This window comes from Marmota flaviventris, chromosome 17 (assembly GCF_047511675.1).
Source record: "Marmota flaviventris isolate mMarFla1 chromosome 17, mMarFla1.hap1, whole genome shotgun sequence".
Classification (NCBI taxonomy): Eukaryota; Metazoa; Chordata; class Mammalia; order Rodentia; family Sciuridae; genus Marmota; species Marmota flaviventris.
Window position 1 is genome coordinate 58,838,116 of NC_092514.1, and position 136,933 is coordinate 58,975,048.

The 136,933-nt window shown below is 50.4% G+C and overlaps 7 protein-coding genes and 1 non-coding gene across 21 annotated transcripts; 4 read left to right on the forward strand and 4 right to left on the reverse strand.

The window, feature by feature from the left end:
• Window positions 1-6,722: 6,722 nt before the first annotated feature.
• Window positions 6,723-18,519, forward strand: Ubtf (upstream binding transcription factor). Of its 2 annotated transcripts, XM_027947101.2 has the most exons (21): window positions 6,723-6,814; window positions 7,882-8,006; window positions 9,543-9,718; window positions 10,208-10,291; window positions 10,388-10,543; window positions 12,934-12,998; window positions 13,276-13,396; window positions 13,749-13,859; window positions 14,206-14,339; window positions 14,478-14,619; window positions 14,920-14,961; window positions 15,077-15,190; window positions 15,275-15,430; window positions 15,796-15,951; window positions 16,035-16,145; window positions 16,538-16,626; window positions 16,729-16,918; window positions 17,751-17,798; window positions 17,896-17,967; window positions 18,069-18,212; window positions 18,300-18,519. In XM_027947101.2, exons 2-21 carry the CDS (start codon window positions 7,949-7,951, stop codon window positions 18,423-18,425), a joined length of 2,295 nt encoding a protein of 764 aa, XP_027802902.1. In that variant the 5' UTR covers window positions 6,723-6,814; window positions 7,882-7,948; the 3' UTR covers window positions 18,426-18,519. The 2 variants fall into 2 exon arrangements, with proteins under 2 accessions (XP_027802902.1, XP_027802906.1); XM_027947105.2 differs by lacking the exon at window positions 13,749-13,859.
• An 8,342-nt stretch (window positions 18,520-26,861) lies between these two features.
• Atxn7l3 (ataxin 7 like 3) lies at window positions 26,862-34,469 on the forward strand. Of its 6 annotated transcripts, none has more exons than XM_027947129.2 (13): window positions 26,862-27,052; window positions 28,402-28,512; window positions 28,806-28,938; window positions 29,149-29,320; window positions 29,476-29,573; window positions 29,759-29,781; window positions 30,083-30,149; window positions 30,301-30,386; window positions 30,791-30,859; window positions 31,123-31,166; window positions 31,430-31,501; window positions 31,594-31,751; window positions 31,856-34,469. In XM_027947129.2, the coding sequence occupies exons 2-13, from the start codon at window positions 28,462-28,464 to the stop codon at window positions 32,002-32,004; spliced, it is 1,122 nt and encodes a 373-aa protein (XP_027802930.1). In that variant the 5' UTR covers window positions 26,862-27,052; window positions 28,402-28,461; the 3' UTR covers window positions 32,005-34,469. The 6 variants fall into 6 exon arrangements, with proteins under 6 accessions (XP_027802930.1, XP_071459536.1, XP_071459535.1 ...); XM_071603435.1 differs by lacking the exon at window positions 26,862-27,052 and adding an exon at window positions 27,207-27,488; XM_071603434.1 differs by lacking the exon at window positions 26,862-27,052 and adding an exon at window positions 27,509-27,983.
• Window positions 34,470-34,548: 79 nt separating this feature from the next.
• Window positions 34,549-38,584, reverse strand: Tmub2 (transmembrane and ubiquitin like domain containing 2). Of its 3 annotated transcripts, XM_027947143.3 has the most exons (4): window positions 38,468-38,584; window positions 37,858-37,917; window positions 35,996-36,562; window positions 34,549-35,756 (listed from the first exon to the last, which is right to left on the reverse strand). In XM_027947143.3, exons 2-4 carry the CDS (start codon window positions 37,890-37,892, stop codon window positions 35,393-35,395), a joined length of 966 nt encoding a protein of 321 aa, XP_027802944.1. In that variant the 5' UTR covers window positions 37,893-37,917; window positions 38,468-38,584; the 3' UTR covers window positions 34,549-35,392. The 3 variants fall into 3 exon arrangements, with proteins under 3 accessions (XP_027802944.1, XP_027802945.1, XP_027802943.1); XM_027947144.2 differs by lacking the exon at window positions 37,858-37,917 and having other exon boundaries at window positions 38,468-38,583; XM_027947142.2 differs by lacking the exon at window positions 38,468-38,584 and having other exon boundaries at window positions 37,858-38,440.
• A 6,396-nt stretch (window positions 38,585-44,980) lies between these two features.
• Asb16 (ankyrin repeat and SOCS box containing 16) lies at window positions 44,981-52,643 on the reverse strand. The gene is made up of 5 exons (XM_027947122.2): window positions 52,343-52,643; window positions 49,515-49,782; window positions 46,683-47,175; window positions 46,205-46,318; window positions 44,981-45,791 (listed from the first exon to the last, which is right to left on the reverse strand). The coding sequence occupies exons 1-5, from the start codon at window positions 52,641-52,643 to the stop codon at window positions 45,606-45,608; spliced, it is 1,362 nt and encodes a 453-aa protein (XP_027802923.2). The 3' UTR covers window positions 44,981-45,605.
• A 4,233-nt stretch (window positions 52,644-56,876) lies between these two features.
• Window positions 56,877-70,565, reverse strand: Hrob (homologous recombination factor with OB-fold). The gene is made up of 10 exons (XM_027947113.2): window positions 70,493-70,565; window positions 69,412-69,462; window positions 65,906-67,093; window positions 64,326-64,409; window positions 63,249-63,389; window positions 62,557-62,665; window positions 62,283-62,368; window positions 61,774-61,896; window positions 60,173-60,293; window positions 56,877-57,443 (listed from the first exon to the last, which is right to left on the reverse strand). The coding sequence occupies exons 1-10, from the start codon at window positions 70,493-70,495 to the stop codon at window positions 57,352-57,354; spliced, it is 1,998 nt and encodes a 665-aa protein (XP_027802914.2). The 5' UTR covers window positions 70,496-70,565; the 3' UTR covers window positions 56,877-57,351.
• A 7,644-nt stretch (window positions 70,566-78,209) lies between these two features.
• LOC114102058 (U6 spliceosomal RNA) lies at window positions 78,210-78,314 on the forward strand. Its single transcript, XR_003584432.1, has one exon. It is a non-coding gene; the product is annotated as a U6 spliceosomal RNA (small nuclear RNA).
• Window positions 78,315-90,533: 12,219 nt separating this feature from the next.
• On the forward strand, window positions 90,534-126,102 carry Hdac5 (histone deacetylase 5). Of its 3 annotated transcripts, none has more exons than XM_027947096.2 (27): window positions 90,534-90,664; window positions 96,059-96,269; window positions 102,915-102,989; window positions 114,043-114,302; window positions 114,384-114,528; window positions 114,628-114,742; window positions 114,998-115,128; window positions 115,285-115,431; window positions 115,519-115,631; window positions 115,962-116,093; window positions 116,331-116,553; window positions 117,930-118,141; window positions 118,391-118,678; window positions 119,406-119,571; window positions 120,236-120,369; window positions 120,699-120,819; window positions 121,297-121,346; window positions 121,477-121,584; window positions 121,996-122,051; window positions 122,175-122,262; window positions 123,895-124,014; window positions 124,271-124,368; window positions 124,540-124,658; window positions 125,164-125,297; window positions 125,513-125,597; window positions 125,729-125,894; window positions 125,978-126,102. In XM_027947096.2, the coding sequence occupies exons 2-27, from the start codon at window positions 96,248-96,250 to the stop codon at window positions 126,015-126,017; spliced, it is 3,348 nt and encodes a 1,115-aa protein (XP_027802897.1). In that variant the 5' UTR covers window positions 90,534-90,664; window positions 96,059-96,247; the 3' UTR covers window positions 126,018-126,102. The 3 variants fall into 3 exon arrangements, with proteins under 3 accessions (XP_027802897.1, XP_027802898.1, XP_071459522.1); XM_027947097.2 differs by having other exon boundaries at window positions 102,918-102,989; XM_071603421.1 differs by lacking the exons at window positions 90,534-90,664; window positions 96,059-96,269 and having other exon boundaries at window positions 102,824-102,989.
• Window positions 126,103-126,173: 71 nt separating this feature from the next.
• G6pc3 (glucose-6-phosphatase catalytic subunit 3) lies at window positions 126,174-132,848 on the reverse strand. Of its 4 annotated transcripts, XM_071603437.1 has the most exons (8): window positions 132,537-132,705; window positions 131,311-131,367; window positions 130,152-130,230; window positions 129,962-130,068; window positions 129,503-129,593; window positions 129,209-129,327; window positions 128,857-128,998; window positions 127,956-128,627 (listed from the first exon to the last, which is right to left on the reverse strand). In XM_071603437.1, exons 1-8 carry the CDS (start codon window positions 132,610-132,612, stop codon window positions 128,264-128,266), a joined length of 1,035 nt encoding a protein of 344 aa, XP_071459538.1. In that variant the 5' UTR covers window positions 132,613-132,705; the 3' UTR covers window positions 127,956-128,263. The 4 variants fall into 4 exon arrangements, with proteins under 4 accessions (XP_027802938.1, XP_071459538.1, XP_071459539.1 ...); XM_071603438.1 differs by lacking the exon at window positions 131,311-131,367; XM_027947137.3 differs by lacking the exons at window positions 127,956-128,627; window positions 130,152-130,230; window positions 131,311-131,367 and adding an exon at window positions 126,174-127,139 and having other exon boundaries at window positions 132,537-132,848.
• Window positions 132,849-136,933: the final 4,085 nt, after the last annotated feature.

Genomic DNA, 136,933 nt, shown 5'->3' on the forward strand with positions numbered 1-136,933 from the left:
ATCTTGATTTAGGATCTGGATTCACAGAGTCTGGGATCAAATCCCAGCTCCAAATTTTTCTAGTTGCTTTACATTTCTATGCTGTTTTCACATGGTGAGGGAGATGAGATGGTAGAAGGGATGCATTTCACTGGGCTCTTGTGGAGATTCTATGAGACGGAACATGCAGAGCCCTTGACCCAGGGCTGGACCCATGGTAGGATCTCAACATTAGCTGTCACTTTTGTTTATTATCATTCTTCTCGTCAACACTGTGTTAATCAGCTTTTCATCATTGTGATAAATACCTGAGAAAAACAAAGTAGAAGAGGAAAGATTTATTTTGCCTTACAGTTTCAGAGGTTCCATGGTTGGCTTTGGGCCGGAGATGAGGCAAAACATCATGGCAGAAGGGTGTAGTTGAGGAAAGCTGTTCAGCTTCTGACTGCCAGGAAGCACAGAGAGAGAAGAAGGAATGGGTCGGGGACAATAGAGAGCCCCCAGTGACCTATTTCTTCCAACCATGCTTCACCTGCCTACAGTTTCCATCATCTCTTACTTGTCTACTCAGCTATCTTGAGAGCTTGATTAGAGATTCCAGCAAGGGAGTTCAGCTACTCATATACCTTTGACCAAAGGTATAAATCCTCTGTACTATACAGATCTGGCAAAGATTTTTTTTTTTTCTATTTAGTACCATGGCTTGAACTCAAGGGCACTTAACCACTGAGCCACATCCCTAGCCCTTTATGTATATCTTTTTAGAGACAGGGTCTTGCTAAATTAATTCAGGTCTTGCTAAATTGCTGAGACTGACTTTGAACTAACAATCTTCCTGCCTTAGCCTCAGGAGCCACTGAGATTACAGGGGTGCGCCACTACGCCCAGCACAAAGATCTTTAAAGAGATGTGTGAAACTTTGGATTCAACATGGTGTGTGTGTGTGTGTGTGTGTGTGTGTGTGTATGAAGTTGTAAATTCAGTACCTCAATTTTACTAGCCACATTTCATGTGCTCCATAGCAATGGATGTTTAATGGTTCCCTTATTAGACAATAGAGATATAAAACATTCCTATCATCACAAAAGGTTGCATCAGCCGGTGTGGTGGTGCACACCTGTAATCTCAGCAGTTCCAGAGGCTGAGGCAGGAGAACTGCAAGTTCAAAGCTAGCCTCAGCAATGGGGAGGCGCTAAACAACTCAGTGAGACCCTGACTCTAAATAAAATGACAAATAGAGCTGGGATGTGGCTCAGTGGTCAAGTGCACCTGAATTCAATACCTGGTACCCACCCCCCAAAAAATCACATCAAATAATGTTGCTGTAGGGCTGGGGATGTGGATCAGTGGTACAACATCACTGGGGTCAATCTCCAGTACTGGAAAAACAACAACAAACTCACAGTGAAACTCTACTACATTCTAGCCAGAGTGGCTAGAAAGAAAAGGAGTAACAATATCCAGTATTGATGAAGATATGGAGCACCTATAATTTCCATACACTGGTGCAGGGCGGCAGTGGGGGGGGGTGAATTGTTACACTGGTGAATTGTTAGAACCACTTTGGAAAATCATTTGGCAATACCTATTAATGTTCAATATATTTATATCTTAAAATTCAGGAATTTCGCAGCTGGAAGTATACCCTGGGGAAATGAATACACATATCCACCAAAAGCTATGCACAGCAGCTTTATTCCTGATAGTCAAAAACTGGATACAACTTAAATGTCCATTAGCAGTAGAATGGATAAATTGTGGCATATTCGTACCATGGAATGCCACAAAATCAGACAAAACTTGTCTGTGGTAATAGAGCTCAGAGTACTGTTGACATTTGGAAGAGAATATTGACTTTGAGCTTGCTAGATGCTGGAAATGTTTAATATTTTGATCTGGGTGGTGGTTACATGATATATGTATGATATATAAATAGTATATATAATAGCATATATACATATGATGAATACTATGTATACATATGTAATAGTTTATCAAGCTGTACCCTTAAAATGTGTGTACTTTATTACCTGTAAGTTTTACTGCAATAAAAATAATCAATAAATCCCTAATTAAGGGCAATAGCTCCACCCAAAAAGGTGGTTTTGTATCACTATCTTAAATAAAAATTAAAAATAGATCACTTCTAATACATGCTAAAATGTTATTCTGAAAATCATGTCTATATACCATTTAAAATTATTCCTTGTACATCAGGAAATCAAGTACCACATTTTGGTTAAGGCATTCTAGGCACTCTGGGGGTTTTATAGGAGCTGGTGCTAGGATGCTGGCAAACCAAGGAAAGTCTGTGGCCAAGGAGAGATTGGATAGCTAGGATTATGCTTTGTCACCATCCTGGGCTGGGGTTATGGCATGTCTAGGCTCCACTTCAAGGCACATGCCAGCAAGTTGGAAGAGGAAAGGAGGCAAACTGGGAAAGGGGGCAAAGAAAAAGGGCCAAGGGCAGATTCCCTGGTGCTTTGGCACATGGCCCAAATATTGGTCTCCTGACCTCACCAGAGATGCAACAAATGTGAAACAAGTCAATTGGTTTCCAAATGGGAAGGTGCCAGCCATGATTTTTGCTGCCCAAGGAATCAATAACAATAATTCTTGTGATTCATGTTCATCCTGTTTATTCCAAAGCACTTTACCAAAAAGTCCTTTGGCTCAGCCAAGAAGTTCAGGGCCAGAAGCCAGAACACCTGGACTCTAGATCCTGGTATAGAACCTTCCTTAGGGTCTAAGTTTCTTCTTCTGTTATTGTAGCAAGTGACATGTGGAGAATTTTACAGTTTTACATATATCATCTCACTTGACCCTCCAATTCCTAGTCAAGAAAATTAGAGTAGATATGATTGTTATTCTAATTACACAGATACAGCAATGGGATCAAATAAGGTGAGGTTAGAACTTGACCAAACTCATATACTATTAGGATTGTGGGGGGGTGGCCCTGGTTTCACCCCCAGATCTGGAAAAAAATGTGGGGAAGTTGCTAAGCTGGGACTTTTGATTCTAAAACCCTTTGCTCTTTTCTAGTCAAAAAATAAATAAATAAATAAAATTAATTCCACACCCTGCTTTTAGTGCAGTGTGAGATGGCTTGATTTTCACAAAATGCCCTATGTATACTCCAAGGGCAGGTCTGTTTGTGGAGATGTACAATTGGGGGAGGGGACTCCAACAAAACAAACAAAAATAAATAAATAAGTACAAAATCAAGTATAGGCCTTAAACAGGCCCTGAAAGGAAGGGGTCTTAAGAATTAAACTTCATTTAGTATCATGGTTAATCTGCTTCTCTTATATGCCATGACCTCTAAAAAACCCCGGACACACCAGATCTTGACAGTGTTTCCCATCGTTTGTGCAACGTGGCAGAAGTGAGATGTGGAAGTCCTGGGAAAGGAATCTCATTTCTCCCAAGAGACAAGAGGAATTACAGCAGTAGCCAGATAGTGTGGGGATGGAGAAGGTAGTGTGCCAGGGGACAGTCCAAAGGGGGCTGTGTGACCCGCCTGGCTGAGATGTGGGCAGCAGCAGTGCCAGGAGCAGTGGCGCTGTCCCGTGAGAGATGGCCCAAACTGTAGGCTGGCCTGTTGGAAGTAGACGTCCTTCTCACTGTCTTCTGGTTCCCTGCATCCTGTCCTGATAACCTTTTCTCTGAGAAGGGAAGGCAAAGAGACAAGCCACCGCCGAAGGCCCTGGGAGGCTAGAGAGTGGCTCCCGCCCCGGACTTTCCTTCCCCCGCGGGCAGGATGGTGAACTGCGGACCGCCACCCGAAGGCCGCCGGGCTGCAGCTTCCCCGGCACGGCCGGGGTGCCGGGCTCCCCTCGTGGATCCCCGCTGCCGCCGGGGGGCAGCGCCCGAGGCCTGCTTTCTCAGGGCTGGCCGAGCCTTTTTGACAAGCTGATTGCGTAGCAGGGATTGGCTGGTCCGGGCGTGACGCCGGTAACAACAAAGGTGGAGTTGGAAGAAATTAGATTAAAGGAGAGGGGGGAAATAATAATTAAAGGGGGAGCTGGCAGGGGACAGGAGGCAGACACCGAGGGGGAGATGCGCGAAGCACGATCTCCCGGCTCCAATACCCCCTAGAAGCTCCTTTGCACAAACCCACCAGGATTTTGCTCTTCATCCCCACGCCGGCTCTGGCCCAGTTACCGAAGCCGGGGTAGGAGGGATGGCTGCTGCTTCTTGAAAAATCCCAACTCTCACCCTGACACCCCTCACTACGACCCAGGGGGAGAACTTTTTACTCGGATTTCTCGGATACTAAGCCGGGTAAAAGTGGGGGGCAATGCGAACAACGAGGGACTCGCTCCGAAACCCGGAAGGCCCTCGCGGGGCACGGAGATCGGACCAGACGGGGTGCTCCCCCGGTTTTCCGATGTGTTGCAAATCTAAGCTTCTTTCTTGCTTTTTTCTTTTTATAACATCCCCCTTTGCTCCCCCCTCCCCGCTTTGGCTTCAGGGTTGCAAAAGCAAAGAGCAATAAAAAAAAAAAAAAACCCGCGCACACACTCAGACACACACCAGTGGCGACAGGAGAGAGTTGGAAAGACGCAGGAGAAAAGCAGGAGGCAGCGGGAATGGAGCAATGGGAGCGGGAAGCAGGCAGGTTCCCTCGCAAATTCCCCTCCGGCCCCAAGCCGCCTCGCCGGCCCCGGCAGGGGAGCAAGAAGCCGGGCGAGCAGATGGAGGAGTGGAGCTCGCTCTAGGCAGCGGGCTTGGCCGGAGAATGGAGGAGCCGCCAAGCGACCGGCTGATTGGAAGAGAAACGCAGAGCGATGGAGGCGGGGGTAGGAGGACGATTTCTCTGCGGGGACTGGCGGCGGCGTACACGCCCGGGTCGGGCGCTGCAGAGCTTGGCTGGCTTTCAACCCGCGCTCGCCGGCTCCAGCCCCGCGCGCCCCCACCCCCAGCCCTGCCGGCGGCTCCGCAGGTGAGTGCGAGCTGGGGGCTAAAAGACCCGAAAGTCTAAGCACGCCCGTCCTGCAAAAAAAAAAAAAAAAAAAGGAAAAAGAAAAAAGCATTTTCTTTCCTTTTTTAATTTTTTTTTTTTTAAATTTTCGTACAGCCCCCAGAGCAGTGGGAGGGAAGGGGCGAGGCTGAGCCGTCCGGAGGAGGCGGAGGGGCCAGGAGAGGCCGGGGAGGCCCGGGAGGCGGCGGCGCCGAGGCGGCTCTGACGGGCGAGCGCTCGGAGCGGCGCTGCGCTGCGCCGAGGCGGGCGGGCGGGCGGGCGGAGCGGGGCGGGCGGAGCGCGGCGCGTGGGGCTCGCCATTAGCCGTCGCTCCGCTTCGCCATCTCGGGCTTTGTCTGGCGACTAGCTGCCCCAGCGTCGGCTGCGGCGGAGCTGCAGCTCGGCTTTTCCGCCCGCCGCGCTCCTAGGTCCCTCCGGCCTGCGCTCCCATCCACATACTCGGTAAGTGAGCCTCCTTGCCGCGTATTTCGGGGGAGAGGGGTTACTACCAGCGGCGGCGGCGCCGACCTCCATGCGCCGGAGCAGGCCTGGGGAGCCATGCCGGGCTGGATTGAACCGGCTCCCAGAGCTATTCCACCTCTGGAGCTGGAGCCCGCTCGCGATTTCTGGGCTTTAAGGAGCAAAAGGAATCGTTTTGTTTGGGGAGTCGGGGTGATATATATATTTGTGTATATATATATATATATATTTTTTTTGTTTTTGGTTTCGTGAGTGCCTTTTGGTAGCAAGGGGACCGCGAGGTGGGCGCTGAAGCCTGGCGCCGCTATCGGCGTGCGTGCGCCCCAGCCGGTGGCCACGCTCCGGGGATGAGGGTGGGCGCCAATAGCCCGCCCGGGAAGGCGAGAGAGGGTGAGGACTGGCCTGTAAGTACGATCCTAAGCTGGGAAGACTTGGAAGGGAGCTCCGGAGCAGGGCTGTTGGCACCCCCTGAGCCTTACCGGCCACCGGGGGGCCCTCCGGGCACCCTCTCCACGGCCGCACCTCGGCCCTCCCTTCAGCGCCGGCCAAGCCTGCTAGTTCCCCCGCGGGTCTGGCGAGGTCGCTCTCGGCGTCTGTACGCCCGCCTCGGCTCCGAGCCCCGCCGCCATCCGGGCGGCTGCGTGTCTCCCAGCCCGGCCCCCCCCCTCCGGCGGCAGTGGCAGCCGCCGCCGCTGCTGCCGCCGCCGCCACCACCACCACCACTACCACAACTACCACCACCACCACCGCCACCCCCCTCCTTCCTTCCCTCCGCCTCGGCCGCCCGGGTCCCCCCAGCTCCCGCCCCTCCTCCCAGCTGCCCCCCGCGGAGCCCGCCCGGGCAGGCTGTGGGAGGGAGCGGAGCCGGCGAGGCGGGCGGGCTGGCGCTCGCTCCCCGGGGGTCGGTGTGCGCTCTACGGGGAAGGACGCGCTCGCTGCCCCGCTTCTCCCGCCCCCCCTCCCGCTCCTCCTCCTCCCTTCTCCCTCCTCCTCCCCGCTCCGGCGGCGGAGGCTGCTGCGGCGGCGGGGGGTGTGCGAGCTGAGGCCGGGGCCGGCGGGCGGGCGGGCGGGCTGCCTGCAGGCGGAGGGCGCTGTGCTTTGTGCTTTTCGCCGCGAGGAGCAGCAGGCAGCAGCCACAGCCGCCGCCGCCACAGCAGCAGCAGCCGCCGCCCCAGCGCCTCCGCCGCGCCGGGAGGAGGAGCCGCTGCCACCGCGGGAGGGAGCTGCGGCTGTGCCCGGCCGAGCGGGGGAGGGCGCCGCCGCTCAGAGCCGGGGAGGGAGCCGCCAGAGCGGGAAGCCCGGAGGCCGCGCTGCGCCGGGTAACCGAGACGGCTAAGGACGCCCGCTAGGGTCGGGGCCAGGACCTGACGGCAAGGGAGCGAGCCGCGGGTACGGTGGACGCCGGGCGAGGACCCGGAGCCACTTCCGAGCAGGGGACTGGGCTCGAGCAGACCAGGGGACTGGGGAAGACACCGAAGCCGGGGGAGGGGAAGGCAGGAAGCGAGGCCCGGGTCGGGCCGGGCCACGGGCGGAGGAGCCCGCGCTTCTCGGAGCCGGCAGGCGCAGTTCTCGCCGGCCGCCGGAGGGGGCGGCGGGGCCGGTGAGCGCTGCGCCCCCGCCTCCCGGCTGCCGTCCTCCCGCCCTCCCTTTGGCTCGGCTCCCCGGAGGCCGGGGCGGGGGCGCCGGTGGGGCTGGGCCGCAGGCTCGGGGGAGGAGGCGGCGGTTCCCGCCGTGGTCGCGCCTCTGCGCCGGGCTCCTCCTTGAGCGTCAGGGTAGCTGGGCGGTGGCAGAGCCTCTAGCCGGGGTGGGTGGCTCGGGGGCTGGGGCCAAGCTAGGCCTCTTCTCTTCGGCTGCTCGCCCGCCCGGGCGGGCTGGGACGGCGTTGGGCGATCGGGAGGGGGGAGCGGCGGAATCCGGATCCGGTCCCCGGGGGCGGTGCGGCCGCTGCGCTCCGGGGCTGGCGGCGGCTGCGCTGCGTCCGGGTCCCCGCCGGGTTGCGGAGGCGGGGGGAACCGGCCGGGGGGAGGCGGGAGGAGGAGACTGGGGCGCGTGCCCGCTTCCGTGGCCGCGCGCGCCCTTTACCCGCCCTTCCTCCTCCCCCGCCCTCCAGCCTGGGGCCTCCCCGGGGCGGGCGCACCGAAGAGGAGGAGATTTTTTTTTTTTTTTTTTTGGGCCGGGTGGGGGAAGGAGGGCGGGCTCTCACTGCACGCGGGAGCTGGGAGCAGTCTCTCGCGTGGGCAGGGGAGGGCGCACGCCGCGGAGCCGGGCTGCAGGGGCTGGGGGACGGGGTTGGGAAGAAGAGGGGCGCACTTCCACACCCTCCGACCCATAAGTCTGAGTATCCTGGCTTGGTCTTACTGAGAGTTGGGACCTGTGCCCACTCCCCTTTGGGATGGGGGTAGGATAGAAAGGCCTCCACCTCTCAGCCTGAGTGGGGACTGGTGTCTCTTCTAAAGGGTGAGGTGGCTTTGACCCCGGGTTGCGGGGCCAGCGCGACCGAGGAGGTGGCTGGACAGCTGGAGGATGAACGGAGAGGCCGACTGCCCCACAGACCTGGAAATGGCCGCCCCCAAAGGCCAAGGTAGGGGTCCTCCACCCCCAGCCCTTTTTAACTTAAATCTTCTTTCCCACATGTCTGTCTGCAGGGCTCTCCTTCTAAAGGATTCTCCATTCTGCATTCTCTGATCTTGGAGAGGATGTCTTGAGCATAATTTTATAAGTTGAGCATCCTTCACACTTGGAAGGAATAATTTAGTTTGGCCAAATCCAAATTATTTGGCTTTGAGACTGTAAATTGTGTCTTTCACACACCTCTCGCTCCGTGTTTGAGGGAGAAGGGAGACCCGTGAAAGTCGTCTTTTGAAAGTCGTCTTTCTGGGCTTCCCCGTCATCCTGAAGTGTGTCCCCGCTCTGATTCCTGGGCTCGAAGGAAGGATGAGGATTGAGAGGGGGTGGGGGATGGGGTGCAGCAGGACTGGGAAGGCTTTTTAGGTTTTTTATTATCATTATTACTATTATTATTGTTGTTGTTAAAAAATAAGGTTTTGGCCAAGGCAGATGGAGAGTTAAGGCCCCAGGCCATGGAAGTTATATACACAACTAGACCCCGGCTTCATCCAAGAGGAACCTAGTATAGTTGGGCACGGGGAGTAGAACTAAGCTCAGCATCTGGCAATGCTTGTAGGACATTGAGGGGAGAAAAGATTATGGGGTCCATGTGACCCTGCTCTGCAGAAACCCTGGACCAGGTTACCATATGCAAGTAAAAGTGAGGAGCCTCTTTGACTTGGAGCCATGGATGGCTACTATCCCAGCTCACCTTCCAGGACAGTCACTCTTTAGAGAGGCCCCATGCTCTCTGAATTGTATTTCAGTGGCTGAAAATAGCTGGTTCAGATCCCCTTTTTTGTTCCCTAATACAACTTGGAATTGGGTAGGGAGGATGTCTCCCTAGAGCAGGGTCCTGAGAGCCTTTGCCCACCTATGTGCCTTGCCTCAAAGCTGCCCTATATAGTTCTTCATATCCATCCCATTTTTATTTGAGAGAAATTTTCTGGTCTCTCTTGAGGGACTGGGAGGGAGGAGGGATGATATACTCTTGTCTCTAATGTAGGTTTCCAGCTGTGCTAGAGAGACATCTGTATGGAGTCTTCTTTTTGTCCACACCCCTTTTTCAGCACTTGGACATTAATGGTATCTACCTAGAATTTGAATTTGGCAATACCTTTAGATATGTTGCCTTCCTGCTTTCTTTCCTCTCTGATAAACTAATTGCTTTCCCAATAGAGTCACAGTTCACAGGAACTTTATTTCCCCCTGCCCTCTTTCTACAGTTAATAGGGGCCCATGGAAGCCTGGAATGTTAGAAATGAAAATATCCCTGAAGGAAGCCAGTCCTGGGTTCAAGCCAGGCTTTCTACATGTGACACTGGACCAGTCTCTGCCCTAATCCAATGTGACCAGTTTGCTTAGGGATAAGTTATACTTAAGGAAAGATACTTTTGTTTACATGGGAAACAAGGACTCTTGGAAAGAAAGGTTGGATACTCGAGGACTGGGGAGTAGATCAGTATGATGGCATGAGCCAGGTGTGATGGCTTCTTTTACCCCTCACCAGACCGCTGGTCCCAGGAAGATATGCTAACTTTGCTGGAATGCATGAAGAACAACCTTCCATCCAATGACAGCTCCAAGTTCAAAACCACTGAGTCACACATGGACTGGGAAAAAGTAGCATTTAAAGATTTTTCTGGAGATATGTGCAAGCTCAAATGGGTGGAGATTTCTAATGAGGTAACTGAATCCCCGTCTTTCTGACACACATGAATATGCATCTACACATAACCCTACCTTGTCCTTCTTGGAGGGGGAAATGAAACAAAGTCTGTAAACAGGAAGGAAGAAGGCTAGAAAGGTGTTCATGTGGTCACCTGTTAGCTCTCTATTTGACCTTGTGCCTGTGGAGGAGATGGCACCATTAACATATCAGCCTAGAGGTCTTAATTCTGCCAAGGTCTCACAGGTGGCCATGAATACTAATTGGCCTGGGGCCTGGGGCTTCTGTTGCCTGAACTATTCCAATGAGGTACTTGTCCTTTGGTGTGAGCTCTGCAGCAGGCCTGGTCAGTGCCTGGATCGTGGAGATTACCTGTATTGTAGGGCTGTTGGTCTCTGTTCTTTCAATCAATTATCTGGTAGAGTGGTGGAAACCCATTGGGAAAGGGAGCTCTGTATGGGGTAGCATTTCCCAGCTTCTTCTACTCACCTCCCTTCTTCCTCCAGGTGAGGAAGTTCCGTACGTTGACAGAATTGATCCTTGATGCTCAAGAACATGTTAAAAATCCTTATAAAGGCAAAAAACTCAAGGTGAGTTACCAGGAGGTGGAGCGTGAGGGTCCAGGGAGGAGTATTCCAAAGAAGGATGGTGTTTAACCTCTATTGTGTCTTTGTCCCACCTTCCAGAAACACCCAGACTTCCCAAAGAAGCCCCTGACCCCTTATTTTCGCTTCTTCATGGAGAAGCGAGCCAAGTATGCAAAACTCCACCCTGAGATGAGCAACCTGGACCTGACCAAGATTCTTTCCAAGAAATACAAGGAGCTTCCCGAGAAGAAGAAGGTGGGGGGAGGGGGTTTTAGGTGCGGGGAGGGAAGAGACTGGGAGCAACTGGTGTGTGTAGGTTATTGTGGGGGTAGGCCTTAGAGGGACTTGGCATCAGGGACATAGGAATCAGCACAGCAGAGTGGTGTCCCAGGCAGCTATACCTGATTGCTCTATTCCAGGCCCATACACAGTCAAAACAGGTACCCTTGCAGGTGAAACCCAGGCCCAAGCAGTTGCTCAGATCAACCTTGTCCCCTATGGACCATTCACAGTGTCCTCTTCCATACACCTCTCCACACACATGTCCTTAGTGTTAGGCCTGCACAGCAGTTTTGGATCCTTCATATTTCCCCTCATGGCCTAATTTAATGCCTGTAATATCCTCACAAAGAAACCCCAGGAAAGGGGGGTTATTCTTATGCTGTGGGCAAAAAACTGAGGTGCAGGGAGGTTAAGTGTCATGTCACACAAGTAATGATGCTAGAGCAGGACTTGGCCTTGGCACCCTAGGCTCCCTGTCTGCTACTTTTTCCCCTGCCACATCCACATGTTAAATGGGCTTTCTTCCCCATGTACAAGAATACACCTTATCTTTCCTGGCCTCATATTATCCCCTGCAGAGGTCAGACACTGTCCCAGACAGTCAGAGGTTGATGACCTCAGGCATAAGTTGCCCAGGTCTACCAGGCAGGGATGGACACAAGTCAAGGACAGCTCAGGAAGTCCCATGCAGTGATAAGAAACAAAATACTGAAGGAATCCTTCAGATGAGACATGTGTAAGGTGGGATGAGAGAGGTAGATGAGAAGAGATACTGTTTGATGAGATGGAGCCAAGGAGAGAAGTTGATGAGGGCCATGGGGAGAGGCCAAAAGGCACATTGACTGGGAAAAAAGACAGTTGTACATAGCCAGCCCTCAAAAAGTGACCCCTATTGCCACACTCAGTGGACCTTTTCACTGGTTCATATATACTGGCTGTAGACACATATGCTCTTGGTGCTGAACCCAAAATGGAACCAGGTAAAACTAGCCCTCTGGCCACTGCCCAAGCTAAGCAGGAGCTATGATTTATTGGAGTTATGATTAACCCCCCTGATGAGGTTAAGGGACAACACAGAAAACTCATGGAATGGGAGGGAGAGGCAAAGGATCTGAGAACCAGGGATGGACAGAAGAAATGGGTAAAGTGGACAAGATGCTGGCCTGGGGGACACAGACTTGTCCTCTTGGACTGCCACAACATTGCTATGTATGAGGCCTTGCGGTAAGTCAATTCGCTTCTCTGGGCCTGGTCTTGTTTATAAAGGCGAGCCATATCTGTGAGGTGCCTTTTGGCTCCAAAAACTTGTATGTGGAGGGCCAAGACTGTGCAGAGGAGACATTGTTCTGCTCTTGGTTTTCTGTGGGAACCACAGGGGAAAGTGAGCCACTTCTCTGTGCTGGTTGTGTACTCTGTGAGAGGCAGGGGTTGGCTTGATCTCCATGAGCCCCTGACTGCTTCCAGTGCTATTCTTGCAATTATAGGGAAAAAAAGGGAGGAAAAGAGATGGCTACTAGACAGAAGGTAGATAAGGAAGGGCAAGGATTGGAAACAAGGTGTAAGTAGGGGGACTCCTAGAGGGAGGGAGGCAAGGAGAGGGAAAGGAAGACCAGGCGGAGAGGAGGGAGAGGGAAGGGAGCCAAGTGGCAGAGGGGAACAAGAGGCCTGAGAGGGTGCCAGTCAGCCAGCTGCCTGGAAGAAGGGATCAGAGGTAGGAAAGATGGTGGTAGCTGAGGCACCAAGAGGGGATGGTTACAGAATTGGGAAGGAATGTGAGGGGCAGATAGAGCCCCAGGGGCAGTATGGATGGGGAAGAAAAACCCAAGAGACAGATCTGCTGGGATGTGGTCTACCTTATAAGAATTCATTCTAAATTTCCTTCATTACAATCTCGCTTCATGCTTTGGAAGCAGGATTCAGCCACCTGGCCCTATGGGCCATCTCCAAATAGACACACTGATGTCAGCTTCCTCAGACAGTGGGGAGAGGGAGTAATGGGAGCAGGGTCTCCACCAGACTCAACGTTGGAATTTTCTGGTGTCAGAGAAAGGGGTGGGGCAATCCTAGTCCTGCCACTGACAATTTAGTGGTTGTGGTAATGCCAAGTCCCCCTTCTACAACTCTCTTACATAGAATAGGAATAAGATTCCATGTCTGAAAGACCACTGTAGTTCCCACTGTCTGGTTCTCAGCCACCAGGTCTGGTGTGTGGTGAGCCCAATCCACTGGAAGGCACAGGCTACCATCCGTCCACATCACAGCGGGAGGCAAGAAAGCTAGCGAGGAGGGTTCCTGGTGGCTTTTGTAGCTCCGGGTGAGATAGGCCTTGGGTCCTGGATGACCCCGTCCCCTCCTCCCCCCAGATGAAATATATTCAGGACTTCCAGAGGGAGAAACAGGAGTTCGAGCGAAACCTGGCCCGATTCAGGTAAGGCAGTGAAGCCCAGAGGAGGGCCATGGGGCACTGGGTGTGACAGTATAGGCTAATGCTGGCTGGAGGCTGGTGCTGGCCATCTGCAAAATATGGAATATGATGGGTCACATACAGACCCTAATGTATTATGCTCAGGGGCAGGGACAGGCAAGCAGCCTCTGTCCCACTAAGCCCCAGATGGAAGGCCTAGGAGGCTCTATGGGTGGGGCAGCTAACTTGGGTCTGCCCAGCAGTGTCCCCCATTGAACCTTGCTCCCCATGCCCTGGCTAGGGAGGATCACCCCGACCTTATCCAGAATGCCAAGAAGTCGGACATCCCTGAGAAGCCCAAAACCCCCCAGCAGCTGTGGTACACCCATGAGAAGAAGGTGTATCTCAAAGTGCGGCCAGATGTGAGTGTCTGGCCAAGGGGTGGGGGTGGAGGCGCACGGTGGTGGCAAGGGGGGAGCCGCGCCAGGTCGGCTGGGCACGGTGCAGGGGAGCAGGAGAGGAGGCCCCTCCCCAGGGGTGGGCTGCATGGACAGGGCCTGGGCCAGCTGGCGTGCGAGCGTGTGTGTGCGCGTGTGTGTGAGCCTGTCCCCTTGCACCCAGGCGGGATCCCCGCCTCTCTGCCTTCCCCTCCTGGCCTGTGGGGGACACTAATGTGACCTCCTGTGGCCTGAGGGGGCGGGGGCCTCTGTGCCCCCTACCCCCCTCCCCCTGCCCCTGGCTGCCTGTGTGTGTCTGACGGCTTTTGGTTTGCAGGCCACTACGAAGGAGGTGAAGGACTCCCTGGGGAAGCAGTGGTCTCAGCTCTCGGACAAAAAGAGGCTGAAATGGATTCATAAGGCCCTGGAGCAGCGGAAGAAGTACGAGGTTAGGCTTCCGCTGCGCTCCTCCCCATCCGGCTCTTCAAGAGCCTCTGCCCTCTGACTCTGTGCCACCGCATGCTGCGGGAGGCAGTCACTCCCCAGCCATCCATTGAGGGAGGGGCCTTCTGGGCCCCTCACCTCTGTCTCTATCTTCCCTACCCCCACCCCACCATGAGATCTCAGGCTAGGGCAGGGCAGGGCACCACAGTTCGGCTTGTTTTGTGTGAAATGGCAGACATGGCCATCCCCAGCTTTGCTCCCTGCCCTCCCTCCCCAGCGGCTCTCCCCCTTCCCCTGCCCCGGCTAACCCCACTCCCCATTGCCCTCCACCCCCCCACCTCACTCTGCAGGAGATTATGCGTGACTATATCCAGAAGCACCCTGAACTGAACATCAGTGAGGAGGGCATCACCAAATCCACCCTTACCAAGGCTGAACGCCAGCTCAAGGACAAGTTTGATGGGCGACCCACCAAGCCACCTCCGTGAGCACTGTCCTGTGGTGGGTGGGTGGGTGAGTGGGCAGCTAGGGAATTGGGCCAGTGAAGGATGTGCTCTACAGCGATGAGGTCAACTGCTCACTTGCTTATGGGGTGTGTCTCTCTTCCTGCCCGTTTTGATAGGAACAGCTATTCACTGTACTGCGCAGAGCTCATGGCCAACATGAAGGATGTGCCCAGTACGGAGCGCATGGTGCTATGCAGCCAGCAGTGGAAGCTGCTGTCTCAGAAGGAGAAGGATGCCTATCACAAGAAGTGTGACCAGGTGCTTCATAGCAGGGGGCAACCCATGGAGACTTTGGGGCCCTCCTTCGGGGTTTCAAGTGTGACCCCAGCAAAGCTCAAATCAGTCCTTGGTTATAGGTGCCTTGGCACCTGCTTCCAGCATGGCAGTGTGCTAGGTTTGGCATCTGGGCCTGTTAAGGAAGACAGCTCAGGCCTCTTGCCTACCATCTGTTGGAGGAGAGCAGGCCCTGGGGGAGGCTTTCTGAGGGTTCCTGTCCCTAATACTGGAGTCTCTGGTGAGCCTATCCCCAACTGACCCTGATTCCCCTCCCTTTCCCAGAAAAAGAAAGATTACGAGGTGGAGATGCTCCGTTTCCTTGAGGTGAGTGTTGCTCCAGGTGGGGACTGGGCAGAGAAGACAGGCTAGGCGGGAGAGCCCTGAGGATCCCTGGAGAGCAGGTAGACTGCAGCCCCACCCCTCTCGTCTTCCCCGCCAGAGCCTGCCCGAGGAGGAGCAGCAGCGGGTTCTGGGAGAGGAGAAGATGTTGAACATCAACAAGAAGCAGGCCACCAGCCCAGCTTCCAAGAAGCCCACCCAGGAAGGCGGGAAGGTGGGCAGAGGCACCATCGGCCCAGCGGGAGGGGAACGAAGGGCTCTTCGGCCTGTGAATCCCGACCCTTCTGTACCTTCCCAGGGCGGCTCAGAGAAGCCTAAACGGCCAGTGTCCGCCATGTTCATCTTCTCTGAGGAGAAGCGGCGGCAGCTGCAGGAGGAGAGGCCAGAGCTCTCTGAGAGTGAGCTGACCCGCCTGCTGGCCCGCATGTGGAACGACTTGTCAGAGAAGAAGAAGGTTAGTCTTGCCCCTGAGAGGCGCCTCCCCACCAGTGTCCCCAGAGGGGCTGCTAGGACCACTTCCTCCCTTGGGGCAGCTGCGCAGCCTCGCCCCTGCCCCTGTCCCTAGGGCTTACATGTGTGGCTGGACTCAGATGCTGGGAGCCCAGCGAGCCGACCCGGAAGGCGGGAAGCTGTCAGCCACGGCTGTTGGCTCTGGGGGGAGCGGCCGGTAGGCGGGGCGGAGCCCACGGGGACATCTGTGCCGCCCACGCCTGTGCCAGCCCCTCCTCCCTACCCAGAGCTGCTGCTGCTGCTGCTGGTTGGGCTTAGTGCGCCCCCTAGGGGTGGCTCAGAGGCTGACACCTGTGTGGTCCTCCATAGGCCAAGTACAAGGCCAGGGAGGCAGCGCTGAAGGCACAGTCTGAGAGGAAGCCAGGCGCCGAGCGTGAGGAACGGGGCAAGCTGCCAGAGTCACCCAAGAGAGCTGAGGAGATCTGGCAACAGAGCGTCATCGGCGATTACCTGGCCCGCTTCAAGGTGGCAGGAAGTGGGACAGGGGTTTTTCCTGTAGCCTCCAGCCCTGGGTGACCCCTTCAGCTGATACCCTTGTCTGTCCCCAGAACGATAGGGTAAAGGCCTTGAAAGCCATGGAGATGACCTGGAACAACATGGAGAAGAAGGAGAAACTAATGTGGATTAAGAAGGCCGCTGAAGACCAAAAGCGATATGAGGTGGGAAGAGGACTGGGCCCACCCCCACCCCCCCATATAAGCTGGGGCTCTGAGCCAGAGATCCCAGCCTTGTTGTGACCCTGAACCAGTCTCAACTGGACGCCGCCCACCCCCCCCAATTGAGCCTCAGTCTCATCAGTAAAATGGAGGAGATAGTATTGGCCTTCAGGGTTATTGTTGAGGGACATGAGTTCAATTCCAAAAATACATTGAAATGATAGTGCTTGACATAGGTGTGAGTTGTTAGGTAATTGTTCCCTGGCCATGCTTTGGTTTCTGCTCTTCCTGTCACATAAAAAGAAAACCAGTTAAGGCATGACAGAGTGGGGCAGGGGGCAGCAGTATTTCAGGGGGTGTGGGGATGAGTGTGACCCTTCCAGGTCTCCCCACAGAGAGAGCTGAGTGAGATGCGGGCACCTCCAGCTGCTACGAATTCTTCCAAGAAGATGAAGTTCCAGGGAGAACCCAAGAAGCCTCCCATGTGAGCCTGGGGCTGAAGCCTGCCTTGGTGTGGGGAGGGTGAGGACTAGAGGGCCTGTTGGTTGGGGGTCTTGACCCTCCCTTAACAACCCCCATCTCCCAGGAATGGTTACCAGAAGTTCTCCCAGGAGCTACTGTCCAATGGAGAGTTGAACCACCTGCCACTGAAAGAGCGCATGGTGGAAATAGGCAGCCGCTGGCAGCGCATTTCCCAGAGCCAGAAGGAGCACTACAAAAAGCTGGCCGAGGAGCAGCAGAAGCAGTACAGGGTGCACCTGGACCTCTGGGTCAAGGTGAGAGGGCAAAGGACCCTTGGGAGGGAGAGGGAGGCACCATCCTGTCTTATTCATCATTTCTTTCAATACCCCAGCAGTCCTATGGGGCAGTGTTTACTGTCACCCTTTTAAACCAAAGCTCAGAGAGGTTAAATAATTTGCCCAAAGTCATACAGTAGGTAGAAAAATTGAAATCAGACTGCCTTTCCTCTCTCCATCTGGGACTGGGGGTCCTCTTTAGACTCTGGCTTGATTCCTAGTCTCTGAGCTTGGTTGAGTAGTAAGATCTGTAAAGTGAGGAGAATCATCTGTGTCCTCCCCAGCCACCCAAATTAGCCAAGAATTTGGCCAGAGATTAGACGCTCCAAATGTTAGATGAGCCCCAATGCCTCATCAGTGGCTCAGGGAACTCAGGACCAAGTAGAGTTGACGATATCAGGCTCTGTTGAGTCATTGTGGGGAGACTTCTAAGTTAAAGAAGGCCCCATCTATGGAGCCTCCATTTGGGTAGAGTAAGAAAATGAAAATGAGCAGTCTTGATGCATAGTGGCTTACATTAACCAGGAATGGTGGCACAAGCCTATAATCAAGGCTGAGGCAGGAGGGTGGCAAATTTGAGGTCAGTCTGGACAACTTAGACCCTGCCTCAAAATAAAAATAAAAGGATGTGGGGATGTAGCATCAAAAGCAGAAACTTGAGCTGTATTCCTAGACCCCTGGGGCACTCTTCAGAGACCAGGTATAAAGATGGGTGATGTAAAGAGGCCTATCGCCTGGCTGGAGCTCAGTATGCTCAGCTGGCAGTAATCTGGGGAGCGTCCCAACCCCCACCTTCTCTCTGTCTCCCCAGAGTCTGTCTCCCCAGGACCGTGCAGCATATAAAGAATACATCTCCAATGTGAGTTTGGGAGCCCGGCAGTGGCATGGTGGGGGCAGGGATCCCCAGGACCTGGAACTCACAGCTGTCCCTTGTGCATCCCCATCCTCTCCTACAGAAACGTAAGAGCATGACCAAGCTGCGAGGCCCAAACCCCAAGTCCAGCCGGACCACCCTGCAGTCCAAGTCGGTAAGGAGCTTCTCCCAGTTAGGGAGCAAGTATCTGTACAACAGGGTCCCAGTGCCTGGAGTGGCTAGGCCAAGACCACTGGTGTCTCTCTGCCCCTCCAGGAATCTGAGGATGATGATGAAGAGGATGAGGATGATGAGGATGAAGATGAAGAAGAGGAAGATGATGAGAATGGGGATTCCTCTGAGGATGGTGGGGACTCCTCCGGATCCAGCAGTGAAGATGAGAGCGAGGATGGGGATGAGGTGGGGCAGGCAGGGCATGGTGGGAGGGGCAGGATTGGGTTCCACAAGGAGGGCCACCTGGTAACTGTACATCCTTTCTTCCTCTAGAACGAGGAGGATGATGAGGATGAAGATGATGATGAGGATGACGACGAGGATGAAGACAATGAGTCTGAGGGCAGCAGCTCCAGCTCCTCCTCCTCAGGGGACTCCTCAGACTCTGACTCCAACTGAGGCTCACCCCCCGGGGCAGCCAGGGAGAGCTTTAGAGCTCCCCTCCCCAACTGACCACCTTTGTCTCTCCCCCATGTTCTGTCCCCTACCCCCGGCCTCCCCCACTTTCTGTCTTTCTTTTTCTTTTTTTTTCTTTTTTAAACAAAATATGGTGGGGGTAGGGGACTGGAGGAGCCCAGGCCAGGACTCTGTAGCCTTGGAGCAATCAGCCCTGGGGGTCCTCCAGGGAGAGCAACCATCAGACTGAGCCAGCACTGGACCAGACCGGCCCACCCCACCCCTCTTCTGCACTTGCGGTTCTGGCATGGACAATGGACCAGGGGTGGGGAGTCCCAAAGAGTTCAGTGAGGCCCTCCACACCTGCAACCCAAACCAAGGTGGGGTGGAAGCTTGGGGAGGACTCCTTCCTTCCCAGAGGGGCTCACCACCTGGACCCCTGCATTGGAACTGGAGGCAGGGAAACTGTTGGGAGAGGCGGGCGGGTGCCTTTGAGAAAACAGGCACTGCCCTGATGGTCCTCTCCCCTGCCCCTGCAGAAAGGAGCTGCCTGGACCCACTCATGGGGGAGGGGCAGAAGTGTTTTTTATATATGTGTATATATTTTTTTTTTAAGCTCTGAGCTGTCAACGAGACGTTTCCTACCGATCCCGGCTGCCGTCTCTGTTGTCATTTCTGGGAGAGGGAGGGTTTAGGGGGTAGATTTGGAACTTTTTTTAAATGGTCTTGATGTGTGTGGGAGAGAGAGTGAGTGAGTGTGTGTGTGTGTGTGTGTGTACGTGTGCACGTGTGCACGCGCACACGCTGTATATAGCATGAGTGCACCTGTGGGTGTGTTTGAGTGCGTGTAGAAGAGAGAAGGGGTCTGTCCTGGAGCCCACCTCAGTTTTTGTGAATCTGGAAAAGGGTTGGTGAGGGCCAGGGAGATGATGATCCCAGTGGGAACAGGCTGAGGCTGCCCTTCTCTGCATGTCTCCACTTTGCCTGGCCTCTGGTTCTATTTGGGGAGGGCACTGAAGCCACTCTTGATGCTTCCTATACAGTTTCCCTGTGCCAGGGTCATGTGCATCTGAGCTGCTGCTGGTCCCTACTGTCCAGCAGGAAGTCGGGAAGGGGCAGACAATGGTGTGAACCTTAAAGCTTTTCTTTGGTGGAAAAGGCCTTCTGGCTCATGTGAGGGGCCAGCCTGGCCACTCTGGGCTCAGAATCTGGGCATCAGGAAGTGTGTTGAGCTCTTATGTACACATCCCTAACTGCCTTCCCCCATGTCCTCTGGCCACCCCATTTCCTTTGATTTCTCAGGTCTGCTCCCCCTCTTCCTTTCCCCTCAACCTTATAGTTGGGAAAGGGGCTACAGAAGCTGCTTTCTGCAGCTGTCCCTTTAACCCTTGCCAGCCATCCCAAGTTTTTTGGTACCCTGATTCCTTGACTCTTAATAAGCCAAGCCACCTTATCTGTGGATTTAATTTTTGTTGTTGGCAGTTTTTACTAAATTGGTTTAAAAAAATTTTTTTTTTAAACAATCATGTCAGTGACCTATTTAATCGGGGCTTTGTGCTTCCCACCTTCCCCTCTGAATGAAAGCCAGGAATGGGGGAAGTGGGACCTCTGCCAAGGTGGTGGGGCAGAAAAGGTAAAGGGCCCCACCCCAGATAGGCTGTGGGTCTCTCAAATGAAAGCAGAGACAATCTGCTTTGCCTGGACCCTGGTGCTTGGATGGGGAGGCCTAGGGAGGGACACTCCCCACTCCCACTCCCCTTCCTTTATCCTGACCCAGGAATTAAGTACAGGAGTTTATAGGTTATTTCTTCCTAAGAACCCCTGCAAAGACCCCCCCACCCAACGTCCTTTATCTGAATGCCCCTGCACTATTATGTTTTAGTGGAATGTGTTTTCATTTAAAAATAACTTTGAACAGGACACTTTTCCTGTTTTAAAAATTGAAAAATTCTTACAGTACAGACAGGGCCATGGGGGTGGGGGTGTTGGTGCTGTAAGAGGTCGCTCTGAGTGCATTTTGGCACTGGGACGGGATGGCTGGGGTGGGAAGACCCCCATTCCCCCACCTTTTTTTTCTAATATTTAAGGAGTGTTTTGTAGGTTTCAACAACAACCACACTTGAATTTGTATTATGGGAGGTGGGAGGGAATGGCTTAGAGGTGTCTGCCTAAGCTTAAGGCCAACTGTGGAAGTTTTGTTTTCCCTTTTTTTTGTACAATAAAGTGAAAAACAAAGGTCTGACTGCTGTCTGGTCACTGGAATAAGTGAAAGTGGGTGGCAGGGGTGACCCAATAGGTCAGATAAACTCTTGAAGCTATCTTTTTTGCCCATCTTACATCATTTTGTGCTACTGTTTGGTTCTTTCTAAATTCAGTTGGTCCACCTGAGGTTGTCGGTCACGAAGGACTGACAACAAGTTTTGGGAACAAATGCATTTTCACCAGAGGGCACCGCCTTAGAAAATGAGGTGATAAACCACTGAGGTCAAGGGTTCATCCTGGGCATGCCAGCCCTCCTGGTTGGTGCAGGATTTATCAAGTAGTGTTTGGGGCACCCTCCCACGTTGAGCCCTCAGCTCCATCTGGGTTCAGCATGATTTCTTAACCATCCAGGCCTCTGATAGGAAGTGGCTGGGACAAGATGACTTGCCCTCTGCAGCTTATGGATGTCTGCTTTCCTGGGACAGGATTCTGTTGGGTTCCTGGAACAGCCAAGGGCTGCAACACAACCTCTGTCCAAAGACTCCACCCCTGACCCCTTTCCTGTTCTGGGCCAAACTTCCAAAACTTTCCCACTCACCATTCTCCTAAGGCTACTCTTTACAGTCAACAACATGTCCATCTTTACACCCAGTGGACACTTGCCTGTGTCCTGCTTTCTTGGTTTACCTCTGCCCTCCCTCCTCATTCTGTCCTAGGTGTTGCTGTCTCTCCCTTGAACCTCCTGCTAAAAAATATGAGTCCAGCCATATTTCCTGTCTCCTATATGCTTGCTTGCTTGCCCTCCCATCATAGTACAACAACACAGAGGCCCTCGCCAGATGCTAGCACCATAATCCTGGATGTCCCAGCCTCCAGAACCATGAGCCAAATAAAATTCTATTTTTGTAATTTACCCAGTCTGATATCCTGATACAGTAGCAGAAAATGGTCTAAAACACCACTCTTCTACAGAACTGTGTAGATATCTATGCATCCTCTGGGGTATCTCAGAAACACCTTGTACCTCGAGACCCAAAATAATCAACTATGTAGTCATTCAACCTAGAAACCAGAGTGTCAGCCTTGACTCCTCTCTCCCTCTTTCATTTTCATGTCCATCACCTGGACGTGTCCATTCCACTACCTAAATCTCTCTGAAACCTGTCTAGCCTGCTCACAACTGCCATTCCCATCCTAGTATCACCATCACCCAACTTCCGCAAAGACCTTTTTTTTTTTTTGTAATTTATTTTTTAGTTGGACACAATACCTTTAACTTATTTATTTATTTTTATGTGGTGCTGAAGATCCAACCAAGGGCCCTGCACATGCTAAGCGAACGCTCTACCACTGAGCCACAACCCCAGCCCTGCAAAGACCTTCTTAAACTGGTCTTCCTATTTGCACTCTTGCCCCCTACAGTTCATACTGCACACAGCAGCCAAAGTTGTCTTAAAAACAAATTTGGAGGGCTGGGGTTGTGGCTCAGCAATAGAGTGCTCACCTAGCATGTGTGAGGTGCTGGGTTCAACCCTCAGCACCACTTATGTCTAAATCAATCAATTAATTAATTAATTAAAGGTATTGTGTCCAACTACAACTAAAAAAATTTTTTTTTAAAAATTGGTGAGGGCTGGGGGTGTGGCTCAAGCGGTAGCGCGCTGGCTTGACATGCGGGAGGCGCTGGGTTCGATCCTCAGCACCACATACAAATAAAATAAAGATGTTGTGTCCACCGAAAACTAAAAAATAAATTAAAAAAAAAATTGGTGGGCTGGGCTGGGGTTGTGGCTCAGTGGTAGAGCGCTCGCCTTGCATGTGTGAAACCCTGGGTTCAATCCTCAGCACCACATAAAAATAAATAAAAAAAAAAATTGGCGGGCTGGGGATATAACTCATTTGGTAGAGTGCTTGCCTCACATTGACAAGGCCCTGAGTTCAATCCCCAGCACCATAAAAAAAAAAAAAAATGGCTGGGTGGGTGGGTTGCTGTACACACCTTTAATCCCCAGTGACCAGGGAGGCTAGTGCAGGAGAATGCAAATCCAGTCTGGGCAATTCAGTGATATCCTGGCTTAAAATAAAAAAGGGCTGGGATATACCTCAATGATAGAATGCTCCTGTGTTCAATCCTAATACAAAAAAAAAAAAAAAGCTAGGCAGTGTGGTGCACACTGTAGTCCCAGCTCTTGCAGTGCTGAGGTAGGAAGATCACTTGAACACAGGAGCTCAATGCCAGCCTGAGCAACATGTGAGACCCCATTCTCAAAAACAAAAAACAAAACCAAAAACCTCTGATCACTTCATGTGAGACCCCATTCTCAAAAACAAAACCAAAAACCTCTGATCACTTCAGTTTTCTTCAGATTACTCTGGTACTTAAAATTTACCATGGCCATAGAGGATGGACCCTGCATCCTCTCTTTCCTTTTGCTCCACTCTTCCTAATCATTCACAGTGATCCAGATAAGTGATCTTTCTTTTGTTTCTTGAGCATGCCTACCACAGGGTCTTTGTACTTCTCATACATACAACTGGTTTTCTCATCTTTTAGGCCTCAGCTCAAATGTTACCTGACAGATAGGCCTTTCCCAACAAGCCTCCCAAAGAGGCCTCCTCCTACATCTCCTTGTTTGTTTACTGGTCTATTCTATCTCCCAAAGGAAATACTTTACTTTCTTGTTCATTGCAGTAATCCCACCACTTAAAACTGCCCAGCATATATATGATAACCAAGAAAAATGGTCTGAATGAATGACTAAGTATGGCCCACAGGTCCAGGATGGGGGGTCTGCTGCTCCTGCTGGGCTCTCTGCCCCAATTCCAGCCAGCCACATTAGCCCTCTATGCTTCAAACATACCACCTTCTCTTCTAGGGTCCATACACATGCTGTTCTCTCTGCCTAGTTAATTCAGAGTACCACTTAAAGAACCACTTCCTCTGGGGGGAGAGGGGGGCCCTGAACCCCAACAAAAAAAGGTCTCCATGTCATGTTTCTTTGGCAGCCTGGACCTGGATGGACACCTTCATACTCAAGACTTGATCTTCCAAGCCAGGTTTTGCTAGGCAATCAGCCCCATTAAGACAAGGTCTGTGTGACTCTCTTGTTGCTGTAACCCTAGGGCCTCACCCAGAGCCAGAACCAGATCAGTCCTTAGAGTTTATAAACTGGTGCTAACTGTGGAGACTGGGCCTGTGCCCAAAGAGGTCACCACTACAGAATAGCCCAGGCCACGCACCAAATAAACAGTAAGTCCAGTGGTAAAGAAGTTTGGTACAAGGGGCTGGGGATGCAGCTCAGTGGTTAAAGCACTTGTCTAGCATGTGCAAGGCCCTGGGTTCCATCCCCAGCAGCAGCAACACCACAACAAAAAAGTTTGGTATGACAATGGCCATGGATGGGGATATGAGGAAAAATTTAGGTAAAGAGAGAAGAGCCATGAAGGTTTCTTGGGCATGTGCAAATTCCTTAGGGGAGGACATTGTGGATATGTTTAGGTAAGAAACAAAGCAGCATCACTGGACTAGAGAATTCCTGAAAGAGAGGTAGAAGACAAGAGGTAAGGAAGGCTGAGGCCATGCTGTGTAAGTTCCTAAAGATATATCCTCTAGATCCAAGTTCAACCACCTTCTGAGTCTCTACAGGTTAGTCCCACAGTAACCCAATATATTCCAAACTGAACTTGTCCTCCTGAATCCTCTGCAGAGTTCCTCACTAGTTAAACACTGGTTAAAAGTGTTTTCAGGACCTTCTTCTCCTTTACCCCATACAGCTCAACCAGTAATGAAAACCTACTGCTTTTCAGAATGATAAACTTAAAGTGCAAGTCTGCTCAAGCAATTCCCTTGGAGGACTCCTCACTGCCTATAGGGTTAAAGCCCACAAACTCCTTGGTGCACACTTAGACCTGTATGATCTGGCCTGCTCACCTCCTGCAGTTCCCCCACCCATTCCTGTCCCCAAAAGTCCCAAGAGTGATCCCTATTCTGAAGCTCACTGTTGGGATATCTAATGCTGTCTTGACCTTCTGGTTCACCTTCCCCTGCAAGAAGCCTTTCTTTAGGGCCAGCTGCAGTGGCACACTCGGGAGGCTGAGAGTTCAAAGCCAGCCCCAGCAACTGTGAGGCGCTAAGTAATTCAGTGAGACCCTGTCTCTAAATACAAATAGGGCTGGAGATGTGGCTCAGTGGTAGACTGCCCCTGAATTCAATCCCCGGTACACCCCGCACCCCTCCCCCCCCCCCAAAGCCTTTCTTGACCAATTCTCTTACATCCTTTGTTGCTTCTTTCTGGCCATCTCTGAACTCTGTGCTTATCTTTTTTGTTTTTAATCACACTATTATGCAATTATTTTCCGACAAATCTACCTACCTATCCTACTAGATTGTACGCTTCTTGAAGAAGCACACTGTCATATTTCATATTTGTATCCCAGCACCCGCAGCGCATTAAGACTGACAGCTAAACCGGAAGGGGTGGCCCACGCCTGCAATCCCGGTGGCTGGGGAGGCTGAGGCAAGGAGGATCTAGAGTTCAAAGCCAGCCTCAACAAAAGAGAGGTGCTAAACAACTCAGTGAAACCCTGTCTCTAACTAAAATACAAAATAGGGCTGGGGATATGGCTCAGTGGTCGACTTCCCCTGAAGTTCAAGCCCTGGTACCAAAAAAAGAAAGAAAAAAAGAATAACAGCCAAGATTTATCAAGCATTTACACTGACCTACATATCTCAGGCACTGGCTTATTAATCCTTATGGTTTTTATACCCACTGACAATGTTAGAAACTGAGGTACAGGGAATTCACTTGCCAAATCCATTGAGTTAAATTCAGATCCGACTCCTTGGAAAACTAAGATCCAATCATGGTCTCAAATATGTGATTTCAGACTTTAACCCTATCTCCTGAGGGAAGAGGGCTGTCACACAATCATTCTAGGGCAATAGACAAGATTGATGGAAATGCCAGTCTAGGCATCTGCTGCGGCTGAGAAAAGGTCCGTTCGTCCGGAAAGGTAAAGGGGACTAAAAGCGTGCGGAATGTGCACTCCCTCACACCCCGGTGAGTAGCAATGAGTCGGAGGAAGGGTCGGAGGAAGGGTCGGGCCAGTGTCAGGGAGGCAGGCTGACACTGGGGGGTCCAGTTTGAGTTCCGGAAGCAGGAAGGGCGAGCAGGTGTGGGATCTAAATTAGGATGAGAGCTGAAAAGGCGCTTCTCTCAGAAGAGCGCAGCTCGGCCTCCGCCCTCAGCGGCGGACCCTCATCGCGGGAGCTAGCTTGTAGGTTCACAGGCCTGGAGTGGGCTGAGACCCGCCCAGAAACCGGGAGAACGAGCGTGAACGAGCCTCTCGGGCTCCAAGGGTTTTCTGCCCTGAGGTCCTAACTACGCCCCACTTCAAATCCGTCCTCTTCTTAGAAGTGGCTGCACGCCTCGGGGTAAAAGTGGGGAGCGGAATGGAGGGGGGGGGGAGGAAAGAGCGGGGAGCCCCGAGGGAAGGGCGGGGGAGCCTGGGCCGGAAGGCGTCCCAGGCTCGGCTGGGAGCCGGCGCTCTCTTTCGACGCCACCCGCTGCCCCCGCCCCTGAGCCGGCCGGGACCGCACAACGTCTCCGCCCCCAGCGCACCGCGCACCTCACCTTGAACGCTGCCCCACCCACCCCCGTCCTATTGGGCCTCCGGTGCCGAGACGACACAGCGATTGGCTGGGGTGGTCTACGAAGGCCCCGCCTATTTCTCCGCCCCCGGCCCTGTCCGCCGGTACTTTGGACGGCGGCGTGGCGCCCCTCCTCCCCTCCCGGTCCCCGCCCCCTGGAGCAAATGCTGCCGAGCTGCGGCCGCGGGGCAGATGCACGCGCTCGGGCCCTTCTAGCAGGCGCGAGCCGTCGCTGGGCGCGCGAAAGCGAAAGAAGGAAGTGGAAGGGAGGGCGAGGGCGGGGTGTTGAGGAGGGGCGGGAGGAGGAAGAGGAGGAGGTTGGAGCGCGCTCGCGCCTGGCCTCGCGCCCGCGCGGAGGGAGGGGGAGAGGGGAGCGCGCGCGCACGCTCGCGTTCTCGCTCGCTCCATCCATCCATCCTCCGGTCGCGGCACGCGCGCGCGCTCCGGGCTCGCGCCGCACCCCCCGCCCGGGAGAGGCGGGCTGGAGTGGGGGGCGGGGGGAGGGGCGCGCGGACGGCGCGCGGACTGCGCGCGGGCGGGGTGAGGTGAGGAGGAGGAGGCGGCGACGGGACGAGAAGGGAGGGGAAGGGGCCATGGCCGCCCGGTGAGGCGGCGAGGCGGGGGGGCGGCCCGACCCCCCGGCCCCGGGCCCTGGGCCCCGGGGAGAGGCGAGGACGGACCGACGGACATGGGGCTCCGGAGCAGCCGCCGCCGCCGCCGCCGCCGGAGGACGCGGCCCTGAGAGGCCGCCGGGCCCCGGCGCGGCCCCCCGGGCGGGGTGAGTACGGGACGGAGACGGGAACGGGGGAGGGGCCTGTGGGGGGCGGGGGGCGGGGCCCGAGGCGGGGCTTGGGCCCCCTCCCCCCCAGGTCTGGGTCAGCGCCCCTTCCCCTCCCCCCGGGCCGACGCGGAAACGCCCGGCTTCCCCCGGCTTCCCGGCCCGGCTCGGGCCCCCTGCTCTCCCCCTGGCTGGGTCCCCCTTGGGCGGGGCAGGGCCGGCCGGGGAGGGGGCGCGGGGCCTTTGTTAGGGAGCCAGGCCCCAGCCCCCGGGACAATAGACACCCTCCTGGACTCCTCTCCCTGGCCGGCCGGGGCTGTCGGCAGGCGGGGACCAAGAGGGGCCGGGACGCGTCCCACTCTGCCCACTCTCTGGGGGTCGGTCTGTCCCGGCCCGGCGCCGGCCTCGGGCGGCTCGACTCTCCTCCCCCCAGTCGGTATGATGCAGCAGCAGTGCCGCAGGGACGGGGGAAGAGCCGCGGCCCGGCCTCCTACCCTTCCCAGTGCCCCTGGCTCGTTTGTCAGTCCCCACCCCACTCTAGGCCGGCAGCTCCTTAAACTCGTACCCACCGTTCAGAGGGGCCCCCGGACTGTGGGCACTGTTTCTGAATCCTTTGGTGGGGGTTTCTGGACTTTGGGGCTCTTGGAGAGACTTCCGGGCTGGTCCTGAGGGAGGGAGGGTGTTATCTAAAAGAAGAACAGGTAAGGGGAGTGCCCACTCCTCTAGTGCTAGCCCACAGGGCTGTACCCCCTTCTGCTCCAGGTGGCTGGAAATGCCCCTTTGACTCTGCTTGTCTGAGCTCTGCTCGTCTCCATGCAGTGGCAGGCTTATTTCAAGGGAAGACAGTGGGGTGAAGGTTGTAGGGTCCTAGGGCCATTCCTACTTCTGGTAGCAGTACCCCCCCAAGTGGACATCCTGGCTGAAAGCAGAGGTGACTCTGAGGAGAGCCTTTAGGGAAGGGGGTGTCTTTAGGATTCTGTGCAGTTCTTTGCCACACCCTGTGGGTTTGCTTTGAGGCCTTAGAGTTCCTTCTCCTCCCCCTGCTGCATTGCACCATGGGTATCAAAGAGGGGTTTGAGTTTTGGGGACCTGGGGTGAGCTGCTGCCTCCTAGAAACCCAGACTCTGATTGGCAGTAGAGACCAGGGCCTGATCTCAGGCCTGGGAAGGACTAGGCTACCTCTGGTTTTTAGTCTCTGAGGGACTACCCAGGCTTAGTGGTCCTGGGCCTTGGGGAGGGAGATACTCTGATGCCAGGATTAAGCCCTGGGCAGTGAGGTGAGGAGGGGAAGTGGCAGTCTTCAGAGATACCTTGTACTCACATCAACACCCCCATCCCCATGTGTACAGCCGTGTTGCCGCCCGCTGTGCTATGAGCAGTCAGAGCACCGTCTCCACAAGAGTTTACAAATGAAAATGGAGGAAATGTCTTTGTCTGGCCTGGATAACAGCAAACTAGAGGTGAGGGCTCCCCCACGTGTGCCTCTAGTTCTTTCTCTTGATGTCTCTACGTCGCTATATCTGGCATCCACGCCAAAGAGGAATTTGGATAGTCAGCCTTGTTCCTTAAAGGGAATAGCCAGCTCTAAAGACCCAACAATCGGGGAAGAAGAAAGAATTCAAAATCAAGATGGGGAAAATGGCAAAGAAAGCATGGTATTTGGCCAGGGCCAGGAGATTTGGTTGGCGAGAGTCACTGGCAGTCCAGAGGGCTGTGACTCTTGTGACTGTGGATATTTTCCCCTGGGGCTCAGGCCATCGCTCAGGAGATATATGCGGACCTGGTCGAGGATTCTTGTTTGGGATTCTGCTTTGAGGTACACCGAGCTGTCAAGTGTGGCTACTTCTTCCTGGACGACACAGACCCTGATAGCATGAAGGATTTTGGTGAGCTTCAGGGTAGAAGGAGAGTAGTCTAGCTAGCCCTGCCCAAAGAATGCATGGAGGGTTCTTGTCTGGAAACTGCCCTAGATGTGGATCCTGGAGCTCCTGCTAGTTTAGGCAGGGGGTTTTGAAGAGGCCATGGGACCACGTATGGGTGGGTACAAGGAGAGGGTTCCCTGCCCACCCTGATCGCCACGCCTCTCCTGTCCCCAGAGATCGTGGACCAGCCCGGGTTGGACATCTTTGGACAGGTATTCAACCAGTGGAAGAGCAAGGAGTGTGTTTGCCCCAATTGCAGCCGCAGCATTGCCGCCTCCCGCTTTGCTCCCCATCTGGAGAAGTGCCTGGGAATGGGGCGGAACAGCAGCCGAATCGCCAACCGCCGGTGAGGATAGAACTAGAGCTGCTCATCTTTTTCATCCTGTAGGCCCCTAGGGCATTTGTAGAATATAGAGGGTGGGTTGTTCTTGACCCCAGATGTTCCACAGTACCTTTAAAAGTTGTAGGCACCATAACCTTTTTCTCCCCTACCTTTGGCAGGATTGCCAATAGCAACAACATGAACAAGTCTGAGAGCGACCAAGAGGATAATGATGACATCAATGACAACGACTGGTCTTATGGCTCGGAGAAGAAAGGTGTTTGGGGACCTGGGGAGTCTTGGGGGACACTGGGATGAGGTGGACAAGCAGGAATTGAGTATACGTTGATCATAATTACTGTTATAAATAAGGGGGGGAGTGTGTTTTTGCATTTTTTAAAAATAGTCTTAGATTGAAGACTTTTTAAAGTAACCTTGCTTTATATCCTTTCACCCTCACAGCCAAGAAAAGAAAATCAGACAAGGTGAGAGCCGGGGCGAGCATGGGGGAAATTTGGGTGAAGGACAGATACCCTCCCCTTTGGGCAGGGAGTCCTCAGGTGTCTTGACTCAAGTCTGAGGTCACTGGTCACCTCTGGGTTTGGGGATGAGGGTGTGTCTGTGGTGGGCAGGGAGGCAACAGAGGCCTTGGCATGGGGGAGGAAATAATAGGCAGACAGGCCTCTTAATGGGGGAGAAGAGTAGGAATTTGAGGATATTCTTTGTCAAATCTTTTTTCCTTCCCTGGGTTCTCGGCTCCCCCTTATCGTTGCCCTTTCCCCAAAGCTATGGTATCTCCCATTCCAGAACCCCAATTCCCCTCGAAGATCCAAGTCTTTAAAACACAAAAATGGTAAGTGGGGCTGGAGCAACAGGGTTGCTGCTAGCTGTGTCTTCTGGGATTCATTGTGGGGCTGGGGTGGAGGGAGAGGTGGGGGATAGGGGTGTGGAGGGAGGGCCTATGATCCTTCTGTCACCCCCACTTCCTCTCTGGTTATTTTCAGGGTTCTCTGTCTGTACCTCTGCATCAAACACCCTTCCCCTTCTTTTTTCTTCTTCAGGGGAACTTAGCAATTCGGATCCTTTTAAGGTGAGTATAGGCTGCCCCCCTTATGCTCTTCCTCATTGTCTTTACGAGGTGGTTGGGATTTGGATAAGTAGGATCAGAATGTTGACAGCCAGAAGCATTAGTTGGGCTGTTTGAATCTTGTGTTTATTCTTTCTGCGTCCCACTCCCTTATATGTGTACAGGTGGAATGAAAGGACTCAATGGGAAAAACTGTTCTATCACAGAGGCAGGAATAGGAGGGACTAATCCTCTGCTCCTTCGTGTGTGTGTGTGTGTGTGTGTGTGTGTATTTTACTGGGCATTGAATCCAGTACCTCACATGTGCTAGGCAAGTGCTCTACCACTGATGTACATCCCCAGTTTCTGTGCCCCCTTTTTGTCTGTGGCTTCTTTACTTCTCTGACCTGCACTTCTGGTTCTCACAGTATAGCAACTCAACTGGGATCAGCTATGAGACCCTGGGGCCAGAGGAGCTGCGAAGCCTTCTCACCACGGTGAGGAACTGGGGCTGGGGAGGCTGTTGGGAGTGGGCTGGAGCCACAGACAGGTCAAGACCCTGGAGGAGGCTGGTGACAGCAGTTAGAGCCATAGAATTCTTACTCTAGAAGTAGGTTTCCTGGCCCACAGAGGTCTGGACTGTATTGACACCCTGGGGCCATTTCTGCTTGTGCAGTCTATCCTTGATGCAGAAGGGAGCATCTAGTATCTAGAGTAGGTTTCCTTCCATCCCTCCTTTCAGCTTATATTCCTCTTCCAGCAATGTGGGGTGATTTCTGAACACACCAAGAAGATGTGCACAAGGTGAGCACAGAACCTAGAAAGGGGTTTGGGGCCCCTCCTGCACACTCATGCTGGTCATGTGTCAGGAGTACCCCTGGACTTGAGCAGTGGGGCTCCCGCCCTTTCCCTCCCTTCCTTCAATGATCAGGCCTTAGGCTTCCATCTGGGGTCTCTCCACTTACCCCTTCCCTGTCCTTTTGGCCTCTGCTGAGGGGAGGGGCTCTCCCTGAGTTCCTCAGGTCCTTCCCTATTTTGTCAGGGTCTGATAATTATGTCCCCACCAGGTCTCTGCGCTGCCCCCAGCATACGGATGAGCAGAGGCGAACTGTGCGGATTTATTTCCTCGGGCCCTCAGCGTAAGTGATCCTTTCAGAAGGTTGTGGGTTGTAGCAGGTTAGGATGGTGATGGTTATCCCTAAAACCCTTTTTTGACGCCTTCTCTTTCCAGAGTCCTTCCGGAGGTTGAGAGCTCCCTGGATAATGACAGCTTTGACATGACTGACAGCCAGGCCCTGATCAGCCGGCTTCAGTGGGACGGCTCCTCTGATCTCTCACCCTCTGATTCAGGCTCCTCCAAGACTAGTGAAAATCAGGGATGGGGTCTAGGTATGTGATACAGTTGGGTCCCAGGAATTTTCTGTCCACACTCAACCGATTGACACCTCTCTTGCCACAGCCCTATTGTCATCCCTTGTAACTTTTCTCTGCAGGTACCAACAGCTCCGAGTCAAGGAAAACCAAGAAAAAGAAATCCCATCTGAGCCTGGTAGGGACTGCTTCTGGCCTGGGCTCCAATAAGAAGAAGAAGCCAAAGCCACCGGCACCCCCAACGCCCAGCATCTATGATGACATCAACTGACTTGGGTGCAAGGGATAGCCTTTGGCTGAGCAGAGCCCTCTCTCCCAACCCCCACCCAGGTGGCATAGCCTGGCAAATGGACGGCTGCTGGGGGTTTGGGCTTGGGAAGTTTGGTGGGCCAGGCAGGCAGAGGATCCATTTATGCACCCCTGGGGGGTGTCAGGGTCCTCTGCAATAGAGCACGACCCCTCGGCGTGCAGGACTCAGACCTGGACTTATTATGCCTTGGACATAAGTTTGGTGGGGAGGCAGTTTTCCTATTTATTCTGTGAGTTACTGGATGTCCAGCTAGGCCAGGGGCCTGATCTGGACACTGTGCCAGTGCACTGCCTGTCCCCCACCCCAGGAACTGGACTAAGCCCTGCCGAGGGGCACTGTAGCTACCCGGGAGGCTGTGGGTTAGAAGCTGAGCCTGGAGGGGGCCTCCCCTGGCTGCCCTCAGCAATGTGAATGGGTCCGGTGCTTGGAGCTGAGGGGCAGGGCTGGGTGTGTCCTGTCTGTGTGCAGCATCCTATCAAGTGCCCCCAGTCCCAGGGGTGGCAGGCACAGAGTGCTGTCTGCTGAGGTAGGCGTCCAGAACTGCCGCCGCCTTCCCTGCCTCACAGGGCAGCCCTTTCCCCTCAATCCCCGTGGGCCTCCTTGGCAGCAGGAGCTGTCCTTTTGTTGTTGGGTGCCAGGAAAGGGCCTCCAGCCTCTACAGCTTCAAGGAATGGGAAGGGGAGGATAGGAGGAGGGAGCTGCGTATCAAAATAACTCCCCCCTTCAATCCCTCCCTGACCCAGGGCTGGTGAGGAGTGGGGCCCCAAGGTGAGAGGGAACGGTGCTGCTTTATTTGAAATGTTTTCTTACCTCATTCCCTGCCCCAGGAAGGGGCCCAGCCTCACCCTCCTGGGGTGGCCCCATGTTCCTCCTGCCCACCCTGCCCCACCGCCCTGCTGGGGCAGCCTGAGTTCCCAGCTGCTGCTTGCCACCCCTTCACCTTGACCAGCTTCAGTTCCTCTCAATGCTCCTGCCTCCAAAGCCTGCCCTGTTTCCCCTTCCTTCGCCGCTTTTAAGTTATTTATTCTGTATTTGTGGTTTGGGGCTCTGAGGAAAATCCTAATCTTGTGCCTCTCCCCTTTGCTAGGAGTAGGGTGGGAAGAGGGTGGTCTCTGTGCCCTGGATTGTCAGTGGAGAGGGAAGGGGTATCATTGCCTCTCTGGGACTGTCAAGCTAGTGTGCCCACCTGCCTGGTCTACATCCTGAAAAGATGTACCGTCCCACCTCCACGCGGGCAACACCACCCCCAGGAGCCGAGCTGGAGGACTGCAATCTGGGCTGGGAGCAGAGCTGACTGACACAGGGATGGAGTTGACCCTGAGCCGAATTATCTGGCACTTGCTGGACATGTCCCCTGCCCTTCTCCCAGGAGGAGCCACTCCCACATTTGGGTAGCTAGTACCCAGGACTGGTTGGACTGATTTGGGTTAGGGACCCTAGAGGGTTAAGGGAACAACAGAGATAGGGCAGCAATACCCTGTCTGGAACCCCAGTCTCCCCCTGGGGTGGTTCTGATTGTGGCTGATGCCTGGTTACGAATTGGTTTTTAACCCAAGCATTGTGATTATTTTTTAAAAAGCCAAACCAATTTTGGCAGGAGTTAGAATAAATCCTGGGGCCTGGGCTCCTCTGGTCTTGGCCCTCCACAGCCTTTTCCCTCTAAGGGGAAGCCAGAGGGTGAGGAGGATCTCAGCAGGCCTCCAGCCACTTCCAAATGAAGTTTTGGGAGTTGGTTGAAGGTGAAGGGAGGAAGGCCTAGGGCCACTCTCCCTTCTGAGAGGCAGCTGTAGCTCAGGCCCTAACATACCCTTTCCCCTCTGGCCTCCTGCTTTCCCCCTCTGGTCAGAGGAGGGAGAAGTGGGGAGTAGTTTGGGAACTGGTTTATCCACATAACCTTCCCCATTATTCCTTGGCCCACCCTCAGGGCAGAGCCCCCTGCCCAGGCTGGGTAAGAGATGGGCTTGGTCCAGCAGGGACCCTGAGGGAGCAAACCCCTTCCCTTCTGGGGAGAGTGCCCCCCCCTACCATGTAGTTGAACAGGGGCTAGGAGCTCCCCGCCCCCTCCCTCTAACAGCAGGCTATGTGGGTTTCAATTCCCATCCTCCCTGCCCCGGCTAGGTGTTGTCCGCCCTGTATCCTATCATGTGTCTGAGTGTGTGTGGGGGGGTTCTGTACTAATTTCCATGGCCGGTGGCTTTTCCTTCCATGCATCACTCCCCCCCGCATGCCCAGGGGCCACCCGCCTGGCATTACCGCATGCTGGGGTCATTGGGGGAGGGGGGTGGGGCTCACGCTGTCCTGTGGTCTTGAGATTTTTATTTTTGCATATGTAATCCATCCTGTACAGGTAGCTAACTTTGTAAACGCTGTGTATTCTCTCTGCCCCCATGGCTGCTGGTGTAAATAAACTGCATCTCCCGTTGGTAGCTTGGCCTACCCACCCTCATTACCATGTGCTGGGGGCAGAGCAAAGCCATTCTCAATGTCACAGAAAGAGGCTCCATAGCCACAAAATGGAACTTTTATTTAGTTAGACACTAACCCTCCATCCAAGTGTCCCAGAGGCAAGGGCCCAGGGCTGAGTGAAGCATACCCAGAATTCGTCCTTGGAAGTCAGGGTAGGATGCTGGCTGAAAGCCAGTGCTGTCTTGCTTACAGCCTTAGGCCTAGGGTAGCAGCAGCTGTGGCCTAGCCTCTCCCAATGCTAGGGGCTTGGCCTTGTGCCCCAACCCCCTTCCTGACTGAGCTCTGTAGAAGACTCTTAAAAAAAAAAAAAAGGAAAAAAAAAAAGTGCTTTGAAAAAAAGGGGGAACACCCTATTCCTGCTACAGGGGTAGAGGGAGGAGGTGGAAGCAGCTAGGTGCCTGTAGGGTGAGCTGGCACAACCTTCATCCCTGTCTCAAAAGACACTTGACTAAGGAATGGAAGGATACTCCAGGATCCCTACAGAAGTATGCCAGGGGTCATGCTGAGCTGCCCTGGCAGTGGCCTTGGGTGCTGAGGGATAGACATGCAAGATACAGGGAAGGGCTAGGGCCACAGCTGGGAGGGACTCAAAGCCTAGCCTTTCCATTCAGCTTGGCCTTTGGCTCTGAGTTCCTTCAGGATTCTAAAAGTATATGAAGGTGACATCCTTGTTTCTACCTGAGTTGTGCTTGCACAGGGGGGAATGTCTGTACCCCTGTGGACATAAGGGGAGGCCCCACACCTGCCTCCTGTGTCTTATGGATGGGGTGCCCACCACATCCTTTCCACCCCTCCCTCCCAGGCCCTTGGGCCCAGCTCTGGCCAGGAAAGTGGGGAGGCCATAGAGGAGGAAGACCATGCCTTTCATTTTCTCCCTATGTCCTTATCGTCCATACATCCCAAATATGAGGAAGCTGAAGAAGACTGTGACACCCACCAGGGAGACAGTAGCAGGTGCTGTGAAAAACTGACGGTAATTGATCCGGAAGTACCAGACTACACCCAAAAGCACTACAAACACGGGCACCATGAGACTGCCCACACTGATGCCAAGGCTGGGTGGCTCAGTGGCCGAGGGTGCCAGAGAAGTTGAGGGGCCTGTACCAGGTGCCCCTGGGGGTGAACGGTGGCAGTGAATCACACAGTTGTCAGTAATGTTCAGAGAACGCAGTGTGCGTGCTGGATCTTGTAGCAGGCGGCCCTGGTAGATCAATTTCATTTGGCTCTCCTGTCCAGGGAAATATTTGCTGAAAGGATGAAAAAGAAAGAGAGGCTGAGGCATAACAGGGCAAACGGGCCTGGACCAACAAAGGTGGGCAAAGGGAAAAACTGATGAGTAGATTTCTAAGGAAGTCTCCTCTCCACCCTTGGTAGGGGCCAAATTTTATGACCCCTTGCTGCTCTCAATTCTGCACCAGTCTCCTCAGAGGACGCAAAGCCTTGGGACATGGGACATGAGCAGCTTCCCACTTTTCAACCCACTCACCTCTTCAGGGCACCCACAGTGTCCTCTGGCCTGGCCACAGCCAGCTCCTCAGTATCATTGAGGAACTTAAGCCGAACGTTGATGAAGCTGGGGCTGGGAGAAAGGCAGGTGCTATCCTCAGATCTCAGCAGGGCTTCTGGACTGCTGTTCTCTGTGCCCACTTGTCTTTTGGACAGGCCTTGGATGTCAAGGAGATGCTCAAGACTGGACTCCACACCACCCCCAGCAACAGGTTCCCCTGTGGAGTCTCCTCCACCTTCGCCAGTCTCTTCAGTCTTCTCATCATTACCCTCTGATGGATGGGGAAGTTCGGTAGGCTCTGAGGTGTTCTGGCCTGCCACCAGCTGGTCCACATGCCCTAGGTGAAGGACGGATGTGTCGCCTGCTGACACAATAGTGCCCAGGAGCTGGTTGCTACCGCTGTCTGCTACGTAGGTAGAGAGCCAAGCTAGGACCAAGGCTAGAATCAGCACCACCACACCTGCCACCACCATCACCTCATTACCCACACCCTCAATGAGGGTGACATCAGGGAGCTCCATGGTCTGGCTGCTGACTGGGTCCACGCTGCAGGAACAAAGGGGAATAGCATCAGCAGAGCCAGAGGGGTTGCAATAAGGCTCCTAGTTTAAGTTTTGAACTAAGCCAGTCCTGAAAATAAGTGGAGTTCAATATTCTGGGGTGGGGGGGACGACAAACCTACACAAGGATCACATGTATTTCACTTTGTACTCTAGACTTCCAACCTCAAGCTAAGGACTTGGCCTTGGGCGCTATTAGAAAACTAGCTCACAGATGTCATGCCCACAATGAGCACAGATCATCAGCCTTCTCATCATTACCCTATGAGGAAAGCCTCATAACCTTGCTGCTGTGTCTCCTGCAACTGCTTTTTTTCTTTTTTCTTTTGGTCGTTGATGGGTAAAACATTTGCTTCTTTGAACTTGGAGTTTCTCTAGGATTTCTAACACTTAGTCAAGCAAATATGCCCCTTAAACAGCCTCCAACTTAACTTCTGAGAGACTAAAAAGCCTGAAATACTTTATTTTGGAGCTCCTCTGGAGGTGTTATACAGTCACCCTTGTTGGACTGTCTCATAAGAGCCCCATCTCTTTCATTGTCACAGTTCATACCCAAATGTCAGGGGCCAAAGAAAACTAATCTACTGTCAACAGAAGAGTTAGATTACCCTAAAGGGACAATTCTTTAGGAGCCATAAGCAAACAGTAACTCTGCCTCCTCTCAAATTCTCTGACAGGCCCTGGGGAAATCGTATGGGACAAACATCAGAAACACTACCCTTCTGGGTCACTGAGGGCTCACAACTGCAAAAACCGCTGTCTACATGTAACTGATTTGGAAATGATTCCACAACAGCTCTCACTATCACTAACTCAGTCTCTCATATTGTGAAGGTTCTCACTCTGCAGTTTCTTACACGGGAAGGATTTCTGCTTGGTCCTTGGAATACCTACTTCTTCCCTTGGAGAATCTGTTTTCACAGCTGTCCCTGGGCAAATCCATCTGACGATTATCATTATCAGACTATTCTCACAGCACCTATAAAATTTCATTATACTTATCTACCGGTCCATTTATTAGACTTCTAGAACACAAGGCTCACATGTATTTTTCTCTTTGTACTTAAGAGCCTAGCATAATGCCACCGTAGTTACTTCAAAAAGAGTTGTGGAACATATCAACATCTGAAGAGTTTACACATCCTGACTTAATAGACTGACCCTGAAGTCAGAAAACAAAACGAAACTATAATCTTGTCTCTTACTGGCCATGTAACCTCGATCATCTTTCCCAGAGACTTAGCCTTCTCATCAGTAAAATGGGTTAAAAATAGTACCTACCTCATAAGGTTGTTTTGAAGATGACGTGAAATCATTGAAGCAAAATAATCAGCACAGTGCCTGGCACATTGCAAATGTTCAATAAACAAATGGTAGGAATTATGTATCACTCCCACAATTAACCCCCGACAGTAAGAAGGTTAATGCCATTAACCGTGGTTTACAGAAAAGGAAACTGCGGCGGAGAGAGACGAGAACGACTGGCACAGACACAGGGAACTGTCGTGGGGAAGGGCCGGGTAGGATCCCAAGTCTTCTGCCTCGGAGGCCTTTGCTTTCTCCTCAGCCTGTGAGCCACCCTGACCACGGTAAGGAGGGGTCCCGGACCCTGCCTTTTCTGAGGCAGACTCCGCGTCTGGGCGGTCTTATTTTCGCGGCAATGGAGTGAAGTCCATGAGCCCCAGAAGCCAAAGGGCTACCGGGTCCAGGCCGCAGAGCTCAAGCCCAGATCTCTCAGTCGATGATGGAGAGGGGTCACAAACCGTCCACACCCCTCAAACTTCGGGGCGGGGCTGGGGAACTAGGGGCGGGGCTTGAGGGCGCGGGGAGTCATGGGAAATTAAAAGGAACTTGGACTGGTACTATGCTTGGATAGGAAGAAGGTCCTCACCTGAAAAGTCCAGGCTAAATGTTTTGACTTCACCAGGACAACCCCTGGACTCGTCTTCCCGTTCGGGCCGGGGGAGGGGCGGGCAATCCTCAATTTTGCTCAGGGTCCGGTCTCTTCCGGCCTTTCCCGGAAGCTGTTAAACTAGGGACAGGAAGTCCCTCCTCCGCGCCTTACACTGATGACGCAAAGCTACGTAAGGTGGGCTGACGTAAACGTATTCTTTAAATAAAAGGGACAGGTTTCTCAGAGGAAAGAGGGGCGGAGTCATTGTTGGCGGGATCGTGGCCCTCCCTGCATGGCACGCCTGGTGGGCGGGGCCTTAGGCTGTCGGGGAAAAGAGGCAGTGCCAAGAGGGGAGGAGTGAGTTGAGGGAGGTGTTTGAGAAAGGGGCGTGGTTTCCCTTCTGGAAGGTTTTCTCTGGTTGGCGCTACTGGGTAAAGAGGTTTCCCGCTTCCGGGCTGATGGGATTCATTACTCCTCTGCAACGTGCTCCAAATTCTAGGATAGTGGGATCAGTTAGGTCTGGTCTTTCTGATCTCCAAGAATTCCTCTATGAGTCGGAGCACGCCAGCTGCTTGGAAGGCTGGTAGAAGGGTCGCAAATTTGAGGACAACCTGAGCAACTCAGGGAGACCCTGTCTCAGAATAAAAAAGGAAAGGGTCGGAGATGTAATTCAGTAGTAGAGCGCCCTCAGCTCTGTATTAGTCAGGAAAACATACAAGGAGACAAGTTATTTGTCATCCAGTGCATGAAGAGTGCGGTCCAGATAGTGTGGGACCTTGATAATTTCGGGAAAGCACTTCAGGGACAAAGATTCAGCGCAGTCTTAAGGCCCAAGAAAAGCAGGAACCAAAAAAAGAAAAATTTCAACTTATAAGAATTTTTCCAATTTATTTTTTTTTCTAAAGACATGCTGGGGGATTTTGTTTTATGATGGACTATTTTTCCTTTTTTTTTGTGTGTGTGTGTGGTCCCGAGGATTGATCGTTGGGGTGCTTAACCATTGGGCAACACCACCAACCCTTTGTTTGTTTTTGGTACTAGGGATTGAAACCAGGAACACTTAAACACTAAGACACATCCCCAGCCCTTTTTATATATTTTATTTACAGACAGGGTCTAGCTAAATTGCTGAGGCTGGCTTTGAACTTGCGATTTTTTTAAAATATGATAATTACTCATAATGTAAAATTTACAATTTTAGCTGAAAGTGTATCTCGGTGGTAGAGTGGATTCCTGGCATGTTTGAGGCCCCTGAAAAAATTTTTTTTTCATCCCAGCACTGGATATTTTTTTTAACATGTATACATGTCGAGTTAAAACTTTTTAACATGTATACTTCAGTGGTATTGAATACATCCACAACATTATGCACCCATCACGACTACTGTCCATTTGCTGCACCTATTAAATAGTAACTCCCCATTCCTCCTCTTTCTCTAGTCTGTTTTTTATCTGTAAATTTGCCTATTCGATTTTGCTCACTTAAGAGAAATCATGTAATATTTGTTCTCCCCCAACCCCAGTTTTCTTTTTCTTTCTTTTCTTTTTGAGATGAGATCTGCTATGTTGCCCAGGCTGGCTTTGAATCTCTTTTTCCAACTATCCAAGTAGTAGCAGGGATTATAAGCATATGCCACAAGCATATGCCACTGTGTCCATCAAGTTCGTTGCTTTCTAAGATTAAATAATATTCCACTGACTGTATATACCATATTTGGTTTATCTATTCATCTGCTCGTGGACATTTGGGTCATTTCTACCTTTTGGCTATAGTGAATCATACTATTATGAACATTATTATACAAGTATCTGAGCTTTTTTTTTTTTCTCCGCCATGCTGGGAACTGAACTCAGGAGAGTTCTACTACTGAGCTATGTCCCCATGCCTTTTAATTTTTTATTTTGAGACAGGGTTTCACTAAATTGCCATGGGTGGCCTCAAACTTGTGATCCTCTTGCCTCAACCTTCCAAATTGCAGAGATTATGAGGTATGTGCTACCACACCTGGCTTGTATCTGTTTGAGTCCCTGCTTTCACTTCTTTGGTCTGGCTTTTTTTTTTTTTTTTTTTTCTCCTCCTCCTAGTGGTGAGGATTGTAACCAGGGGCTTGGACTTGCTAGGCAAGTACTGTACCAATGAGCTGCACTCTGAGCCTTTCTTAAAATTTTGAGACAAGGGCCTCACACATCCTACACAAGTTGATAGAGATGCTATTACTAAGTTGATAGAGATGGCCTTGAACTTGCCAGCCTCCTTTCTCAGTGTGAGAGTTTGAGGAGTGTGTCCAGCAAAAGAAGAAGAGGTAGCTGACTTAAAGGTGTCTTGAAAGAGGGGCTTTTAGGGTTGGGTTTTGGGGGTGGAGAAATTGCAAGAGGAAAGCGAGAAAAGAAGTAGGCTTCTTTATATAAAAATATAACAATTCTATATATAAACATGTTTCTATTTCTTCTATATAAATATAACAATTATATTTAAAACTAAGCTTTTTGTTTTTGTTTGTTTCATTATCAGGGATTGAACCCAGGGGTGCTTAACCACTGAGACACATCCAGAACCCTTTTAATCTTTTATTTTGAGACAGGGTCTCACTGAGTTGCTTAGGGCCTCCTTAAGTTGCTGAGTCTGCCATGTGACCAGCGCTGGCTTCATAAAAGAAGGTTCGATTCATGAGTAAATGCTAGGGAGTTTTAAATTAAGGAGACGAGACTCTTATTGCCTTTAACACCAGCTCCTAGATGGCTTCTCCTAGCTCCTGCCTCCAGCCACCTAATGCTGTAGCGGGGTTTACAGAAGAGACTAGCGAGAAAGAGAGAACACGCCAGGGAGTGGATTTTTATTGGGGAACAAAAAATTCCAGGGAAAATCCCATCCAGTGAAGGTTAAGGGGGGGGCAGCATCCCAAGGTCAGGGGCGACGATTGGGTCTTCGGGGCAGTGGCCAGGCACGCCTCTGCACGGACAAGCAGAGGAGAAGGGTGGGGAATAGCTCTGACACAGCTGTGTCTAAGTGCCTCTCACCCAGCCAGGGAGGTAACTCAAATCATGTGCGAGGATGGCCTCCCACAGTTGAGGCTGGCTTTGAACTTGTGATTCTCCTGCCTCAGACTCCTAAGCCACGGGGATTACAGGCATACACCACCACACCACCGTACCCAGTTTGACAGACTATTTTAACGGATCCTTGGACATTTTAATGATGTAGTTTATGAGATGTTTATTTTTATTAACTATTGAACTTAGGCATTTTTATGCCTTTATGTACAATTATAATAGCTATCGAATGGTGAATATATCTCTAAATCCTGACTTAAATGCTTTTAGTGAATGCATTTTATTAAAAAATAGGACTGAGAATGGATATAGCTCAATGGTAGAGCATTTGTGTAGCATGTGTGAGGCCCTGAGTTCAATCCTCAGCCCCACAAAAAAAGAAAAAGAAAAAATATATACAGAGAAATGTATATGTGTGTGTGTATAATTTCAGAAGAATTCATACCCTTTATTTAAAAAAAAACTCAAATACCACAATAAAAAAATCCATCAGCTCAGTCCCTCTCCCTCTCCCCTCTCTACAGGGGAATTCTTGGTCACCAAACTTCCAGGTCTTTTTCTATTTTATTCTCATAGAGTTTCGTTTTGTTTGCTGTACATATCATATTCCAGACTGTTTTTGTCTCCTTAACAACGGTCTTGGAAATCTTTCCAAAGCAATACACATACTGGTCAGTTGGAATTCCTTCCCAGTTCTATCTTGCTATGACTACTACCTTTTGTAAAGGCTAAATTGTATTCCATAGTGTGGAACCCACATTGGGTTGCTGCAAGCAATGCTGAGATGACTATTCTGGTAATTGCCCACCTTTTATGTAAATGGGGAGCAATGTTTACAGATACTGCCAAATTGCTGGCCAGAGAAGCAACAGGATTTGCAAGAATCCATTTCTCCATCTCTTATTATCATTATTATTTTTTGGGGGGGGATATACTGGGGATTAAACCTAGGGGCACTTATCCACTGAGCCACATCTACAGCCCTTTTTATTTTTTGAGATGGGGTCTCACTAAGTTGCTGAGGCTGGCTTTGAACTTGTGATCCTCCTGCCTGTTTCCTAAGTCACTGGGATTACAGGTGTGCACCACCAAGCCCTGCTCATTTTTAATTTTTTCCAGTACTAGGGATTTAACCCAGGACCTGGGGAATACTAAGCAAACACTCTACCACTGAGCTTCATCCACCCCTTTATTTCTTCATCTCTTCACCGGCACTGCATACTACCAATCTTTAAATTTTTTTCCAAACCAGTGAGGGAATGATAATGTTTTATTTGAATCTGTATTTCCCTGGTTGCTGGTGAGGTAAAGCATCATCATTCATTTATTGACAGGTATGTGAGTGTCTACTCTCTGCAAGGCACTGAGTCAGCAATGGTGGATAAACTGGGTGCAGTAGCTCATGCCTATAATCCCAGCCAATTGGGGAAGCTGGGGCAGGAGGATTGCAAGTTTGAGGCTAACCTCAGCAACTTAGCAAGACACTTTTTTAAATATTATTGTAATTTTTATATCTTTATTATTTACTTTTTATGTGGTGCTGAAGCTCGAACCCAGTGCCTCACATATGCTAGGCAAATCCTTTGTCGCTGAGCTATAACCACAGCCCTGAAGACCCTGTCTTAAAACAAAAAGTAAAAAGAACTGGGGATGTAGCTCATTGGTAAAGTGCCTCTGGGTTCAATCCCCAGGATCTCCCTCCGCACCAAAAAAAAAGTGGTCCTTCCTGCTCTCACAGATTGAAGAAATGAAGAATTAATGAAATAATACATATTTATACATGTATCTTTAAAAACAAACAGGTTATCTTGTAGTTGTAATAGAAAAAGGGACTGAGGCTAGGGCTCAGTGGTGGAGCGCTTGCCTTGCAAGTGTGAGGCACTGGGTTCAATCCTCAGCACCACATAAAAAATAAAGATATTATGTCCAACTTAAAAAAAAAAAAAAGAAGTATTAGAAGAGTCTGGACTGGCTGGAGTCTGTCTGCTATAACAGGAAAGTTTAACATCTGAGTCTCCCAGCCAGGGCCCAGGACTAGGGAGATTTCCTTTTCTTCTGTTAGGCCTTTTTGGCTCTGTGAAACTAAAACAAAACTTCCATCCAGAAAGGAGAGGTTGCTGCTCTGCTTAACCAGGTCAAAGACTGTCTTGTGTTAGTGAAAGGGAATCCCTGCAGACACAACTCCCTGGAGAAGGGAAAGCCCAACAGGCTGCCAGAGGCAGACCCAGGGCTCCTGATCTCTGTCACAGCCACCACTGCTGCCAGACTCCAACTGGCAATGGGAGAGCCCAGGATCCCTCAGCTGAAGGACAGGAGCTCAGGCTTCTGGGCGACCCTCTGTTCCCTCCTGTGGTGGCTGCCATCTGCTGATCTGTGAGGGACCTTGTGTTCTATAATGTTTTCCTATTACCAGTACTAGTAGCTCAGGGCAGAAAACTTGGAAGCCACAAAAGAGCAGAGTGGGAAAATAAACAGTGATGGGACCTTAGTCACATTGAAACCTAACAAAGTCCATGCTTTTGTTCTATGCACAGATCATTTCTTTGCATTCACAAAAACTGGCTTGCCTTGAAAAGCTCCCTCCTAAAAGTAAGTGTACTTTTGACTCTGGGATCAGAAGTGACAGGGGGAACAGCTGGTCCTCCCATCATGGGCCCTCAGAGATTATTTTGTAGTGACTGCTATTTAAGATACCATGTGTTACTTGGGGGTGGGGAGGCCACATCATAAATGTCCTAGGCTTTAAGCATTTACTGAAATGCCTGTTTAAGGAACAGAGCTCTAGTCTCAGCCTAGTGGAGGCAGATACTGGTACTTAATAAATAAGTACTAAGCCAGGGAAGGCTACAGCTGGGATGGTCAAAGGAAGGTACTGAACTGACTCTTGAGGATCTATCTGAACTGAGTCTTGAGGATCAAATCAACCTTGACTAGGCCAAAAAAAATGTATATCAAGCAGAGGGAACCACACAGGCAGACTCCTGAAAGCAAAGAAGAGCCGGTCATATCCAGCAATGGGTAACTAGTTTACTAAGGTTGGATTCCAGGAATTTGGGACGAGAAGGGGAGTCAGGAAGCCAGAGAACATGCAGAGGCCAATGTCTAGAGACTTCATTTTGTTGAGGTCTTTTTGTTTTTTTTGTTTTTGCAGTACTAGGGATAGAACCCAGGGCCTTGCACATTCTAAGCAAGTGCTCTACCACTGAGCTACACCCCAAGGACCCCTTTTGTTGAGTTTTGATTTTGCCTGAAGGTAGAGAGAGCCACTACTGGAATGATCAGAGGTGTGACTCAAAGATTATTTCAGCATCCATTCAAGGCATGGGTTTCAAGACCCGCCTTGAGGTGACAAAGGCAGGTTGGGTGGGTGCTGCAGTCTGGCTGGGCACAAAATCACGAGCCACTCAAGCAGGAACAAACTTTATTTTTGAAACTGCCGCCAATGCCCCGTACGCTCCCGGGAAGATTGCCGACCCACGCGGCTTCTCCAGAGTCCCAACAGGAAGTCCCTCCTCCGGAATTCCCTCCTACCGCACTTCCCCAACCAATGGGAACTCTCCAGGAGTCCCGTAGTAGGCCAAGGTGAACAGCAGGAGTCCAATATTCATATGAATGCAAATCTTAACATAATCATATCATCTCAATGGCTTGCTGGCATCACCTTTCAACCAAAAATGCCATGCATCATATTACTTGGCTGTGGCTCTTAGCAGGTGGGAACAGGGCAGGCAGAGGCAAGATCTTGTCACTCTTTAAGAGGCAGAACAGGTATATGGGTGGCGGGAGAGAGAGGCACCAAGGACACCACAGTAGATGGAGGAGCCATCCAATCATGCCCAGGCAGGGGAGGTGAACATTCTTTGAGTCTGGGAACAGGCTGAGTATAGATCTTCCCCTAGGGAAAGGGTCTGAAGCTCAGGATGGCGGATGGTCATCAGGTGGCTCAAGAAGCTAGTGGAAGGATGAGCTGGTCCAGGAGGGTGTGTGAAGCACAAAGATGAGAGCCAGCAATCATTTCCCTAGGGTTGAGGACAGGGATAGATAGAAGGGGCAGGACAGCTGTGGCAGTGGCCTGTCATGGAGCTCACTGGATGCATCCCTCCACACGAAGCAGCAGGTAGTCTCGGAGAAGTGGGGGCAGTGGGAGCTGGGTGGTAGCCTGCCGACAGCGACTACCCAACTGGGCTCGCACTGCCAGTCGGGCCAGGTGCTGCAGCCGCCGCGGCTGGTTTACCATGCATAGGGCCGAGTTGTAGAAGGCTTCATGCTCCTAGGCCAGGAGGGAAAGAGGGTCAGTTGGCCCAGCTCCCTTGACTCTGCCCTTCCATCTAGGGCAACCTAGCAGTGAGGTGCTGGGCTTCTGCAACCTGCATCCACTTGGTATATCTGGAAGGACTTGGATTCATAGGTGAGAGGCCCTGGCATGGTAGGGGAGCTGGGGCTCCCTACACCTCAGGGCAGGGTCTCAGTCATGTTGGTGAGCGAGGCTGGGCAGGTGTGTAAAAGCAGAGGTCAGCCTGTACTGCAAGAGTTGGGAGGCCAGGGGTTTCACTCTGCCCATCCTCTTCTGCAGAGGGCTTTCCTGCGCCTCCCTCCAGAAGCTGGTCCCTGAGGGACAGGCGTGTGGCTCATCTTTTCTCACCATCCCCTCAGGAAGGAGCTCTGCCCTTGGGGTGGACATACCTGCCACAGCTCAGGAAGCACTGCCTCCACCCAAGTATCACAGGATGGGATGCAAGGATAGGCATTAAGCAGAACTTCCAGAGCCCGAGGGAAGTTGGCACAATGTTTCAGCATCTAGGAATCAAAAGAGGGTCTTAGGGGCTCCTTGCCTCCCCCATCCAAGGGCAGATCCAAGCTCAGCCTAATCCAAATCCCCACTCACACTCTTGTTTGGGGAACTAAGATCTGAGTTTCTCATCCTTCATCATGCTTGTTTCCCCAGCCTCAAGCATGCTCCAACCTCTTGGCTAGAGTTTCCTTCAATGCTTGGACACTGCACCCCCAACCCTCTCTCCACTCCCAAGATGGGGAGGAACCTCTGGCAACTGAGGATGGCCTTTCCAGTCTCTTGGAACACTCTCTTCCCCAGAGGCAGGGCTGCTGCAACTCAGCCCCCAAACCCTCATCCCAGCCTCCTTCCTCAGCCTCCCCCACTCACCTCAGGGCACACAGGCTGGGCCCCATAGTCCAGCAGCACTGAAAAGAGGACCTCGGGTTCCCAGTTGGGGGCATCCTGCACAGCCTGCAGAGCGCAGTCCATGGGTGTGTGGCCCGCTCCGTTGGGGAGCCAAGCGCAGGCTCCGTATCGCAGCAGCAGCTCAGCCAGGGCCCCGCAGCCGTTGGCACAGGCATTGTGCAGTGGTGTATGGCGCTTACGCCCAGCTGCCCGGGGGTCAGCCCCGGCCTCTAGGAGGTGCCGTGCCGCAGCCTCATGCTGTCGGCTGCTGCCCGGGCCCTCAGCTCCAGCGCAAGCTGCGTTCAGCGCTGTCTCCCCCTGGCTGGTGCGCAGGCCCACTTTGGCACCTTTCTGTAGGTAAAGAACCACGTGCGCCTCCAGGCCACGCGCTGCCGCCACGTGCAGGGGCGTCACCTCACTCTCCTTGGCTGCTGAGTTCACGGTTGCTCCTGCCTCCAGCAGCAGCTTGGCACACCTGAAAACAGGAATGCAAGGGCCCAAGGTCAGGACTGAGAGCAACCCCTCTTCTTCCCACCCCTCTACTTTGAGGTACATACAGCCTCATGTTCTCCAGATCACAAAAGCCCCATGACAGACACCAGAGATGGAAGGCCCCATCAGAGCTACCAGAAGCGTCTTAATTTTCACATGAAAAAATTAAGGTCTTGCACAGCAGCTAAGGACACATAACAAATTAGTGGTTGCACCAGAATTAGTACTCCCTCCTTGATTTCACCCTTACTCTTCATTAAAATGGGACCCCAAGGCCTGAGCTTAGATCATTTGCCAGTGGTCTAACATTTTGATAGCACAAGATTTTGAAAACCCATTCCTATGTGCACTATGAAACAAATTTAAAGCACATGAGGCAAAACAATAAATAAATAGAAATCTTAATATTATCTCCCTGCCTCCAAATTTGAAGACCATTCTTCTAGACCAAGCCAGGTTCATTTGGGCAAAGGAAGGTACTTGGGGACCTCCCTACTCAACTTTCCCCCTAGACAAAACAAAATTAAACAAAAAGCGTTTTAAAGAGCACATGTTTCACAGTCTCCAAGATCCTGGAAAAATTATTGGCCAGAACACCACTGCCGCAAACATGCATTATTACCCACCATGGACAAAACCAAACATGCAACAAACTAATAATGATGAAACTAAACTAAGAATCATTTATAATTAAAAATCCAGAATGGGGGCTGGGGTTGTGGCTCAGCATTAGAGGGCTGGCACAGCATGTGTGAGGCTCTGGGTTCAATCCTCAGCACCACATAAAAATAAATAAATAAAATAAAGGTATTGTTTCCAACTACAACTAAAATAAATAAATAAAGCAAGCCAGAATGGCAGTTGCTGGAAAGCTAAAAGCAGATTCATCAACCCCAGTGAAACTCTAATAATCAGGTATCCTTTCCCCAGATGGCTAGGATGCCAAGTTCAATAGGTGTTTTTCTCAGTGTCCAAAAGTCAAGTAGCAACCAGTTTTCCAAGAACTACTGAACTCATTTCCTCAGCGAATTCTAATCATGGGCTAATTTTTGTTTCTAAATACTTAATTTAGCAGCTGGACATGGTGGCACATGCCTGTAATCCCAAGCAGCTCAGGAGGCTAAGGCAGGAGGATCTTAAGTTCAAGAACAGCCTCAGCAACTTAGTAAGGCCCTAAGCAAATTAGTGAGACCTTGTCTCTAAATAAAATATATAAAAGGGCTGGGGATGTGACTCAGTGGTGAAGTGTCCCGGCTTTCAATCCCTGGTACTAAAAAAAAAAAAAAAAATTAAAGAGCCAGGCATGGTGGCACATGCCTGTAATCCGAGTGGCTCAAGAGGTTGAGGCAGGAGGATCCCAGGTTCGTAAGCAACGTAGTGAGACCCTGTCTCAAAATAAAAAATAAAAAGGGCTAGGAATGTGGCTCAATGGTTAAGCGCCCCCTGGGTTCAATACCTGATATCAAAAAATAAATACTTAAATTTAAGTAACACTTAAAATTTCATTCAATAGGCTTCCAGAAAGTGGCCATTTTCACTTTGCATAAAAGGATAAGTCTGTTGGGAAGTGCTTGTTCCCAGCCACATCAGACACACCCATAAAAACCTAAGAAAGAGTTGGCAAATTTGGATCACTTCCCGGTCCACCACTGGCCTAGATCTAGCAGGGAGAGAGATCCCCAGCATGTGGGCTGTGCAATGTCTTGAATCATTACCTGCTAGCCCAGTCTGTTGACTTGACTTGTAAAAGGGCAAATATCATGTAAAAGGGGTCAACCACTGTTGACCTTAAAAAAGGAAGGAAAAGCAAAGAAGAGGGACTGATGGTGAGGCTGGGAAACATGGCTAGATGTTTCCTGGTGCCTTTCTTAATCTGACTATAGAGGATTCACAGGGAATTTGAAACTAGAATTGGAACAGGGTTTTTCCCAAAAGAAACAAGGCTTCTGCCTCCTGAGTTTAACACATGTGATATTGGACAAGACACTAAATCTTTCTGAGCCTCAATTTTCTCATTCATAGACTGAGGCCTGTCTGCAGGTTGTTATGAAGATGTATATGGCAGTGGCTCACGCTAGCAATCCCAGTACTCAGGAGACTAAGGCAGGGGATCCTAAGTTTGAGGTCAGACTGGGCAACTTAGCAAGACCCTATCTCAAAAAAAAGGGGGTGGATTGGGGTTTGTAGCTCAGTGGCAGAATGCTTTGGGAACCACAAAGCTGGGTTTGGATGTCAAGTTCTTCTTGTCTTGGCCATGCAAGCTAAAGACACACATGCATACACACACTCCTGCCCAAATCATCCCCACCCACGGGCACCTACTGCAAGGACTCAGGGGTTGTGCAGAAGTGCAAGGGTGTAGTGCCCTCCTCTGACAGCACATTAGCCTTGGCACCGAAGGTCAACAGGAGCCGCACACAGTCAGTCTGGGCTCTGGCACAGGCCTCGTGCAAGGCAGCCCGGCCTCCAACACGGGCATCCAGCTCTGCCCCCTGCAGGATCAGGTGGCGGGTGCAATCCGTGTAGCCTCTGGCCGCAGTGATGGTGAGGGGTGCTGTCTGCTTGGTCTTGGGTGTCAGTACCCAGAACCCTAAGAACAAGTAGAATTGGTGGACTGGGTAAGGTGGGTGGGAAGGGCAAGGTTGGGGATACTGGCTTGTAGCTGACAGTTAGGGCTGGTCTCCCCCTGCAGAGTCCACTAAACACAAGCACTGTCCCAGGCTGTATCTGTGGAAAGGAACTCAAGGCCTGAATTGGGAGTATAAATTAGAACAGCTTTTTAGAATATTTTCTCAGTCTGTAAGAAAACATAGTATGTATCACAGAAAAGAATAATTGCTATAAAATCACAACAGCCTTGGGGCTGGGGTTATGGCTCAGCAGTAGAGCGCTTGCCTCGAGCGAGGTCCTGGGTTTGATCCTCAGTACCACATATAAATAGTTATTGGGTTCAACTACAAATACAAAAATAAATATTTAAAAAAAATCACAAACGCCAATTAAGGAAACCTTAGGGTCTTTGAGCTGCTAATGGATTTGGTGGCTCTTTTTGTTCACCTCTGGCTTTGTGGTGCAGTAGTTATGCACAGGTGGGCCTGGGCCTGAGCCTAGGAAAGGCCAAAGAACAAAAATGAGTTGTAGGATACTCCTGGGCAGAGAGAATTGGGTGGAAGTAGGCGGAATGATGGAGGGGGAGGATTAGAGGTGGAATGGGGAAAAAAAAGGATTGAGGAAAGGGGAATGATCATGTGACTGGTGTTAGATTCAAAAGTTGGAAATAGTCCAGGACTTATTTAAAAGACATTGATACTTAATATGTTATTTGCATGCTAGCAAAGTAAGTCCTTGGTTTCTCCAAATCTTTGGTAAAGCATGTTTTGCTTTTTATTAGGATTGAAATTAAAGCTAAGCCCCATCCAGGGAATAAGCTGCGGGACAAGACCAGGAGGCCCTGGGTGAGGTCACAGTCTCACTATCATGGTCAGACAGAATTTCCAGCATGGAGTGACTGTGACTCATCTGGATCTGTAAGCTCTCCCCAGGATTTTGAAGGCCCCAATCCAAGGATGGGGTTTGAGACAATCTTCTGCCAATCTTCATTGCAGTCTCACTTGAGGTATTCGGTTGATATGAACAAATCTGCTAGCCAGAATGCATCCTAGAAAAATCATTTGGCAAGTACATAAAGATGTTCATCACACTGCTATTTAAAACAGTTAAGGGAGCATGAGGCCCTGAGTTCAACAAAAAAATAAAATTAAATTAAAAAAAAAGTTAAGGGGTGACTGGGGATGTACCTCAGTGGTAGAGTGCTTACCTAGCATGCCTGCATTTGAACCCCAGCACCACAAGAAATAAATAACTAAAAGTTTAAAAAAGCTTCTTTTTATGGGGAGGGGGTACTAAGGATTGAACCTGGGGAGCTTTATCACTGAACTGCCTCCCTATTTATTTTGTAATTTTTCATTTTTAGACAGGGTCTCTCTAAGTTGCTGAGGGTTTTGTTAAATTGCTAGGACTGGCCCTGAACTTGCGATCTTTATGCCTCAGCCTCTCAAATCACTGGGATTACAGGTGTGCACCACTGTGCCTGACTTAAAGATACTTTTTTTAAAAAAATAAACTAATCTATCGTCTGTATCTGGGGGCTTGTTATATAAATCATGGTGTACACCTGCATAGAATTTATGCACCTATTTAAAATATTTTATAGATTTATGGTTATTGGCATGGAAAGATGTTACATGAAAAAAAAATCAGGTTATAAAATTGCATGTGAGGTGGGGGTGTAGTTCAGTGATAGAATGCATGCTTAGCATGCAAGAGGCCTTGGGTTCAAACCTCAGCACCAAAAAATAAAATAAAATTTTATGTGGGATGTAATTTATTCTTTTTTTAAAATTTTTTTTTTAGTTGTAGATGGACACAATACTTTTATTTTATTTTATGTGGTGCCAAGGATCGAACCCAGTGCCTCACACATGCTAGGCAGCGCTCTACCACTGAACCACAATCTTGGCCCCTCATTCTTTTGTTTTTTTCCCCTCTTAGTTGTAGATGGACACAATACCTTTATTTATTTTATTTTGTGTGGCACTGAGGGCTGAACCCAGTGCCTCACTCGTGTGAAGCGAGCACCCTACCACTAAGCTATAACCTGAGCCCTGTAATTTTATTCTATGAAAGAAAAAAAAAATTCAAATGTGTGATATGTCTATTCAATTATTTGTCAACTAAATATAAAATTTACACAATCTGTATATAATACGCTTAGAGATTATAACTTTTGGGCTGGGGTTGTGGTTCAGAGGTAGAGCACTTGCCTAGCATGTGTGAAGCACTGGGTTTGATCCTCAGCACCACATATAAATAAATGAATAAAATAAAGGTCCATCAACAAATATATATATATATATATATATATATATATATATATATATATATATATATATATTTTTTTTTTTTTTTTTTTTTTAATAATATAACTTTTAATTCTGAAAAGATACATAGACCACCACTTCCGATAGGTGGTGGCAAGGGATGGTCTAGTTTTGGGTGTGCAGGGAGAGGATGAGCCTAGATTCTCCCCCTCCCCTCCCCCACCCTTCTTTGTTCTCCCTCCTCCCTGACCTCTCCCTGGTGCTCCTTACCCTGTTCTGCTGACCAGGCCAGCTGGTTGCTCACAGTCTCCACAATCATGTTGGCAGCCTCTTCATCTTGGAACAGAGCTTGAACCTGCTGCAGGTCACCAGAGAAGAGGGCATTGTGGACAGCTGGGTCCCGGCAGGAGCGGCGAGGCCTTGTGAGTCGGGCCTGGAAACTTGAGGGGCACCTGTGGCTGCGGCACTGCTGGGCAGCTGCTCGTCGCCGATCCTCCCATTCCAGCCACTCCCGCTGCAGGCGGAGAGCACGCAGCGTAGAGGAGGTGAAGGGGAAGGTCTCCCCTGCCATGGGGAGGGGCCCGGGAGACTGGGCAGTGGCACCTGGACAGATCCTTGTTCCTCAGCGGGACTACCACCCTCGCTCTGGAGAATCAGCCTGTTTCCTCCCCCTCCCCCGTGAGCAGGGAGAAGAGCAGCTGAGACTATAAATAGGCTCTTCACTACTCTGGTAAACAGTTTGCCGAGAATCATGATCCTGGTGCAGAGATGGTGCTGGGCCAGCTCCTGCCCCATTTGATTGGTCAGCAGGTCCTCAACTGAGGCTACCTCAGGACTCCAGGACCGCATCCTCCTACATCTCTAGTGTGTCTCGGGTTGGCAAGGTCCAAGATGAGTGAAGCAGGCAGCCATGGGATGGGATGGGATGGGATGGGATGGGATGGGAAGGGCCAGGCCGACGGAGGGTGATACAGCCTCTGTGACGTTGACTAGAGAGAAGGAGCCCAGGTTGGCCCATAGGGAGGAGAGAGGGCAGATCTCAGCACAGGAAGTAAGGGGAGGTTGGGACTGATAACTGAGAAGATGAACAGCTCTTCCTGGCACCTATAGTAATAGCAATATGCATGTGGTGTGAACCTTTACAATTTAAGTCACGTTCATATCCATCTTCATTTGGGTGACCAGGTAAATAATACAGTAATACAAAACAGGTTTTGACAGTAAATGATATGGTTAGGTTAATTATCAATTGAACTCCCAAGTTGGGAGGTCTTAGCTCTGTTTTAAGATTTAAGGCTTAACAAGGAAAATCACTAGCTCATGGTCGCATGGCTTGAGGGCCAGAGCCAAGACCCCATCATGGGCCTGATGCCATGGACAGTGCATTTTGGGCCCAGCTGCTGTGACCACATGTGGTGAAGACAGTTCTGTAAGCCTCCCCACTCCCTGAGCGGGACAGTGTGGTCTTTGGTCTCCACAGACTACCCTCAATGATTACTGTCCCTCCAGCTCCTAAGGGGATGCACATGCATGCCTGAAGGGGTCAAGGGATTGACCTTGAAACTCTGGAGACTGAACTAGAGAGATCTTCTAGCTGCAAACCTGTTTACTCTGAAGAGAAGGCAGCTCTCCTTCCAGGAGCCTCTAGGGGGAGGAATGAGACCGTGAAACCACCCCAGCTGGTGTGACTGACAGGCTGTGGAAGGGGAGGGCAAAAGGACACCACCCACGGCCCACTGAAGTTCTTCTAACTCCAGAATTGGCAGGCTGAGGCTGGGCTGATGTCTGCCCCACAGTGCAGTGCGCTCTTGGTGCTCCTCCCTGCCCTGGCCCTGCCATAACCTTTGCATGGGTAGCTTTCACTTTGTCCTCTCCCTGGTCCCTGCACACAGACTAATTCTAACTCCTGTTCTCACATTCTCAGTCACTGTCAAGTTCAGGCTCTCAAAGCCTTAAAGCAGGATCAGCCCAACTTGATTGGTGTTCCTACCTCTGGTCACACCTACCTCTATTTTCCTGCCAGAATGATCTAAAATGGCAATTCACTTGTTTAAAAACTAAAAATTTATGCCAGGTGTGGTGGCACACGCCTATAATCCCAGCAGCTCTGGAGGCTGAGACAGGAGGATTGCGAGTTCAAAGCCAGTAAAAGCAAGGCACTAAGCAATTCAGTGAGATCCTGTCTGCAAATAAAATATAAAATAGGGCTGGGGATGTGGCTCAGTGATCGAGTATCCCTAAATTCAACCCTCAGTACCCCCCTCGGAAAAAAAAAAAAAAAACCTAATAACTTCTAGCACCTGTCCTCTCCAGCTAAGCCCCAGTTCCTTGGGATGGTCCCATGACATTAGCATTCTCCTCAAGGCTCCTCCCTCCTCCCTGCCATTCCTGCTCATGCCGTTTTATACTCACTCCTCCAAGCCCACTTCCAAGATCACCTGCTCTGGGGAGATGTCTCTACAGCAACCCCAGGTGCTCCAGCCTATAGTTCCAGCTACTCCCCAATCTGTGCTTCTAAAGAACTCCAGGCAGGCTTTGCAAGCACCTATCCCATGCTGTAGACATTACTCTACCATGCTGCATGGGGCTCCAGGGCACACAGTCAGTCTGGATGTGGTGTCTAGGAGCACTTGGCTCAAGGCGGGCCAGACTTTTAATGTGTAGTGCATTGAATGGAGGCCCCTACTCTCTGCCAGAGCAAACACTCATCCGCCCACCCAAGTGGGTGGCAGCAGCTTGGGCTTTTTCTGGCACTGCCCTGGCCCTCTGTTCACTCACTCTCTGCCTGGCCCCAGCATCTTGGTAGCATTCCAGGGTGGGGGATCCCAGAAGAGGAATGAGGTCATGCACAGTGAGGGCTTGGAGATCCTCAGAGAAAGGCTCCTCTATAGATGAAGCTGTGATTAACCCTATTGGAACCCATTCAGTGTTTTATTTGTCCCGCCAACGGCCAGGCTGAGCACCTACAGCTGGGTTCCCAGGGTTGGGAGTCTGGTAAGGCCAGCTGGGGCCAAGAGGGGCCCAGGTGGTAGGCGTCCCCTTTCCCCCTAAGGCACTCAACAGTTCCAACCCAGCCTCTTTTCCTGCCTCCATGTCACACAAGCATGAAGGTGCTGACTACAGCTCTGTCCCTTAGAGATCCTGTGTGTGGGTCTCCTTGTACTTAGCATTAGCTTGCTGAAGGCAGAGAAAGAAAGCCTTTGCTTCAGCCTGCCCATGGTCTCACAGGAGCCCAGAAGTGCTGGAGGAAACAGTGCCAGGAGATTCGATGCCCAGCCTGGCTTCTGAGAGCTCAGAGCCTGAAGCACCCAAGAAACCAGGACATGCAGTAGTTTGGGATGAGTCGAGGCTGAGCAGTGGGGTCCAGGACTCAGAAGTGTCTGGAGTGGGGGATTGTAGGTCAGGGTGCTGGGTGGTCTAGCTACCATGGGATAGATGGGCTCTGTCCCAGATCTAAGCTACAGAGGTTAAAGCTGTGAACTGTGGGCGGAAGAAATGCATGGTATGTTCAAGTAGGAAGACCAAATGGGAACGTGAAGGGGCAAGAGTGCTGGGAAATTAGCCCTCTCCTGCCAGGCCTAGGAGCACAAAAGCCTTCTGGAACAGGGCCCGCTTCAATCAACAGTCAACTGAACATGGAGTTTTCAAGGTGCTTGTTCACTTCTGCCTCTATAGGATCCACTGCTCTTTGGGAAAAGGAGATTAATACCTCCTCCCAGAGCAGTGCAGAGCCCAGGTCCATGGGAGGCCCCTGGCTGAGGCAGGGGAGGCTGGTGTCAAACTGGGATCTTTAACCTGCCCTTGCTTGTCCAGGAGTTGGGAGAGTTTTCCTCTCTGCCCTTCATCCCAGGAAGGAAAACAATGTTTGGTAACTTGAATAATTAATCCTTTTATGCCACACCCATGCCATTGTCAACTCCTGTCTGAAAGGTAGTATTGAGAAGCTCCAGCAATGAGGAGTTACTTGGCAAAGAAATAAAGAACTATTTGATTACAACCCAAAGTATGAAATAAATTCCTGAGTCCATACTGATATAAATGATTGAATAAATGAGGGAGAACAGACAAATTTCCTGTGCAGAAGAATTCAAAATAATATATGAAGCTCTTCTACCTTTAAAGAGGTGGAACAGAACTCCCTCCGCTGAAGTGTGCACTGTGCAGGGCGACTTCCAGCACAACAGGAAGGAGAAGGGAAAAGAGCCACTCAGCAGCGCAGAAGCCTGAACCTTACCCCAGCCAGGTGACCCAGGGTCACACGAACCCTGACAAGATGTTAGGGGAATGGCACCTTATCTCTTTCTTCCTCCCCAAAACCTATATAACCCCAGTCCAATCATGAGAAAAACATCAGACAAATCCTAACAGAGGGCATCCTACACTATGCCCAGCCAGTGCTTCTCAGAACCGTTGAAGTTGTCTAAACAAGGAAAGTCTGAGAAACTGCCACCAATAAGAGAAGCCTAAAGAGACAGTAAGATTAAATGTAATGTGGAATTCTGGATTGGCCTCTGAAACTGTGGAAGGACATGAGGGGAAACTGAGTAAATCTGAAACAAGTATGAAGTGAGTTAGTGATAATGTACTGATATTGGTTCATTAATTATGATAAATGTACCATATTAATGTCAGAGGTGAATAATAGGGGAAATTGGATATAGAGTATATGGAAACTTGCTGAACTATTTTTATAGTAATTCTGTAAGTCTAAAATTTTCTAAAAGAAAAGGTGTTAAAAAAAAAAAACAACAACAAAACACACACACACACACACACACAAAAAAAAAAAAAGAACCAGAGTTGCTTGGCTCTGCCTGAGGCTTCTTATTTCAGAACTAGGTACAAAAGCCCACACGACTGCCCCTGCACCTGGGAACCTTGTCTTTGTCATGGTACAGGGCTTCTTAGCACCTCAGCTTCCCTGAGACTGGGGAGTAAAGGGACAAGCAAACTAGGTCTAACATCCCCTCAAGTTCAGCTGAAATGAAAAGATGATACAACTTTCCTGTTGGTGACCAAAGGAATGGAGGGCCAGAGGGCTTGAAAACAGGAAGGATAAGAGCCAGTCTTTGGCTGAGGTCTGGGATGACAATGCCAAGGACGTCTCAAAGCCGCAGCAGTGCAGAATCTGAGAAGAGGGACTTTTCAGGTGCAGCGTCCAGGTTAGGAGCACCACAGAAGCCCAAGCTTTGGCAAGTTTCCAGTCTTGTGGGCCTTCTTTCCCTTGGATGTGACCAGACATACCCAGAGCCTTGCCTGGGAGCTTAGAGGCTGCTTGCTCATGGTGGGTGCCCTGCCTTGGGGCAGTCCCAACTGCTGGTCCCACAGAAGAAGTCCTCAGGGAGCTCACTCAGAAGTCCATCCAAGTCATCTGCAGGGGTAAGGAAGGCAGCCTCAGTGACAACATTAAGGTTCTGCTTGCCTGGAGTCTAAAGTACCTATCCTTCAGGAGGGACAGGGCCTGGCCAGACAGAGAGGTAGCTCCTCCCAGTCAGTGGTGCCCATGCCAGTGGGCCTGAGACTGACCTGACTTCCATCTCCTTCCGCTCCCCAAGTACACATGCACAGCAAAAGGCAGGGCATAATGCCTGGGCTGTTCTGGTAAGAAAGGGGGTCCCCCTGGGCTCAGTGGTTCCTCTCCTTTCATCCAGAGGCACAGCACCAAGCAGGAAGGCTTCTGAGGTTCCCTATGTGACTCTCTCATTGGATAGCAGAAGGAAGATGCAAAAGCCACTGGATATATTCAAAATCACAAAGCTCATTAATCTGGTATCTCTTCTAATGGTTGGAGAGAGCATCACCCCCTTCCCCAAAATTCCTGAGCGGGAGTAGGGAATGAAAGTAACCATTCCTGCCAGGTAAGGTGGCACATGCCTGTAATCCCAGTTACTTGGGAGGCTAAGTCAGGAGGATCATAAATTCAAGACCATAAATTCAGCAACTTAGTGAGACCCCATCTCAAAATAAAAAATAGAGATGGGGTTGTAACCCAGTAGAAAAGAGCCTTTGGGTTCAATTCCTTGTATCATACAATTAAAATATTGTTACCGACCACAGTTCTCAGATAATGTATGCTTAAGTCCAAGAATCTGGAAACAGAGCCAACCTTGTAAACCCCTCCTCGCTACCCCTTTTTTTTTTTTTTTTTTAGATATTGGGGATTAAACCCAGAGGCTCTTTACCACTGAGTTACATTCTTTTTACTTTTGGAGACAAGTTCTTACTAAGTTGCTCAGGCTGTTCTCAAACTTGCAATCCTCCTGACTCAGCCTCCTGAGTAACTGGATTCCAGGCATGCAGTAATCTTTTCTTTTTTGGTACCAGGGATTGAACTCAGGGCACTCAACCACTAAGCCACATCCCCAGCCCTATTTTATATTTTATTTAGAGACAGGGTCTCACTGAGTTGCTTAGTGCCTTGTCATTGCCAAGGCTGGCTTTGAACTTGCAATCCTCCTGCCTCAGCTTCCCAAGCTGCTGGGATTACAGGTGTGCACCTCCACGCCCAGCCTGCAGTAATCTTTATCAACCTTCTTTTTGTTAATAAGAGCAGCTAATAACTTACTGAGTACTTTCTCTGTGTATCAGTAACCTTTCATTAGGGCATCTCATGGTGGTTCTGTGATAAACCCCACTTCACCTGAGAGAACAGGATATAAAGAGGTAAAACAAGTTTCCCAAGGTGAGCATACTCTGCTTCCAAGTGATACCAGAACCACTATTGGTAATCCTTCCTGAGTAGGAACAGGAAGCCCTAGGAGTTAAGTCAGACTGTTCGTATGCTACACCTAAGAGCCTAGTTCCAAGTCTAGCAAGAGCACTCATGCAGACTGCTGCTGTGTATTAAAGGAAGTAGTTACTTTGGGAAGCATTCAAAATTTAATTAAGGTGATTAGCACTGTACTTAAGGAATCGCTCTGCATTAGCAACCACTATTTATTTTGGTACTAGGGATTGAACTCAGGGATGTTTTACCACTGAGCTTCATCCCCAGTCCTTTTTCTTTTTTGAGACAAGGTCTTCCAAAGTGCTAAGGGTCTCACTAAGTTGCTGAGGCTAGATTTGAACCTGTGATCCTCCTCTCTCTCAGCCTCGTGAGTCACTGAGATAACAGGCATATGCCATCACACCTGGCAAACAACATTATTAAGATGATTGGGCTTATCATCAAGCTTACTTATAAAGAGAGAGCACAAGATTCCAGACAATGCAAGAGCCCAGCATAGGGAGATATTCTTTCACAGAATATAAATAAATGGGTTTTAGTCTATCCATTGGCATACTGTGAATTGTTAATGTGAGACAACTACCCATAATCTCATGAACTTTGGGCTCAGACAGGACTGAATTTCTGGAATCAAAAAGCTAAGGAAGCACCAGGCTCGGTGGCACACGCCTGTAACTCAGCAGCAGGGAAGGCTGAGGCAGGAGAATTGCAAGTTTAAAGCCAGCCTCAGCAAAAAGCAAGGTGCTAAGCAACTCAGGGAGACCCTGTCTCTAAATAAAATACAAAATAGGGCTAGGGATGTGGCTCAGTGGTCGAGTGCCCCTGAGTTCAATTCCCAATACCTAAAAAAAAAGCCTAAGGAAGCAACTCGGGACTCTGTTTCACTGGGTGATGCAGCCTCCTGGGGCCTGCCCACAACAGGTCTGCATCTGGGCCTCTCTAGTTTGTATCCTGGGCCCCCACGTAAGTACATGGAGATGTGATTTCTCAGCACCCTCTAGTGGGCCTTTGAGCTTAGTCAGAATGGGGAAATCTGCCTCTATGGTCTGGTCATCAGCCCACAGAGGAATCAAAATGTGGCACAAAGATAGTGCCTGTCCATCTGGACAGAAGATGGTAGTGCATCCTGAGGTGAAAAGCACATGGCCTGGAAGCAGGGGAGACATGTGGATCACACTTTACATGGCCCCATCACACTGTCAACTAGTTTGTGGACTATAGCCTTGACAAACAAGATACCATATTTGATTTCTATAAAATTATGCGAGGTCCAGAGACTCATAGGAGAAGGAACAAAATGTAGCCAGGAGGATTCTGGCCCAGTTATGCCAGAGCAAAGAGATTTTCCTGATCCTGACAACTGACTGTCTTACCTGTTTCTGGAAGTTCTTCCTCAGGGGACACCCCTGCCACTGGGTTCTGTGCTGTTCTGAGATCTTCCCTGGGCTTTGCGGCCACATCATGCTGGAGGCCATCATGGAAGCTTCCTGGATCCTGGGGACAGAGGAGCTGGTCACCAATACCCATGACCCTGAAATCCCTTCAGATGGTACCAACTCTACCCAGATGACCTTAAAGGGCCTGGTGGGGGGCTTAGGAAAGAAACATAATGGAGGAGTATGGCAGGGGCTGGGGTCACCCATGCCCAGGCTGGGGAAGGGAATTGAAAAACCAAACACCCAAACCAGTAGACAATTAAAACAAAACAAACCATTAGGGGTGAGTTTCTTTTCTAATTTTGTTGATATCTAGTGTTCTAGGGAATCTATATAAGTGGAGCAGTGAGTAAAGAGGCCACTCAGAAATATGTTGAAGAGTTAGCCTGAGATTAAATATGAGCTGTTAATAATCTCCAAACTCGCTAGTATATGGACAGGTAATTAAAACTGGCACTTAAATTGTTAACTATGGTTAGCCCTAGGGGATGAAAAGTGGAAGAAGATGACTTTCATTCTTTGCTTTTCTATACCATTACAATGAGTATGATGATTAGAAATTTACAAGAAAAATAAGGATTATTTTTAGAAGTGGGGTGATTTTAAGAGAATGTGAGGGACTGGGGTTGTGGCTCAGCAGTAGAGTGCTCGCCTAGCATGTGCGAGGCACTGGGTTTGATCCTCAGCACCACATAAAAATAAACAAATAAAGGTATTGTGTCCATCTTCAACTAAAAATAAAAGAATGTGGAGGTGTTAAGGGGAAAAAATAAAGGAACTATAAGTAGAAAAATTAGAGCTAATGGCTTAAGTGGACTAGATGTTATCAAGTCTAACACTCTTGTACTGTAGATGAAGCAATGGCAGGGTAGGAGAAGGGACTTGCCCAAGGTCACAGCGGAAATTATCAGCAGAACTGGGACAAGACTCAAGTCTCCCGCCCTATTGGGCCAGGATCCCAAGAAGGGTGCAGACAACTAAACAAGCCTGGCTCTGCACTCTCACCTTGGAGAGGAGCTGCCTAGAAAGCCATCACCTCAGAGACAGTGAAGCCACCTTGGTTCCTAGAGGAGCGCTCCCAGTGCTTTGGGTAGTGTCTGCCTGACTCAGCAAAGGCAAAGGCCGGAAGAAAGACAGAGCAAGAGCTAGTCACCCGAAGGTCCACTGTGGCTTGCTGTTCTTTGCAGATACCCACCCCACAGCAGATCTGACCCTTAGTCATTTTCTGTCACCATCCCTGGTGAGCCCTCACCTTGGTTAGTTCTCAAATGACTGCTATCCTCTCAGATGTTCAAGCCTGCCATCAGACACTCAGGGATCACCAAGAAGCCAACTGTGCCTCTAAGTACTGTTACTAACCTGTCTAGCAGGTGGCTAGACCAGGAACAGGAGGAGATAGTTCTGTCCCCAAATGTACCTTTTGGCCTCAGGGCAACTGTCCCCTTCACACCTCTGCTTCTCAGGGGGGAGGAAAGAAGAACCGAGAAGATCCAGGCAGAAGGAACCCTCTGTGAGTTCATCCATCCTGCTCCTCTTACCTTGGAGAAAGGCTGAGATGGCTTGAGGTTCCCGTCCCCAGAATCTGGGCTATATATATGGACCAGGTTGTTGGGTGTCACGTTGAGATAGTGATTTCGGAGTGAAGGAGAAAACACTCCAATCTGGAATTGAGGAAGGGGAAGGTCAGTGACCTGATGGAGAACTGGGTGCTGCCAGATGGCCACCTGGTACTCGCCTGCTGCCTGTTAAGGGTCTTCTGCATCAGCATCACACAAATCACTCCTGTCCCAGCCTTGGTACCAAGTAGAACCCTTACCACACCTTTCCCCTCAACCCTCCATATCCATCCATCTCCAAGGAACAGGAGCAGCTCAAGGGCCTCAGGCCTGCCCTCAGCTTTAGCAAGCCAGGGCCTACCAATAGTCCAGTCCCTCCTTGCTTGGGCATAAGGAGGGAGGCAGCCAGCCAGGAAAGAACACAGGAAACCTGAGGGTTCTCTCCAGGGTGGGAGGGGTGGAGGGCTAGCCCCCAATCAGAGCTCCCATACCTGCTTCAGCAACAGCACTGAGCCAGGCTTCAGCTCATTCTGGCGTGTCTCCAGCAGTACCCTGTGCACGGTCCCTTGCATTTCTCCTGCAAATACCATATGGCCCATCAGTCTCAGGATCAAGGGCAATACAGCAACTGGTTTGAGTCCTGGCTGGGAAGTGGGGTTCTCATTGCCTCAATGTTTCTGCCTGCAAATGGAGGGAGTGATTTCTCCTCCTCTCTTGACCTCAACCGAGGCCACAACAAGACATTCCCAGAACCTAACTCCTTACCTGTAGGGTCCTTGAAAACCACACTGGCGTCCATTGTACTCCGAGTCAGGGATTTGATCATCACTGCCATGTTGGGGACCTTGTTCCTGGGGAGCTGCTTCAAGGCTGCCTACTTACAGAGAGAGGCATTCACAGAGCTGATCAGGGCTTACCTGCACCTTCCCAAGTCCCCAAGTGTGCTGGGGGTAACCAGGGACTGGTGATGATCTTCCGTCATGGAGGGCAAAGGGGGCAATTGGAAGGGCATATCTTATCTTCTCTGGCAGGCCTGAAGCTGGCAGTCCTTCATGTCTCTCCCCTGCCTCCTTTCTTTTGTGTACATGTATTTATATAGCACTTCATCATGGTGGACATGGGAAAGGATATAGCATATACATGTACTAACATGTATCTCCACGTGGCCCTTGATGGCTGGGGAGCTCTGAGGGTAGCACTGTGCTTAACTCCATCCAGTGCCTAGAAGTGCAGAGGCATACCCAGAGCCTGCTCTCCTTGTGCCCAATACTGTGGATGATAGTGAATAGGCAGGCCAGCGAAGATACAACCAAAGGAAATTCACTCATGCTGCTCCTCAGGGATAGGCCTGGGGTAACAGGAAGCAGATAACCCCTCTTACGGTGGACTAGGGCAGTAGATTGTTGAAAGGGAGAAAAATGGTCTTCTCATTGGGTCTCAGTGCTCAGAGTCCTTACCTTCCGCAGTACCATGATGATGCTATAGGTACAAAGGAAGCAGGTTGGGTCTCTCTCATCCAGGCCCAGAGAAGATTTCATGGTCAGCCAGGGCCCTCGCTCAAAATCCTCCTCCACTGATGACTGGGAACTAACAACAACCTGGTATAGAGTAGAGTGGGAGCCTGCGTTAATAGGTTTCTCTTCCTATAGACCCTTGACTGAGACAGGATGAATGGTGGGAGACAAAGGGTAAGTCTCTAGGAAAAACCATAGCATGGTAGTCACAGTCTCCCAATTATCTCCAAGGTCAGAAAAGGTTATGTGAAATCTTGCTGCATATCACATTTTTCACTAAGCATCTACAACAAAGGTGCTTTTTTAAAAAAAATCAAATCTTGACTTTAATTACATTGAAGCAATAGATTAACCATGCTTGTCTCTTGTGGTACTAATTTGGGGTAGGGATCCCCCATATATGTATATAGGATTCCAGGAGTGTCTTTGCCATTTTGAATTCTGTAATCTTATTTTGTCTCTGGCTTTAACCATTAGCCTTATTATATTAATAACTGATTTTAATTCAGATGACTATTGCCTGGTTTGGATCTGAAATGGACTGGCAAATCTGGGGAACTGCAGCAAAGAGAAGAAATACTTCAGAGAATTAAAAGCAAAAGTGGGCCCAGGGGTAGAGTAGGCCAACAAGAACTCCAGAGAGGAGAAAAGCTGTTCTCACACATCAAGAGAGACCCCCTTGGAGGCAAGATGAAGGCAGATTCTCCCCTGCACAGTTCCCAGAAACCTCAGAGAAAAGGTTCCCAAAGTACAGTCTCATAATATGTATTACACTCTCTTTCCCTGGGGGAAGATGGAGCTAGCTGGGCCTTTATTTCTTATATAGGAAAGAAGGCTAGACCCATGGCATTGGTTAATGGCTGGCTGGCATCAGGACAGGCCTTATTTTATGCCAGTAAAATCATCACCTCCTCCAGCTGCCTTCTCAGCAGCATTTAATTCCCAACTCCCCCAATATGCAGGGACACCCCATACTCTCAATGATGCCCAGGAAGTTAACATTTACATGGAATAAGTTACCTCTGTCCGGAATTTAGCCAGAGCACCATGAGCTGGAGTCTGGGGTGTGGAAACCATGATTTCCTCCAGATTCTTCCCACTATGCTAAGAGGAGAGAAAGAAGAGAAGGTGAGAGCAAGCTCAGCAGCTGTTATTTACAAGTACAGCGTCTTGTCTGGATTACATAATGAGTTCAGGAAACTATCAGGGACAATTAACACATATTACATCCCTCCTAACGCAGTCTCAAGAGCCTTACTAGCAGCTCAAAAAAGACACTTTGGGGATCGTTTTAGGAATGTGAGGAAGCTGGAGCTGGCTCAGGAGCAAAACCCAGGGCTGCCCAAAGGGGGCAGTGACCCAAATAGAGGGGCCAGTGAGGAGTTAAGGGACAGTTTTCCCCAGGTCCCTTCTCAGGAACCTAACCCTTTCCTCTAGGGAGATCCAGCCCAGAAGGAACATGGACAGCCTCCCTGGTTTCTCTTGAAGTGTTGTGGAAGAGAAAGTTACAAGCAGAAACTGTTTCAAAACACCCAAGGAAAGGAGCTGGGTACAGTGGCACAGGCCTGTAATCCCAGTGGCTCAGGAGACTGAGGTAGGAGGATCGAGAGTTCAAAGCAGCCTCAGCTACTTAGTGAGACCCTAAAGCAATTCAGTGAGACCCTATCTACTGCTTAAATCCAAACTTTCAGCAGAGGTGTCTTCCCTTCAGCCCTGACTTCCTCATATTGACCCCCTGCAACAGCCACAGTTACCTGTTCTGTGGATCTCTGAGAGCACCTGCTTTTGGGCATCTGTGCTTTGCACTGGCTCCTCCCTCTTCCCTCCTCCTGTCTTCCCACACTGGACTGTCCTCCCCTCCCCCATACCTCTTTACCTCCTTCTCATCAACCCAAAGCCACCCAGCAAGCCCAAGGTAAGCTATGTCTCCCCAGCAGCCAGGGAATGACTCTTACACTGGGCTCTTTGTGCCTAATTATTTGTTCACAACTGTTTCTTCTACACTGTAAGCTCCTTAGGACAGAAATTGTTCCTCTTTATTTTTTTTTAATATTTATTTTTTAGTTGTACACAATATCTTTATTTGTTTATTTATTTTTTATGTGGTACTGGGGATCGAACCCAGGGTCTTGCACGAGCTAGGCAAGTGCTGTACCACTGAGCCACAACCCCAGCCCCCTCTTTAATCTTTGTATTTTCAGTTCAAAGCAAATTGCCCAATATCTACTCCTCAGCAAATATGAACAAATGAACCTCCCTGCCCTAGTAGTAGGAAAACAAACATGAAAACCAGGAAGTTCTCAGAGCCTTATGCACACCTCTTCCCTGGGTGAATTTTCTAGCATTCTTCCTTCCCACTTCTTTTTTTGCCTGGAACCTGGGCCTCACAAATGCTAGGCAAGCACTCTACCACTGAACCACATCAACAGGCCCCTTCCCACTTTTTTTGACTTCTTCCACAATTTTACAAATGCTGCCTATCTTCACTTCCTTCCTCCTTGCCCTTCAGGAGAAAGATGTTCTAGGGTTGGATAGGGGACAGTGCTGGACTATTGCTTTTCTCCCTTATCTCTGCTGTCTTAGAGAACCAGGTCACTCACCTGGTGAGGTAGGAGTCCTGCTGGGCCAGGGAAGCGGCGCATTTTGGCTCGGGTGGAGGGGCGAGTGGGCTTCTGGGGAGTCCGGTTGGCAGCAGTGACCAGCTGCACCAGGTGGTTGGTGACTATGGGGGTCTGCAGAGCTGCCTGGGGAACCTTTTGGGAGGAATGGGGACCTTTTGGGTTACTGACAGGAGACTCAACAGAAGACACTGGGGCTCGGGATTGCAAGGGATCCCAAGGAGAGACCACAGAGCTGGTCTTCGAGGGAGTAGACCTGGAGTTGGGAGTTCGAGGTCTAGGAAAATGAGGTTTGCCACTTAACCAGGCACTGGGAGACTGAAATGGCTGACCAGGCAAACGATTTTGAGGGCTGCTCTGAAGAGGTCTTCTAGCAACTTGGAGAGGCTGGGGTACGGGAACAGGGGGGGTTTGGGGACAGATTTCCCAGTGGGGTTGCTGAGTAGGAACTGCTAAAGCAGTTGGCATAGGAATGTTGCCTGCAGCACCAGGTTTCATGCAGGGCCGTGGAGTCCTACAGTGGGAAACAGGCTCTAGAGGCTCATCCAGGGCTGACATGACACCTGTTTTGTGGGTGGCAGACATGGGCCCCTGCTGGCAAGATCCACTCAGATCAGCTACCCGGGCCTTTTTAGCCAAGATTGTGTCCTCCTGGTGTTGGGCAGGTGAGATTTGTGTGGCCTCACTGCTAACACCAAGTTCCAGCTCCATGCTAGCTGCCTCCAGCTCCATGCTTGCCAGGACTTTATCAAATTCGTCTTGTTCAGGCCCCTCAAAACCACCCAATCCCTGCTGTTGGCTCTCAAAGGTGAGGAGGGGGCGGGAGGCTGAGGACTGGGGTCTTGCTGACTCTTGGAGCACTTCTGGCAGCGTCATTCTTTTCTGATTGCCAGTCCAGCTGCTGGAAGCTGAGGCAGGGCTTATGGGGACAGTTTCTGTAGAAGGTGGATCCCTGATGGCTCTGGGCATGCTGGAGGTTGGGAGGCAGAGTCCCAGGGTTGGCAATCTCAAAGCCTCTGAAGAAGCAGTGGGATGTAATGGTAGTGACTTTGAGGACTGCCCCTGCACAGTCTCCTGTGGCTTGGAAGAAACAGGTCGTAGGCGCCCAGCATTCACAGGTAGTGAGCCAGCAAATTGGTTCTCTGCATCCTCCACAGCAGATAAGAAATCCTACAAAGAAGCAGAGACAGTAGATCTTTGCATCTGGAAATTTTTATTTTTGTTAATGTTTTGGAAAATTTTTTTAAAAAGCTCTACTTTTACTGTGCAGGCATGTAGTACATATGTGTGTGTGCTTGCAAGTGGGAAAACAAGGTGTAAAAGACAACAGGGATGTCTCTCACCAATTGCTTATAACCTTGCCCATGAGCCTACCACCAGGCTTCTATCAGAAACATTCTAAGGCTAAGTCTGCAAGTAGTTTGTCTCTTTCTTCAATCTCTAGATTAGGCGCAGAAAAGCAGAAACAAATGTCCCAGAGAACTAGGGAGTCAAAGGACTCACCCAAGGACATGCACCTTTCTCAAGAAAACTAGCTTTCTGGTGTCCAATCAATGCAATAGGGAGCTATACACACACACACACACACACCACATCAGTCTTCAGTAAGCCAGAGAACCCCTGGATCCAGCAAAATAGGTGGAAGTTAAATATAGCTTTTCAGGCAAGTTAAATTAAGTATGGATTCCAGTTGGGAAGCAAGGTGAGATTGACACCTTCAAGAGCAAAAGACCTGTTCTGAGGGTGTTTTTGAGTCAGAACTGCTGATTTAACTGACAGAAAGTTCCCCTCCACCTACACCCCTGCTGCCACACTGTATTGTCTGGGCTAAAGAAAGTTTTTTTTTTTGTTTTTTTTTTTTTACCTGCTTTGTATATTATCAAGAGTCCCATACTCTAGCAGGAATACTTTAGGATTTAGCAATAATAATATTGATTAGCATTACAGAAGTAATAAAACCCCAATGACCTGGATATTGATGGATTCCTTTTTTCCCAAAGAGCTCACTCTCAAATATGTCATGTGTCTTAGGAAGAGGGAAAGGGACTGGTCTGCCATTTTCAAAGAACAGAAACTTGAACAGTCCCTTAATTCCATTACCTGTTAAGACCCAAGAGGGTCGCCTTTTCAGCCTGTAATCACACATCTCCAAAGCTGAAAGACAAGGACTCATCTCCTTGACAAAGCTAGTAATTTTTAATTATTTGTAAAAACAAAAATTAAGTTCCAGGGCTGGGGATATAGCTCAGTTGGTAGAGTGCTTGCCTCTACAAACAAGGCCCTGGGTTCAATTCCCAGCATCACAAAAAAAAAAAAAATTAAGTTCCCCATGTAATAACAAAAACTAACATTTTCAACCTCACTGTTCTAGGTACCATGTATGTATTTTACTACAATTTTCCCAGATGGACACAGTGGTGCAGAATTTACCACCATACCAGGGACAAGTTAGACATCTGAACATAATGGAATTTGGGGGAAAAGCACTGGGAGACAAAAAGTAGTTTTTATTGGTGTTAAGGGTGTACATCAGCAGTAGAGGCATGCTGAGTATGCACAAGGCTCTGGGTTTGATTCTAAACACCCCCCACAAAAAAAAGGTAATTATTGAATGGCTTGTCTTTGGAAAATAGAAAAATTCTATTCTGTAAATGTATTTTAGTAGGTTCCATGTCCATTAGATTGGTATCAAAAGGCTGGGTCCTCATCCTGGCTATTTGTGCTATATTGTCAGGCAGGCAAGTTAAACTTACCTCTTTGGGCTTTACTCATTTAAATCCTCCTCTTTCTAAAAAGGATCCGAGGTGGTAATTTCCAGCCTCCTGGATGAGGTTATATCCATTGGTTCTAAATGTGAAGAGAGCTACAGAGACCATTAGTTCAGAGGTCTCTGGCTGTACTTCAGAAACACCCCTGCCAGCACCAGAAATTCTGACTTAATTGGCATGTGGTAGGGCCTAGATAAAGGTGATTCTAATACCCTGGCTTTAGATCTAGTCGAATTCCTCACCTTCAGGAGAATGAGTGGGAAGGGAATAAGATCTGAGGCAGAAGAATGCCCCTTATATTGTAGAACAGAAAGCGGAAGCAATTTGCCCTGGTTCACATGGACGGCTGGTGACCACAAACCAAAAGCCATCTAGTAACTGTACTGTCTCCTACACTATTTATTTAGGCTCTCCAAAAACCTTCTTCCCACCTCCAGTATGCTATCATGAAAGTGAATTAAATCATCTACACGACAGAGCTTCTGAGAAAAAGGCCCTAATAACTTAGAGATAGGACAATTAAGCAACTCATCTCTGGTTTTTTTGTTTGTTGCTAAGACAGCTAAGTAGGTTGTTTACATTTCTTATCATTTCAATGTCTTCCATAGATAAAAAAGATATACATATCAATGGAAAGGAGGCTGCAGCAGGCTGCTCCAAAATGTTCTGGACCTGGATGTTTATATCCTTTGCCATCTCTGATTACCAACACTTCCTTACCTCATCTTCAAACTCCTCTTCCACAGTAAACAGCTTCCGCAAACTGCATGCCTGAAAGGAAAACAAAGCAATTGAGGCTGGAGGAGAAATGCCATTTGCAAGTACATTCTGTCCTCATTGCTTCTTCGCAACTCTGACAAGACCATCAGGTGTACTGTTTTTTTGTTTTTTGCTAGTGCTGGGGGAGGAATAAGGGATGAGGAGAGAAAAAATGGGATTCAGTTGAAGATTTAAATGACTTAAAAATCTTTTCTTGTAATAGAATCCACTCAGATCCATCTGTGTTAGTCCCTGAAAGAGGGGCAAAGAGAAGGCTGCCAAGGGGAACGAAAGCAGTTCTTCAGAATCAGCCCTGTGCTGTGATGGGGGTGCAGCTCAGTGGGAGAGTGCTTGTCTAGTATGCCTGAGGCCCTGGGTTCATCCCTAGTACAACACTGTGGGAAGTGAGGATCAGCACTGTGTACACAGACCTGAGGATTTTGCAACAACCCCAAAGTCTGTCAAACATAAGAATCTACCATAAATCCAAACATGCTGGGCACAATGGTCTGGTGTCTGAGACTCAAGCCAAGAATTTTCTTCCACCTAATCCAGCGCCCAAAAGCTAGGCTCCCAGAAGTGTGGGGTGCCCCCGTCCATGGTTCCTACTTTCTAGCCAGCAGGGATGCTGTGGCTAGTTCCAGATGCGTTTCAAGCCAGGGGTTGTGCCAGATCCCAGATGCCAGAGAATCAAGAGCTATCTATGCTGATCTCGCCTTCCCTGGGATCAAGGGTCAGAGTGCAGGGAGGGCAAAAGCAGAGAGGGGAGGGATGGATCCAAGAGATAGGCGTTTGAGAGCACTGGGAAGGATGAACAATTCTCCAAAAAGAGAAGGAAGGCAACAGGAGGGAAACAGGACCAGCGTGGAGCAGGGGAATGTGCTTTCCCAGGGATTCCAGCGCGTCCGGCCAAACCCAGACTAGAACCCTGAGTCCCACCCAGACCCAGGCCCTGCATCCCCAGCGGCTGAGGACCTGGAACCACCAGGTTCCGGGAGCTGGGACCGCAGCTGGAGGACCCCTAGCGTGGGCGCGGCATTACCATGGCTCCAGCAGGTGGGCTCCGGAGGGTGGATCGGCCAGGCCCACCCAGATTCGGTGGTGGTGGGGGTCGCCTCGGCCTCAACCCAGATGGAAGTGGCGGACGCTGGGCGATGATACCGGAGTGCAGGAATAGAGGGAAGCGTCTTTCCAACTCCCGAGCAGGCTGAGGAAGGGTCTCTAGGAGGCGGGGGGCCAAGGCTCCCGGACGCATTCAAAGCCGCCGCCACACCAGCGTCTCCGCCCTTTTAAAGGGGAGGGTCTGTTTCTATCCCGCCGACATAAAGGCCTTCACCCTCTCGCCCTTCCGCCTCAGCCTTAAAGGGGAAATGAATGAGCTCTCGGTCGCCCCCCTGCGGCTCCTCGGACCTAGTAGGCTGGTTCAACTAGTTTAGGGGAGACCAAGCAAGATTGAAGAATTTTGGGTCCTTGATGCCCAGTCCTGCTCCCGCACCTCTGTGTTTAAGCACACTAGGAACTGGGTATGGAAGCGTGACTTCATCCTCACCAGTACCCACCGGGTCGGTTCGTGTCTTTGTGCATCTGTCCATCCGTCGATGCATGCCACACATGTTATCCAGCCAATGCTCTTGGTCTGGGTCTTTTTATTCTTCATGTTTCAGATTAGATTCAGATCTTCCCTGTCATTTTCTCTCTCACGTAACATCCCTTTCCCCATCACAACACTTTATTTACTTCTCAGCACTTTTCATAATTTATGTTTGTTATGGTTAATATCTTTATTCATATCTTCCTAACTAGAATAAATAGGCTTCCTGGGGGTGGGGATCGACCTTGTTTACCTTGTCCAGCTTTGTATCCCCAAGCACCCAGCTTGGTGCTCAACAGTTATTGAATGAATGACATAATGACTACTGTGCAATGGGACAGTGCTGACACTGGGGATAGAGAAATCAAGTTCATAACTAGACAGGGAGACAAAGGCCAGTTCTCTTTGGTTATTGACCCTCGGTCCTACCTCATTTTCCTTTCATGCTTATCACTAGAGCAGCAGCTTGTGCCACACAGTTTTGAAGACAACAAGCAGGAGGAAGGTAGGCAACTCCAATGATATGATTGGAGCCATCCCGGAATCTTCCCCAGGGTGGCCTGGTCTGACCTTACATCAGGATGGCCTGTGGCTTCCATCAGAGCTGTGAGTGGTCCAGTTTACCTGTCTTACATAGGAATGGAGACCAGAATGACAACAGGAAAGGAAACCTCAACTGCCAACTCTCCTCTAAGTTAGGGATTCTCTTAAGGCCTCTCTGCTTCCCTTGAGGTTTCTAAGCTGGGAGACAAAACCCCAACCCTCCCAGGCTTCTTCTTTTCACAGGAATACCAAGAACAGCTCATCCTGCCCAGCTGTGGATCATCCTAGAGATCCAGTTACAAGGTTCTTGGAGATCTGGGCTGTCTCCTTTAGAGGGATCACAGAGCACAAAAGATCAAGAAGAATAACAAAAACTTCTGTATGCACCATAATTTATAGCTTAAAATTTAAAATTTGTTCATTTTGTCTTCATAAAGATTATATGAAGGGCAAAGGACAGGTATTTACAGATTGGGAAAATGAGGACCAGAGGGGAAAAGGGCTTCATCAAGGTCAGGCAATGACTTAATTACTTAATAGTGGATCATCTGCTTAGAAATCTTTCCTTTCTTTCTTTTTGGTACCATGGATTGAACCCAGGTGTGATTAACCACTGAGACACATTCCTACCCCCTTTTTGTTTTATTTTTGAGACAGAGTCTTGCTGAGTTACTTAGTTGCTGAAGCTGGCTTTGAACTTGCAATCCTCCTGCCTCAGCCTCCTGAGCTGCTGGCATTACAGGTGTGTGCCGCCATGCCCAGCTTCTGCTTAGAAAAGTGTTTCCCTCCATTACCTTTCTTTTTGCAGTTGCTGTTGTTTACGGTACTGGAAATTGAATCCAGGAGTGCTCTACCACTGATCTACATCCCCAGCCTGTTGTATTTTTAAGATTTATTTTTAGTTGTCAATGGACCTTTATTTTTATTTATTTATATGTGGTGCTGAAAATCAAACCCAGGGCCTCACACATGCTAGGCAAGCGCTCTATCACTGAACCACATCCTCCCTTTTTAATTTCTTAAGACAGCAATTTAGCCAAGATTAGCCTCAAACTTGTGATCCTCTTGTCTCAGCCTCCTGAGTGGCTGAGATTACAAGCATGGCACAGGTTACTCTGCCCAGCTTGTTTTATTTTTTTAAGATGGGTGTTGTGTTGCAGGCTAGTCTCAAACTCATGCGCTGGAGTGATATTCCTGCCTTGGCCTCCCAAGTATCTGTAACTATAGATGTGTGGCTCCTCCTCTTCCCTCTCCTCCCTCCCCCTCCTCCTCCTCCTCTGCCCCCTCCTCCTTCCCCCCTCTCCTCCTCCCCTTCTTCCTTCCCCCCTCCTCCTCCTCTTCCTCCTTCCCCCCTCCTCCCCTTCCTCCTTCCCCCTCTTCCCCACCCCCTCCTCCTTTTTCCCAGTGTTGGGGATTGAACACCAGGGCTTTGTCCTGTACTACTGAGCTACAAACTTAGCCCCTCTGTTTTTTTTTTTTCTGTGTGTGTGTGTGTGTGTGTGTGTGTGTGACATTGGAACCCAGGGCCTTATGCATGCTAAGCAAGCATTCTACCAATGAACTACAACTCCAGCCCTAGCTGGAACATTTTAGAGAGAGGCTGGCAGGATGCAGTGAGTAGGTTGTCTGTGACTGTAGAGTTGGGAAGGACCCCCATGCTGAAGGTCCCTCTAAATCAAATGCCTGTCATCTCAGAGTAAAGGAAAAGACTGAGTCTCCAAGTGATTGGGCCTGGATCCTAGGACCTCTTTTTCCTCTTAGAAAAGGGATTATTTAGCTTCACTTTTTTTTTTTTTTTTTTTTTTTAACTTTTGGTACTGGGAATTTAACCCAGGGGTGCTTAACCACTGAGCCTTTTAATTTTTTATTTAGAGGCAGGGTCTTGCTGAGTTGCTTAGGGTCTCACTAAGTTTCTGAGGTTGGCTTTGAACTCATGATCCTCCTCAGCCTCCCAAGCTGCTGGGATTAAAGGCGTGCACCACCATGCCCAGCATGGCTTCACTCTTTAATAAATAGGTTTAAGGATAATGGAAACTCAGACCTAAAAGGAAGGAATGAGTTCAGAGAACCAAGAAAAATGGGCGCAGAGACACCACCAGATCTCCAGCTGTGAAGTGGGGTACAAGAGTGAGTAAGCGAGGAGGGGTCCTAATAGCACTGTGATTAATCTCATAACAATAATAGCCAATACTTCCTGAGCACTTTCTGGGTGCCAGATACTGTTCCAGGGTCAAGGTCCTGCCCAGGCTCACATAGCTAATTGATGGTAGAGCTGGGTGTTATGGTTTAGATATAGTGTCCCCCAAAAGCTCACATGTGAGACAATGCAAGAAGGTTTAGAAGAGAAATTATTGGGCTGTGAGAGTCTTAACGCAAACAGTGATTAACTTCTGGGAGTGTTTGAGTGGTAGCTAAAGTGGTAGGGTGTGGCTGGAGGAGGTGGGAATTGGGGGCGTGGCTTTGGGGGTATATATTTATATCTGGCAAGTAGAGACCTCTCTCTCTGCTTTCTGATCCCCACTGGAGCTGCTTTCCCCTGCCACACCCTTCTGCCATGATGTTCAGGTTCACCTTGAGCCCCGAGGAATGGAGCCAGCCTTCTATGGATTAAGACCTATGAAACCATAAGCCCTCAAATAAACTCTTCCTCCTCTACAGTTGTGCTGGTCGGGTCATTTACTCAAAGCAGAAAAAAAAAAAAAAAAAAAAAAGCTGACTAAAACACTGAGATTATAAACCAGGGAGTCTGACTTCAGGATCCACAAACTTAACTACTATGTCATTTTGCTTCTTAGAATTCCAAGGAACTGAGTTCTTAACCTGAGGCTTTGGGGAACATAAGTCCCCTATAATTATGTGCAAAACATCATGTGCCTATGCACATGTGCTTTATTCTGAGGGAGAATCCATAGCTTTCATATTTTTCTATGGGTCAGAAGACTGTTGCTCTGCTCTAGCTCAGAACAGGCTACATCCTCCTCCATCCCACCCCTATCCTTCATCTTCTCCGGATGCCTTATACTCCTAGGACAGACAACAGCTCTTGCTTGGACTATTGCAATACTTCCTGGTGGTCCCCCTAGTCTGAGCTTTCCTTCCTTCTGCTCATTCTTTCTAACATGCAAATGAGATCCCCTGTAAAATTCTTCAGAGCTGGGGGTATAACTCAGTAATAGAGCACTTGCTTAGCATGCGCAAGGCCCCAAATCTTTAATCCCTTCTCAGTCACCAGAAGATAACATAAAAAAATCCCTAGAGCCTACGGTGCTCTGGCACCTGTCCCCATGCCTTACCCTGTCTCTCATCCAATCTCCCAATAAATACCAATCCCTCTCCACCCCAGTCATTCTTTAAGCCCCAGCTCTCTTGCTGCCTCTTCCAAGAAGCCTTCCTTGCCTGCCCCAGGCAGACCTAAGTTTCCTGCTCATTGGTTGCTTGGATTTGGGACCTACTTCCATTGTAGCTCACATCTATTGAGCACTATATATTGTCTTAAGATTTCTCTCACATCTCCCTAATGGACTTTGCACTCCTTTATTGAATAAGGAGCCTTACCTAATTAGTTACAATGGAGAACATATCTAGTGTGTGTGTGTGTGTGTGTGTGTGTGTTTAAAGATAGCGTGCTGTACTGGCTGTGGAGTTAGACAAATCTTGATTCATATTTGACTCTGCTGTTAACTGGGCTTATAAACTTAAGTTACTTTATCCCTCTCTGAACCTTAGTTGCTTCAACTATGAAGAAAGAATACTATAATAAAATACTACATCTTCCTCACTGGAATGCTGAGTTTCAATGAACGAATACATTGAAATGGCAACTCCATGCCTGGCATGTTGGCAGGGCCTCAACAAATGTGGGTTCCCTTTCCCCCATTTGAGTTTGCAAACATGTGCTTGGAAATTGTTATGGGAACCACATGGCTTGGCTTTGTGTGGATTTCAGCATATTTGCAAATGCACTTCTACCTGGTTCGTGTGTTTATCATATGAACAGTTGTATTTGAATCAGTGTGATGATGCATGTGTTTATATTTATGTTTTCCTTGGTATGAACAGTGGTATATTTGGACAGCAAATGTGTATATATACCTAGAGTTTTGTGTGGCTATGTTGGTGGGTGGGTATTGCATGTTGAGTAACTGTATGAAATTAAATGTGGCTGTGCACTGCATATGGGGTGGGGGAGGGTGGCTTTGATTATGTGGTTTTGTACATATGAAGGCTGTGGATTCTAAGTGTGTAGCCAGTGTATGTAAACCAACTGTCCAAAAGAACCTTAAATTTCTCTTTCCTTCTCTCTCTCTCACTTTCTTTCTTTCTTTCTGTTTTGTTTCAGGTATTAAGGATTTAGCCCAGTGATTTCCACATTCTAGGCAAAAGTGCTACTTCTGAGCTATATCCCCAACCCTCCAATAGAACTATCTGTGTACATGGAAATGTTTTCTATTTACCCTATCCAATAGAGTAGCCACTAGCCTCTTGGACTGAGCACCTGAAATGTGGTTTTAAGATTAAGGAATTAAATCAGGTGGTAGTGCATGCCTGTTAACCCAGTTGCTCCCACTCCAGAAGCTAAGGCAGAAGGATGACAAGTTCAAAGCCAACCTCAGCAACATAGCGAGGCAGCAACACCCTGTCTCTAAATAAAACATAAAAAAGGACTGAGGATGTGGCTCAGTGGCTAAGTACCTCTGGATTCAATCCCTGGAATCAAAAAAAAAAAAAAAAGGAAAGAAAGAAGAAAAAAAGATTAAGGAACTAAAGATACAATTGTATTTAATTAAAAAAAATTTTAGTTGTAGATGGACACAATACCTTTATTTATTTATTTAGTTATAGTTGGATATGATACCTTTATTTTATTTATTTTTCTATGGTGCTTAACCTTGAACCCAGGGCCTCCCATGTGCTAGGAGAGCACTCTACCACTGAGCCACAACCTCAGCACCTTTTACTTATTATTATTATTATTATCGTTATTATTATTATTATTATGGTGTGGTGCTGAGGATCGAACCCAGTGCCTTTTTGTGCTAGGCAAGCACTCTACCACTGAGCTACAATCTCAGCCAAATTGTATTTAATTTTAATTAATTTAAATGCAAATAGTCACCGGTACACTGTAGACAGAAACTTCAATCTTGTTTTCCAAACACGAGGTGATGTGCATCCCCCTCTCTCTTACCACGGAAAGCCTACCCATCCTGTACCTGCGCAGGTACAAGGCCCTGCTAGAGCCCTGCCTGCGCATCTGCGAGTGTGTGCGTGTGATTCGTACAGATGGGGCCTCCTCACCCCCCTCCCTCAAGTCCCCAGCGGAGCAGTGAATCAGCCTGACAATGAGGTGAGTCATTCATGAACTGCTCCGGGCCGGCCCAGCAGGCGGGAAGCAAACGTCAGCCAGCCTCCCAGCCCTACTCCCCCCCTATCCCGGTGGGATCGCTCAACCCCACGCACTGCAGATGTTCAGGGAGAAACTGACGTGGGCCAATGAAGGCTCTGAAGCTCATCTCTTCCGCCCCTCCCTCTGGTTTGCAATCCATTCATCTCCTAGCCCCTCGCTCCCCTCGGGTGGCTTGTGAGTCATCTGAAGATCTCCCTGAGGACGGAGACATCCAGTTCCTCTATCATGTACGCCCCCATCTAACAGCCACCTCCCCAAGGCAACCCCAGTTGGTCCTCCTCCCATGCTGAGGGTTAGGGAAGGGGAGGCTGGACCCCTCCTGGGGTGCCAAGATCTAGTTTTGGAAACAAAGCTGACCCATTCAGTGCTGTGGGGCACAGCTTAGGGCAGATTGCAGCTGGCTGGACACCCCCGCTCCAAAAAAAAGGCATCCAGTTTGCTTGGAAGGAGCATTAAGACAAGCATAAGGGCTGGGGGTGTGGCTCAGGGTATAGTGCTTGCTTGGCGTGTATGAGGCACTGGGTTCGATTCTCAGTACCACATATAAATGAATGAATGAATGAACGAACGAACAAACAAACAAAATAAAGGTCCATTGGGGCTGGGGATGTGGCTCAAGCGGTAGCGCACTCGCCTGGCATGAGTGCGGCCCAGGTTCGATCCTCAGCACCACATACAAAGATATTGTGTCTGTCGATAACTAAAAAATAAATATTAAAATTCTCTCTCTCTCTCTCTCTCTCTCTCTCTCAAAAAAAAAAAAATAAAGGTCCATTGACAACTAAAAAATATGTATTAAAAAGAAGAAAAGAAAAAGCAAGCATGGATGCAGAAAGGAAGGAGATGCTGAAGGGTGCATCCTGGAGCACCAGTGGGTGGTTGGGAGCAGGGAATAGGGAAGGGACAAGTGTTCCTCTGATTTCCAAGGAAGCTCCACACAGTTATATCCCCAGTGCCCGACCATCTTCACAAAATGGTAGCCTCTACGCCCTGCACACGTGTGTACACACACACACACAGTCCCACATTAATCAACCTTCTGCTCTTGGACTAAACATTACCTGAGGCTCTGGCTTCTGATTTGGACAACCTGGTCCCAAGGTATCATCCCTTACTAGGTCAGAAGCCTTAAAGAAGTTTCAAAGTGCTGAGGTACAGCTCAGTGAGAGAGTGCTTGCCTAGCATGTGTGAAGCTCTGGATCAAATCCCCAGTACCATGCACACTTCGGCAGCACATATACTAAAATTGGAATGATACAGAGAAGATTAGCATGGCCCCTGCGCAAATATGACATGCAGATTCGTGAAGCGTTTTATATTAAAAAAAGAAGAAAAAATCCCCAGTACCAACCAACCAACCAAAAAATGAAATGAAAATTTGGAAACAACCTCAATGTCCAACAATAGGGGATCAAATAAGGAAACAACACAATGGAATACTGCATTACCACCAGAAATGATACAGAAGATTTGATACCAAGGGAGTATTTTCATGGAATGTTACATAAAAATTCAGATTGTAAGCTATGTATAGTTGGATACAATTTTTCTTCAAAATATGAGCAGAGAGAAAAAGATTTTAAAAAGTATAAAAGTATTTACCTTATTTTATTTTATTTTTTAGCAGTACTGGGAATTGAAACCAGGGCCTTGCACATGCTAGGCAAGTGCTCTGCTGCTGAGCTACGTCCACACCCTTTTTTATTTTATTTTGAGACAGGGTCTCACTAAGTTATTCAGGCTGACCTCAAACTTGGGATCTTCCTGCGTCAGCTTCCTGAGTAGCTGATATTAAAGGCATGTGTCACCATGCCTAACAAATCTACTTAATTATTAACAACTGTTCTCACTGGATTATGGCTTTAGGAGTGGTTAATTTTCCTCTTTGCACTTTTCTGATCCTCCTCCCAGAATTTTTTTTTTTTTTCATGGCCATGTGCTGGGGATTGAACCTAGGGTTCAATGCTAGCCAAGTGCTCTACTACTGAGCTATATTCCCACCCCACCCCCAGAACTTCCTATAATAAGAGTTCATGATTTTACAATAGAAAAAATAATTAATATATTAAGAATTTTTAAAAGCTACTGGCCGCGGTGGTGCACACCTGTAATCCCAGGAGCTCGGGAGACTGAGGCAGGAGCATCTTGAGTTCAAAGCCAGCCTCAGCAATGGCAAGGTGCTAAGCAACTCAGTGAGACCCTATCTCTAAATAAAATATAAAATAGAGCTGGGGATGTGGCTCAGTGGTCGAGTGCCCCTGAGTTCAATCCCTGGAAACAAAACATAAAGCTGTCTGTGGGGGTGGTAACAGGAATGAAATATAAATGGACATTTTATTGTGGTGATGAAAATGTTCTAAAAGTGGATTATGGTGATAGTTATACAACTTAATAAAGTAATAAAAACTATTGAATTGTATATTTAAGATGGGTAAATTTTATGTTATGTACAGTATACTTAAAATTGCTTTTTTTTTTTTTTTTGTGGTGCTGGGGATTGAACCCAGGACCTTGTGCATGCAAGACAAGCACTCTACCAACTGAGCTATATCCCCAGCCCTTAAAATAATTTTTGAAAAAATGTAAGCAAAAGTCATTTGCTGGGCTGTCTGCCATTAAGGTCACTCTTCTGACCTGATGTACTTCTAGGAGCCCTGAAACAACCCAAAGGTGTGAAAGTAGGATGTCAGATGAATTATTTGCTAATTTTAGTAGCCTTAATCTAGGGTCCTTGCTCCAGCAGGATTCCTGGGGCAGGAAAATAGACTTGGGAATGGACTTTTGGGCTTGTACCTGAATCCCCATGCCCCCACAGAGGATGATTCTACAAAGCCTGGGAGAGTGGGATGAGGAGCACAGGTACTGGAAATAGCAAGGTGAAAGCCGGTAAGGGGTAGAAGTAATTTCCGGTATGGAAGGTAAATGCAGGTTCAGTGAGTGGCTGTGGCTAAAGCCAGAGGACCAGTCTTGGGGTGAGGCTGAGGATTACCCTTGGCCAGGCCCCATGCCCCTCTTCATACAAGTACTCCATATCATCCCCCAACAACCCAGGAGGAAGATGTCCATTTTCACAGATGAAGAAACAGAAATCCAAGCAATTACTAAGTAAACTTCCAAACTCACATAGCTGTTAAGTAGAAGAACCTCAGACCAGATTGAGGATTTTACCTTCTGGAGGTGCTTTCCACAAAGGCAAGGGAGTCCACTGATTATATCAGTGTTAAATCAGGCCCTGGACTCTGATAACTTGGGTTCAGACCTTGTGTCTACACTTCTTGGGTTTATGACTTTTGGTAAGTCTCCTTAGCTTCAGGTCCTTCATCCTAAAAGTGAGACTGGGACTGGGAATATATCTCAGTGGAGATAGAACACTTGCTTAGCATGTGCAGTCCCTGGGTTCTACCCCCAGAAGCAGAAGAAAACAAAGTGGGGATGATAATAATACTGATGCTCTCTCGAGGAGATGTTAGGGGAGGATTAAATGGTATAGGTAAAGGGTGTTACTTGGGCTGGACGTGGTGTGCACGCCTGTAATCCCAGCAGCTAAGGCTGAGACAAGAGGATCATGAGTTCAAAGCCAGCCTCAGCAAAAATGAGGCTCTAAGCAACTCAGTGAGACCCTGTTTCTAAATAAAACACAAAATAGGGCTGGGGATGTGCCTCAGTGGTCAAGTGCCCCTGAGTTCAATCCCTGGTACCAAAAAAAAAAAAAAAAAGTGTGTTACTTGCTGCTCTGTCTGCCAGGTAGGCATGTGTCCTCATAGATATGTCAGGACCCTGTTGCTTGGGAAGGAAGGACTATACCTTCAAGATGCTACAAATTGAGGACTTTCTATTAGGGATCCCCTAGATCCTTAGTGAGTTCCCAGGAAAAACAGATAGGCCTGTTTATGGGAGGCTCCTCAAAGCTAGAGAGAACCTGCGTGGCTCTGGGCGCTGTCCTGACCCATTAACTTAATAATTGCTTAACTTTCCTGAGCCTCTGCCTTCTTATCTATAAGATGGAGTCTGTAATATCTACTTTGTAGAGTTATAAGAATGATAATATATGTGACAGAGTCTTTTTTTTTTTTAGAGAATTTTTTTTTAATATTTATTTTTTAGTTTTTGGCGGACACAACATCTTTGTTTGTATGTGGTGCTGAGGATCGAACCTGGGCCACACGCATGCCAGGCGAGCGCGCTACCGCTTGAGCCACATCCCCAGCCCCGTGACAGAGTCTTTCAAAAGAAAAATCTCTGGATGAGTAGAGTGGCACACCCCTATAATCCCACCTACTTGGGAGGCTGAGGCTCCAGGAGGATTGCAAGTTTAAGGCTAGCATTGGTAACTTAGTGAGACCCTGCCTCAAAAAAAAAATTTTTTTTGTGGGGTACAGGGGGTTAAACCCAGAGACTCTTAACCCCTGAGCTACATCCCCAGCCCTTTTTTGTATTTTATTTTGAGACAGAATCTTGCTAAGGTGCTTGGGGCCTCATTTAGTTGCTGAGGCTGGCTTTGAAATTGTGATCCTTCTGTATTAGCCTCCTGAACCTCTGGGATTGCAGGGGTGTGCCACTGCACCCAGCTTTCAAAAAAAAATTTTTTTAAAGAGAGAGAGAGAGAATTTTTTAATATTTATTTTTCATTTTTTTTCAGTGGACACAACATCTTTATTTATTTATTTATTTTTATGTGGTGCTAAGGATCAAACCCAGTGCCCTGTGCATGCCAGGTGAGCGCGTTACCGCTTGAGCCACATCCCCAGCCCTCAAATTAAAAAAATAAATAAATAAAAAGAGAAATGGCTAGGGATGTAGCTTAGTGGTAAAGCACCCCTGGATTCAACCCTCTATCAAAAATAAATAAAATAAAACAAAATAAAATAAAAAGGGCTAGGGGTGAGACTCATTGGTAGAAGGCCTCTGGGTTCAATCCCCTGTACTGAAGAGAGAGGGAAAAGAAAAAGAAAGAAATTCTCTCAATAACCATTTATGAAAAAGGTGTACAAAATGTATGTTAACCAAAGATAGCTTGCTGGAGGGAGGGCATTCGGGCCAGTGTTTGTGTGCCCATGTGCCATACCTCTCTATGTGGTGTTTAAGTCCACTGTGTCTTGTCCTCTATTGTTTCATGACCTCAGAGCCAAGAGAGCCTTCCAGAATCACTGGCTTCATACCTCCAATCACAAAGGGAAATTGAGTCTCAGGACAAATGATTTGCCTGAGCTTCTAGTCAGAGGTGATCTCTATTCCCCAGGGGGCATGACCATGCTGTGTTCCACAGGATGGATGGTAAGCTCCCTGAGGGGTAGGCACATTGGCACCTTCTGTCCTTTCCCAGCATTTTCTGGACATGCTCTGTCCAGAGAAGACACCTTGGGAAGAACTTGTGTTCATGTGGTCTTGAGTCCTGAACTCGTATGCAGGAACCCTAGATAGTCCAGAAAATCTTGAGCCTCAGTTCCAATTTCCAGCAAGAGGGATGGGAAATGTTAGACTTTCTTCAAGACTCTGCCTTTCTTTCTGTTAGAAGGATAAAGAGGCAGGGCTGGGGAATATAGCTCAGTTGGTAGAGAGTTTGCCTCGCTTGCACAAGGCCCTGGGTTCAATCCTCAGTACAAAAAAAAAAAAAAAAAAAGAAGAAGAACAAGAAAAAGAAGAAGGATAAGAAGGCCATATGTAGAGCCATGTGTGGTAATCCCAGCTACCTAAGAGCCTGAGGCAGGAGGATTGCAAGTTCAAGGCCAGCCTGGGCAATAAGCAAGACCCTGTCTCAAAATAAAAAATAATAAAAAGAGCTGAGGCTGGGGTTGTGGCTCAGTGGCAGAGCACTTGCCTCACAAATATGAGGTACTGGGTTTGATCCTCAGCACCATATAAAAATAAATAAACAAAACAAAGATATTGTGTCCATGTATAATTAAATTTTAAAAAGAGAGAGAGAAAGAGAGAGAGAAAGTGAGCGCTGAGCAGTAGAGCACCTCTGGGGTCAATGATCAGTACTGAGAAGAAGAAATTAAAAAAAAGAAGAAGAAGAAGAAGAAGGAGAAGGAGAAGGAGAAGAAGAAGAAGAAGAAGAAGAAGGAGGAGGAGGCAGCTCAATGTGTTCCATTCCAGGTTCCTAAAAGGAGCTGGGCTGTGAAGCCTTGTCCTGGGGTCCCACCTCTGACCCAGGCCTTCTGGTCACCTGCTATTGTTTAGCAGGTAGCCAGGGTTTAGGAAGGCTGTTGACCAATGTGCAATCTGCAGTCAAGAGTACTGGCCACTTTTCTTGCTTTCTCTTTCTATATATACATGCATTATATTTATTATTATTATTATTATTATTAGGTGCCCGGACATGGTAGTAGCTGTACCAAGAATAATTTTTATTTTTAAACAAATTCACCACCCCTGCCTTGTTCTAGGAGTCATGGTGCTGGCTTTCCTAGGCTAAGTGTGGAGAGAGTGACACCAGTCCCCAACTTCTAGACCAGGAAAGGAGGCAGGAGCCCTAGGAAGGGATTCCAGGTGTCAAAAACTAGGTAAGGGTCCTCACTTCTAGCCAGGTCCTCCCTGTTTTAATGTTGTTTTTGTTTGTTTTGAGCTATGATTCTAGAATAGAGTTAGCTGGCAGAAGTGGAAAAGTCCTCAGAAGTCATCTCTCCAACCACAACGTTTTACAGTTGAGGAAACAGGCCCAGAGGGATGGCGGCTTGAGCAAGGCCCCTGTTGCCCTTCCCCCAAACATCTCAGAGTCAAGCATGACTGTGGCTGGATGCTGGCCCAAACGGGTTTCTTTCTGCCTCAAGCCCAGAGAAGAGGGCCCTGGAGGTGGGAAGGAAAGGGAAAGGAGGAAGAAAGTGTTTTTCCACCCTTCCTTCTCAACTTCACCTTGTTGGACTAGCCAGAAATGTATCCATCTGGAAGAAAGATAATCTAGTCCTACCCTCTCATGATACAAATAAAGAAACGGGGCCCATTCACATTCCACTGCTGCAGAAAGAAAGAAAGAAAGAAAGAGAGAAAAGAAAAGAAATAAGGGCCCAGAGAGAGGAAACAACTTGTCTGGGCTCATACAGGGGACACCTGGGCCAAACCCAGGCATCCTAGGGGCGGTTTTCCTGAAGTTCTACATCTTTCTAAGTATCATCCCTTGGCTTGGTGCCTGGGGCACATGGAATTTGCTCTAAAATAAACTTTCCTCTGGCTCTAGCACTGTGAACAGTCCAAAGGCAGGATTGGGCCTTAAGTACACTGAAAGAATGAAAGTCCAGCTTAAATTTTGAAACTTGGTAACTATGCTGAACATTGTCACATCTGCTGTCATACCTAATTTGGGACTCAAAATGTCAGAACTGAAAGGGGCCTCAGAGAACAGAAGTCTAAGTTCAGTTTCCCAGATATGGAGACCAAGGCCCTGAGGGGAAACGACTCATTCAACCGCACACCAAGATGGAGTTGTCCTGTGAACCCAAGTTTCCTCACCTCCTGACCTGTCATCTTCTCCTCCTCCTTCTTTGCAGTCCCCACAGTACCTATCATTGTGCTGGCCTCATAATTTTTCAATATGCTCAATAAATTCTCGCTGAATGGTGTATACACAAGATGCCTTTGTATATAAGACACTTTACATAATTGATGTAAACCTCAGAGTACATGTTGTCTTTGATAATCGTCTAATAAATGATTATTGCTTCGGTTTATCAGCTCAGTCCTTCCTCATTCTATATTCTGTCTAAGAGTGTGTTTAGGGAGAACTGGACTATTTCTCCCACAGTCACTCTTTGGAGGCTACTTAAATATGGGCCCACCAAGGACCAGAACTGTGGGTGAAGGGTATGGGGGTAAGAAAGATGGTGGAATGAGTTAGACATCATAACCCTAAATACATGTATGAAGACATGAATGGCGTGAAAATACTTTGTGTACAACCAGTGACTTGAAAAATTGTACTCTGTGTAATATGAAATGAATTGCATTCTGCCGTCATATATCATAAATTAGAATAAATAAATAATTTAATTAAAAAAAAAAAGAACTGTAAGCTAGATCACTCTGGGCAGATCCTTTGGAATTCTGCCCACAGATCTAAAAATTTCTACTCCAGAGAAATTCTGGGTGAGACTTTGGAGTTGATGGCACATTGGAACTGGAAACTTGTCTGTTTCCTAGGCATTGTTAACCCTAGAGGCCCCAGAACCTGAGTGAGCGAGGGGTGTGGAGGAGGTGGGGGCTGATGGTCAGCTCAGCAGTGTCTACCATACAGAGAGCAAGGTTGCACTATCTCCTGCCCCAAGTCATGACCAAGACATTCTCATGATTCCAGACAGATATAGTAACTCCCAGAGCCCCCAGCAGTGTTGCTCACCAGTCCTCATTCCTCTCCCAGCCCCTTCCCAAGTCCAATTCCTGTACCACCTGCTGGGCTATAGTTTAAAAGTATGGCTCTCCTCTTCCTTCCACCAAGAGACCAAGTTTGCCATTGGCTACCAAGTCAGAAGTTCCCAGTCAGCTACTGGAGTCCATCTGCAGCTTCACTTTACATGGGAAAACTGAGGCAGTGACAGATCCTCAACCCCTGTTTCCATGATGAATGGACCTGGAAGAGTCTCTGCCTACTTTAGTTCTATTTTCTGTGAGGAACTTTAAGCTTCATAGAGCCAGACGCGTCTGTCTATTCCCAGCACCCACCACGGTACTTAACAAACATATGTAGAATAAATGCTGAATTATTTTAGCTCCCACACACCTGAGAAGGGGAAATCTGAAGGCTCAAGTCCTATAGGGTAAAATTGTTACGTTTTTGTGTTGGAGATTGAAATCGGGACCTCAAATATACTAAGAATGCACTCTCTCACTGAGCTATACCCCCAGTCTCCCATACCACAAAATCTTGTGTCTTCTGGGGCATTTGGGTGCTGGAAAATGGAAGTAATGATCTCAAGAGACCTCCAGAAAAGAGGACTAGAGTTCTGGGCTGGGAACCCTATCCCACCAGCTGTTCGTTATTCCCTGTGTTTAGGGAACAGAGTCCAGGGTTTGGATTCCAGTCCTTCCTTCTATGAACTCTGTAATGTTAGGCAATTATTTGGCTTCTCTGAGCCTCTGTTCTTTCATCAGAATGGACACACCTAACCTAGGTGCTTCATGAGACAATTTTTGACCATCATCTGTCACCCTAAATGGGGGAGAACCCAAGAAGAAAGAAACTGAAATCTTCCAGGACCTCCAAACCTTTACTGAACATCTACTATGTGAGAGATGATGTGCTCGGTGCTGGAAAGGCAAAAAGGTATCTGATATCATCTATTTTCTCCAGTGGCCCATAATCATTTAGGGGAGGCAAACTATAAGCCCTAAGAAACAAATTTCGAAGCCGGCCCAACCCAACTGCCAAGGGATATCACAAAGCGGTGCAAGAGTAATCACAAATGGTGGCATCATTATTACAGGAAGAAATCAGGGGGACCCCTGACCTCAGAGGGATGAGAATCATTTCATGGGGGTGATCTTTCTGTTTAGAGCCCATTGTTGCATGCAAAAGTGCTCATCTTGGTTTACTAACACTCAGCCACATCGTTCCACAAATGTTGAAGTCTCTTTTGTTCCAGGAGATGTGTGGTTTCTACTCTCAAGAAACACAGTGGCATATAGGGCTGGGTGCTGTGGTGCACACCTGGATCCTTGCTAAGTCAGGAGGACTGCAAGTTTGAGGCCTGTCTGGTTGATTTAGTGAAACCCTGTCTCAAATAAAATATAAAAGGGGTCGGAGATGATGGGGGGGCTGGGGTTGTGGCTCAGTGGTAGAGTACTCACCTAGCACATGAGAGGTGCTAGGTTCAAGGCTAAGTGCCACATAAAAATAAATAAATAAAATAAAGGCATTGTGTCCATCTACAACTAAAATTTAAAAAGTACTTAAAAAAAGGGGGGGTTTGGAGATGTAGCTCAGTGGTAGAACATATGCTTAGCATGTGCAAAGTCCTGGGTTTGATCCTTAACACACACGAGCACATGCGTGCAAACACGTGCACGCGCACACATACACACACACACACACACACCAACTTACAGTTTGTTAGAAGCTGGACACTGAAACAATAATGCCATAAATATTATATTTATATATAATGGGTATATATTTAAAAATTGTGTTATCAGAGTCAGTGAAAGCTTATATAACAAGGGGACCTAGCTTAATTAAAGGACCAAGGAAGGCCTCTTTCAAGTGATATTTAATAGAGCTCCCACAGATGAGTAACAGCAGGCAAAGAGAAGGAGGCAGGGTATTCCAGAAAGAAAACAAAAGACCAGCCTGTGCAAAGGCCCTGAAGAGCAAAGAGCACATTGTTCCAGACATTAGAGAAAGCTATGTGGCTGCCCGGAGAGAGCCCTCGGGGAGGAGAGGCTGGGTGGGCAGGGACTGGATCATGTAGAAGCTTTTGGCTGTTTTGTTTTCCCTCATATGAGGAGAAGACCAGCTGCAGCAACATCTCCTAGGGTATTAAAAACTAAGATTTCTGGGCCTCCTTCCCACTAGAAAAACAAGATCTGGAGGTGGGGTCCAAGAATTATATTTTGAAAAAGTTCCTCTGGTGATTTGTTAGCACCCTTAAGTTTGAAAACCACTTTTCTGAACCAGCAGCAGGTTTTAGTAACAAAATTAGAAAGGTATTTATTTATTTATGGTACCAGGAATCAGACTCAGGGCCTTTTTCATGCTAGATAAGTGGGTTACCACCGAGCTACATCCCCGGCCCTTTTTATCTTTCTATGTTATTTTCAGACCGGGTCTCCCTAAATTCCTTGAACTTGCCATCCTCCTGCCTCTACCTCCTGAGTAGGTGGGATTACAGGTATGTGTCATCAAAAATAAGAAAGGCTTTACCAGGCATGCTGGCATACACCTATAATCCCAATAACTCTGAAGGCTGAGACAGGAGGGCTACAGTTCTAGGCCAGCCTCAGCAATTTAGCAAGACCCTAGAGAAAAATAAAAATATTAAAAGGGCTAGATGATGTAGCTCAGTTATGAAGTGCCCCTGGGTTTTCAGTACCAGGAAAAAAAAAAAAAGAAAGAAAAAGAAAGGCTTTACACACTTCTTTGATTAGATCTGTGTGTGTACACACACGTGTAAATGTGCACACACACATTTTTATTTTGTTTTTGAGTACTGGAAATTGAACCCAGGGGCACTTCACCACTGAACTACATCATCCCCAGTCCTTTTTTTTTTGGTACCAGGGATTGAACTCAGGGGTATTCAACCACTGAGCTACATCTCCAGCCCTATTTTGTATTTTATTTAGCGACAGGGTCTCACTGAATTGCTAAGCTCCTTGCAGTTGCTGAAACTGGCAGGATCCTTTTGTCTCAGCCTTCCAAGCCACTGAGATTATAGGTGTGTACCACTGTGCCTGGCTTCCCCAGTCCTTTTAGTTTTTTATTTTGAGACAGGTTCTCTTTAAGTTGCTTAGGGTCTCTCCAAGTTGCTGAAGTTGGCTTCAAAATTGTGATCCTCTTGCCTCAACCTTCTGAGTTCCTGGGATTACAGGTGTGTGTCACCTTGCCTTGTTACATTCGTATTCTTAGAAGGTCATGGCTTGGGCTGGGGATAGAGCACTTACCTAGCATGCGTGAAGCACTGGTTTGATCCTCAGCACTACATAAAAATAAATAAATAAAGCTATTGTGTCCATTTACAACTAAGGAATATTAAGAAAAAAAAAAGGACATGGCTTTCGGAGAAGGCTGGGATGGATGCAGGGAGTTGATTGGTTGGGTGTCACCTATATTACCTCAGGTGAGGGGTGATTTGACTTAGAACATGGGGTAGGGGTGGAGATATATTTTAGGTTCCAGACAGTGTAGTCAGGGAGGATACTAAGTCTCCCAAGTCCCAGGCACCAGGACCCCTGAACCTATGCAGCTGTTGAGATACTAGACTGGGCTGGGCTGGGCTGGGTGAGTGGGCTGAGTTAGAGGAGCAGGTCCCCAGCATCTCCACTGTGTGCCCGGGTGTGTGCACACAAGCAGGTTACCTGCTGCAGCCACCGCTGCCCACCACTGGCCAAGCTTAACCAGAGCTTGAGCGGAAGGGGGTGAGCGCACCACACAGGTAATATGATTGTTACAAACTACACATCTACAGGAAGAGATAAAGAAGAATGTAAAGATAACATTTTGTTGTATATTGCCTTAGTCTTTTAATATACATACATATTCAGACATATCAATCTAGTTTGTTGTTGCTCTTAAAATATTGGAACCAGCCAGGTGGTTGGGAACGCCTGTAATCCCAATAGCTCCAGAGGTTAAGGCAGAAGGATCACAATTTTGAGGCCAGCCTCGGCAAATTGGAGAGCCCTAAGAAGCTTAGAGAGACCCTGTCTCTAAATAAAATATTAAATAGGGATGGGAATGTGGCTCAGTGGTCAAGTGCCCCTGAGTTCAATCCTTGGTACCCCCATATATATATATATATATATATATATATATATATATGAACATTTCCAATATATAAATATATTGGAATGATTCAATAATACCTGTTGGATTCTTGATTTTCAAGAAAATCAGGAGCATTTTGATTTTGCCTGGTCAATCCCTCCCACCCCCAATATATGGGGGGTTGAACACCCATATATTGAGTATTGAACTCTGAACTCCAAGGGCCTCACACATGCTGACCATATGCTCTGTTACTGAGCTACACCTCCAGCCCTAGGTCTAAATAATTTTTAATGTTTGTATGCTATCCCACTGAATGCATGTTCCTACTCTATGTGTAAATCCCCTACTGATGGATTTTGTTTTCAATATTTCATGCCATTGGACCACAGCAATATTTATTCCCTTAGAATAAATGTTTTGTGAGTGGAATTGCTGGGTCACTGACAAACTGTCCAGGTTTAATCACACATATTCATAATATGTTCCAAGGGGCACTGCAGTGAGGATGGCACCAAAGTCAGGGACCAGCAATTTTGCAGGCTCCTGGTCTGCCCATTCGAAGGCCGTGGACTATTAGCCATACCCTGACGTTCCCCAGGCTTTTCTTTCCCTAACACGGATGCAGTTTGTGGTTAGAGTTGAGGGATTCGAGACCTGTCCAAGCCTCGCAGGCTCCAGTAGGGGCTTGGGCTCCGAGCCCCTAGGAATCCACCCCAGTTCCCCTCCCCCACCACGGGAGGGCGTGTTAGGGAGCCGCTTAGGCAGGCAAAGATTGCACCATCCACGGTTTGAAAAGGAAGTCGGAAGAAAAACCGCAGGGAACAAAGTCGTACGTTCCAAAGACTGAGCCCCAGCAGCGGGTCCTGGTCCCTGAAGGGCTCCCTCCACCACGGCTCGCTGGACTCAGATCCCTTGCCTTTCACCGGCTCGCTCACCGGAGCTTTGGCTGGGTACGGCCCTTTAAGAAGCTGTCACGGTGGCGCTGCTGGCCCCGCCCCGCGGGGAGGGCCGAGAGAGAGGGGAGGGGTTGGTGGTGGCTGAAGCTGGGGCGGGGGGGGGGTCTGAGTCTATTTTTAGCTCCGGGTCGGGTCACGTGATGGGAGTGACGTCTCCGAATGTTGTTGTTGGTGGCGGCGGCGAGCTGAGCCGGAGGAGCCGCCGCAAAGATGGAGGAGCCGTCGAGGAGGCGCTGCTGCTGCTGCCGCCGCCGCTGCTGCCGCCGCCGCCTGCGAAGCCGGAGCTCGAGCCGCAGGGGGTGAGCGCACCACACCCGCCCGGAACCCTTGTCCCCCGGCCCCGGGATGCCCGGCGGAGCCCCCTCCTCCTGCCTTCGCTGCCCGCGGGCTCCTCGCGCGCGCGTAGCTCTCCGCGCCCCCCTTCCTTCCTCCCGGCGCCGGGGTGCCAGCAGGCGCCCCCCGGGAGCATCGCCAGCCTAGGAGCTTGGCCTTGGGCTTGCTGAGCGCGCCCCTCCCCAACCCTCCCATGCAGGGGTGCCTTCTCTGCAGGTAAGGGAGGGGCCGCCTTCCCGTGCCCGGCGCCCCCAAATGGCCTGGGGACTGGTCCGGGATGTCTGACTTGCCCCCTTCTCGGCGGCGTATGTTGTGATGCAGAATGATTTGAGCCCTGCACCCAGATTCCGTGCAGACCCCTCTTCTCTGAACACTCCTTTCTTGGTACTCTGAGGTCAGAGGAGCTGCCCACCCACAGCGCTTCTCCCCATCTCCTAGAACGCCTCCTTGATTTTATGTCCTTGACTTCCCGTGCATGAGGAGGGGGACTGCGGGGGGGGGGGGGGAGCACCTTACTTCTCTCTTCCATTATTCTCACCCTCTCCCCGTGAGGCGTTACTGCGTTTGTTCCCACCCTCTTCTGTCTGACACCCTGGAGCTAGGGAGAGAGCTAGTAGATGAATTGGAGCTCCCCCCTTCTTGTCTCGGGTGGATGCCCCCCATTTTTCAGACTGAGTCTGTATCTCATGGAGGCAGGGGCTCTGTCAGAGCCTTGTTAACTTGGGGGAGTCTGCTTTTTTACCCTCCCCTTCCCTGGGGCCCTGGGAGAGATGAGAACCGGCTGGGTGATAAGTGATTAATATGGGGGTCTGGGGGATAGTGAAGAGGGAAGGTGGGGATGCTTCATTTGGAGGAGAAGGGGACCGCTTGATATCTCTGCCTTTGGCCTTCTAAGATGAGTCTTGTCCCTAGAGAGGAAGGGTAGCAGCTGCAGTTGCTTTGGGGGGTGATGTGAAAGGGATCCACTACTCTGACAGTGACCACTGTGTTCCTGGGACCTGGAGTTAGCTTTGGAGCTTCGAGGTGATGGTAGTGGTGATAGTAATTGGGTTCAGGGTCCAACTGGGAGGGGAAGGTGGAGCCAGAGCATAGAAACAAAAGGAGGCAGGGGATGGGAGATTCAGGAGTCTTGGCCAGAAGGACCCCTGGCTAGTTTGCCTTGCAGGATAGCATCCTGGGATGGGTCCTACCCTGAGTGTCCTTTTAGGTTCCAGACAGTGTAGTCAGGGAGGATACTGAGTCTCCCAAGTCCCAGGCACCAGGATCCCTGAGCCTATGCTAGCTGTTGAGATACTGGGCTGGGCTGGGCTGGGCTGGGCTAGGGATGTGAGTAAGCCATGTTGGGGGCTGCTTCCTTCTTCATTCCAATCTTCCCTCCTTTTCCCTCCCTATACACAAAGCTTGGGCAGATCTTGTTTTGCCTCCTTCCCCTTTTCTTGAACCCTCTCTGCCCTCTTTCCACTTGGAGTTGCATCTGGGTTAAATGTTGATGAGTTAGGTTGGGGATCTCTGAGTTAGAGGAGCAGGCCCCCAGCATCTCCGCTCTGTGCTGGGGTGTGTGCACACGAGGGGCCAGAGATGCAAGTCCCAGCTGCAGGTTACCTGGGGGCAAGGATAGAAGAGATGTTCACTCAGGCTGCCTTCCCCTCTTCTCCAGTATATACCTCTACTTTGGCTGGATCATGTCATCTGGAGGGGGCAACCATGTCACATGCCCCACCCACCCCAAGTAGCTGTAGAGACAAAGGTTTGCCTTCTGTTTCCTAGGGGTGGCATCTTAGCTGTGTGGGGCCTGGGAAAGTGGGGGGTCATTTGTGTTTCTTCATGGTGGTGGCAGGGAGGGGATCAGCCATAGAAGCTGGGGTAGTGCAGTCGGTGCTGAAGTACCAGCTGCTCTTTAATAATTAATTCTTCCTACTCACATCCCTTTGAGGAGGGCTGTCTGGAACACCGCATCAGGCTCAGCCAGCCTGCTAGAGGACTCACTCCTGTTGGCTGGGTGGGGGGGGAGGGAGAGACAGCGAGGGGGGGCGGTTCTTGGCATTTTTGGAGCAATGTCGCTTGCTCATGAATGAAAACCTGATGCAGCCCGTGAGGGGGCCTATTGTAGCCGACTTTGGCTAATTAAACTTTCTCTGCCTTTCTTCTCCCCCACCCCACCTCACCCCAGTCCCAGTCCCAGCCCTTTCTTGAATGGGAACCCTGTCTAGTAGTGCTGGAGAGGGGGTATCATTCTGTTTGAGGTTTTAGGGCAAACAGACCCCTTCTTCTGCCCTCTGCCTCCGCCTCCTCCCTTCCTCCCCTCCCCCCCCCCTTTTTTTTTCTAGAAATAGCAGCCTCCTCCATCTGGCTTGTGCAGATGCCTGGAGCTGCGTCTGAGCAGACAAACAGAAATGGGCCGATTGCAAAAATGAATTTGTCAGCCTGGTGCCTTTTTTCCTCCCCTGTTGCCTTCCCCCTTTCCCTAGTTGGGGGCCTGGACATCCAAGTCAGCACCCTTCGTGGCTCTGATCCTCCTGGACTTCTCTTGGCTCAGCTTGGGGGATCCACAAGGCAGTGAACACTGTCTTAGGCTGGAGAAAGTGGCCTGCTGTGGCCAGTCAGGAGAGGTGAAGAGGAGAAGCCCTGTGTGCCTTCGGATGGAACGTCTGGACTTGTAGCTTTTTGATGCAGTTGTTGGGGCAAGTAAAGCCTATCCTGGACTCACAAGCTTGGTTCAGACTGCTTGGCAATGCCACCTATGACCTGGGAGCTCATGACTTGGACCTGCTTCTGTCAGGACCAGACCTGGTGTGTTGGGAGTGGGTGGCATGGTGGTGCTGGAATCCAGGTTCTGGAGAAGCCCTCCAAGGCACACCTGATGCCCCAGGAATTCAGAGGGAGTTGTTTGAGGGACAAGATCCCTGCAGGGCAACATCATGAACTTGTGGCCTTTGGGACATTGCATTGCTTCACATCTCCCTCACTTGTCCGCCCTCCTCCTCCCACCTTCTGCCAGAGTTTTTATTGCTCACAAGTGAGGTGGGGATGGATGTCTTTCCTAGGTTTTTTGTCCTACCTCCTTCAGCTTATCCGTGAGCTTGCAGGGTGAGAGGCAGCTGATTTCCTGCAGACTTCCCTGCCCTGCTGTCCTGGCTGGAGGTGGAAGGTGGGTTTGGGTCCTGGAGTGGGGTAGAAGTCTATCTGGAAAAAAGAGTTGGCCACTGCGGTAAGGGGAACAGAGCCAGGGGATCTGCCTACTTAGATCATCGTGGAAGCCAGGCTGCTCATTGGTTTGGCATCTAAGGGATGGATCCTCTGGAAGCCACACAGCTGACTGTCCACTGAGACCCTCATGTAACAATAGTGAGTTCTCTGTAGAGGCAGAAACAAACAGCTCAGGTTTTGAATGTCAGGCTGCCCTCTTTCCCCTTTGTGCCTTGCCCCAGACAAGAATCTATGCCCGTCCTGACCAGGCCCTGAATGGGTTTTTGTTCCCAGGGAGCCCTGGCCAGTGAGTAAAAAACTCACTAGACTTGAATGGAGGTCAGCAGATACTCTTTGCAGGTGGGTGGACAGGGGCCCAGGTTGCTTCTGAGCTCCATCGGGTGGGGAGAAACAGTGTAACTGGGTCCTGATCCCACTGTGTGTTCAGGGAGCTGCTCCCTTTCTCTTTTCCCTGTAGGTGAGGATCAGCGCCTTTAAGACCAGAGGGGCTGGGTAGGTGAAGATGATGGGGCCTGGGGGCTGAGCTTAATTTTTGTTCCATTCTGGTCGCTTCTCTGGAGTGCTCTGATAAGGAGGTACTCCTCACTAAGGAGATGGGCTGAGCCATTCAGGCTGCTGGCAATCGTGGGAATTTCTGAACTTGTGTTCCCCAGCCCACGGGAAAGGGTGTGAGCGGGACTGGGCGCCAGCCCTGGTGTGGGCACTGGCTGAGCTGCCAACCCACGCAGGCCCTGCCAGGGCATCAACAGCCCCACCTTCTGCATTCCTGAGCTTGGTCCCAGCCCTGTGCAGCCTCCTTTGTCCTTAGCCCACACAGGTGCCTGTCAGGAGCCATCTAGCCCCTTCGATCTTGACCCTGAATCTGAAAGCGCCTTTCTGCAGCCACAGAGTCCAGCCTCTGTGGGCAAGAGCAGGGGCAGCAGGCCCAGGACCTTCAGGTCTTCTCTATGTGCCCATGTATATGTGTGTGTGTGTTCCTGTGTTCCTGTCACGGATGGCTTCTGGGCTCCAAATGGACCCCACCCCTGGGAATCCTTGATGAGAATGCCAGGCTTACTGAGAACTAATCCTTCCAGGAGGTGGGGCTGTCCAGGAGGCAGAGCTGATTGCTGGTTGGAGGCTTGGAGAGCACAGTTAGGGCTTAAACTTCACTAGCTCTCAGCCTCCTCTCATTGCTTCCTGCTACTCACTTTCATTGGGTATTGGAGGACCTGCCTTCATTTGGAAGCAAATGAATGAGATCATGTCTGGGTGGATCATGGACTGTTTAGGGATGGGCCTAGGTGGGTGCATACCTAGCGTGTGAGGCTTGAGGACAAACTGTGGGGCTGGTGGCGGGGAGAGCTGGAGGGGCGGGGACAGCTTGGGAAACCCATGGTCCTGTAGTACATATTCCATTACTATACTGTCCTTAGCTATCTTTGGGCTCTTTGGTGCCTTTGTGCAAACTGGCAAAAGGAATCTCTTGTGTTCTGGTGGACTTAGTATGTGTCAGGCCATGGTTTGGCAGGCAGGGCATTGGGATATAACCTATGAAACATATGTAAAGCTCTGAGTTTGGGTCCTGAACCCCTTAAGCTGGAGGTGCTGGGTCTGGGAATGGATGTCTCTGGCTTTCCCAATTCCTGGAAACACACTGTCTTGCCCAAACCCATTGTTGAGTGGGGGAAGACCAAGACTAAAGCACATCTATATTTCCAGAGTTGAGAGGTACAAGGTTCAGATAATAGAGAGGCAATGACTCTCCCCCTGGGAGTCCCCAGCTTAGGCTCTCCCTTAACTTCTGCCAAGAACCCCAGGTCAGCTCTGCATTTCCCTACTTCCGTGGAGAGAAGCCAAGAAGCTCCTGCGTTTCTTTGGTACATACTTAGTCTCACATCAGGCACCCCTGGTAGTCTGTAACGTCTTCCCACCTGGCAGAGGAAACTGACATGCCTGCAAAGGATTTTGTTTAGCTGTGGTCACTGTAGCCATTTCCTATCCCTTGGGCATCAGGAACCTTATCAATTAGGAAGAGAGGATACCAGCGTCTGGTCAAGTTCTGCTCTGTCCCTCTGTGCCCCCAGGAAGGTGTAAGCTGATCACTCCAAGGTCTCCTTTGATTCCCAGATTCCTGAGTTGGGGGCCTCTAACCCTGCTCCATCTCTCCCCAGGGATGCCGTTCTGAGTGCCTGACTGCCTCACCCCGAAGGATGGCCTTGGATGGGCATTAGAGGCACGGTGGCCCCGGGCTCCTGTCCCGTCCATCTGTCTGTTATCGTCTGTCTCTCTTGACATCACCGCAGCTCCATCCCCTCCCGTCCCAGCCCCCAACGCCAGCTTCCTGCGGGCCCAGAGCCGGCATGAACTCTCCTAACAAGTCGGGTAAGAGCTGGGAGGTTGGAGAAGAGCCCCCTGGGGCCACTTTGGATGCAGTGGGCTGTGTGGGTTTCCTGCCCAGACCAGCCGACTGCTGGTGTCTCAGCTGTCCGGGAAGTAGGGGGTCAGGAGTAGAGGAGTATTGAAAGGAAAGGACAGAGGTAGTCGTGGGAATTGATGGCCCTGGGAGGGCATCTGTCCACCTCTGCCCTGAGCCTGCCTTCAGTATGGGGGCCTTTGGTCCCTGTTCTGCCTTGCCTTATTGGCCAGGGTAGGTAGGCCTGTAGGGGGTACATACCCCAGAATCTCTCTGGGTGGCCTGAGGTGGTGTTGGAAGCATTTCCCCAGGATAGCTGAATGCCCTGCTTCCTTTTTGTGGTAGCAGCTTCTTTCCTTCTGTAGTTCATATTTTTTTCTTGGTGGAGGTTTGCTAGGCCTGGGCCTTAACCTCTGTGTTTGGGTGTGTGGCATGGGGTGGGAGTGGGGGGACATGTTTATAGAGGAGTCTCAACTCTGTAGAGTCCAGGTAGATTAGATCTCATCCTCTTGGACCCTGGAAATGGTAGATTCCTAATTCGGGGTCTTTTACTCTGACATTTCACATTCTCTTCTGCTCCTAGGACCCTGCCCAGTGCTGCCAGAAATAGTGTATGGGTGGGACTCCAGGCAACTTTATGTTGGGGTGGGTCTGGATGTGTGCCCATGAAGATGTGTCCAAGTGGCCTGACTTGGACCCTCAGGAGTTTCCCAGGAGGGTCATGGGTCAGTGTGGTCAGAGTAATGACTGCCTTCTCTCTTTGACTGTCTCCTGCACAGTCGACAAGCTCAGAGCCCATGTTGCTCAACTTTAACCCTCCATAGCCCTTCCTGTCCCCACATCTTTTTCTGTAGGGTGGATGGGTACTTTTCCTTCTTTAAGAGACAGGGAAATTGGAGCCTGGGATGCAAGCCCATCTGCAGGGTGGACCAGAAGCAGCAGCAGGGAGGGAGAAGTCTGGGTCACCCCCACTTTGATCCCCATCATCCTTCCTGTAGGTTTGTGGTTACCCCTCACGTCCTCCTGCCTCTGCCCTTTCCTTCATTCAACCTGTAGGGGCTGTGCCAGGTGGGCTCTTGAGCTCCCTGGCTTCTTGCCTTCTCCTCTAGGCTGGGTTGACAAGGGGACAGCAGAGGTCTGGTGGGTATTCGTCATTTCCTCTCCTGCCTCAGCTGGACATTGCATCAGCAGGTCATTTGTGTCTGGCAGTAGTGCCAGCTGCTCCATTCCTCTAAGCTGTGACCCTGACCCTTCTGGGAGCCATCTCGATTTCCCACTTCACATGGAGGTCAAGGTCTAACCCTTGGCCTACGGCACAGAGGCTGCTCAGAGGTATCTAGTAATGGCTTTTGAAGGATGTTTCCTAGCTATAGGACTTCACTCTCTTGCAATACAAGGTTGAATAATCTATCCAGCACAGATGAAGTTATCGGGTCGCCTTTCCAGATGCCGGTGGTCCAGGTTCCCTTTGCAGTCACTTCTGCCAGAGCTGGTAGGAGCGTGGGGTAGCTGAAGGTGTCTTACCAGCTTGGGCCCTAGCCAGGATGGGCCTTCTGAGTGAGGCCTGTGGCATTGGCCTTGTCTCCTGGATGGCTTTCCAGCTCCCCCCAGTAGGGGGAGATGCTGTCTTCTGTGTGTCTGGGAGAGAAGGAGGGAGCCCCAGATTGGGAACCTCATTTCAAGACTGTTGAGAGGCTTCACAACTGGGGTCACTGCTTGGGGGTGTTCTCCTGAGGTCCTTTCCAATGGTTCTGGGATCAGCTCCGAGGGTGACAGCCAGCCTCCGTGCAGCCCTTCTTTGAGGGGTTCACCATCTTCCATTCCCACAATTCTGGCTAGCATCTGGGCCAGGGCTGTGGGTGCCCAGCACCTGGCAGAAGCCTGAAAATCATGTGCCTTGGGTACACACGTGAAACCACAAATTGTAGCCAGAGCACACAGGTGTTCTTCCCTAGGGACACCTTGGAGAGAGCCCCAAGAAGGAAAGGTTAGGGCCATGGGGCAGGGGACAGAACTGGGAATAATGAGAATGACTAGTCCCCAAAGATGGGGTGCCCCAGCCCTTGAACACCTATCACTTTCCAATCTCTCCTCTTTCCCTAGAGCACCGAATAGCAGGGCTGGGTAAGGGCAGGGAGTTTTCTGCTGTTCCTCCAGTTCTTCTCAGTGTCTCTCAGCATAGGAACTTTTTGGTTTGGCAAATCCTCACTGAGTATCACCAGTAAGCTTAGCCTGTGGGGGAACAAGAGATAATATGAGATGATCTATCCCTGCCCTCACAGCGAGCAAGTTAGTAAGAGAGTTCCTAGTGAGGGGTGGCAGATGGACACTGAGTTTCTGGGGCCCACCACCCCCAGGAGTGGGAACTTATCCACTTACCTCTGGACTGGGCTGCATGCCAGCATGTGACCTTATCTACCTACCTCTGGCAGTCCTGGGAGTCTGGGCAAAGGCCATTGATGGGACTGCCTGCTTTCCTGGGGAGGCCATTCCCTGGCCTCTGTCTTCCTTCTGGCAGGGCAGTAGGAAACACAGGAGTGAGGCTTCCTTTTATTTTGCTAGAACTGACTTTGTCCGCATGTTTTCCTCAGTGGGGTTGAAAGACTGACTGAATCTGCCACAGCCAAGGCTCAGCCCAGCCAGGTTGGAAGAGTTGCTCTGGACCTAGGACCTGGACTCTTCTGTGCCATTGCTCAGAGGAGAGGGCAAGAGTGCGGCCTGCCATGCGAGCCAGCTTGGATGAAGGCTGGGCCTGGAGGAGATGGCCAGGTTCTTTATCCCCAGTGTGGGAGGGAGACAGGCTTCATGACAACACCTGTCTGCCCAGCAACTCCCAGAACCCTCCACACTTTCTCTCCTTCCCTTTCCCAGGAGGGGGAGGCAGCTACCCCCTCCTTTCTGGTTGACCAGAGAAACTGGGACATGGGTGTGAGGTGGAGCCAGGAACCATGGCGTCCTGTCGCCCAGCCCCAGGCTCTGCCTCTGAGCCCCTGGAAGGCAGGTAGCCAGCCCTGAGGAAGAGAAAGTGGGTCAGTGCTGGTGTAGGGTAGGGGTCTGGGAAGGGGACTCCTGGCCTCTATTCTCCCTGCCCTGGCACAGACTGTGCTCACTACAGATTGGGATCTGTTCACCCTTCCTCTGCCCTGCTCTATCATTCCAGAGGGATTGAAGGCTTAGGATAGGATGACCAGAGGAGGCCGTGTTAACTGTGAGGGGAAGTGGAAGATGCCAAAGATGTCCACATTTTTCCTGGAGTTGGTTTCACATGAGAGGGCTCAGCTAGCACATAACGTGGACCTGGCACATGGCAGCTCCCAGGCCATGCTGACAGGTTTCCACATGACTGGTTCAAAGGGTAGGGAAGAACTAGAAGACAGGCAGGCTCGATGTCTTCAGGGTCCCAGGGCCGCTGGCACCTCACAGTTTCAGGGTAGTGCTCCTGAGCCAACCTTTGGCTTTTTTTTTTTTTTTTTTTGGTGACAGGGTCTCATTAACTTGCTTAGGGCCTCACTGAGTTGTGGAGGCTGGCCTTGAACTTGCAATCCTCCTGCCTTAGCCTCTTGAGCTGCTGAGATTATAGGCATGTGCCACCATGCCAACAACCCTGGGTTTGTTGACTGTGCACAAAGTAAGACTTCTCTTTCTTTCAGTCAGGACTCCCTGCCAACCTTTTGGGCCCATAAAATGGTAGCCTGCAAGAGCTAGGGGAGCCAGCATTGGATTTTTCCCCCTCTGCAGCTTCAGAGTGTTAGGAGACCAGAATGCAACCTCAGAGGGAAGGGATGGAGTCACTGCTGTCTGGGGAGAATGGTGCTGGCTCTGGATGGGGCTCTTGGACCCCATCCTCAGTGTGTGCTCCATAAGGTTTGTGGGATAGCATGTGGGAGCACTGGATGGACAGGGATAGAGAAGAGAAATGAACCACAGGTGGGTGGTATAGTAAGAAGGACTGAAGCTAGACATTAAGAAGACTTGTTGCACTACCTGAATCTCAGAAGAAAAAAGACACTTCCTTCCCCCAGACCTTCCTTCTTATCCCCTGGAGGATTCTGGGAATTGCATTGAAGATTGTCTGGCTGAGTCTGACACTTCGCTTCCTATTTCTTGGAAGCTATATGTACTGGGAGCTGGCGGCCACTGAGTGCCCATGTCCTCGTTGTTCCTATCTTCCCTATTCAGGGAGTCCTCTTTTCTTAGGCGTCTGACTCCCCAGGGTTCTGGGAGCCCTGCTTTCGAATTGTTATAGCTGGTGACTTCCTCTTCTCCAGAGCAGGGCTCTCCTGCCACATTCTCCTGTGCCTGAGGCAGGCAGAGAAAGCCAGGACAGGGCTAGCCAGCCCTTCCGGTTGCTCCTAGCGTGGGTGGGTGGAGTCCTGGGCTGGGAGGGGCTATTGCCCCTGGCTTTCTGGGCTCCCTTGTGTCTGCTACCTATCACCCCACTCATGGGGACCTTGCCCATCCTTCTATTCCTCTTAAAAGGGTCTGGTTGGCCAGGATGGGGATGGGGAAGGGGGTGGTGAAGTTCCCACCCTGAGATGTCCACCAGTGCCTGCTCTAGGTCTAGGTCGGGCCTTACTCCATTACCTTTTCCAGCTGGGCAGCTGTGACTCCAGACCCCTGTTTGGTTCCTGGTCCGCCACTGGGCACTCCTCAGAACATGTCATGAACATCTCACCTGTCTAGGGCCAGGGAAGGTCACTACCTCCCCTATCGGTGTGTTCTCTCACCTGAGGGAGGAGGCCCTCTGCCATCCTTGACTGACAGAAGCTGGCTGGAAAGCTGGTCTCCAGGAGTCACAGCCACCATGTCCTTGGTTGGCCAGCCTCTCTCAGGCTCCCTACAGGAGGGTGAGGTCATCCAGTCCAGAGAGAGGACAGGTGTCCCTGGCTCTGTGCCTGGAGTTGGGGGGTGGTGGTGAGGCAAGGAGGGACCAGGAGGGGCCTCCAAAATAGCAACTGTGACATCAGGAAGGGGGAGGGGGATAAAAACCCAGGAATAACCAGGCTATTAAAAGGCTTCAGTGAGGTCAGGGGGCCAAGTGGGATCTCTGTACCAGTGGTAGGCACAACCTAGGGAGAAGGAGCAGGCCAGAGGTGGGGAAGGCAGGTGCACTGGCCCCATGACCCAACGAGGCTCAAGGAGCGAGACCTCTATCAGGCCCGGATGCTGGCAGCTAATGACTCTTCCTGGAGCGGCTCCAACCTCAACTCTGTTCCTGCTTGGGTGCTGGGGGTGATGGTACTTATTGATGGAAACCCTGGGGCAACTTTGTGCCCTCGCTCACGCTAAGGGCAGTGGGATATGGTGGTTAGAGCTGGGACTTGAGCCTTAGACCTCTCGGCCCTACCATGTGAGCATCTGTATGACCGAGGGCAAGTGACTTTAATCACTCTGTGCCTCAGTTTCCCCATCTGCACCCCTCTCCTGAGGTCGTCATGCAGAGCCAATGAGGTGATGTGTGTTATGCTCTTAGCAATCCACCTGGCACAGCCCCAGGGAAGAGCTGCCTATGCCGAGAATGGGCAGGTGCTACCCGGTCCCCTGCCTGGGCTGGGCAAGGCTTGCAGGCAGGAGCAGCATCCCTGCCTCCTGTAAAGAAGCTGAGCAGCCTTCGGAGGTGTGGGCTCTAGAATGGGTGGGAGGGAACTGCCCCTTAATTGCTGTTTAGGGACCTACCTACTGGTAAGGGGGTGGAGAAGGTACCTCCCAGCTCTGCAGGAGGGCAGAAGTGAAACAGACCCCAGGGGGTTGTTAGGACTCCAGGGAAGGTGCAAGTTTAGGCCAGGTGGCCATGTCTGTCACCCTTTTCCCAACCCATTACCTGCTCTAGATAGCAAAGGAGAAGACGGAGGATTGAACCTGGCTTCTTGGTCTTTCCCTTGCTTGCCAATAGCAGCGAGCGGCCAGCGTAGCTCCTAGACCCACGGGTACCCGGGGCTGCCCCCTTCCCCAGCCCAGCCTCTGGCCACCGTGCTCTGTGGCCTTGGCCCTGAGTGCAGGCCCTCTCCTGTCCCCCTCCCCCTTGCCTGGCGCTTCCTCCTGGGGTGGAACGCGCCTCCCCCCCTGGGGCCTCCGCCAGGCCTGGGCTCCTGGCAGCGGGCCGGCGGCTCCCTGAGCATGCTCCACCTATTTATAGACAGGGCCCTCCCCCAACTGCTATTTCAGTCTCCTGCCAGCTGCCGGCGGCTCATTCGGGAAGGAGGAGCAGGGAGCTGGGCCCAGAGCTGTCACCCGGGGCTGGGAGGGAACACAGAGAGCCCGCCTGCCTGCCGAGCTACCCTTCCTGTACCCCGAGCACTCAGCCATACCCCACTCCTGGGAAGTGAGGACGGCCCTGTGGTCCAGGCTCCCCTAAAGAGAGCAGGCTTGCAGCTCCCAGGCCTCCAGGCTCCGGCAGCCAACTGGAGCGCCCAGGCCGGATGAGGTGCCTCCCTGCCTTAGGGGGCCCAGTGGCAGTGGCCTGAGGGAGTCCCTGAACAGCCAGTCCATTGACCGCCTTCCCCTGGTTGGCTCCCGCCTCAGGCGGCCCCTCCTGGGCATGCTGCTGGTGCCCAAGGCGCAGGGGCTGGTGGAGATGCTGCAGACCATCTATGAGACAGAGTCCTGTTTCTCAGCAGATGGCATGTCAGGCCGGGAACCATCCTTGGAAATCCTGCCGCGGACTCCTCTGCACAGCATACCTGTCGCAGGTAAGTGCCTCTGTGTCCCCACCTGCCCTCTGGTGTTGGGCATCCTTGTGTCTGGGCTGAGTATCTTCCTCCAAGTCCTGCCCAGATCCTCCTACTTTGGTCATTCTTGAGGGCTCTGCTGAGCATCCGTGAGATTGGGGAAGCTGTGCTCCCATGAATGACCTCCCTGCCAATGCCCCTGCCCTCCTTGCCCAGAGCTGTACTTCCAGTGTGCCTCCTACCTGTACTCTGCTGCATCCCTCCTGTGCCTTTTGCCTCTGGCAGGGTTCATCTCAGCTGCTGGGGGCTGGGGCTTGCTAGAAGATCCTGGCCTAGTTGGCAACATGGTCAGAGGGGAAGAAGTGGGTCAGTGACCTGTCTCTAGGCTGCCTGATCCCCATGTTTGGGCACATCTGTGGTGTCCACAAGCATGAAAGTACTCCAACTCCTTTGGTTTGGTTTTTGGGTTGGAAATTTAGGTATAGAGACTTTGGCAAATCCCCAAACAAAAGTCTCCTTAGAACTGGACACTGGCATAGATTAGGAAGAGACTGGCAACTAGGATGTTGGAGTGGATGCTTGCTGCCTTAGCTTTTAGCTCCCCCATATCTCTCCTGTCCCAGGTCTTAGTTTACTCCCACCTCCTGAGAATGGAGAGGTGGGTCAGGTGGGCTTGAGGACCCTGGACTCTATCGTCTTCTCAGTAGGAACTTTTTTGGCCCTTGGCTGGGGGTGGGGCTCCCCAGAGCTGTGCCACTCCTTCCCTCACTCCCAGGAACCTGTTGGCAGCATCAGGCTCTTCTGGCACAGCCTTCCCACCAGGCCGGCACCACAAGATGCTTCCTCCCGGGAGGGGCCTGCTGGACCCATGCCTGCTTGGCCCCTCCTGGCAGTGGCTTGGCACTCATGAGAGAGAGAGAGAGGAGAGAGAATGAGAATGTGAATGTGTGTGTGTACGGTGGGGAGTCCTTGTTCTGGATATGTGGTGTGGATCCCAAGATTTGGCTTAGAAGGTGAGAGCACCTTCAAATCTCAGAGCCTGTGATTTGGCACTGAACTGCCCAGGTGTAGGTTGTAATGGAACTGGCATATGTCAGAGGATGAATGTTTTGGGAAGTTTTGAAAAATCCTTGGAATATGATTTGCCATCTGCCTGGACAGGGATGTCCATGCCCTAGTGAAGGGGAATAGCCCTGGAGACCAGTCCTACAGAGTGTCCACACGGACCTCTTGGTGGAGGCATGATCCTGGGGCTAACCCTGTAGGGACTTCTGGGATGGGGCATAATACTGTGTGCCAGTCCTGCAGGGTACCCACCCACTAAGGCCCCTGGGATGAGATGAAAACATGCCTTAGTCTAATTGAGCCTCTAAAGCTTCAGCTAAAGACCCTCCCTGACTTCTCCCAGCCCTGGGACTCAACACCTTGAGTCCTAGCATCTCCTGCAAAACAAAGGAATGGTGGGGCAGCTCTGCCCGGTTGGTTGCTCTCTGTCCGCCCTCCTGCGCTGGCCCTACCTTCCCTTCCTACCAGTGGCAGCCAGCAGTTGGCCCAGAGTTTCCTCAGCTTGTTCACTCACCTCCTGCAAAGTAGATGCCTGAAACCTTGCAAGCTGGGACCCCACTCACTGGCCCATTCTCTAGGCCTACCTGCCCTGGACAGACCCCAGCTGGCCCCTTTCTCCAGATCCCTTCTCCCCCACACTGCCTGGCCTTCTGAGCTGCAGTGCAGTCCATGCTGGCAGGAGGGAGGTGTGAGTCACCCCAGCGGCTCGGGGAGAGGGCTAAGAATGTAAGAATGTTCCCCCTGAGCAACTCTGATGCTGTGTCTGTGACGCGGCTGGGGACAGATATAGGCCTGGAGCTTGGCTGTGTGTTTTTTTTTTTTTTTTTTTTTTTTGGACTCTGGAATGTAAATAGATGTTTCAAATAGAAACACTTTAACCTTTGGGTTAAAAAAAAAAAGTCCACCCCAGATAAACACGCCATGAGGGCCTAGGGAGTCTGGTGTTTCCCTCCTGTCCACATTCCCCTCCCCCTTCTCTTGATCAGTCTCCAGACAGGATGCAAAAGCCTGTGGCTAAAAAGGCAGGTGTCCAGGGATGCCTTCTTGGGTGGTGTGTGTCGCCAAGGCCTCCTCAGCCTACGGGATTGGAGAAAAGAGCCTTCCTGCCATCTGCAGGGAACCTTATTTTCTGGACAACCTTTGCTCTCTGGACTGTCTTGTTAGCTGCCAGTGCCCAGCACCTAGCACACAGTACCTGGCACCTGGATGAATGAATGCTATGTGAGGGGCAGGTCTACTGGCAGGGTTTCTGGGCTCTATTCTGGAGTTTGGACCTCTGGGTGAGAGAGAGCTATGGGAGTCCTCAGTGGGCAAGCCAGAGCCTCAGGGGCACTCTCTGCTGTTCTTCCTTGAGAAGGGGACTAAGTGTCAGCTTCCACTAGTGGCAGCTGGAGGTCTCCCTTAGTGGATGGGGTCTGTGCTTGGCTACCTTGCCATATCCCAGTGCTCTGTAGGATTCCCAGGTTTGGTCTTGGCTTGGGGAGCTTGAAGTTTGTATTCAACTATGAGATCCCCCAAAACACAGAGCTAGGGAATTCCCTGCCTCTCTTCTGAGAGCTCTGGATTCCCTTCATTCCAGTATTACATAGAGCTGATACTTGGGCAATGTGCAGGACATTTTGAGAAAGCATGGAGGAAGAGTTTCCTCTCCCCATCCAGGGAGGGCATGAATCCTACTAGGAAGTGCCAGGAAGGAATGCTCGGGATGTTGGGAAGTGCCATAGGGTTCAGGTTTGGCACTGGGACTTTCCCTGGATATTCTTATTCATGCTCTCAGACCATTCCAAGTATGACTATGTGTGTGGGTGTGTAGGTGTAGGGATTCCGGGAAGGTAGGAAGGGCAAGATTTGGGTGGGAAGGGAACTAGTATAATATACTAGGTGACAAGGGTATTAGGGACTTTCCTTACCTTATCTCTTTGGAAGGGTATTAATAACTATATTTTACAATTGAGAATGAGCAGAGAGGTTAAGGAACTAACCCAGGTCACAGTAAATTGGAGCTGGGATTTTTTTTCTTATATTTATTTTTTAGTTGTAGTTGGACATGATATCCTTATTTTATGTATTTATTTTTATGTGGTGCTGAGGATCGAACCCAGGGCTTCACACATTCGAGGTGAGCTCTCTACCACTGAGCCGCAGCCCCAGCCCTGGAGCTGGGATTTGAACTCAGTTCTCTGTGAAGGATCATTATTAATCCACACAAAAGCTCCTTTTTGCACATTTTAAAAAGGTGGATGGTCCTTTGGGTAGATGCATCCTCACGCTAGTGTATGTGGCTTAACAACTGGAGCAAGAACTTCTGCTCCAATTTGCCCCTTCAGTTGGGTGCCCATGTGTAGTATACAATTTGTACAATCTTATGTGGTGGGCGTGTGTGCCTCCAGAGTTTGTGCTCAGAGACAATAGAGACCATTCTATTTTATTTTTTACTTTTTGGTACTAGGGATTAAACCCAGGGGTGCTTAACCTCTGAGCCACATCCCTAACCATTTTTATTTTTATTTTGAGTCAGGGTCTCACTAAGTTGCTTAGGGCCTTGCTTAGTTGCTGAAGCTGGCTTTGAACTTGCGATCTTCCTGCCTCAGTCTCCCCAGCCACTGGGATTACAGGCATTTGCCACCATGCCTGGTTTGAGAATAGAGGCCATTCTGGCCTTGGGGAGCTCCACTTGGTCAATTCTCTCTCTGCCTGCATGAATTTTGGCCTAAAGGGAGAAGAGGGCTCAGGAACAGAGCCTACCTTCTATTACAGACCCACATTCCCTCCCCCCATTCCCTTCTGCCTTGTCCTCTCTTGTTTTTGAGACCCTCAGCTGTCCCTTGCCCACTGCAGAGCTGCCAGACAGGAAATCAGATTAACTGTGTCCACACGCAGCTGTAACAGCTGTCAGATTGGCAGCAGAAATGAGTGCAGGTGGTCGGGGGACACTGTGAAGTAGTGGCTCTCAAACTCAGTCTTACCACAATTACCAAGGGAATTATTCAGATTATTCCAGGTTGGAGGCCGCAGGCAGCCCAACAACTAACATTTTAAGCCCTTATCTCAGGTAATTCTGATGTGAGTAGGTTCAGACCATGCTTGGTGTAAGAGCAGTGAGGACAGGGGCCATGGGCCCAGCAGTCTGTCAGTGGGTGTCACCAGCATTCATGGACAGCCCTCCTGGGCCTTCGAACTCCTGCGAGGAGTGCCTATATTGAGAGAAAGTGGCTTTTGCCTTGGTCAGAGGCGAATCCAGCTCCCAGCAGCCTGGCAGTCTGGAGAAAGAGGATGTTTTGAGATGCCGAGAGCAGGTGTCTAAACCCTAGTGGAGTGGGGGATTATGGCAAGTGGCCAGGTGGGCAGGGTGCCTTGCTGGACATTTGGGTTGGGTTGTACATGGAGAGTGGAGTCAGATCTCTTGCCTGAGGGCCCCTTCCATCTCACCCCAGGTGGGGAGCGAACAATCCCAGCAACAGCTGCAGACTTTGCACAGTTAGTGTGTCTTTTAATTGCCTCTAGTTTTGTGCCCAAGTATTTCCTGGAAAAGGCTTGGAGATGGGAGTCTGTTTCTTCTCCCGCTAGCATCCGAAGAGCAACTAACTCCATCTTCACTGGTTAGAGATATCCTGTGCCTTCCACCAAAGCTCTGTATCCCCTGAACTTAATGTCCTTCAGAGTCACAGTCTGCCTCTGGAATGCTGGGACTTTTGTCCACCCTGTCTCCTTCCCTGTACTCCTGAGCTCTGGTGCTCTGGGAGCCAAGCAGGTATTACCTCTTTTCCTGGATCCTTAATATAGAGCCTGGCTTCTTATTCTCTTTCTCACTAAATTTGGGAACAGCCTTTAGGTTTTCCCCTTCTGCTTTTTAGTGGGGGGCAGAGAGAGCCAGAAGATTAAGAGCTGGTTCTTCTGCCTCCTTTCCAGGTGACCTTGGACAAGCATCTCCCCTCTGACTTCCCTTTCTTCCTTGGTCAGACAGGGAAGTTGAGTTGTTGAGCTTCCCGGTCTTTCCCAAACTGACATTCTAAGGGTCTCTGAGGTCAGTTTCATGTTGCTTCTGCCTTCAGGAAGAAGGGTTTAAGGTTTCCCATGTCCTTGCTCCAGGAGGATATAGAATAATCCTGGGAGGGTGTCACCTGCAGTGGAGCACCGTGAGGCTAGAGACCAGAGAAGAATTTTGGATTGTTTGGGTCCGGGGGTCCCAGAGCAGGGATGAAAACGTGTGCTTATTTGTGTCAGGCAATGTTTTGAGGCACAAAAGTCGTCCCAGCTATTGTGGCCTGAGCCACAGAAGACAGTGACCCTTCTTGGGGGTAGCAAGGCAGGTGAGATGGACTGAAAATTCTAGAGCTGGGAGCAAACTACCTTCGGAGATTCATCTCTAATATTGGCACCCTGTTGCTGGCTGCTCTGGCTTGTGTGGGGCCCACACAAAGGGCTTTGATAGGAAAGGACCACAAAGTGACCTTTGAACAGTCTGAAATGAGAGCTAAGTCCTCACTCTGGCAGAAGTTTGAGCCCGTCATCCTTAAAACTCTGTATTTTAGCTGGGCTTGGTGGTGCACCCCTATAATCCAAGCTGCTCTGGAGGCTGAGGCAGGAGGATTGTGAGTTCAAAGCCAGCCTCAGCAATTTAACAAGACCCTAAGCAACTCGGCAAGACCCTGTCTCTAAATAAAATTTTAAAAAGGGATGTGAATCTGTGGTTAAGCACCCCTGGGTTCAGTCCCAATCCCTTTGCCACCCTCCCCCCGAAAAGAGAAAGAGGGAGAGATAACTCAGCATTTAATTTTGTGCCCTTTGGAAAATTTTCTCTCTCTCCCTTCCTTCCTTCCTTTCTTTCTTTTGTGCTGGGGATTGACCCAGGGCCTCACCCATCCAGGCTTGCACTCTACCACTGGGCTACATCCCTGGCCCATAGAAACATTCTGAGAAGGGGCTAGAGCTGGGGCTTAGTGGCAGAGAGCTCGGCTAGTGCACGTGAGGCCCTGGGTTCCATCCTCAGCACCACATAAAAATGAACAAATAAAATAAAGGCATACTGTCCATCTACAACTACAAAAAAATTTTTTAAATAAAATAAATATTTTTTTAAAAAGAAACATTCTGAGAAGTACTCTATAGTTTTCACCAGATTGCCAAATGGGTCCAGGACACATAAAAAGTCAAGAGCCATTAATAATAGCCCTGACTAGCACCTCCAGAGCTCTTCCCAGGCCCTGTGCCAAGTTCCTCGGCAGGCATTCTCCCAGGCCTGGCAGCTCTGAGAGATAGGTGCTCTGCTCCATTTTGCAGATGCCTGCATGGAGCATGGAGAGGTAGCCAACACCTTGCCCTAGTAAGTAGCGCTGCCTCGAACCCTCTCGATTTCTTACTCCAGAGTCCTCGCTCCTAACCATTACGTGATGTGCATTCGCTTGTGTTGCTTGACGAGTTGTGCAATTTGCTAGGTGAGAGTCATGCCCAGCCTGCACATGTGGAAATACTGTCTGAATTGTGGTAGAACCTGTTGAGCCTAAATTGGCCTCACTAGTCACGTAAGAGCCCAGAAATAGATCATGGGAAAACATCTTTGGTGGGGAGGGGTCATCTGGCAAGAAGTGTGAAATGCTATTCTCTGTCTCTTACCAAAATCTCTCAAAGGCAGGACAAGGACAAGAGTCTTTCCACATTCTCCAAAGGACAGAACAAGGTAATTAGATATTCAAGGAAGCTGCCCACTGTTCATCCTGGAGAGGGAGGTCCTGAGGGCCCATGGATGCTGGTGGAAGATGCCACCCTCTTGGGGGGCTGCCAAGTCTGGGCTCTCTAGAGAGATGCCCTATGTTGGAGCTGGGTACAGTTGTGTTCAGAGGGCTCCTTCCTATGCTAGGCATCAAACCACCAGGTTTGGATCCCTACTTTTCTGCTGTTTAGCCCATGGGTCTTTCCACAGCAGCCTGAGAAGCTTGTTTTCCTTGCTTGTGTCAGGAAGGGCTTGAAAACAGATCAGTGATCTCAAAGTTCCCTTTTACCCTGTCCCCTCTAGAAGGCAGCTCCTCAGATCCAGGGATTGCCTGCACAGGCCTTGTTTCTGTCCTTAAATGTCACAAGCAGCTTAATGATCCCTTATCCTGGGTCCCTACCTCCCTTAGTCTTCTATGGCTGGTAGGTCCTGGAGGAGGGTTTTTGGAACTGGTGCCCGGCAGGTTCCACACCCAGGGCCACTCCAGGGCTTCTCTAGGGGAAACTAAAGGTCCTCCTTCCCTCTGGCCAGAGTTCATGGCACAAGGATTCTGAATTGCTGATGTTGTCTCCCGGAGAGAGCACGGAGTGGGGGCCTGGCTTGTGACTCAGATCAGGCACAGGCTTGGCTTTGCTCTCAGGCAGCTAGATCTGTTTCTTATTTTGAACCTTGGTTCCCAAAGCATTGCCAAGACCTGCTTCTCATGGCCCAGTAGCCCTCTTTTTGACTGGACCCTCTTTTTAGACTAAGGCTATGTTGGCAGTAGTCTCAGGGTTACCCCATCAGCACCTGCACTGTCTCCCCCAGAGGAGCCCAGCTACTTTTTACGCTGCCTGAAGAATCTGCTATGGGAACCCACTGGGGCTGATGGGTTTCAGGGAAAGGAGAGAGGCAGTAGGTTGAGAAAGAAGTATCACTAAGGTGTCTCTGCTGCCTTGTTGTGCCTGTAAAGTGGGCAGGGTCGCCCCTCCTGAGCCAGAGCTTGGTTTCTGCAGGGCCACTCTGATGGCTTGAAACACCTGGCCACCCTGCTGCTTGGACTGAAGCTTTTCCAGGGAGGCAGCATGAGTAAGCCTTGCATGAGGCAAGAGGACAGGACGGTGTTGTTACTTGTTCCTTATTCTCAGGAGAAGGAAGGGTCTTAGTGCCCTGGGAAAGAGTCTGGAGCAAGATGCCCCTAGAACCCTGCCACTTCCCTCCACAGGAGGTTGTGATGGTGGCTGGCCCCTCAGTTCTCTGCACCTCTCTTTCAGAGTGAAAGCCTAGGAGGTGAGGGAAGGACCCATGTGACACTGACCCTTTTCCTAGTCCTTCAAGGGCTCTTTGCTAGCAGAGCTCTCAACCCATCCTCTTAGGGAGCAGTACCCCTCTACCTAATCTTTTTCTTTTATGAGGTTCTTAGCCTTTCTTGGTCTGCCAGGAGGCAGCCAAGAGCCTAGTTCTATCATGACACACCTACTTCCCCTTCCAGGTGCTTGGTTTGATGGCAGCTGCCACCAACTACTCTGCTCATGCCCAGCTGGCAGAGGCACAAATCCTAAAGGGGGTCCAGGGACATCCAGGTTCTAGGTTCTGTGCCTGGAAGGTTACATCCTTGGGACTCCAAGACCCCCATTTCTTGATTCCAGCCAAACAGCCATGGCCCCTTCCATTTTTGGATGGTGCCAGGTTGCTTATCTGGCAGCCCCCTGGGGAGCTGCCTGCTGCCGCAAATTAACATTCTCCAATTGTCTGTGCTTGCTCCTCGAATAGGAGCAAGGCTGTGTGGCAGAGCCCTCTGGCTGCCCGCCACCTGCATACCAATGGGGCTGTGGCTCCCGCTGCAGTGCTGGGCCCACCATCTCAGTGGTGGTGGTGGGAGATTCCCCTTGTCTGAACCCGTGTGCTCTCCTCAGGGCTCCTGCAAGGGAAGCCAGCCCTCCTGGCTGCAGTTCCAGCCTGAGGCAGGGTTATCTATTGGGAGCCAGGAGTGCTTGGACCCCTGCCCTTCCCTGGTCGGGCGGGCTGGCATCCGGCTCCCGCGGCCCCAGTTCTGCTGGGAGTAGCAGGTTGAAGCCCGTCTACCTCTTGGCTTAGTGATCAGTGTCACAGGCCAATCCAGCCTTGCCTAGGAACACATAACTCTCCAGTCAGCCTGGGGCCTTGCCGAACACCACAGGGGCTGGGGAGAACTGAGGCTGGCCACTGGCTCCTTGCTTGCCACCCTGCTTTAAACCCCGGACTAGGGCTGGTCACTTCTACAAAGGCCCTCTGCAGTTTTCAAGGGCCCTTTCTCCTGGTGCTGGGACAGGACTTGGGTTTGGAGAGAGAGTGATACTGTGTGTGTGTGTGTGTGTGTAAAACTCCACCCTCTTGGCCACATCTGGCCACTCCTGCAGATGTGGCTCTGGCTTGGTGGCCACAGAGTCGTCAGTGCGGCTGACGGGAAAACCACAGAGGAATGTGCCCAACAGTGCTGTGGGGAGAAGGGGTGGTGGGATGGAGAGAGACGTACTGCTCAGGCTTTACCTTCTCCCACCCACCCCTGCCTCTGCTGGATCCCAGAGGCTTATTTAGGTATGAGAGTGACATGGCCTTGACCTTCTGTGGCCTTGACCCTGCCTCAGTTGCTGAGTTCTCTGGAGAAATCCAGGCCCATGCACAGGGTACGGGGTGCCTCGTTGAGCCTTCTTCCAGTGCCCTTCCCTTTCTTATGTGGAGTGGCGGTGGCAGCCTGGGCCTGCTTGCTGGCAGCCATCAGGATGTTGCCATCCCATCTCCTCTGCCAGGGCTACAGTGGACCATTTTGCCGCAGGAGTGTCTCCCAGCCGGTGTGGTCTCCCTGGGCTATCATAAAGAAAGTGAAGGCTTGCTTTGGAGAAAAAAATGGAAAAGAAACAAGATGGGCTGGCCCTGCCCTTCTCGCTTCCTCCTTCCCAGGCTTCAGTATCCTGCCTTCCCTTTCCTGCTGGCGTCAGTAGGCTTTGTGGGGTGTGGGCTGGGCTTGGGGCTCTCTGCTGGAGTAGTGTTTGCCCAGTTGCCCTGGCAACCACAGAGCAGTGGTGGGGAGTAGTGGCAGTCATTGACCAAGGACAGTGCCCAGGGATCAAGAGGTCGAGACCCAGCCTTCCCATAAATCCATTGGAAGCTTTTGCGCTCTGTGGGGCCCCTTGGCCCATTACCCACATGGGGGCTGGACCCTAGGTGTCAGCCACCTATTAGACCCCTTTGCCTCTTTCCAGAAGAGACTCCCTGGAGATGGAGTGTGAGGTCCTGCCACAGCTCCAGCCCTCCCCCTGCCATAACCCTTCTTCCTGTCTGATTCCTTTTCCTTTCCTGTCTCCTCCTCCCACCTCCTCCCTGCCCGCCCATTCTCTCATTCCCCTCCCCCCAAGCACAGCTGCTGTTTGGCTCACTCTATATATAGCGGCATTTTCAGGGTAATTACAATAAAACTGTTGAAAGGAGATAATCCAGCAAAGGAAGCCAGGCTGACTCCCAGCCCCCTCCTGTCCCTGGTTTGGTGCAGCCCTGCACCCCCTTTCCCTGTCCCACCCCCATTCCTATACCTCCCCTTCCTGCCCCATCTCTCCCAGCTGGCTAAAACCAAAGGAAGTGCAGGGGGGTGTCCAGAAGGTCTCCACAGACCTGGATTTACCTGGGTCCCTGGCTGCTAACCACAGCAGTTCTAGAACCAACCTCTATGCCTCAGTTTCTCTTCTACCATTGACTTCAGTGGGGGCATGATGCTGAGAGATGGAGATAAGACAGTGACAGTAAATAAAAGTATAGGACTTGGATCACATCCTGGTTCTTCAGTCAGCTGTGTGTCCTGTCAAGTCACTTAAACCTCTCTGAACCTCAATTTCCTTATCTATAAAATGAGATATAATAATAGCACCTAAGTCAGGTAACTATGCAATTTAAATGAGTCATTTATGTAAAATGCCCAGTGGTGATAACTGTCAATGACAGTATTATTAAAATCTGCTACCAAGCTTCATGCTCATGCATTTAAATTTTTTTTTTTTTCTCCCTGCTATAGTGCATCAAACCCAGGGCCTCACACAAGCTAGGCAAGCACTCTACCACTAAGCCACACTCCCAGTCCTGATGCATGTTTTCTAATTGAGGTTCATGACTTTACCTTCATTTAATGAAGATGGAAGGCTGAATCCATGGGCAGAGGGATTTGACTTTTCTATTCTTTTGGGTCTGATAGTCCTGTCTGGTAGTCTCCTGGGCCCCAGTCCTGTCTGCCAGGGCCTAGTGAGATCTGGGAATGGGCCCACTGACCACTCCTATCTCTTGTGCCCACAGTGGAGGTAAAGCCGGTGCTGCCAGGAGCCATGCCCAGCTCTATCGGGGGTGGGGGTGGAGGCAGCCCCAGCCCTGTGGAGCTGAGGGGGGCTCTGGCTGGCCCTGTGGACCCGGCCCTGCGGGAGCAGCAACTGCAGCAGGAGCTCCTGGCGCTCAAGCAGCAGCAGCAGCTGCAGAAGCAGCTTCTGTTTGCAGAGTTCCAGAAACAGCATGACCACCTGACGCGGCAGCATGAGGTCCAGCTGCAGAAGCACCTCAAGGTGAGTAAGGGGGGCATGGGCCGCACAGAGCCACTCCCTTGCTTGGTGGCTCACAGCACTCCCACCTCTGTGCCCCTGTAGCAGCAGCAGGAGATGCTGGCAGCCAAGAGGCAACAGGAGCTGGAGCAGCAGCGGCAACGGGAGCAGCAGCGGCAGGAAGAGCTGGAGAAGCAAAGGCTGGAGCAGCAGCTGCTCATTCTGCGCAACAAGGAGAAGAGCAAAGAAAGTAAGGCCCTGCCGGGCGGGTGGGCAGGCATTCCACTGCCTGGGAGTCCCGCCCTGCCCCTCGCACAAGCACCCAAGTCACCTGTGCCCTACCCTGCAGGCGCCATCGCCAGCACCGAAGTGAAACTGAGGCTCCAGGAATTCCTCTTGTCAAAGTCGAAGGAGCCCACGCCAGGCGGCCTCAACCATTCCCTCCCACAGCACCCTAAATGCTGGTAACAACTCTGGGAGGCATGTGTGGGAACAGGGGTCCTTTTTAGGGTCTGCCTGGCTCCGTGATAACAAGCAGCATCTGCCTTGCTCCAGATAACAAGCAGCATCTGCCTTGTGGCCATGTTCAGGCTTGGCAGGCTCCTTGGGGATGAGACTCTTTTTATTCCCCTCTTCAATTTCTGTCCTTACATAAGTGCAGTGGACTTTCCATAACTATAAACTGCCTGGGTAGTAACCTAGATCTGTCCCATCCCCAGGGGAGCCCACCATGCTTCTTTGGACCAGAGTTCCCCTCCCCAGAGCGGCCCCCCAGGGACGCCTCCCTCCTATAAACTGCCTTTGCTTGGGCCCTATGACAGCCGTGATGACTTCCCCCTCCGCAAAACAGGTATGTGAGCACCCTGATCTGGCCTCCCAGAATATGGCTCCTGGGGTGGGGGTGGGAACGAGCAGGGGGCAGGACTGCCCTGTGAGCCAGCTCTGACCGTGGTGGGCTGGCTGCAGGTGTGTGGATATGTCTGAGCCCTGGCTACCTTCTCTCCAGCCTCTGAACCCAATTTGAAAGTGCGTTCAAGGCTAAAACAGAAGGTGGCTGAACGGAGAAGCAGTCCCCTCCTGCGACGAAAAGATGGGACTGTTATTAGCACCTTTAAGAAGAGAGCAGTGGAGATTACAGGCGCTGGGCCTGGGGGTAAGGGCTCTTCTGTGTCCCTGTTCTGAGGGCCTGGGAGTGGGGGTGGCTTGGAGCAGGCCCAGGTGACAGCCACTTCTTCTGTAGTGTCGTCTGTGTGTAACAGTGCGCCCGGCTCTGGCCCCAGCTCTCCCAACAGCTCCCACAGCACCATCGCTGAGAATGGCTTTACTGGCTCAGTCCCCAACATCCCCACCGAGGTACAGGCCTGACTGAGGCTGGCGGGGAAGGGGGGGGTGGGGACACCGAGCTGCTTTTTTTCCCTTGGAAGGAAGAGTGCAACTCCTTCCAATCTGGCTGAGAGTGTGCCTGAGAGTGTACCTCTGTGCCTGTGTGGAGTCCATGCTTGGATATGTTGCCTCAAAGGGAGATTCGTCCCCCAAGCCCCAAAGGGCTCTCTCAGTTACTCCAGTTGGAACTCAGGGTGGGGGGAATGGAGCACCATGCAGGTCCTTGGCTGACCCCAGGCCTCGCTCCTTCACTGTCTCCCCTTGCTTGCTCTCATGCCTGTCTCTCCGCCTCCTTCCCAGATGCTCCCCCAGCACCGGGCCCTCCCTCTGGACAGCTCCCCCAACCAGTTTAGCCTCTACACGTCTCCTTCTCTGCCCAACATCTCCCTAGGGCTGCAGGCCACAGTCACTGTCACCAACTCACACCTCACCGTAAGTACAGGGCACATACCCCATCTTCCCTCTGGTCTTGGGGGTGTCCTGCATGCTCGCAGCTGAGACTTTTTCATTCCCAAGGCCCTGAGAGAGCTCAGATGGTCCTATCCAGAGCCATCTGGGATGGAAGGGTTGGAAGAGGATAGATGAGGGCTGTATGACTGGTGGAGTGTGAGCCCCTGCCTTCTCTGCCTTCCTTTTTCACCTCTCCCTTCCTTTGTCACCTCTTGCCAGGCCTCCCCGAAGCTGTCGACGCAGCAGGAGGCCGAGAGGCAGGCCCTTCAGTCCCTGCGGCAGGGTGGCACACTGACGGGCAAGTTCATGAGCACATCCTCCATCCCTGGCTGCCTACTGGGCGTGGCCCTGGAGGGTGACACGAGCCCGCATGGGCACGCCTCTCTGCTGCAGCATGTACTGCTGCTGGAGCAGGCCCGGCAGCAGAGTACCCTCATTGCTGGTGAGTGTGCAGGTGGCTCTGCCAGGGAGGGGCATTTGGCTATTATGGGGGACCAAATAAGGACCAAATGTTAGGGAGAAGCAGCCAGGGATACTCTCCAGCCCTGCCATGGCCATCAACAGTTTCCACATTCTGGAAATATCAGATACCTACAGAATTTTCTATCATCACGAGTTCATATTCCAGAACAGCACTATTCAGTAGAAATAATACAAACCATATACGTAATTTAAAGCTCTCTAGTAGTTACATTAAAAATTTTAAAAAGAGGGCTGGGGATATAGCTCCGTTGGTAGAGTGCTTGCCTCGCTTGCACAAGGCCCTGGGTTCAATCCCTAGCACCACACACAAAAAAGAAAGAAACTTGGCATAGTGGCACATGCCTTTAATGCCAGCAAATAGGGAGACTAGGGCAAGAGGATTGAAATTTTAAGGCCAGGGGCTGGGGTTGTGGCTCAGCGGTAGAGTGCTCGCCTCACACGTGCGGGACTCTGGGTTGGATCCTCAGGACCACATAAAAATAAATAAGTGAAATGGAGGTGTTGTGTCCAGCTACAACCAAACACACACACACACACACACACACACACACTCTCTCTCTCTCTCTCTCTCTCTCTATATATATATATATATATGAAAGTTCAAGCTAGCCTTAGAAATTTAGGGAGACCCTATCTCAAAAAAAAAAAAAAAAAAATTAAGAGGATGTAGATTAACAGTTCAAGCCCCCGGGTTTAGTCCTCGGTGCAAAAACAAGTCAAAGATAGAATTAATTTCATACTATATGTTTAACATATCTAGAATATTATTTCAACACTTAATAAATATAGACTTATCAATGAGGAATTTCACTTTTTGTTTCATATTACGTCTTTGGAATCCAGTGTGTAATTCACCCTTCTAGCACATGTCAATGTAGACAAACCATGTTTCAAAGGCTCAGTAGTCACATATAGCCAGTAGCTATGGTATTAGACAGTTTTAGACAATCAGCCCTTAAGTACTTGTTGACATGGTAGAAGTTCTGCTTGAAGGATATGAGTTACTGGCCCATGGGGTCCATGATCAGGAAGGTTGTATTGCAATTGGAGAAAGTAGTTGCAGTTTACCCGTATGGAGGACCTAGGACAACATGAACACTAAATTAAGCAAACTGAGAATGGTGAATACAGGAGGGCTCGCTGGGGACAGTGCCTGAGATGTAGGAGAAGTGGGGTTGGAGTTTGGGGATGGGGTACCTCAGGCCCCTCTGAGGTTTTTTCTGAGTATTTAGTGGTGATATTCTAGAAGGGAGATCTGGGCTGTGGGGGGATTGAGAGTGGGCCTTGTGCCCTGCCAATGTCAACAGCGTTTACTCCCCTCCCCTGCCCTCATAGTGCCGCTCCATGGGCAGTCCCCGTTGGTGACAGGTGAACGTGTGGCCACCAGCATGCGGACAGTGGGCAAGCTCCCGCGGCACCGGCCCCTGAGCCGCACTCAGTCCTCGCCACTGCCACAGAGTCCCCAGGCCCTGCAGCAGCTGGTCATGCAACAGCAGCATCAGCAGTTCCTGGAGAAGCAGAAGCAGCAGCAGTTGCAGCTGGGCAAGGTATTCTAGAAGGGAGGCAAATGTCCTAGGGCTGTGGCCAGGAAAGATCAGGCTGGTAGGAAGAGTTGGTGGCTCAGTCTGTCTTGGGGTGGGTATTTGCTCAGAGGCGCCCCCTTGAGTTTTTCCAGCTTAATAGAAGCTCTGTGTGGGCTGGCAGCTGCCTGGGAGAAGGCAGGGAAGGACAGACCAGGCGGGCAGCACAGCTGCGCCCCTCCCCCTACTGATATGCACCCTACATTCTGCTCCCAGATCCTCACCAAGACAGGGGAGCTGCCCAGGCAGCCTACTACCCACCCTGAGGAGACAGAGGAGGAACTGACAGAGCAGCAGGAGGCCTTGCTGGGGGAAGGAGCGCTGACCATGCCCCGGGAAGGCTCTACGGAGAGCGAGAGCACACAGGAAGACCTGGAGGAGGAGGAGGAGGAGGAGGAGGTGGAGGAGGACGACGATGACTGCATCCAGGTCAAGGATGAAGAGGGCGAGAGTGGCCCCGATGAGGGGCCTGACTTGGAAGAGTCCAGTGCTGCTTACAAAAAGGTGCCCCCAGCCCTGGTTCTGGCTCTTGGTCTCCACCGCTTTTCCCATTTTTCCACAATTGCCTGCCTGTCCCCTTCCCCAGCAGTGCAGTTGCCAGGCTGTCAGGAGTAGCTTTCTGAAGAGATCAAGAAGGGAAGAGAGGCCAGGAGGGAGTAGAAGGGAGGAGCCGCTTTTCTTGGTCCCTGAGCTGTGCCTGCGCATGTCTGCCAGCCCCCCTGCATCTGTGACTGCTCCCGCCTCTCTGCTTTGGTGTGTGTGTGCGCGTGTGTGTACATGCACGTGTCCTGTGTGTATATGCGTTTGTGCCTGCGTCTGCCGCTTGTGCGTCGGTCTCTGCGTGCATGTGAGAGTGTGTACACACACGCCCCCACTGTTACTACAGTCTGCCTTGCTTGCGCGACTAGTGCTCGCTCCATTCATTGCGGACACAGCTGAGCCCTCCGGGCCTGACTCATCCCACCCCCCGCTCCGCCCCCGCCCCTCAGCCTCTTACCTCAATGCTACTCTTTGGTGTGACTCATCATATCCCCCCAACCCTCCCCACCTAAGAGGAGATGGCAAGGCTGGAGTGTCTTCTGTCCCTGGAGGGAGCAAGTGGGAGGAGGTGGGGGCAGGAGGAGACTTGTAAGAAAAATGCTGGATTGGGGGCCCCCTGGAGGCCCCAAGGGCACCTGTCCTCACTCCTATCTAGGCTGAGCCTCACCCAGGTTCTTCCTGCTCCTTTTAGCTGTTCACAGATGCTCAGCAGCTGCAGCCACTGCAGGTGTACCAGGCACCCCTCAGCCTGGCCACTGTGCCCCATCAGGCCCTGGGCCGCACCCAGTCCTCACCTGCTGCCCCTGGGGGCATGAAGAGTCCCCCGGACCAGCCCACCAAGCACCTCTTCACCACCGGTGAGCCCCACCACCAGCAGTTATTCCTCTGTGTAGCATCCAGGTCCCCTCATACCCTGGAGGGAGGGAAGGTGGGCCTTTATCTCTTCCTATCCCCCACAGCTATTCATGGTAGTGGAAGTAACTTTTTGCCCCAGACAGGAGAATGGGCAGCCCTGCCCCTACCAATTGGGCAGCACTGTTTTCTAGGCCAAATCATTACCACTGAGTGTGCCTGATTCTGTACATCACCTCGCGAGCCCTAACACCCTGGGTGCAGAGAGCCCACTCTCTTTTGGGTCTTTGCCTTTCTAGCTTCCTCTCCTCCCTGTGGGGTTCACATTGAGGCCTCAGCCTCCCCATGAGGCTTCCACAGATTGGGTTCTAAGAGGGCACATCTTGCCTAAGGATGTTCCCATCTCACCAATGGGGAGCAGCACACAGGAGCTGGGAGAGGATGGAGGGGGGAGGAAGATGTTCCATCGTCGGGGCAGTGGAAGGGCTCAGTGAGCCAATATCAAAACCAGTGGGGGTGTCAAGGGCAGGGCAGCACTGTCAGGTGGCCAGTACGGCTGAGGGCAGGTGTTCAGGCTGGGGGTGGGTGAACACTGCTGAGGGTCATGGTGGCCAGGCTGAGACTCTGGGCCCAGAGCAGTGCTGGCTGACATGAGGGTCTGTGGCCCAGGCGTAGTCTACGACACGTTCATGCTGAAGCACCAGTGCATGTGTGGGAACACACATGTGCACCCCGAACACGCCGGCCGCATCCAGAGCATCTGGTCCCGGCTGCAGGAGACGGGCCTGCTTAGTAAGTGTGAGGTGAGAGCGCTCCCTTCCTCCAGACCCAGCTTCAGTTCAGCCAGAGCCTTCGTTTCTCCCCTACTAGTGAAACTTCTTTCCAATCCCAGCCCTTGGACCACTCCCACAGACACCTCCCTCTGTCCCTCCCTCGTGGTCCCCAGACCATGGGGAAAAGTCCTGGAGTAGGCTTCCCAGGGGGTCAGGACATAGTTGCTCAAAATCCTTTGGATCTCCTGAGACCACCAGATGGATTCATGGCCCTGGGCTCTGTAGACAGAGTTTGGGCGTCAGGGGAGCTGAGCCTTCAGTGTAGCCCTTGACTGGACTCTCTGCCCTCCCCCTGGCAGCGGATCCGGGGTCGCAAAGCCACTCTGGAGGAGATCCAGACAGTGCACTCTGAATACCACACCCTGCTCTATGGGACCAGCCCCCTCAACCGGCAGAAGCTGGACAGCAAGAAGCTGCTCGGTAGGCTGGCTGGCAGGGTGCGGGCAGGGCATGTCTTCCGCATGGGTGGGATAGGGGCTGTCAGGAAGACCTGGCCAGTGTAGGTATGCCGTTCTGATGGGCCCAGGTCATCCCTGTGGCAGAGGTGACATGGTTGCCATGTCATGTACCTCCAGAGGTACCATTAACATAAATTCAACCTGGCCAGAACATGCTGGAGGGTGCTAGACAGCAGGATGAAAGGGATGGGTTGTTTTGGTGGGGGGTGCTTTGTTCCTCTCCTCAGCCTGTCATATCCCTGCCATCTGTCCCTAGAGGGAGGATGCCCCACAGAACAAGGGACAAACAGTTCCCAACTGGTGTGGGCTGCAGAGGCCTGGCCTGTGCTTGGGTCTAAGCCTTCATTTTCTGTGGCTGAGTTCACTGCCCTCTGCAGAGCTCAACCTGTATACGTGGCAACTGAGGCAACTTCCAAAGTCACTCTGTCCTTCCCTGCAGGCCCCATCAGCCAGAAGATGTACGCCATGCTGCCTTGTGGGGGCATTGGGGTGAGTAGGTTGTGTGCCAGTGGAGGGGGATGGGCAGGCGGCTCCTACCCACCACTGGTCAGTGCTGCAGAGGGCATTTTTGCCCTCCTTGTGCAAGGGGCCACTGAAGCGCACTCTCCTGCCCCTGCAGGTGGACAGTGACACTGTGTGGAATGAGATGCACTCTTCCAGTGCTGTGCGCATGGCAGTCGGCTGCCTGGTAGAGCTGGCCTTCAAGGTGGCTGCAGGAGAGCTGAAGGTGAGAGTGTGCTCATGGCCTTGGCACTCCTTGGCTTGTCCTGCATCCTCAGGACTGGGGAACAGGGGCCGCCTTGACTTCCCTTCAGAGAGGCACTATCCTTTACAGCCTTAACTCAGGTGCCAAGGTGGGGAGAAGGTGACAGCACTAGGGACAGCTAGGGGCTAAGGGGCATGAGGGACAAGCATTCACGCCTTGTGCTCTGGTGAGTGTTTCAAGGGCAGGGACTTCCTGCCTGCCTGCCCAAGAGGCCCGTGGCTGAGGTTGTAACGGTGTGTTGAATTTATACATGCTTTTCTGATCTGTGTTCCCTTTCCTGCCTGGCTCGTGCTTCTTTCTGTGTCCATCCCTCTCCCATGCCACCTTGCTTTCTTGACTCTTGTTTCTGTACCTCTGCCTGCACCTCTTCAGAATGGATTTGCCATCATCCGGCCCCCAGGACACCACGCAGAGGAATCCACAGCCATGTGAGTGCCACTCCATCCCCACCCTAAGCCTCTGCCCTTGGCCCTTCCTGTCTTTTGCTCTTTAAGTGAACCTCACCTAACCTGAAGCTGACCTCCCCACCCTTTTCTCCCCCGCCCCCTCAGGGGATTCTGCTTCTTCAACTCTGTAGCCATCACAGCTAAACTCCTGCAGCAGAAGCTGAACGTGGGCAAGGTCCTCATCGTGGACTGGGTAGGCAGTGGGCTGGAGAGGCTGGGCAAGGTGGGCAGAGCTAGGCCAGGGGCAGCCTTCAGGAAGTCCTGTTCCCCGCAAGCATCCCACTCTGCCTCAGGGTGGCACTGGGACTCACTCCTGATGACTGATGAATCCTACATCCCTTCTGCTGGATCATCAGCCCAGTCCTCAGGTTCCAGTAGGGCTTCCTCCTCTCCTTTAGAGATCCGAGAGGACTTTTAGCCTCTGTCCACCTTGGCCTCCACCTGGCAGCCTCAAGCAGCTGAAGGATTTCCTACAGTAGACAGGTGTGCCACCACCACTGCTAGAAGCCACTTTCTCTTCCACCCTGCACAATTAGCTGTTTTTGAGGAACCCAACTAGTATTTGATACACCATGCTTCTCATAGCTACCTCTAGTAGTAAAAAGTAGGATGTCCATTTCTACAAATGAAGGCCCTGGGTGATCTACCCAAGATCACTTAGCTGAGAATGCTGCATTTCTGCCCCTGCTGCTGTCAATGCGTCTCACATCTTGCCCCAATGATAGAAAAACACACACCACTTACTCACTGCTCAGGGAGGTCATCTGGAGCACTCCTCAGCAAGGGTGAAATTTTGGAATTCCAATTTTGGCTTTAAAATTCATTTAGCTGGGCATGGTGTCCCATGTCTGTAATCCCAGTGACTTGGAAGGCTGAGCAGGAGGATTGCAAGTTTGAGGCCAGCACAGTAACTTAACAAGGCCCCTAGCAACATAGGTAGACCCTCTCTCAAAAAATAAAAGGACTGAGGATGTGGCTCAGTGATAAAGTACCCCCGGGTCAATTCCTAGCACCAAAAACAACAACAACAAATTTTTTATTTAAATGTTAGATTCTCAGGCATGGTGGGGCATGTCTGGAGTCTTTTTTTTTTTTTTTGGTGATGCTGGGGATTGAACCCAGGGCCTTGTGATGCGAGGTAAGCACTCTACCAACTGAGCTATATCCCCAGCCCACACCTGTACTCTTAGCCAGAAGTAACGGGAGACTCAGGTAGGAGGACCACCAAGTTCAAGGCCAGCCTCAACTTAGCAAGGCCCTAAGCAACTTAAGAGAGACCCTGTCTCAAAATAAAAAATAAAAGGGCTGGGGAAGTAGCTCAGTGGTGTCCCTGCATTTAATCCTCAGGGGAAAAGGCTGGATCCTTCCTCAAAATTGATCTACTTATTTTATTTTTTAACTTTTTAAGTACTTGTTAGTTGTTGATAGACCTTTATTTTATTTATTTATATGTGGTTCTGAGAATCGAACCCAGTGCCTCACACATGCTAGGCAAGTGCTCTTGCACTGAGCTACAATCCCAGCCATGATCTGCTAATTTTAGTTCCTTACCATCCCTAATATTTCTCTAAAACTATTCAGTAGAATGGGTTCTGCAGGGAGTTAAACCACATTTGACCCATGGCTTTGTATAGCCCCTAAGTGGTACATAATTCAGTTGTGCAGACTCCAGTTAGAGAAGTAGGGTAGGCAGTCCTGTTGTAAACGGAGTGCAGATGCCCTGGAGCCATGGGTAAGCTCACCCTCAGAGCTCACCGGAGTGAATTTTTGACCTTAGGGTCAGAGCTTGGGCCATTTTCCTGATGTCTTCACCTCTCCCTACCAGGACATTCACCACGGCAATGGCACCCAGCAAGCATTCTACAGTGATCCCTCTGTGCTCTACATCTCCCTGCATCGCTATGACAATGGGAACTTCTTTCCAGGCTCTGGGGCTCCTGAAGAGGTACAGTTCCTGGGCCTACATACAGGCCCCTCCGGGAGGTGGCAGGATGGGCCCTGGCAGGAAGCCACTGAAGTCCATGGTGGTGCTGGTCCCTGGGGCATCTCAGGGGCTCCTAGTGGGAGGACCTCACAGGTCTGACTGCCTCTCAGGCACCGCAGAGGTCAGTGGAGTGATGCCTTGGAGGCAGAGGTGAGGGTGGGTCAATGTCAGAGATCCCCAAGCAGTGAGAATAACCCCTTCCCAATCCTGGTGCTAGGTCGGTGGAGGGCCAGGCGTGGGGTACAATGTGAATGTGGCATGGACAGGAGGTGTGGATCCCCCCATTGGAGATGTGGAGTACCTGACAGCCTTCAGGTGGGTTTGAGAAGGGCCAAGGGAGAGATGGTAGCCCCTGGGTCTGGTGGTGGGAAGGGCAGCAGGTGCTCAGTTCAATGTGGATGGAGGAATGTGGTCTCCTAGAAGAGAAGAGGGGGCGAGGCCTGGCCTGGCCATCTGCTGGGGTCAGCTTGGGCCATCCCTTTGCAGGACAGTGGTGATGCCCATTGCCCATGAGTTCTCACCTGATGTGGTCCTAGTCTCCGCTGGGTTTGATGCTGTTGAAGGACATCTGTCTCCACTTGGTGGCTATTCTGTTACCGCCAGATGTAAGCCTGTTGGGAGTTTGAGGGAGGGTGTGGAACAGTGAAGAAGGAGTCAAGCAGGGACATGGGGCGAGGAACAGACTGATATTCCAGAGGAAGGGAAGGGCAGGGGGTAGGTAGGTCTAAGGCTTGGAATCATCTTGCTAGCTCCTTTCACCCTCCTTCTGCCAACCCTGGCCTGAGTGGGGGCAGCAGGAAGAAGTGGGGTAGCAGGGGATATATATCTTCTGCTGGAGCCATGGGGTTGGAGCTTTCCAACCAATCCCTGGCCTTTCAGTGATGCGCCCTATACCACAGCATGTAACTGATTTTCTCATCCTGTCTTATGTTTTGTCTCTGGATTACTTATTCCACTATCATTGATTATTATTATGGATATATGTGGGTTTATATTTTCCATCTCATTTAGTGCTATTTGTCCTCTTCTTGTTTCTTTTTCTTTCCCTTCTTCCTGTCTCTTGAATTGATATTTTTTACCATTTCATCCTCTTTCCTTCACCCACCAAAGGTTTTGGCCACTTGACCAGGCAGCTGATGACGCTGGCAGGGGGCCGGGTGGTGCTGGCCCTGGAGGGAGGCCACGACTTGACCGCCATCTGTGATGCCTCTGAGGCCTGTGTCTCAGCTCTGCTTAGCGTGGAGGTGAGGGGGTCACAAGAGGGAACAATAGGCCAGGGGTGAGCGATCAGCAAAAATGTCTACCTCCCTGGGTTGAGTAGCACTCACAGGCTGCTAGCTGGCTGGGAAAGCTTTCTGAGTATGCCTGCCCCATCATGAGGGATGGCTGGGGCTGAAAGAGGACATTTAGAGGGGCAGGTGACATCACCCCACTCTAAGCTTTTTTCTTTCTCTTATAGCTACAGCCCTTGGATGAGGCAGTCTTACAGCAAAAGCCCAACATCAATGCAGTAACCACACTAGAGAAAGTCATCGAGATCCAGAGTGCGTGGGGACAGGTGGAGGGGCGCAGACCTCAGCCTGATTGGGGGCAGGGTTTGTGGGAGTGCCAGGGTTGGGGTGTACCTATGGGTTTGTGTGCCCTCCCTGACCCCCTGGCCATCCCTCTTCCACAGGCAAACACTGGAGCTGTGTGCAGAGGTTTGCCACTGGTCTGGGCCGTTCCTTGCGGGAGGCCCAGGCTGGTGAGACGGAGGAGGCCGAGACTGTGAGCGCCATGGCCTTGCTGTCGGTGGGGGCTGAGCAGGCCCAGGCTGCTGCCACCCGGGAGCACAGCCCCAGGTAGGCTCCCTGCCTTCCACCTTCCTGTCCTGGCTTGAGGTGCTGTCCTTCACTCAATGCCTTCCCTGTGCTTGTCCCCACAGGCCGGCAGAGGAGCCCATGGAGCAGGAGCCTGCCCTGTGACACCCCGGCCCCCATCCCTCTGGGCTTCATCATTGTGATTTTGTTTATTTTTTCTATTAAAAACAAAAAGTCACACATTCAACAACGTGTGCTGTGTGGGTCTCTCAGCCTTGCCCTTCCTGTTCCTCTCAGCTGTCCAGCACTCCTGTAGCCTACACCTCAGCTCTGAAAGTGTATTCCCTCTGTAGGGTTGGGGTGCGCTGCCCAGCCAGCTCCCCATGTTGTACCCCACACCCACATCCTTTCATTGTCCTTTTCCCCCTTGGAGCCTGGGCTAGCTCAAGGTGGGCACAGGAGCCCAGATGATACCCTTCAGTTCTGGGGCTCCCAAGTGAGGTGGAAACAGTAAGTTGGTGCCTTGGCTTTGGCTGACTTGGGGGGAATGCCTTAACTTTACCCCCCTTCCCTGATACTGGAGAGGGCACACCAGTAAGATGCAGAGTGGAGTGGAGGAGAGGTGAGCTGTCATGCTGCATTTCTCTACTTCTCCTCTGTCACCCCCATCATCTCTGCAGACCCCTCTGCTTGGCCTCAGCATCCACAGCAGGCTTGAGCCACAATGGGCAGGGCTGTCCTGCCTTGTACTTCTCAGGGCCCGTTTCCCCTCTCAGGGGTCCAGAGGGCAAAAGGGATGGGGGATGAACACCTGGGTTCTGAGGGGTTAGAAGGAGCCCCAGAACCAGAACTAGGCTTGTTCTCCAACTTACTCTTTTGGGGTTTTTGCCATCTGCTAGCACAGCCTGCGGAGGGGGAGGAGGTGGTTCCTACAGGGGCCTTGTAGGCTGGTGAGAGGCCCTTTGCTCTTTAGTAGGTTTCCCCCAGCCATCCAGCAAGATGTAAGTAGAAAGGTCAGGGCTTACCTTCCTCCTGGGGCCTTTTGCTTTGAAGCCTAGGGTTGGTAACTGGATATTTCTAGAAGTGGCAGGACCATAACCCAGGAATCTGAGTTTGCCCTCAGCAGGAGCTTCTCTTCCTCCCTGAGCACCCTCAGTTGGCCACTGTCTCAAGGGAGCTGAGACCAGGAGGGTGCTGGGCACTCCCCTTCCTCTTTTCCAGGGTCCTCTGGAGCCCCCTGTTTCAAGGGGTTGGGGGCCCATAGGCTTCCAGGGAATGCTGTCCAGCCTGTAGGAAACCAAAGATGGGAAGTGGCTCCTAGGGGATTAACTCTCCTCTCTCCTTCCTGATGCCACACATACTCTACTTTCATCTCCAGGGCCCTACCAATCTGTTTACATACTTATTATCCTAATGCTCCCCCTCCCCAACAGGGTTGAGGGCCAGGGGAGGGCCAGAGTTCTACCCCAATTGGTTCATTGTGTGCTGCTTGTTCTAGATCCTCCTGGGGATGGGGAAGGGGCTAGGCCCATTGTACCAGGCCTCCCCACAATGAGCTCCAGGCTCCGGCCCCTGACCCTCCCTCTCCCTGTGGCTAGTGGGGTTCTCCTGTAAACCCACTCCTTGCTTTGTCTTCCCAGATATGAATTCCAGTTAAGAATTTTGTAACCTGTTACACTGTGTGTTCTTGTGTAAATAAACTTTTTGTTTCTGGCAGTGCTTTCTGGGGCCAGTGTCTCTGTGTCTGGATTCTCAAAGGGAACAGAGGTTCTTATTCCCCTTCCTAGCCAAAAAAACTGCCTTTTCTCCAGCCCTGGACCAGAAGCCAATTTGGAAAATGGGAGGCTGGGGCAGAAGATCTCTGTCCTGGTAGATGAAAGACAAGGTTTCACTGTATGTAACCATTGCATCTTATGGAACCTCTCTTGTGGCCTAAGTGGTGATGTGTGTTGTATTGGGGTTTGGGGACAGGACTGAGAGCTCTCAGCTGAGTTTCCAGTATCCCCTTTCCTTTGAGTTCCTAACTCTAGAAATAGCCTGGCAAGGGTTCTGCTCCTATACCTACAGGCAGGGTTGGTGGTATGTTCACGGGCAAGAAAGGAATCCAGAAGTTTCAAGGGCTTTATTGGGGCACCCCCTGAGCCTCCCCTCACAGTGTTGCAGGAACCCACAGGTCTTACTGTTGCCTTTGCTCTTTGTGGACTTGGGGGGAAAGGCAGGAGGAGGCTCAGCCCCTCTGGGAGACTGAAGGCCCTTCTTTGGGGCTAAGACCAGGTGGAGGGAAAAAAAGGAAATTCAGGGTAAACAGGGCTTGCTTGGGGGCTGTCAGGGATGGAACTGCCTCCTGGAGTGTGGAGGTCATGGAGTGTTGGCTTTGGAGGAGGGGAAGTGGCAGAAGGAGGCTCAAGAAGTTAAGAAGAGTGGATGGGTGGTATTTCCTGGGCACTGAACATATGTACAACCCAGGGCACGAGGGCAAGGACCAGACATGGCCAGAGGGTGTACTTAAGGAAGTTGAAGATGTAGAAGAGGCTGATCTGAGGTGGGTGGCCCAGCCAGTCTAGGAGACCCAGAAGCACCATGGCCAGCACAAGGCAGGCTACCTTCTGGCCATTTCCCAGTTGTGCCCGTCGTATCTGAGCATAGCAGGGAGAGTGCAGGGCAATGCCCAGCCCCAGGGCAGCCCCTGAGTCACGACTCAGGGAAGCAAAGGGCCGGCTGTCCAAGTGTACCCACTCAGGTCGCTCACACCACTTGGAGGCTAGGTTGATGGACCTGTGGGAAAAAAGAGTCCTTGCCAGGAAAGACTAGAACCCAGAGGGCCACTGGCTTTTGGTCATCTACTCTTGGCCCACTCACATGTTCTGCTGTGACCCCAGGAGAGTCTATGTTTGGGAACAGGTTATATGTCTTTTTTAACTCCAGTGAACCAGAGACCCAACACACTGGGTACAGGTGAGGTGGGTCAGGCCCCAGCCAGCCCAAGCTCCAAAGCAGGACTTACCAAGAAAGATCTAGGCCCAGTGAAAAGAGAGTCCAATAGATGAGACTAGCACCCAGCATGAGGGCCAGTGCAGTCAACCCATAGAAACTTAATTCCCGCTCCATAGGGACCCGCGGAGTCATCAGCCAGCCCAGGACAGCACCTAGGAGAATGGGATGACAGCAGCTTCAAGAAGTTTGGGGAAATTATCCCCACCCCCACCCCCTGAACTGCAGTGCAGCTTGGTGGAAGGACAGACTAAGACCACTTGGGGTTGACTCTATAGAAACTGGGAATGATGGGAAGATCTTAGACTGGTCATCCCACTGCCAAAGGCACCCTCTTGGCCCACCCTATGGCCCCTATTGCTCACCAGTTATTAGGCCAGCCAACACTTGGTGAGGGAAATGTGCTAAGAGGAAGATCCGGGACAGGCCAACTGCCAATAGGAAGGTGCAATAAGCCAGGCTAGGAATCACCCTTACCCAGCGGCTAGAGAGAAGAGAGACAAATGGTTTAAGAGGTGTCTAGTCACAGCTTGGCTTCCCTCAGCATGCATACACTTCATAGTTTGACCAAATACCCCAGAGTCCCCATGCTGCTGGGTCTTTTGGGTCTAGGATGCCATCACCCCTGTTCCCACTAGTGGGTGATGCCAAAGGTATACCTGCGGGTCCGAGCAGCTACTTGAGAAGAGACGGCTGTCATTATTGGCCAGAAAGCTGCTCCTGTGACCATGCAGTGTCCAGAAGGGCTGCCTGTCAGCGAATACAGAAGTGTATGGTGAGAGAATAAAGGAGAACTTTGGTGATACCTAGACACAGCTGCCTCCCCCTGGCTGAAAAGCAGCTTTCCCTAGCACTGCTCCACTGCTCCCTCTGGCCTGAAGCATTTTTTACCTGCACCTGAGGCCATTGCTTCAGGCTTCTGCCCTGTCACTTGGTTCTACCCTGCACATGGCAGGGTGCCCTCCTCCTATAACTCCACTTGGTCTTCCTGGTGTTGCTTTGTTTTCTGGCCTAGTAAGTGAGAGGCTAGGCCTCTAGTTGGGCCACCCTGGCTGAAGACTACTCTGAAATGCTCACCCGAACCCTAACCACACCTAGAAAGGGAAGAAGTTTCCCACCTGGACCAGTTTCACAAGAAGAGGGGAACTGGTGAACCCGGGCAGGAGTCTGGCTGTAGTACCCAGACTCATGGACCCACCAAAAGGGCCTGTCTCCAAACAGAAACCTATAAGAGAAAAGATGCAAGATGACTAAAACGAGCACATGCTGCCAGGGGGAAGGAAGTGGGCAGAAAGACTGTAGAAATACCTGAAGACTCTGGAGGGTCTGAGGAATGGAGTCAGAAAGGGACTCTGATTCTGGCTATTATCTTGCCATGGTTTTCTACCTTGGAACATGAAAAGCATACCATTTTTAAAAAGTGACATGGAGCCAGAGGAGGTGATACACGCCTGTAATCCCAGATACTCGAGAGGCTGAGGCAGGAGGATCACAAATTTAAGGCCAGTCTTGACAATTTAGCTAAGCTATCTCAAAATAGAAAATTACTGCAAAAAAAAAAAAAAAATGATATGGAGGCAAGAGATTGCGGTAAGTGTGTGTATGCTCCGAGATATTCAGATGTCCCACTTTTTTGGGGTGTGGTACCAGGAATTGAACTCAGGGACACTCAACCACGGAGCCACATCCCCAGCCTTATTTTATATTTTATTTGAAGACAGGGTCTCATTGAGTTGCTTAGCACCACGTGGTTGCTAAGGCTGACTTTGAACTCACGATCCTCCTGCCTTAGCTTCCTGAGCCACTGGGATTACAGGTGTGGCCCACCACGCCTGCAGATGTCCCCCCTCTTAACCCTCCCACTACAGAGCCAGCTCTTTTTTTCTTACCCTGAGTCCAGGACTTGGTCTTTCCCCTTCCTCCCTGTCTCCTGCTACCCGCTCTCCATGTCCCTGATTTCAGCCTCAATTACCTACACCGTAATTATTTAGGTGAACTTCCATGTCTGAAAATGGGAGTAAGGAATATAGAAAGATGCCTGAGAAAGATTAAGGACAAAACTTCAAATTCCCAGGCTGGGTTTGTGGCTCAGTGGTAGAGTGCTTGCCTAACACATGTGAGGCACTGGGTTTGATCCTCAGCACCACATAAAAAATAATAAAGATATCTTGTCCATCTACAACTAAATATATATATATTTCAAACTCCCCTGGTCTAGCAGGTGCTCAGCTGGGCTCTGGTGAACCACACATAGAAGCTGCTGTGGCCAGAAAGAGAAGGAAAGCAGAAGGTATGCTGGCAGGAAGCAGAGAGCTGAGGAGTAAGGTTCAGAAGGGACTTGACTCTCCAGAAAACTGGGCCTCATACACGCCAAGAGCTCAGTACACACTTAAAAATGAATAGGGGCTTTGTCATTTGGGGGCATTTAAAGAGTGTGTCTATCAAAGCTGAGCATGGTGACACATACCTGCAATCCCAGCTACTTGAAACAAGTTCAAGGCCAACCATGGCAACTTTGCAAGACCTAGTCTCAAAATAAAATAGAAAGTTCTGAGGATGTAACTTAATGGTAAAGCACTTGCCCCCCAAGTGCCTTGCCACAGTGCCCTGGGTCTAATCCCCAGTACTAAGGGGGAAGGAGGGTGGGGGAGTGTCCACCATTTGACTCTAGGAGGAACAGAAATAGGGAGGGAAACTTTTACAGACTCTGAGGGAGGAGACAGCTCAGTACAAAGAGCAATTAAACAAGGAGGAAATGATTCTGCAACTGCTTTTCTGTCTACAGTGGGATGAAACCCTGTGGAGAAGAGTGGAAAGGAAGGTTATTCCAAGTTTGTTTTGCAGCAAGTCATTCCATCCCATTCAAGTGTCTCCTATGAATCTCCCTTTCTTCCCCCAGGCTGGGGACTTGGCAACAGAGGCTGAGGTGAAGGAAGGTGAGGCTGCATGTCTACAGGCTCCCTTATACACCCAAAACAGAGAAAACAGGTGGCACAAAGTGATAAACCCCAAGGGCTGCAGGGCCTCCACCCACTTGCCTGGGATTCCTGGCTTCTAATTCTGTGTGTAGAGCTTACTAATGAATGAAGGGTAAAGAAAAGAAAGTTTTCCCTGGAAGGCAGTGCTTTCTTTCACCCAGTGCTTTTCAAACTTCACTGTGCATTGGAATCACTTGGGGACTTGGCTCAAATGCAGGAAGTATGACCTGGAGCATGAGATTCTGCCTGCATTTCTAGTAAACTTTCTAGGGCTGCCTATGCTATTGGGCATGGACCAAGGACAGCAACTTAATTTGCAAGGCATCTAGTGTGATGCCTGTCACAAAGTATGCTTTTTAACAATTATGTCAGGAGAATGAATAGGTGAATGAAAAAGTGAATTGAGACGTCTCTTACTTAAAGCTGTAGATACTTGTTAAAATGCAGATTTCCAACCCCTCCTTTGGAGTTTCTAAATCAGAAGGGCTGAGGTGGGGATAGGATATTTGTGGTTTAAACGCGCCCCCTACGTGATTTCTCTACAGGCCAGTTTGAGGAACGCTGTCTAATGGGTAGAATGTGTGGAATCTGAGGTCTGGGTCCAAGATGCACAAAGATGCTCAAAAGGGTGGAATGGCCTTTGAGACACCTGCTGAGAGAGACCCGGGCCCTCGAGGGTGGGGGACCAGGATGCCCGAGGGCTTCGCAGTCTCACCACTTGAAGACGAGGTTGAGCCACTCGGTGATGAGGCTGATCCAGAGCACCGCGATGCCCACACGGCGAGAAGCATAGTAGGCCACGGGGAAGTAGAACAGAAAAAGGATCTTGGGATCGCCCAGAAAGGTGACCCAGAGCCACACGTTCTCCAGCCAGGGCAGCTGGTTCTGCAGCGCCTCAGCCATCACGATGCCCGCGCCCATCGCGGACTCCATGGCGATCCCGGGCCCGGCTGGGCCGGGATTCGCTCTAAGGAGGAAGCCGAGGAGTCTTGGCGACAGTGAAATGGCTACCGGCTGCTCTCCAAAGCCCACCCTTCCGAGCTCAGGCCCCGCCCTTCCAAACAGCGGTCGGAGGTAAGCCCCGCCCCTGCCCCGCCTCCGGCTGTCCCAGGCGCGCGCGAGTCCGGCCTCTTGCCGGTAGTGTCTTCTCGGTCGCTGTTCCCAGGTCTTCTTTCCTAGTGGGCAGCAGAGGGGACAAACCTTTGCGAAGGCGTTTTCTTAGGGCCCCACGTGGCTACTGTTGCTGGCACGTGGACAAGCTGCGGAGTGAAGAAACTGGCTGCTGTTCCGGGTCAGGAGACGATCAACCCGCGAGCCCACGGCGAGCCAAGGGTCCTTGTTCTGCTGCTGCGAAGGTGGATGTGTAATCTCCAGGGTCATGGTTCCTTCTAGATAGGACCTCTTTTCTCCAATACCACTCTTCGCCCCGAAATCTGAGCTCTTTGGGAGAGAAGGCTATGGACATGGCCTGAAGCCAAAGCAGGACCTTAAATTTTCACACACCCCTAATTCGTCCACACCTTCAAGACTCTCCCTCCCTAATTCATCTGCTATTGATTTGGAGGCTGATAGATAGGCCTCTCGATTTTCAGTCTTCTTCCTTAGAGAAACAAATTCTCAATTACAATTCCTCACAATTCTAATTGCCTTGACCCCCACCCCACCCCGCCCCTTCCATCCTCCAGCCATCCAAAACTCTGCTGGGCAGATAAACCAAAAGATAGTGATGTTGATATGGAAAGAGAAAGAGCACCCACCACCACAAAATTGGCCGAGTATGGTGGTGCACCCTTGTAATATCAGCTATTTGGGAGGTTGAGGCAGGAAGATGTAAATTTGAGGCCAGCCTTGACAATTTAGCGAGACCCTGTCTCAGAAAAGGGCTGGGGTTGCAGCTCAGAGGTAGACAGCTGGTGCCGGGACGGGGTGGGAGGGCTGGGAATAATTTGAAACACACAGAAAATAGAAATCTCAGCTTTTAGGGGAGGTCGGTCGCAGAGGTCGAATGGGAGGAGACTGTTGAAGTGACTCCTCAGTTTTCTTCCTACCTCCAGCAACTTTATTCTTAGAGTTTTCCAATGGATGAATGAAAATAAGAATATAAATCTGGGTTTCACTAAGAAGGTGTTGGGAAGGGAAGCTGGTTGAAAATCTCAGTTCATTTCCTAGATAAATGTTTTTCAATTGCCTCAAAGAGAAAGCCTAAATTTCTTTTAAAAAGTCTTTTAAGGGGCTGGGTTTGTAGCTCAGTGGTGGAGTGCATGCCTAGCATGTGTGAGGCACTGGATTCAATTCTCAACACCACATATAAATAAATAAAAATTCGGGCTGGGGTTGTAGCTCAGTGGTAGAGCGCTTGCCTCTCATGCTTGAGGCACTAGGTTTCCATCCTCAGCGCCACATACAAATAAATAAAATAAAGGTCCATCAACAATTAAAAAATATTTTTAAAAAAATTCTTAAATTTTGCCCTGTCTGGGCATGGTGGTGCATGCCTGTAACCTCAGCAGCTGGGGAGTCTGATTAAGCACCACTGGATTCAGTCCCTGGTACCAAACAACAACAACAACAACAACAAAATTTTGCCCGGGCTCTAAGCCTCAACCCTCAGCTGCCTACCTTCACACCTGCTTTATAATAATTTTTTCTTTTCTTTTTTTGGGACCAGGGATTAAAACCCACCCTGCTTCCCCAGGGTGTGCTTAACCAGAACACATCCTCACTTGCTTTTTTTTGAGACAGGGTCTCACTAAGTTGCTGAGGCTGGCTTTGAACTTGCAATCCTCCTACCTCAGCCTGCAGATTGGGGTTACAAGTGTGTGCCACCACACACTTTTTTTTTTGAGACAGAAGCTCACTACATGGCACAGGCTGGTCTCAAACTCCCCTCTCCTGTCTCACCTCCTTGAGTAGCTGGGATTAACAGGCATGTGCTGTCAGGCTTAGCTTTTCTGTTTGTATGTGTGGTGCTGGGGATTGAACCTAGGGCCTCTTCCATGCGAGGCAAGCAATCACTCACCACTAAGCATCCCCACTTGCCACTTTATACTCTTTATCTCCAAGGTTTCTCTTAGAGGCCCTAGTGCATGCAAATCTTCCTAGCTAAAATATGATCACCCTATGTTGCCGCTAAGCCCTAAGGTATCAGCTTAGATTTTTCACTACCTCTAAAAGGCTTTTCCTAGAGATGCCTGTAAATCATATATGAAATTCTGCTGGGTGTGGTGGCACATGCCTGAAATCCCAATAGTTTGGGAAATCTCAAGTTCAAAGCCAGCCTCAGCAATTCAGTGAGGCCCTAAGCAACTTAGCAAAACCCTGTCTCTAAATAACAAAATACACACGCACACACACACAAAAAGGCTGGGGATATGGTTCACTGCCCCTGGGTTCAGTCCCCGGTAACACGAGTGCGCGCACACACACACACACACACACACAAAATCCTGTATATTAACATCTCCCTCCTCACCTGTGGTTTTTCTTTCTATGATAGTAGTTACCTGCAGTCAGCCTATATGTGAAAATATTAAGTGGTAAATTCCAGAAATAATTGATAAGTTTTAAATTGCATATAATTCTGAGTAGCATCATAGAATATCCTGTTTTTCTGGTCCAGTCAGCCTGGGATGTGACTATTCCTTTTGTGTTTTTCTGGTCCAGTCAGCCTGGGATGTGACTATTCCTTTTGTCTAGTGTATCCATGCTGTATATACTGCCTCCCCTTATTTATTTAATAGATGTCTAGGTTATCAGATCCACTATTATTTCTCAGTGCTTGTGTTTAAGTATATCTTATTTTACCTAATAATGGCCCCAAAGTATGAGAGTAGTGATCCTGGCAAACCTGGTATAGCAATAGATGTCTAAAATCCCAGTCATTCAGAAGGGTGAGGCATGAGGATGACAAGTTTGAAGTCAGCCTGGGCAACACAGTGAGACCCTGTTTCAAAATAAAATAAAAAGGGCTGTGGATGCAGTTCAGTGATACAGCTGGGTTTTAATCCCCAGAACTGCAAAAAACAAACAAACAAAAAACCCTCAAAAAATAAAAAGTAAAATAAAAAACAACACCACTGTGGCACAAGCCTATAATCCCAACAACTTGGGAGGCTGAGGAAGGCGAATCACAAGTTCAAAGCCAGCCTCAGAAACTTAGTGAGGCCCTAAGCAATTATTAAGACCCTGTTTCAAAATAAAAAATAAGAAGGGCAGGGGACATGGCTCAGAGGGTAAATGCCCCCAGGTTCAATCCTGAGTACCAAAAAAACAAAAATAAAAGAAAGAATACTGGTACTGGCAAGTCAGATATGCCAAAAGGAAGCCATAAACTCTTTCCTTTAAATGAAAAGGTAAAAGTATAAGATATTTGAGAGAGACACCACATTCATATAACTTTTATTATAGTATATTGTCATAATTGTTTTTTTTTGGGGGGGAGGTATTGAACTCAGGGGCACTCAAACACTGAGCCACATCCCCAGCCCTATATTGTATTTTATTTAGAGACAGGGTCTCACTGAGCTGCTTACTGCCCCACTTTTACTACAGCTGGCTTTGAACCATCGATCCTTCTGCCTCAGCCTCCCGAGCCTCTGGGATTACTGGCATGCACCACCACAACTGGACTATAATATATTATTATAATTGTTTTATTTTTATTAGTTATTACTATTATTATTTAGTACTGGGAATTGGACTCATGATTGCTTTACTACTGAACAACATCCCCAGTCCTTTTTTGTTTTTTTTATTTGGAGACATATAAGTTGCTAAGTTGCTTAGGACCTTGCAAAATTGCTGAGGTTGGCCTCCAACTTGTGATCATCCTGCTTCAGCATCCTGAGTTGAAGAGATTACAGGCATGTGCCATTGGCCCAGAACATTATTAATCTATTATCGTGCCTAATTTATAAATTTAACTTATCACAGGTATATGTATATAAAGGAAGAAACAGTATATATAGGGTTTGATACTCTCCAGGGTTTCAGGAATCATGAGGGGAGACTATTGTAATAACAATGTTATAAAAAAGTGGATTGGTGTTGCAAAATGACTTGTTATAGGGATCAGAACAAGGATGAGACATAAAATTTCTCTGAAAATAAACA

Excerpts from the sequence above, each read along its gene's own strand:
- Hdac5 (XM_071603421.1), top strand. The coding sequence starts at position 102,839 with ATGCTGCTGGTGCCCAAGGCGCAGGGGCTGGTGGAGATGCTGCAGACC. Across the intron at positions 122,052-122,174 it reads GCAGAGGAATCCACAGCCAT|GGGATTCTGCTTCTTCAACT; the intron begins GTGAGTGCCACT and ends CCGCCCCCTCAG. Across the intron at positions 125,598-125,728 it reads GAAAGTCATCGAGATCCAGA|GCAAACACTGGAGCTGTGTG; the intron begins GTGCGTGGGGAC and ends CCTCTTCCACAG.
- Atxn7l3 (XM_027947129.2), top strand. The coding sequence starts at position 28,462 with ATGAAAATGGAGGAAATGTCTTTGTCTGGCCTGGATAACAGCAAACTA. Across the intron at positions 29,321-29,475 it reads AGCCGAATCGCCAACCGCCG|GATTGCCAATAGCAACAACA; the intron begins GTGAGGATAGAA and ends TACCTTTGGCAG. Across the intron at positions 29,782-30,082 it reads AGAAAAGAAAATCAGACAAG|CTATGGTATCTCCCATTCCA; the intron begins GTGAGAGCCGGG and ends CTTTCCCCAAAG.
- Asb16 (XM_027947122.2), bottom strand. The coding sequence starts at position 52,643 with ATGGCAGGGGAGACCTTCCCCTTCACCTCCTCTACGCTGCGTGCTCTC. Across the intron at positions 47,176-49,514 it reads ACAACCCCTGAGTCCTTGCA|GTGTGCCAAGCTGCTGCTGG; the intron begins GTAGGTGCCCGT and ends TCCTGTTTTCAG. Across the intron at positions 46,319-46,682 it reads CCCAGCCTGTGTGCCCTGAG|ATGCTGAAACATTGTGCCAA; the intron begins GTGAGTGGGGGA and ends TTTGATTCCTAG.
- Hrob (XM_027947113.2), bottom strand. Across the intron at positions 67,094-69,411 it reads AAGAGGAGTTTGAAGATGAG|GATTTCTTATCTGCTGTGGA; the intron begins GTAAGGAAGTGT and ends GCTTCTTTGTAG. Across the intron at positions 64,410-65,905 it reads CAGGACTCCTACCTCACCAG|CATAGTGGGAAGAATCTGGA; the intron begins GTGAGTGACCTG and ends CTCTCCTCTTAG.
- Ubtf (XM_027947101.2), top strand. The coding sequence starts at position 7,949 with ATGAACGGAGAGGCCGACTGCCCCACAGACCTGGAAATGGCCGCCCCC. Across the intron at positions 14,962-15,076 it reads AGATGCTCCGTTTCCTTGAG|AGCCTGCCCGAGGAGGAGCA; the intron begins GTGAGTGTTGCT and ends CTTCCCCGCCAG. Across the intron at positions 17,799-17,895 it reads ATAAAGAATACATCTCCAAT|AAACGTAAGAGCATGACCAA; the intron begins GTGAGTTTGGGA and ends CCTCTCCTACAG.
- Tmub2 (XM_027947143.3), bottom strand. The coding sequence starts at position 37,892 with ATGATTTCACGTCATCTTCAAAACAACCTTATGAG. Across the intron at positions 36,563-37,857 it reads CTTCAAAACAACCTTATGAG|CGTGGACCCAGTCAGCAGCC; the intron begins GTAGGTACTATT and ends TTGTTCCTGCAG. Across the intron at positions 35,757-35,995 it reads ACTGTGGGTGCCCTGAAGAG|CAAATATTTCCCTGGACAGG; the intron begins GTGAGTGGGTTG and ends TCATCCTTTCAG.
- G6pc3 (XM_027947136.2), bottom strand. The coding sequence starts at position 132,754 with ATGGAGTCCGCGATGGGCGCGGGCATCGTGATGGCTGAGGCGCTGCAG. Across the intron at positions 130,069-132,536 it reads CTCAACCTCGTCTTCAAGTG|GTTTCTGTTTGGAGACAGGC; the intron begins GTGAGACTGCGA and ends TTTCTCTTATAG. Across the intron at positions 129,328-129,502 it reads GTAGCTGCTCGGACCCGCAG|CCGCTGGGTAAGGGTGATTC; the intron begins GTATACCTTTGG and ends TCTTCTCTCTAG.